The sequence below is a fragment of the Macrotis lagotis genome, chromosome 7 (assembly GCF_037893015.1).
Source record: "Macrotis lagotis isolate mMagLag1 chromosome 7, bilby.v1.9.chrom.fasta, whole genome shotgun sequence".
NCBI lineage: Eukaryota > Metazoa > Chordata > Mammalia > Peramelemorphia > Peramelidae > Macrotis > Macrotis lagotis.
In genome coordinates, this window is record NC_133664.1 from 218582487 (window position 1) to 218726665 (window position 144179).

At 36.1% G+C, this 144179-nt stretch overlaps 2 protein-coding genes and 1 long non-coding RNA gene across 6 annotated transcripts; 1 reads left to right on the forward strand and 2 right to left on the reverse strand.

Moving 5' to 3' along the window:
• The first annotated feature begins 19576 nt into the window (after positions 1 to 19576).
• On the forward strand, positions 19577 to 54145 carry GDI2 (GDP dissociation inhibitor 2). Its single transcript, XM_074194912.1, has 11 exons — positions 19577 to 19775; positions 27350 to 27457; positions 29003 to 29102; positions 31462 to 31596; positions 38826 to 39024; positions 39767 to 39898; positions 50846 to 50945; positions 51897 to 52068; positions 52700 to 52844; positions 53060 to 53114; positions 53200 to 54145. The coding sequence occupies exons 1-11, from the start codon at positions 19731 to 19733 to the stop codon at positions 53344 to 53346; spliced, it is 1338 nt and encodes a 445-aa protein (XP_074051013.1). The 5' UTR covers positions 19577 to 19730; the 3' UTR covers positions 53347 to 54145.
• A 926-nt stretch (positions 54146 to 55071) lies between these two features.
• On the reverse strand, positions 55072 to 112194 carry TASOR2 (transcription activation suppressor family member 2). Of its 3 annotated transcripts, none has more exons than XM_074194909.1 (19): positions 109076 to 112191; positions 108798 to 108901; positions 108686 to 108705; positions 108491 to 108590; positions 106836 to 106936; positions 98550 to 98653; positions 89637 to 89709; positions 89482 to 89544; positions 86592 to 87299; positions 85391 to 85633; positions 79879 to 80773; positions 78424 to 78820; positions 72824 to 76648; positions 69963 to 70088; positions 59642 to 59795; positions 58897 to 59002; positions 57372 to 57553; positions 56445 to 56556; positions 55072 to 55808 (listed from the first exon to the last, which is right to left on the reverse strand). In XM_074194909.1, the coding sequence occupies exons 2-19, from the start codon at positions 108821 to 108823 to the stop codon at positions 55805 to 55807; spliced, it is 7239 nt and encodes a 2412-aa protein (XP_074051010.1). In that variant the 5' UTR covers positions 108824 to 108901; positions 109076 to 112191; the 3' UTR covers positions 55072 to 55804. The 3 variants fall into 3 exon arrangements, with proteins under 3 accessions (XP_074051010.1, XP_074051011.1, XP_074051012.1); XM_074194910.1 differs by having other exon boundaries at positions 108798 to 108923; XM_074194911.1 differs by lacking the exon at positions 55072 to 55808 and having other exon boundaries at positions 56441 to 56556; positions 109076 to 112194.
• Positions 112195 to 113342: 1148 nt separating this feature from the next.
• On the reverse strand, positions 113343 to 139329 carry LOC141493484 (uncharacterized). Of its 2 annotated transcripts, none has more exons than XR_012470228.1 (6): positions 138969 to 139329; positions 132061 to 132109; positions 126013 to 126115; positions 117980 to 118122; positions 117042 to 117137; positions 113343 to 113406 (listed from the first exon to the last, which is right to left on the reverse strand). It is a non-coding gene; the product is annotated as an uncharacterized LOC141493484 (long non-coding RNA). The 2 variants fall into 2 exon arrangements; XR_012470229.1 differs by having other exon boundaries at positions 138864 to 139329.
• Positions 139330 to 144179: the final 4850 nt, after the last annotated feature.

Here is a 144179-nt window from a genome sequence, read left to right on the forward strand (position 1 = left end):
ATAAAAGACAGAGATCATTATCTGCAATGTTTTATTATGTTCAGAGTACAGTCTCATCTGCATACAAAATCAGGGAGCCTTGAACATCAGCTTTAGCAAAATTATATAGAATGTAAATATATTAAGTGGCATAGAAAAATGGAATTTCATAGAAAGCAGGAGGGGAAGATAAGAATAATGTGTCTAGGAAAAAGTAACAGAAGAGTGAAGAGAAGGATACCTGTCATCTGGTCAAAATAGGATCCATGGTTTAGTTCCCAACTTTGATTCTGAAGGGGTTGTGACCTTCTGCCTCTTAAGAACAATGACTGGGACATGGGATTGATGATGGATTTGTTCATTCCATCAGTGCAACAATCAGGGACAATTCTGGGGTATCTGCAATGGCAAATACCATCTGTATCCAGAGAAAGAATTGTGGAGTTTGAACAAAGAGCAAAGACTATTACCTCTAATTTAAAGGGAAAAAAAGTTTCTTATATGTAATTTTGCTATCTCTTATACTTCATTTTTTCCTTAAGGATATGATTTCTCTCTCAATACATTCAATTTAGATCAATGTATAGCATGGTAACAATGTAAAGACTATCAGACTGCCTTCTGGGGGACTGGGGAGAGGGAAGCAAGATTGGGGGAAACTGTAAAATTGAAAAATAAATAAAAATAAGAAAAGAACAATATTTGGGGAAGCTCAGAGACCTCTTCTTATCAAAATCTGAGCCAGACTTTCCCCTATGTCTTTCTCTTGCCAAAATGGCAGCAAATATGCTGAGTCAGAAATTCTCTTTTCATAGAGGCTTGTATAGAACCAACAAGTTAGTTTAGAATTGTGAATTCAAGAATATAGCAGTTTATTGACAGAAGTCCTACCAGCATCTAAGGCCCTAAAGAGGATTCATTCTGGGGACGAGGGTGTCTCAGTCTTTTTTCTTCATCCGTTGAACCATGTGAATTTTGAAAGTCCAAAAAATTTGATTTTTTTTCAACATTCTAGTAATGACAGGGACAGCAGTGACTGGGATAATATCTTTATCTGGAGTTAAGGACAAACCAAACATATCAACATAATGTGGTCTCAAGACTCAACAAGAAACCTGGCAGTAAAGCTACAGGATGCTTAAGAGGAACTTCATCAATACCTTACAAAGAGAAAAGGACTTCAGAAATCAGAAATTGTGAGTTTGACTACACTTTTCATTAGACTATAGATAATACTGGTGGGAGAGTATGTTTCAGACTTTTTAATCAGTTTAACAGCTTTCTAACAATTCTATACCCACTGTTCTTGTTATACTACCTTAATAAATATACCTTTCTAAAAGCTAAGCCTGGATGACTAATATCAATGAATCATGGGGAGAAACACTGGTTATTTATATAGCTCCTGAGTTACAGTACTAGAAAGACAACCCCTTGGGTTTTCATCCAGAATCCTGATTCAGGAGAGTTCTTTTGGAGATCCAACTTGCTGATGCAAGTGGGAATTAGGATAATAGTCCCAAAGCATATATTAAAGATCTCAGAGTTGATTTTTTCAGTTTCTTTTTTTAAATTTTCATTTTCTGCTTCTGCCCAAATATCCCTCCTCTTCTTTCCAGAGAGCCATACTATATGACAAATAGTAATTCTATAAAGAGGAAAAAAATTTCGCAAACTGATTAATACATTGGAAAAAAAAGATAAAAAGAGATCCAAATGTGTAATACCTATGAACTTCTTATGTCCATAAAGAAGTAGGTTGGGAGTATCTTTTCATATCTCTTCATTTGAGTCCTGTTTAATCTTTATAATTTCATTAAAATCACATCTGACTTTTGCTGTGTGTGTACTTTACATTGTTGTAGCCACTATTTATATTGTTTTCCTGGTTCTTTTTATTTCCCTCTGAATCAATTCATATAGATCTTTCCATTCTTCTCTGTATTCATTACACCACTTCATTTCTATACTTCATTACAGTGTAGTAATATTCCATTACATTCATCTACCAAAATTTGCTTGGCCATTCCCTATATGATAGGCATTTACTTTGGTTTCATTTCTTTGAAAGCATATAAAATGCTACTATAAACCTTTTGGGATATAGATGGACTTCTTATTACTGGGAATATAAATTTCCTAATCCCAGTCATAGTATGGCATTTAAAAGTTAGAGACATTAATTTCTGAGTAATTTAATCATTTTATTAATGCCAGAATTTTAATAAAAGGATGGTCATTTGGTTGTCTCTCTCCTGGACCAAAGGTCAATCATAGTGGTGGGCTCATTGGTCTTAAGAGGGGAGTTCCAGAGAGTGGTTCATCAGCTCTGATTGGTTAGCAATTAATGAATATTACAATAAGGGACTGGACTTGAACTTTGATTATGTCTTTTACTTCTAAGTTACACCCAGCCTTAGGCAATCTATTCAAAGAATCTATTCCCACCCAAGCCTGAGTAGAAGAGAGTTTCACCTTAGATTAGAAGTCTGATTTAATTGGGTAGAGTAGTAATACCCAGAATGAGGAGAATGTTTATCCTATCTTCCATCAATCTTTTTTTTTTCCTGAGAGATTGGAATAGGAAATAGGGCAGAGTTAAAAAAGCTTGAGATTCCCCAATTTTAATAATTGGCTATTAAGGGATATCTAGGTGTCAGAGTGGGTAGAGTACCAGCTCTGGAATCAGGAGGACCTGAGTTCAAATTTGACTTCAGACACTTAATATTTAGCTGTGTGACCTTTGGCAAGTCAAGTAACCCCACTGCATCGCAAAGAAAAATTGACTACTGGAAGCTAGGTGGTATAGAGCACTGATCTTGGAGTCAGGAAGATGGGAGTTTGATTCTGGCCTCACATACTTACATGTTCTTTGACCTTGGACAAGTCACTTAAACCTGATTGCCTGGCATCTAGGGCCATCACCATTCCTCCTGATTCCTGTCTGACCACTGCATCCAGATGGCTCCAGAGGAGAAAGTGAGGCTGGTGACTTAGCACAGCACCCACTCACTCAAATCCAATTCATGTACTTGTCATGGTATTACCTCCCCAATCTTGTGGTCTTCTTTGAAAATGAAGGGCAGGGGCGGCTAGGTGGTGTAGTGGATAAAGCACTGGCCCTGGAGTCAGGAGTACCTGGGTTCAAATCCAGTCTCAGACACTGAATAATTACCTAGCAGTGTGGCCTTGGGCAAGCCACTTTAACCTTATTTACCTTGCAAAAAACTAAAAAAAAAAAAAGGGCTATTAATTGGCTATTAATATGAGAGAGATAATCATTTTTTCTAGGATTCTCTGATTCAAAGGGTATTTTAGTCCTTATTTACATAATTCCAAATCGATTTCCAAAATGGTTTTACCATTTCATAGCTCCCCCCAACAATGTGTGCCTATCCTTTTACAATCCTCCCAGCATTGATTGTTGCCATTTTGGGGGATCATTTTTGCCAGTATTCAGGGTGGAAGGTAAAACCTTAGAGTGGTTTTTTATTTGCGTTTCTCTTATTATTTGGAGCAATCTTTTAGGTGGTTGTGAATTGTGCTTTTAAGAACTATCTACTCATATTCTTTTTATCATTTATCTATTGGGGAATAGAGATTAGTCCTATATAACAGTTGTTTTGAAAAAGATTTGTAGGGGCAGCTAGGTGGCACAGTGGATAGGAATGGCTAGGTGGCGCAGTGGGTAAAGCACAGGCCCTGGAGTCAGAAGTACCTGAGTTCAAATCCGGTCTCAGACACTTAATAATTACCTAGCCATGTAGCCTTGGGCAAGCCACTTAACCCCCATTGCCTTGCAAAAAAAAAAAAACCAAAACAAAACCTAAAACCCTGAAAAAGATTTGTGGGTTCTAGTAGACTGAAAACTGGATATGAGTCATCAGTTTGATGTGGTAGTCCAAAAAAAAAAAAATCTAAGGCCATCTTGGGCGTCATTTGAGTGGGATGATATCTAAAAAAAAATTAAGTTGTAAGAAAGAGAAATGGAGAGGTAGAATGGGGCAAATTATTTTACATAAAAAAGGCAAGGAAGAGGTGATAATGCAGAGATGGTAGAACACTTGAATCTATCTCTCATCAGTTTAGCTCAAAGAGAGAATAACATACATATTTAATTGGATACAGAAATCTATCTTATCCTACAGGAAAGTAGGAGAAAGGGTGCTAAGTAAAAGGGAGAGCAGACTGGGAGAGGTGGTAGTCAGAAGCACTTTTGAGGAGAGACAAGTGAAATGAGAGAGAGAATGGAATTAAACAGGGAGGAGATTGCTAAATTGGAGAATGTCCAAGAGTCCATGTCATATGAAGATCTCTTGAAGAAAGTGGGGATGTTTATTCTGGAGAATACTAGGTATAGGATCAGGGAAGAGAAAAAACATAATTGTCTTCAACTTTTGGAAGGGCTACTATGTGCTAGAAGGTTTAGTTTTCTTTTGTTTGCCCCATTAGGATTTAGGCTCAGTACATTTTTTAGTTTGTAGAGGTATTTGGGGTTTTTTCCAGGGGAGAGGGGGAGCTATGCAGTCATTTTGGCTTCATCTCTCTTTACAAAAATCATTTCTATCAATTGACCTGTGGCCATAATGTGTCAGAGGCAGGACATGAATCAGCTCTGTCCTCTACCCATCTCATCATGCTTTTTTTTTTCTAAAGGAAGTATTCTAAGTATTAATAACTTCATTTATACAGAGAAGAACATTGTCTCAAAGGTCTCATAGTTTCAGAGCTAGGGTTTGTACCCAAGATTTCTGATTCCTTTCTGTGTTCTTTCCAACTATACCAAGTTGCCTTGAAAAACCTCTTCTTTGTCTTTCTACAGGGTTCTCAGCACCTTCAATTCCCAGCTAGTTTCATAACATTCCTTTGAAGCTGAGAAGGAAAATAGTGTGTTACTATCACTGCCGATAAATATATTTTGACTAGCCATGAGTATAGGTGCTGTTCATTATGCATAGAAAACTCCTGTCCTAAGATGCAGGGAAGTTCAGTTAGTCCAGCTCAATTTTCCTTTTGGAAGAAGAAAGTTATATTTATATGGACATTTCCCTTTCCTTTTTTGTGTAGAACATGAAAAAAAGGATTGTACATGAAATTCTGAATCCTATTATAAATACTAGACTGATTTACTTTTTACTTATTATAACTCAACAAAAAACTTTTGAAGTTACTTTTCTGTGATTGTTTCTGGTCTTCAGTTCTTTTCTATGAATTTAAAAATAATTCAATAATCCTCTTGTTCTTTTATTTTTCTTTTAGTTTTTTGGGGGATCTACTATAATACTACCATCCCCCATACTCAAACCCTAAATATACTTAATCAGCAAAAAAAATTCCCACATTGGTCAAGTCTGAAAACTTAAGTGGGTAATTTGGATTCATTGTATAATAATTCATAAGACTTTCAATAAATTTTAAAATAGTTATTACTATATAAATTTCTTTCTTGTTTCTGCTTTCTTCACTTAGTATTAATCCTTTCAAATGTTCCCATTTTGCTCTGAAACTATCCCTTTAGTCATTTCATAACAATATTCCATTACATTCCTATAACAATGATTTGTGTAGCTATTCTCCAATTGATGGGCAATTCCTTTGTTTCTAGTTATTTTTCAGGTCAAAAAAAGCTACTATAAATATTTTTGTACTCCAGACTCTTTTCCTCTTTCTTTCAGTATGATTGGGACTCAGAACTAGTAGTGGTATTGTTGAGTCAAAGGGGGACTTTGGGACATAATTCAAAATTGCTTTCCAGACTAGATGGACCAATCTCAAGCTTCAACAGTACTGCATAAGTCAGTTAACAAACATTTATTATGTACCTTGATGTGCCAGACACTGTGTTTAGCCTTGGGTTTCTGCCAGAAAGTAAAGTAAGAAAGTAAGGGTTTTTTTTTTCCTTCAAGTAGCTTATAATAAAATGAGAAAAGATAATACACAAGGAAATAGAAAAGGGCCAGAGTTGGGGAAATGGAAAGTATTATGAAGGTCAAAAGAAAGCAGCCAAATGAGAAATGAGATGGCGGGTCTGGGCATTCTCCTTAAATAGAGGTTCTGGGAGGAGCTCTCCTCTCTTAATCTTATGATCAAAGGAAGGGAAGGGCTCCAGGGCAGATTCCGTGTGCATTAGGGGTGACATGATCTTGCAGGATGATGAGAATATTGGTGGCCATGATAAAGAAGTCTAAAGGAAGGTAGATGGTGGGAAATGAAAGAACTGGCTGATCTGACACCCTTCTTAAGTGGAGGCTCTCAATTCTCACCTATCAAGTATAGGGGCAGATGGTACTGATGAGATATGAATATCAGGGAGTTATGTGATCTTGTAGGCTGGTGAGATGCCTGGGTCGGTGTTTGTGTCTTGTCATAGTTCATCCAACAACTATGATTTTCAGTTTTTTGCCCTATCTTTTCTCATCTGATAGGTGCAAGGTTGAACTCAGAATTTATTTAATTTGCATTTTTATAACTACTGGTGTTTGGGATAATTTCTACATATAGTTGTCAATAGTTTGGGTTTCTTTTTAAAACTCTGTTAATTATGACCAAAGGGCAATAAAACTGTGCATACCCTTCGATCCAGCAGTACCCAAAGAGATCACAAAAAATAAGAAAAGTCTCACATGTTCAATAATATTTATAGCAGTTTTTTTTTGTAGTGGTAATTGAGGAGGATGCTCATCAATTGGGGAATAACTGAATTATGATAAATGAATGTTATAAATCATGAATGGTTGGACTTTAGAGAAGCATGGAAAGACTTGCATGAATTGATGCTTAGTGAGGTGAGCAGAACCATGAGAATATTGTACACATTTATCAACAACATTGTGGGATGATCAGGTATGATGGATACAGCTCCTCTTAGCAATGCAGAGATCAAGGGCAATTCTGAGATCTGCTATGGACAATGCCATCCACATCCATAGGAAAAACTATGGAGTCAAAACGCAGAACAAAGGATGTTATATTCTCTTTTTAAAAACTTCTTTTGTGTTTTTCCTTTCTTTCACATATTTCTTTTTCTTTACCCTTAGTTCTAATTTCTCTTTCACAACATGACTAATATGGAAAGACATAAAACATGAGTGTACATGTACAGCTTTTACCAGATTGTTCCCAACGATAGGGAGTATGGTAGAAAAATGTGTAACTCATAAATTCGCAAATAAACTCTGTTTATGTAGTTTGATCAATTATCTATTGGTAAATGATTATCATTCTTATATATTTAAACCAATTTCTTACACAATCTGAATATGAAGCCTTTATCAGAGAAAATTGCTGCAAAGTTCTTCCCTTCATCTTTTTCCCCTTTCAATTTAACTGCATTGGTTTTGTTTGTGTAAAAATCTTTAAAATTTTATAATAATTATTTATTTATTTTATTTTCTGTGATCTTATTTATCCCTTGTTAGGACAGAAGCTATTCTCCCATCCACAGATATGAAACTTATTTTCTCATTTTTCTTCTAATTTTTTGTGATGTGATACTTTTACAACTGCCAAGGTCTATATCTAACTTATGCCACACTGTTTGCAATTTTCATAGCAGTTTTTGTCAGAGTAAGTTTTTTAACCGAGTAGCTGGGGGTTTTGTGTTTATCAAACTCTAAACTATATATGTTTATATGTTGTATTTTTCATTGGTTACATTGATTGACCTATCTTTTAAACAGTATCAAATTGTTTTGAGAATTATTGCTTTACAGTACATTTTATAACATTTTTTATTTCATACTTTAAATATCACCTCCACTAACTCATTTCATCTTAGCAACAACACTGTGAATTGCATTTATAAAATAATTATTTTCTTTGGCTATTTTATAAAAAATTATTGAAATTGAAACCCCACAGAAATAAAATGGTTTGCCCAGGGTCATACAACTTTATGTCAAACTTGTTATTCAAATTGAAATCTTTATATTTAGTGTTTTCCCCATAACATTGTACTTCCTGGTTAAAGGTAACTCAGAGCATTGAATTTGTGGACAGAGGAGAAAATATTAATTATGTACCTCTTTTATTTGTCTTCCCTTCCTCTCTCCTCCCCCAAATGAGCTCTAATTTTATTTATTAATTCAATTGGGGGGGGGTTGCTTTTATTTTATTAATCTCTATTTTGATTTTCCAGAATTTCTACTGTAATATTCAGTTGGAATTTTTCATTTGTTGTTTTTCGAGTTTTTTGTTTGCATATACAATTCATTGTTCTGCTTTTTTTTATATCTTTTGTTGACAAAGGAGTTTAGAGAAAGAATTTTTCCATGAAGGACTGCTTCAAGTGCATCCCATAAAGCTATCTCATTGTTGGTATTTCTTTAGTAAAATTTTCTATTTTTTCAGCAGTTAAAAATTAATTTTAATTAGCACTTCAAAGATCTTATTAAATATTATTATAATTGTATGTGGTGAGTAAAAAATTTAATTTTTCTGCATTTATGTTAAGTCCCTTTCTGGACTCTCTTAATCTCCCCAGGCAAGCATTGAAAGGGCATAAGACAAGGATGACAAGGGAGACAAATACGCCATCAAGATCTCCAAATGCTCCATTTATTGAACCAAATACCAGTGCTTAAATGCCTCTCCAGTCTCTAATCCATTCCCACTCCCAGGGCAATTAGTAAAACAAGGCTCTGATGCTCAGTGACACCAGGTGATGATAATTTACAATATTCCCACCGCAACAGTCCCTAACACATTTGTGATATTTTTATGTTCTAATACATGCTTAATTTTTGTAAAGATTTCATGCCCAGTATTACAAACTTTTTCTTTTCTTCAATAATTGGTAGAGATAAATAATATTTACATTTTCTAAAGTTTTATTCAGGTCAGTTAGAGATATATCTAATTCAGGCCAGTAATCTATAGTCCAGTTTCATGTTGGAACTAAATGAGACACTCAGAAGTAATTAAAATTAACAAAAAGGAGCTCATGTGCCCTTACTCATTTTCCAACAAGATGGGCATGTTTTTTAAGTTTTTTAAATTTTCATACATTTGTATATGCATATTTCCAAGTTACAAAATTTCCCTTCCTTCACACCCCCTTCCCTTCAGTCAGATTAGCATTTTACATACATGTTTTGTTAAAAAGATTTACAAATTGGTAATTTCTGGCATGAGGAATTAGGATTAAGGGAAAGAGATACATAAGAGATATTTTTTATAAAGTATTCATCAGATTTGGGAGGGGTGGGTTTTTTTGTTTTTTACTATGTGTTTTGTTTTGTTTTCTTCCTCTGGTTGAAGAAGGGACTGTTCAGCAGTGCAGTCTGGGGACACCCTCCAGGGTATATATTTCTACCCCCTTGGATGATGATGAAGCCACATCAATAAGGCCAGAAGCTACTGCACCACCCAGACGCCCCTGAGTCTTTTTTTTTTTTAAGGTTTTTGCAAGACAGTGGGGTTAAGTGGCTTGCCCAAGGCCACACAGCTAGGTAATTATTAAGTGTCTGAGGCCGGAATTGAACTCAGGTCCTCCTGACTCCAGGGCCGGTGCTCTATCCACTGCGCCACCTAGCCACCCTCAAATTGACTGAGTTTTAAACTGTAATATTATATACATTTTATTTTATCTTTATGTGTTTTGTTAAATATTTTTCAATTACATTTTAACCTTGTTTGGGCCAAACTCAGGAGTATTCTGGACTGCATGAAACCTGTGGACTCATGTTTGATACCTCTATTCTAGTTGTTCTTTCATTATTTGAATACTTTCTGTGCTTTTAATGCTAAGGGAAGTAGGAGGAAGAAAAAAGAAAATGAAAAAAGTAAAAAGTAAAAACAAGTCACATAGAACAATATCAAAACAAATTAATACTTATCCTTACCCCCCAAAAAAAAGTTACCATAGAGAAAAAGAAAAAAGTTGGAGAACAGATGCAAAAAATCTTAGACTTTTTCCTACTTCCTTAAGAAGGATCATGTCTCAGGTATCAAAAATCTGGGATAATTCCAAATATTTGCAGTTCACTGTGAGTTTCATGTTGCAGCAGTTGACCAGAAAAAATACCATCAGGGACATGACACAGTTGATAAAACTTTTAATGCAGTCACACAAAGATTCTCCTCCTACTTATAAAAACATCAAGGGGGCGGCTAGGTGGCACAGTGGATAGAGCACCGGCCCTGGAGTCAGGAGTACCTGGGTTCAAATCCGGCCTCAGACACTTAATAATTACCTAGCTGTGTTGCCTTGGGCAAGCCACTTAATCCCATAGCCTTGCAAAAAAACATCAGGGACACAGCACAGATGATAATACCTCTAGCGTAGTCAATGACACCAGGTGATGATAATTTACGATATTCCCATACACAACAATAATTCTTCATCACAAGTCTTAGGTCTAAGAGGTCATAAGTTTTTTTTTTCCATGTAACCTGCCTAGGATCTAGTCCCATTATTCAGTATTCTCTGGTACATGTGACAAATCTTCCCATTTCCTGGATGTCCATCAGTCAATAAACATTTAGGAAGAACCTGCTATGTAGAAAGAAGTGGGAATACAAAAAGAGGGAAAGGACGGTTCTTTTTTTTTCTAATTTTTTTATTCTCATTTCGTACAAATGTTTTTTTTACATTAATAAAATATACTTGTTTACAAGTAAACAAAATACCCCTTCCCCCATGAATATAGATAGACTTGCTTGGGTGAAAAAGTAAAGGGGAGAGAAAAAAAATTAAAATAAAAAAATAGTAATAATTGTAGGTATGGCCAGGTGGTGCAATGGACGAATCATCAGCCCTGGAGCCATGAGCACCCGAGTCCATATCCAGCCTCGGAAACCCAATAATCACCCAGCCATGTGACATGCAAGCCACCCAATCCCCACTGCCCTGCAAAAACCAAAAAGAAGAAAAAAAAAGAACCCAAAATAAAATAAAATAGTAATAATAGTAGGGGTGGCTGGGTGGCAGACAGAGCATTGGCCCTTGAGCCAGGAGCACCTAGGTCCGAATCTGGCCCCAGACACCCAAAGATCACCCTGCTATGTGGCCCCAGGCAGGCCATCCAGCCCCACTTGCCCTGCACCCTCCCCCAAATAATAATAACAAAAAAAGTGCTTCCGTCTTTGTTCCAACACCATCAACTCTGTCGTGAGTGGATCACATTCTTTATGATAAGTCCATCACAAAAGTTACTTCCATATTTTTCCAACATTGCCATTGCTGATCACAACTCCCTCCTTTCTTATTTCTCCACTACCATGTACTATATTTTCTCTCTCCTTTCACTCTGACTCTGCTGTAGGGTCGCTGAGTGGCGCAGCAGACAGATCCCTGGTCCTGGGGCCAAGAAGCCCTGAGCCCCTATACCACCCCTTAGGCCCAGAATCCACCTGGCCCGGCCATCCAATCCCAGCCCCTTGCAAGAAGTAAAAAAGAAAATGTGTTATATCTGAACAGTCCCCCCCATGGTCCATCCTCTCCTCCTTTATTCACATCCCCACCCCTTCCCCTGCTCCCCCCTCCTTCTTACTCCAGATGTCTATACCCCATTGAGTATATTTGCTGTTTCCTCTCCTAGCCATCTCTGATGAGAGCAAAGGTTCCCTCATTCCCCCTTGCCTGCCCCCTTCCATATCATTGCAATAGCTCATTGTAATAAAAAACATCTTATGTGAAATATCTTGGACTATTCCCCCTCTCCTTTTTCTTTTCTCCCTTTCCATTTCCCTTTTTTTCCTATTGACTCCATTTTTACACCATATTTTATCTTCAAATTCAGCTTTCTCCTGTGCTTCAACTATAAAAGCTCCCTCTACCTGCTCTAGTAACTGAGAATGTTCATATGAGTATTATCAGTGTCATTTTTCTATACATGCAGTTCATCATCATTAAGTCCCTCATATTTCCCCCCTCTCCTCCAATCTCCATGTTTCACCTGAGTCCTGTATCTGAAGATCAAGCCTTCTGTTCAGCTCTGGCCGTTCCAAAAGGAACCTTTGAAATTCCCCTGGTTCATTGAAAGTCCATCTTTTTCCCTGGAAGAGGACATTCAGCCTTGCTGGGTAGTTCATTCTTGGCTGCATTCTAAGCTCTTTTGCCTTCCGGTATATTGTATTCCAAGCCCTAGAAGCTTCCAATGTAGACGCTGCTAAGTCCTGAGTGATCCTGACTGCAGCTCCACGATATTTGAACTGTGTCCTTCTGGCTGCTTGTAATATTTTCTCTTTGACTTGGGAGTTCTGGAACTTGGCTATAATATTCCTAGGGGTTGGTTTTTTGGGATCTCTTTCTCGGGGGGATCGGTGGATTCTCTCCATTTCTATTTTGCCCTCTGCTTCTAGAATATCAGGGCAATTTTCCTGTAGTAATTCTTTGAAAATGATGTCAAGGCTCTTTTCCTGATCATGACTTTCAGGTATTCCAATAATTTTCAAATTATCTTTCCTAAGTCTGTTTTCCATATCAGTTGTTTTTTCAATGAGATATTTCACATTTTCTTCTAATTTTTCATTTTTTTGGTTTTGAAGTATTGATTCCTGATTTCTGGAAATTCATCAATCCCCCTGAATTCTATTCTTTGTCTGAAGGATTTGTTCTCCTCAGAGAGTTTTCTTATCTCTTTTTCCATCTGGCTAATTTTGCTTTTTAAAGCATTCTTCTCCTCAATAACTTTTTGAACTGTTTTATCCATTTGACCTAAGCTGTTTTTTAGCATGCTATTTTCTTCAGCATTTTTTTGTATTTCCTTGACTAAGCTACTGACTTCATTTTCATGTTTTTCCTGCATCTCTCTCCTTTCTTTTCCCAGTTTTTCTTCCAACTCCCTTTGATTTTCAAAGTCTTTTTTGAGCTCTATCATAGCCTGAACCCAATTTCTGTTTTTCTTAAGAGTCATTAGATGTAGGAGCTTGTGCTTCCTCATCTTCAGACTGAGTATTTTGATCCTTCTTGGGCTCATTTGCAAAATATTTCTCAATGGTCTTCCTCTTATTTCTTTGCTTGTTCATTTTCCCAGCCTAAGCCTGTTTTTTGGGGGTGCTTCCTGAGCTTTTGGGACACTCCCACAAGGGTCTCAGTGTGTGAGGCTCTGTCCTCCTTCCTGGTCTGTGAATGAACATAAATGCCCCCCTCTGCCACGGGGCTGAGGTGGGGGGGGCCCTGCTGTTCTATGGGGGGGGCCTAGACTGGGATCAGGATCTGCATGTGGTCAGAGCCCCAGAGTCCTGTTCCAGAGGCAGAGGACAGAGCTGGGCAGTCTCTCTCTCTCTTCACTCCCCTCCCTCAGCTCAATGGGCTCATGCCCTGGGGGCTCCTGCTTACAGGCTCTGCCTGCTTCTGTTTCCTGGATTTGGGAAAGACCAAGCTGCTGTGTGCCCCGAGGGGTGGGCTCCATGTGCTCGCTCTGGCAGAGGTCCCCTGCTGTTCCCCTACTTTGTGCCGGTGCTCCCCGGGGTGCAGCTCAGGAGACTCCCCCACTGCTGTGAGCTGCAGCTCCCAGCGCCCTGGGGCTGCCGCCGGGAGGCTGAAGTTCTTTGGCTCTGGTGGGCCACCCCTCCGACCCCGGGGGAGCAGAGCCTTTCTGCTCTTTTCCAGGTTACCTTGAGTAGAACTGCCTCACTGGGTCCCTTTGTGGGTTCTGTCTGTCGAAAGTTTAGTTAGAGTCCTTAGTTTATGAGTTTTTATCAGAGAGCTCCTAAGACTCGATCCCTTCATGTTGCCATCTTGGCTCCACCCAGGATGGTTCTTTCAAGGAATTAAATATCTAATCTGAGGAGACCAGCAAGCAAATATGTACAAGGAAGTTACATACAGGATAAATAGGCAGAGAAAAAGCATCAGAATTAAGAGGGGGTGGGAAAGATTTTTTTGAGAAGACGGGATTTTAGTCAGGATTAGAAGGAAGCCAGGAATATTTGGAAATCCCAGGAGGTGAAGATGAGAAGAGAGAGCATCCCAGGCCTGGAAAACAGTGGAAAAAATGCCCAGAGATGAGAAATGGAGTACATTGTTCTCAGAACAACCAGGAGGCTGCTGTCACTGGATTGAAGAATATGTGGTGAGAAGGTGTAAGACTGGAAAGGTTCACAGGGGAGGAGCTGTTCTAGGTTAAGAATGGCTTTGAATATCAGAGGATTTTTTATTTGGTCCTGGGAAACCACCAGAGTTTAGTAGATTTGGGAATGATATGGTCGAATATGTGCTTGAGGAAAACCACTATGGTTAGTAGAAGGATATATTAGAATGGGAAGAGACTTGAGACAGGTGGAGCCACCAGCAGGCTATTGTAATCAATCAGGTGTGAAGTGAGAAGCAATACACTAGAAAAAGGAATATATATATTTGAGAGCTATTGCAAATGGAAATTGATAGACCCTGATAACAGATTGAATAGAGGATGAGATTTACTGAGGAGTCACAGATGACACCTAGGTTGTAAGCCTAGGTGACTGGGAAGATAGTGTTGTCTTCTAGGGTAATAATGAAGTTAAAAGGAGAGGTATCGAGAGAAGATAGATTTAATTTTGGACATGTTTAGCTTAAAATATTTATTGGACAGCCAGTTTGAGATGTCTGAAAGGCAGCAGATAGAAAAATGGCAGTCACCAGAGAGGTTAAGGCTGATTATAATCACCAGCATAAAGATGACAATTGAATTCATGGGGATCTGATGAGATCACCAACAGAAATACTAGAGGAGCTTAGTAAGAGAAACCAGGATGGAACCCTATGGTACCTGGGGACAACCTACTACTCTGGACGAGGATATCCCTCTTCTTTCCTCAGAGAACAGGAACAGAAGGAGGTGGAAGGGCTCTTTTCTTCAAAAGGGATGATCTGGGTGAATACATCAACTGGTGGAGTAGGAGGTAGAAGGGACCTTGTGCTGGAGCAGAAGTAAGGTTCCCTCAGAAAGCCCCTAGCAACCAGAGACTGAATATCAGGCTGATGTTGAAGGAGATGGGAAGATGTGGTCGGGGGAGGTCATTCCTCTACTTACCTGAGCCTGGGGATAAAAATACCCTTTTTTGTAGATGATATAGTAAATACATATTAACTATAGTTATATAATTTTGTAAATGCAACTCTAGTGCCAGCACCCTCCTCAGTCCAGGTTTAGTGTTTGGATGAAATGAGGAACTCATACAGTCATTGAACATTTAATAAAGAATATTTACTGTACCCTACCATGGAAAGAATACATAAAAAGGATAAAGTGACACTTAGCTTCTTGCACTTTCCTTTGGTCTTTATCTGGAAATAAGTCTGTTCAGTATATCATCAGGGTTTATTGACTTGCAAGGTCTAAGACACTCCCCAGGTCTGAGACTTAGATTTCACATGGTTGACTTTTTATGCCCCAAATGGTTCAGAAGCCATGCCAGGGGAAACTGAGGCAAAACTATTCTAAGGGGCAGCTTTGTCCTATCAGATACAGCAAGGTTATAAAGAAATAAAACCTGCCAATTGAAAAGGAAGTTGTTATTCAGTTGTTTCAGTCATGTCCAACTCTTTGTGACCCCATTTGCAGTTTTCTTGGCAGAGATACTGGTGTAGTTGGCCTTTCCTTTGCCAGTTCATTTTACTGATGAGGTAATCTGAGGAAAACAGGGTTAAATGACTCACCCAGTGTCACACAGCTGTTAAGTGTCTGAGTCTAGTTTTGAACTTAGGTAGATGAGTCTTCCTGAATCCAGGTCCAGCACCTACCACTTCAGTTGTCCTGTTGAGAGAGATGGAGCCCTCCGACAGAGCAAGGATTTTAAGTCTCAAGCAACTGTGTGCTGGGCAAGAAACAAGAGGGAGAGCTTGTTTCCAAAAGCAGTTCATTCTTATCAAGTAAATCATTTCTGGACTAAATACAGGAAACCACTGGAGTGGAGAGTTCTTCCCCTTCCTAGAGGGGCATTAGTTTATCATAAGCATGATTTCTGGGTAGTTAGACATCTTGACCTGGGTGGTCATATACATGATGATTGATTGGCAGGGGTAAACTTCTTCCCCTAAGATGGGGAATATGATTCCAGGTGATGACAGGTTGAAGCACGCCTAGGTGAGGTAGCTATTCTAAAAGACAGAAATTCGCTTGGGCATTAATAATAGCCAGAGATTAAGGAGTCAAGGATTCAAGCCTGAATGACTTTTTTTCCCAAACTTAAGGCAATGGGGTTAAGTGACTTGCCCAAGGTCACACAGCTAGGTAATTATTAAGTGTCTGAGGCTGGACTTGAACTCAGGTCCTCCTGACTCCAGAGCTGGTACTCTATCCACTGTATCACCAAGCTTCCCCTAATCCTGAGTGACTTTGACAATAATGGGGAAATTAAGAGAATTTATTAGGGAAAGATAAAGAGTTTATTTCCGGACATTAATGAGTTTAAGGTATCTAAGGAACCTATAGAATATTTGAGATGTATAATGGGCAGTTGAATATATAAGACTGGAGGTTAGGAGAGACATTAGGGCTGGATAAATATATCTGCGAATCACCTGCCAAGAGAGATGTGAGAACTGAGATCACTAAAATGAGTAGTTTAGAGGAAGTGTCTTGGGCCCAAAATAGAGCGAGTTTTGAGGTTTTTTAATTTTTTTTCTAAGATTTTTGAGTTCCACATTTTTCTCTTCCCTCCTTTCCCACCCCCTCCCCCTTGTCAGTGGGTAACCTAAGTTATACACATATAACTATATTAAACATATTTCCATATTAGTCATAATGTGAAAGAAGAATAAGAACAAAAGGAAAATAAAAATATGAGAGGAAAAACATAAAGCATAAAACAAATTTTAGAATGTGAAGATAGTATGCTTTGTTCCACATTTGGATTCTATAGTTTTTTTTTTCTTCCCAGCAATTTTTATCAAAGAGGGAGTTTTTATCCCAATGGCCAGATTCTTTGGGTTCATCAAACAGCAGATTACTATAATCATCTCCTGCTTTTACACCTAGTCTATTCCACTGGTCCACCACTTTATTTCTTAGCCAATACCAAACAGTTTTGATGACTGATGCTCTATAATTTTAGATTGGGTAGGGCTAAGCCACCTTCTTTTGCACTTTTTTTATTAAGCTCCTGGCAATCTTGACTTTTTATTTCTCCATATGAATTTACTTACAATTTTTTGTAACTTGTTAAAGTAATTTTTTGGAATTTTGATTGGTAGGGCACTAAACAGATGGTTTAATTTTGGTAGAATTGTCATTTTTTATTATATTAGCTCTCCCTGTCCATGAGCAGTTGATATTTGCCCAGTTATTTAAATCTAATTTAATTTGTGTGAGAAGTGTTTTATAATTGTTTTCAAAAAGATTCTGAGTCTGTCTTGGCAAATAGACTCCCAAATATTTTATATTGTCTGAGGTTACTTTGAATGGGATTTCTCTTTCTAGCTCTTTCTGCTGTTTCTTGCTAGATATATATAGAAAAGTTGAGGATTTATGAGGGTCAGATTCTATAGTTCTTTCTCTGAATGTGGATGGTTTTTCCCATCTCAAGTTCTTTAGAATTTTCTTTGATGACTGTATTGCAGAAAAAAGTTAAGTCTGTCACATTTGATCATCTCACAATATTGCTGTAAATGTGTCTTATGTTCTCCTGGTTCTGCTTGCTTCACTCAGCATCAGTTGATGCTAAATGGGTAGACTTTTCTGAAAACTACTCATTCATGCTTTCTTACAGACCAATAGTACTCCATCATATTCATATATCACACTCTGTTCAGCCAATTCCCAAATGATGAGCATCATTCAATTTCCAATTCTTTGCCACTACAAAATGGGCCGCTATAAATATTTTCCTACATATGGGTCTTTTATCCCTTTCCTAAATAGAGATTTTGAGATAGGCATTCACATTTAGTAGGCATGACCTGGATAAAGATGCAGTAAAGGAGATTGAATAGGATGTATCAGATAGGAAAGAGCATTATAAAGAAAACCTAGAAAGAAGAGAGTATTAAGATGAATTTGGTAATCAGTAGTATCAAAAGCTGGAGAGGTCAAAGATGAGGATAGAGAAAAGACCATTAAATTTGTAAATTAAAAGATCATTGATAATTATGGAGAGAATAGTTGTCAGTTGGATTAGGTCTAAAACCAGATTGCAGAATTAAGAAAATGAAAGAAAAAAGAATTGAAGGACATTATAGATAGCCTTTTCAAGGAGTTTAGTCACAAAAATGAGAAGAAATATAGGATGATACCTAACTGATATGATTAAATTAAATGAGGTTCTGAGGATAGGTGGTAGGGAAGCTGCCAGTAGATAGGGAATGAAGATAACTAAAAGAATGGGGGATAAGGAAGGGGCAATAAAGTGGAATTAAATTACTTCTCCAAGTTAAGACCTTTGAGAAATCTTTCAGTGGGACAAAGATGAAGGAGGAGATTCAGAATGCATCGAAGTAAAATGAGATGAAGAAGAGAGGAGGGGAATCTCGTAGTGAATAGCTTCGATATTTTTCTTTAAAATATGAAGCAAGATCCTCAATGGAAAGTATAGAGAAAGGGAGAGTTATGGGAAGTTTGAGAAGGCATGGTTGGGGAAAGCTTTATGGAGAGTGGGACAGTGAGTTAATAAGGAAAGCACACACAAAGATTGATTGCATTGCCATAGTGAGGGCCTAGCTGAGATTATAAAACATAAATTTGTGGTGGACCGAGTTTTCAGAAATTGTGATCATTTTTTGGATTCCATTGTTTCATCAATTGCTTCCTCCATCAGTTTATTCTTCCTAGCTCTGTTATGAAGATAGTCTCAAAACTTGTCTTGCAAGGGGGGAAAGACTGTCATGAATAGCGAATAAAAACTACCTTAAAGGCAGGCAGAGAGGTATTGACTACTCTAAGGCAGCTGCTTATGGTTATGGAAAACCTAGATCATATTCCTTTAAACGAGGAGCCTGTTTCTAAATAAGACCGGTGGTCTTCTTTTCATCGTTAAGACTGTTAAAATGTTTCTTTTCAAATGCATCTGAAAACCTGTTTCTCTTCTCTAGGGAATGCACACTTGTAAGCTAGGAAGGCGCCAAATCACCAAAACGCAGGCCTTGGGCCTCTGGGAATCAGGGTGCTGCGGTCTGCCCACGTCTCGCCAGCTCGTCCGGAGCTGTGTTTCCTTGCTCGGTCCCATTTAAATGCAAACCCTCGACTTGGCAAAGCAGCCGATCCGCCAAGGTCACAGTGCGCCGGTTCGCACCCGCGGCCTTGTCCATCCTTCCCCCCACTAGTGCCGCCGAAGGAACAAAAGGGGAGCTCCGAGCCCAGAGGCGGGCGGGCGGGCGGGCGGCGGCGCCCCGCCCCCGGGGGCCCGGAGCTGGCCCCGACTGGCCCCGGCGCCGGCCGCGCCGCCGCGCTCCGCCGAGCCGAGCTCCAAGCGGGCGGGGCGGGGCGGGGCGGGGGAGGAAGCGGCGCGGAGCGGGGGAGGGGCAGAGCCTCGCCCCGTCCGCTTCCCTCTCGCGTGGCGGCGGAAAAGGGAAGTGCGGCCATGAACGAGCCCCGCTCAGCCAATGGGAGCCGCGTGACGGCCAGGCGCGGGGGGCGCCTCGCTCCCCCAGAGCCCGCCCCGCAGGCCGCAGAGCCCGGCCCCGCCCCCACGCGCTGGCACCTCCCGCTTCCTCTGCCCGCAGCCTCGCCGCTCGCTCCGACTCGGGCCGTGGGCGGCTTCCCCTCGTCGGCGCTCCATTTTCTCTCCTCCCTGCGCTCCCCGGACGGCGCGTGGGGCTTCGCGGCTCGCTCCTTCGGCCTTGGTTCTCCAAGCTCCCCGGCCCTCGGCCCGTCCCCCTCTGACTCGCCATGAACGAGGAGTACGACGTGATCGTGCTGGGCACCGGCCTCACGGTGAGGGCCGGGGGCGGCGGGGGGAGGGGAGGGAACGTTGCCGGGCCCTGTGACAGCGGCCGCCGCCGCCGCCCCGGCTTCCGGCTTCTCGCCGGGCGGCCTCGATGGCCGCATCCCCGGCGCTTCTCTGGCCGGGCCGCCCGCTGCCGATGCACGGCGTCGGGGCGCGGAGGGGCTTCGGCCACCACCGCCCCGACGCTCGCCGGCGGAGCGCAGGGACGTCGTCTCCGCCCCGAGGAGACCCCGGCGGCCGCGAACCGGGCCTCTGGCCGGCGCGCGGGGAGGGTCGGAGGGCAAAGGGCGCGCGGGGAGGGTCGGAGGGCAAAGGGCGCGCGGGTCCCGGCGGCCCCAAACAGCCGAGGCGGGGCAGCAGAATACGCCCCCTCCCCTCCAGGCAAGTCTGAAGATGCGGAATGGTGCCTGGAGGGTTTTTAGTTTTAGCAAAATCTAACTTCCCGCTCCGGCTGGTCGGATCCCCTTCCCTTCCCTTCATGTTTACAGGCTAGAGATGAGGACGACTAGGACGTTAAATTTTGGGTTTTCCGTGTTTTCTTCCATTTGGTGGTTTCTGGCCTTCCTACTGAAGAGGCGAGTTAAGGAATAGTTTAAAGGCACAGTTAACTCTCGGCTTGCTTCTCCAGGGACTTGGAATAGAAATCAGTAGGTGTGGATGCGAGTGCTTTCTTTACCCCATAAATGACTCTGCCTGATTTGAATGGATTGTGCGGAGGACGGGTCCTGTCCTTGGACAACTCAGCTGTCATGTCTTTTTTTTTTTCCATACCAGAATTAAACATCAAGTTTTGGCATTCTCGTTATTACATTATTTTCTCATATTATGGCTCTTTTAAAAAACATTTAAGTTGGATAATTCTGATTCCATTAATACTCCAATATAAAAACATCAAAAAGGCTTTTCTATGACCTTGGCACATTTCCTCTCATACTTTTGGGCAACTTACTCTGCAAAAAAAAACAACAAAAAAGGTAAATAAATTCTCTGTGTTTTATGGTTTATTTTGAACTGAATAAATATTTGTTGGATAGCATTCATGAGGTAGTGTTAGAGGACAGGGTCAAATTGATTTGAACCTTTACCCCTAAAAGAAAATTGAAATGCTGTTTTTGAGCTGTGTAAGCATTATGTCTTGTGTTATCTGATTTATCCTAAAATTCCCGAGTTTTATATTCTGTAAGCAATATTTTGAATGTGTCTTAGTCTTCTAGTATCTTCTATTAATCACTTTTAGTTGATGTTAACAAAAACAATTTTCAGCTTTCATTTGGCTTGCTGACCTTTCACAAAATAGTTCTAAAAAACTGATAGGGGGCGGCTAGGTGGTCTAGTGGATAAAGCACCGGCCCTGGAGTCAGGAGTACCTGGGTTCAAATCCAGTCTCAGACACTTAATAATTACCTAGCTGTGTGGCCTTGGGCAAACCACTTAACCACATTTGCCTTGCAAAAAACAGAATTAGAATGATTAAATACTTCCCTTTTCTGAGAGTATGGTAAAATGGGTAAAGAGCATTGTTCAAAGCTAAGAAGACCTGGGTTCAAGTTCTGCCTTTGTCACTCAGTGGCTATTTGACCCCTGGCAAGTCACTTAGCCTCAGTTCTCTAGGCAACTCTTTCTAGACTAAGAGAAAGTGACAATCTGCACTGATAGAGTTCATCTAGACATTATCTTTACCAGTGGAATCAATATGTCCAGTTCTCATCTCTGTCTTTATGTTCCCATCTTTGGAGATTTTGGAATGTTATAAGGTCAGATTTATGATTGGCTAGATGTTAGACTAGATAACCTATGAGATCCCTTGTTGGCCTATTAATAAGACAAATGCAATTTCTTTTGTTTTATTAGTCTTTGATGATTGACTATGGAATGTCATTAATTTTGTTTAATTGTAGGTTAGAAAGAAATTCACTATTATATCACTAGAATTCCCTTTTATTTTATTGGATCTTTACACAACTTAGACACTCATAGGTTCTTGAGACCATTCTGTTGTATCACTGATCACAAAAAATAGCCCAGTCACTTAAAAAGAAAGGAAAATTCTGATGCTTTAGCAGTTATTCAAATGAGTTGTATCTTTGTTATGTTGTAAATGTGGACTTTGGTAACAGTAGAGAGTTGAGAAGACCTGTTTTTAAAATTTTAGCGGTTAAAAAAAATTTATAAGACTTAATTTTAGTAATTTAGTAGTTTTAGTTGAACCTTTTTTTTTCCCTAAATGTGTGGAGTAGAATCCCAGAGAAGTTAGTGAATTGTCCCAAAATCACCCACACCAAGTATCAGAAACAGGAGTAGAACCTAGTTCTTGATTGTCAGTGAATGGTCTTTGCATAAGCCATTATACCATTCTACTTCCTTTTGATAAGCCTGTGACCAAATATGTTTTTATTGGGGTTCTAAATCTTATTAAAATGTGTTAAAATTACTGCATGGGATGTTAAAACAGGTTAACTTTTATCGTTTCTCCTAAAGATGAGAATTTGCCTTAATCCACATTTTAATCAATTTGGGCAAGTCACTCCATTTATGCAAGAAAGCATGCTAAACAGTTGAAGTTTTAACTTGGATATTGAAAATAGTGCTGTGATTTCGGTTTTGACTTTGCTGTATATTATATTATAAAGGTCAGCTCTTTTGTGGATCCAGTTATGGAAATTGATGTATTTGATAGCATCTAAACCAACATTTGCAGCATATTTTAATTTATATTTAACTTAACTGGTAGGAGTTATTACTAAAATGCCAAAGCTATGCCATTAAAAAAAGCAAATATAACTGATAAAGGGTTTGAAGATTAAATACAGGGAAAATTTATTTGGAATACCATTTTGGTATTATTGCCTTTTTCCATGTAATATATTTCTCTTTGAATAATAACAATTTTCACCTTATTATAAAAGATAAATACAATTTTAGGTTTTTCAATATAAATTTCTGTGTACTTAAGCATTATTTACATGTCTCTGATGTCAAATCAATGATTTTCTTTAGTCCATGACTTAACACAAAAAAATAGTTGTATGTTGATTTAGAACTAGAAGGGGTTCAGAAAATTCTCTGCTAGAATTTCTGCTAGCTGCTTTCCTGTTTATTGGAAATTAATTTATTCAGTAATTTAGTGAATAAATAATAGTAATAACAGCAGCTAGGATTTTTATAATACTTTAAGATTTGCAGAATGAAAAGTAGAAAGGGGTATTTTTAGACTTAGTTTAACCCCCTCTTTTTATTGTAAGGAAAAAGAGTCACAGGGTCACAAGAGTAGTAAGCAGCAAAACTTAGGCTTGAATCCAGGTTCTTTGATTCTAAATCTTGCATTTTTTCCTACTATCAGTAAACATCCCTTTAAAAAAAAAACCTCAGTTCTTGACTGTTCTGATTGTTTAAAGTGTCAACCTGCTGCGAACTTTTTTTTAAGGGTCTATGATCCTATAGACCTGTACTAATTTGAATGGAGTGTGAAATATTGTAGATTGTAATAGAGAGGACACTTACTTGAACATTTAAAATGTAAATGTGGATTTTTCTTCCCAAAATGGAGTTCTGACACATACTTGTGCCATCTGGAAAGATGGCTATTTGAGAACTTAAAATTGTTCATCTTTGTATCTCATAGGACTTTGCATCCCATAGGATTTTGCAAATAATGAGTATTCACTCAGTGTTTGTTGAATTGAAAAGGCTGTATTTATTATTTTAAAATTAATTTAAAATGAGTTATTACATTACATTATAAAATATGATAGTACTTAATTTACTTTTTAAATTTTAATTTTAGCTTTAAATAATTGTGATCCATTTTAAACTGGTTTATGTTGTTGAATTAATTAGAATTCCTGCTTGCATATGTGATTTCAGGTATGGCTAAGTTTTACTTTATATCTTTAGGAATTTGAGTTTCCTCCCTTTATTTGCCATGTTTTAACAATAAGGCATGTTATAATAAATATAATATATAATATAAATACCCTTGCCACTATAGCATTGTTTTCAATGTCTACTCAAATGGACCCAGTGGATTAACATTGGACTTGGAAGACCTGATTTATTAAGCCAAAGCTCTATACTGTTCAGCTGTGTGACCTTAGGCAAGTCACCTTCCCCTCTCTGGTCTTAATTAGTCCTTTTCTTTAAAGTGAGGGGTTTAGATTGATCTAAGGTTCATTCTAGTTCTAATACTGCATGATTCTGTGGCATTTAATCAAAGAGTATAAGAAAGGATTCTGGCAAGATTCTCAAGAAGATCTCAAAGCTATTTGGTAGTTGTATTAGTCATTTTAATCATCTGACCCCATTTGGGATTTTCTTGTCAAAGATAATAGAATGATCAAGGGACTAAATAAGATAAAATGTTCTCATTTAATACTGGGAGAGGATATGCATGTCCTCTCAAATTCTGGGAATAACGGTTCTCTTATGGTTGTTGATCTTAATAAAAGAAGAATGGATAAGGAGGACTAGACTAATATACTATGGGGGATAAGGGGGAGAGGAAGAATAGGAGAGATTATCTCACATAATTGTGGAGAATTAAATACAGACAAAAGGCAAGTGCAGGGGAAGTAATTGATTCTTTTTTTTTTAATTTTTAAATTTTTCTCCCAACCTTGCTTCCCTCACCCACAGACCATCTGATAGTCTTTACATTGTTTACATGCTATACATTGATCAAAATCGAATATGTTGAGAGAAAAATCATATCCTTAAGGAAAAAATAAAATATAAGAGATAGCAAAATTACATGATAGTCTTTGGTCTTTGTTTAAACTTCACAATTCTTTCTTTGAATACAGATAGTTTTCTCTATCGCAGATATCCTAAAATTGTTCCTGATTATTGCGCTGATGAAGTGAGCGAGTCCATTAAGGTTGATCATCACCCCCATGTTACTATTATGGTGTAGTGTTCTTCTGATTCTGCTCATCTCACTCAGCATGCAAGTCTTTCCAGGCTTCTCTGAATTCCTGTCCCTCCTCGTTTCTAATAGAACCATAGTGTTCCATAACATACGTATACCACAGTTTGTTCAGCCATTCCCCAATTGATAGACATTCACTCGATTTCCAATTCTTTGCCACCACAAACAGAGCTGCTATAGTGGTATTGCTGGATCAATGCCCATTTTTATTGCCCTTTGGGGATAATTCCAGATTGTTCTCCAGAATGGTTGGATGAGTTCACAGCTCCACCAACAATGTAATAGTGTCCCAGATTTCCCACTTCCCTCCCAACAATGATCATTGTCCTTTCTGGTCATATTGGCCAGCCTGAAAGGTGTGAGGTGGTACCTCGGAGATGGTTTAATTTGCATTTCTCTAATAAGTAATGATTTAGAGCAATTTTTTGTGTGACTATGAATCGCTTTGATTTCCTTATCTATAAATTGCCTCTGCATATATCCTTTGACTATTTGTCAGTTGGGGAATGGCTTGTTTTATTGATTTGACTCAATTTTCTATATATTTTAGAAATGAGTCCTTTGTCAGGAATACTAGTTGTAAAAATTGCTTCCTAATTTACTACATTTCTTTTGATTTTGGTTGAAGTAGTTGATTCTTGAATCTCTCACTAATCTAAATTGGTCAAAGGAAGGAAAAAACACAGCTATGTATAAAAAAATTGTTTTACTCAGCAGGCAAACAAAAGAGAGGGAAGGAAAAGGGAGAAGGGTAGTTTAAGGGAGGGAGTAATAGTCTTTTTTTTTTTTTTTTTGCAAGGCAATGGGGTTAATTAATTAATTAGGTAATTAAGCTTCTGAGGCCAAATTTGAAACTCAGGTACTCCTGATTCCAGGTCCGGTGCTCTATCCACTGAGCCACCTAGCCACCGCCAGGGAGTATCTTCTTAAGAAAAACAAACTTTAAAAAAAAAACTCTTTAAGTATATGCAAGAATATAGCAGTGGTTTTTTGTCACTATTGACAAAGAATTTTAAACTTGAGAGGGGCCCACTAATTGGGAAATGGCTGAACAAGTTATATATAAATATGATGGAATATCTTTTTTTTGCATAAATAAAATGAAAGGAATGGTTTTAGAGATTTGGGAAGATTTGTGTGAATTGATAATAGAATAAGGTAAGTAGAACCAGGAGAATAGTTTATATAGTGACAATAATGTCATAGACATTTGGATCACTGAAATGACCATGATTCCAGAGGATTCTGAATGCAAATTGAGATTGTTTTTGGATACCATCAGAGCAGCCATCTCTCTCTCTGTCTATGCGCCACACGTACACACACATTGTGTGTGTGTGTGTATTTACAACTGGGGTATTTATCTTTCTCAGGAAAGTGATGGTCTGAGAATGAGGTAGATTTTTGTTGATTAAAAAAATTTAGAAATAAATGAAGGGTTATGTCCATTGTGTTAAAAAATATTCTTATATTCATGGTCACAATACTCAGCTAACAAATTCCTATCACATTTGCATATGAATATTTGAATGATTTGCCTATATTTTCCTCATTAACTCCTGGTTTTGTTTGAAATTACAGTTCTTCTTTCCTTCCCAGTCTATAGCCTTATCCCACAAATTCCATTTAAGCCTAAAATAGTTCTTTATCTGATTGCCTCCATTAAATTTTTTCCAATATTAAAAAAATCCTAATTATGAAGCATTTGTCCAATGAAGGAGTATTATAAGAGAGCTAGGAATTTTTATTAGCACTTGTTGTATACCTTTTTTTAAAATTTATTTTTATTAAGGATATTATTTGAGTTTTACAATTTTCCCCCCAATGTTGCTCCCCCGCCCATGGAAAGCACTCTGTCAGTCTTTACTTTGTTTCCTTGTTGTACCTTGACCCAAATTGGATGTGATGAGAGAGAAATCATATCCTTAAAGAAGAGAGAAGTCTCAGAGGTAACAAGATAAGACAATAAGATATCTGTTTTTTTTTTTTCTAAATTAAAGGGAATAGTCCTTGTACTTTGTTCAAACTCCACAGCTCCTTATCTGGATACAGATGGTACTCTCCTTTGCAGACTGCCCAAAATTGTTCCCGATTGTTGCGCTGATGGAATGAGCAAGTCCTTCAAGGTTGAACATCACTCCCATGTTGCTGTTAGGGTGTGCAGCAGTTTTCTGGTTCTGCTCATCTCACTCAGCATCAGTTCATGCAAATCCTTCCAGGCTTCCCTGAAATCCTGTCCCTGCTGGTTTCTAATAGAACAATAGTCTTCCATGACATACATATACCACAGTTTGCTAAGCCATTCCCCAATTGAAGGACATTTACTTGATTTCCAATTCTTTGCCACCACAAACAGGGCTGCTATAAATATTTTTGTACAAGTGATGTTTTTACCCTTTTTCATCATCTCTTCAGGGTATAGACCCAGTAGTGGTATTTCTGGGTCAAAGGGTATGCACATTTTTGTTGCCCTTTGGGTATAGTTCCAAATAGCTCTCCAGAAGGGTTGGATGAGTTCACAGCTCCACCAATAGTGTAATAGTGTCCCAGATTTCCCACATCCCTTCCAACAATGATCATTATCCTTCCTGGTCATATTGTTGCATACCTTTTAAAATACTTATTCTTTCCCTCTAGGAATGTATCCTGTCTGGGATCATGTCAGTAAATGGAAAAAAGGTTCTTCACATGGATAGAAACTCCTATTATGGAGGTGAAAGTGCATCTATTACACCACTGGAGGATGTAAGTTGTAGTTAATTATTCATTTTTCTGTTACTAAGTATCATCAGTTAGGTTTTTAAGATGATCTCTTGTTAAATAATGATGTTGATATCTACGTGGAAATTCCATTTATATAGCATTTGTGTATATATACTTTGGACATTTTTTCTTTTGAACAAAAGTTTAATACTAAAATGCTTACACTCTAATAAGCTGTTCTAGCATGCATTTAAAAAAATTTTTGTTATAATTTTATTGTAAAGAAATCCTGGCATGGAAATTTTCTCTACCAATATAAAATAACATGTTCCTCAAATATTCCTGTACTGAGCAAACTTAGGTTGAAGATGTAGCTTCAACTTAGTTCAACCTGATTCCAAGGTTGCCCGTCTAGTAAAGCATACTCAGTTTTGTCATTTATATAAGAATTTTTAATAAACTTATTAGGGATTAGAATAATAGAAATTTTGCAATCTTTGTCACCATTTGTAGCTGATTTGTTATGACTAGCTAGCTTTTTTACCCTTAATAGATTGTGGACAAGAAGAATTGGTCTTTTTTTTTTTTTAGTTTTGTTGGGCGGGGCAAGGCAGTGGGGTCAAATGACTTGCCTAAGGTCACACAGCTAGGCAGTCACTAACTGAGGTCCCATTTGAACTCAGATCCTCATGACTCCAATGTTGCTTTTTCCATTGAGCCACCTAGCTGCCTCTGAATTGGTTTATTCTTTTGGAACATGATTCACATAAGTTTTGGAAACAATATGCCTTTTCAACATTAATTTTTTTTTATTAGTAGAAATTTTTATATGTAATCATGCTTTAGAAAATGAATAGAGAATTTTTGTTTCATACCTGTGAGTTGGATAAAACTGAATAATATGAAAATTAAATTAAGTGAATTGGGTTTCCTTTTCTAGAAAAAGAAATAGCGTACACTTCTGTATTATCATAACAACGATATACCCTGAATATAGTATCGAATATATTTTTGGAAACTTTAAACATAAGTTTAAAAAAATTTGAACAGATTAATTTTGATTTGAACCAACCTTAAATTATTTTGACAGCTAAACAATTAAATCTTGCTTTCACTTTCTCTAACCTATAGCCACTGAAATAAAAGCTTGTTCTTAAAACTTACTTAGGGGGGAAAATGAGTTTTATTTTTTCAAATAAACAGGAATGTTCCTGAAAACAATACTGTAAGTGCAGGCTGCTGGCAATATTTTTTCTTTAATCATGTTCTTGCTACTGAAATGATTGTCCAGTTAATTTCTAGAGATCAGTGAAATCAATTTAAATAGACACTGAAACTTTTCTATAATAAAGAAGATACTTTAGTGGATCTGGAATTGGGCCTTCTTATTAGGTAACCTCAGTTGTAAATTAGACTTCATGAACTGCATTTTAATTATGACTTCTATTACTATATTTAGAGTAGTGGTATAAACAATGCAGAAACTCTGATAAATTTATCTTTCTTTGAATCTAACTTCACATTGAAACATATTGAAATTCACAGAAAAATAAATGTGCACTTAAATATGCATTATTTTCTTTTTAGTTATACAAGAGATTTAATATACCAGGATCACCACCAGCCTCAATGGGAAGGGGAAGAGACTGGAATGTGGACCTAATCCCCAAATTCCTTATGGCAAATGGTAAGGAATACCAATGGTTTTCATTTTTTCTGAATATCTTGCATTCAGTTTAGAGATAGGAGAAACCATTTTGATATTGATTAACACTGGAAAATGTAAGTAGCAAAAATATTTGTTTATTCTGCTCCTATAAGCAATAGGTATTTCATTTATTTGGATGTAGACCAAATGAAAGTGTTCCCTTTACAAAAATGTGTTAAATAGCATATGGTATTCAGATTCTCAAGACTTAATATTAAACTGAGAACTTTGAAAGAACCAGAAAATAATATTTTCACATAAAAACATTAATGCCTCATTGTATAATGGCAGGTGCTCACAATACACATGATAGTTGTACTTCAGAATTGCCATAAAAGGCAAATTAAGGATTGTTAAAGTTTCTGTCCCACATACTTATGTATTACTTAAGAACCCATAGTTACTAGTTTTAATATGGCATAATTGTATATTTGAGTTTTCTTTAACATAACCTTGTGAATATATGACAGAATTCAGAAACCTAAGTGCTAACTTCCATAAATTTTCACTGTTAAGTCATTTATTTGGAATACTTCCCCCCCCAACTATACAGTTGTAAAAAGTAATTATTATTAATAAACTAACCCTGCATGTACTTAGTGTGAGAGTAAATTAGTAAAACATAATTATGGGTAAGTAAATAATGCATCTAGAAATATTGGTTATTTAAATGTAGACTGAAAGAACTGATACACAAGTTGAATGCATAATTTTTTGTAGGATAGGTGAATTTCCTGAATAAATGAATAACAGATATTTGAAATATATTTGAAAATAAATCTGGACTTGCTGAATAATGAGGAGCAATCATGCATTAATTTAAAGGGGAGGGAAGAATCATGAATATCAGAGAATTCAGAGTAGTAGATCTGGAATCCACAAAGAATATTTCATAATTAGTTTTGTCATCCTGTTGAGAGATCTTAAGGATATGGATCTTAGATGAAGAATCTGAGATGTGATCATTAACCTCAGATTGGTCTAACTGATAGTTTGTGTCAGGATGCTTGATACTGTTCAGAAAACTGAAAAACTCTGGGGAGTCTGAAACTCTAAGAAGGAAATTGAACGATTGTAGACTTTGAGGCACAGGTAGTGTTTCATCTGTGCTATCAGTTGAGGCAGATAGAGAAGTGACAAAGCTATATACTTATTGTTGAAAGAAAGGGGTTTGTTTTTTTGGACCATGGTCAAAGATATTTTAATGATATTGAAGGCTTTAGGGTTGGGACAAAGTGAATATCAAGAGGACCAAGTGACTTTAACCTAAGAATGAAGGTGAAGAAGGAAAAATGCCCTGGCAAAACTCACTAAATTATTTATGTTTTATAAAACAAGTAAGAAAGGAATATTTAATATATATATATATATATAAAATAACAATAACTGGGGAGAGTTTACTTTAGTCATACAGCATTTTCTAGAGATTTTTAAATGCAAAAAAAGCATATATAATGTCATAGGTAGGATGGAACTAATGACTTGAGGTTGAGGTTTTTAAATTTTACAAGTTATTTTTAAACCTAAATTTAATAATAGTTGTTATGCCTTGTTCTGCTTACAAAATGGTTTTCATTAAAAAAAAATGTATAAGAGCAGCTCGGTGGTCCAGTGAATAGAGCACCTGCCCAGGAGTCAAGAGGACTTGAGTTCAGATCCAGTCTTAATACCATGGTATCTTGGACAAGTTATTTACCCCATTGCCCCAGAAAAATATTTTTAAAATGTATAATAGATACCATAGCAACTTTTTTCAGAGAGTACATCTTAGAATTTCTCATTATCATTATCTAACTTTGATTTATCTCCTTAAATAGTGATGTAATTCAGATTTTTTTACTTTTTTATTTTTTATTTGTTCTGAAATGCTCTCCCCACTTATCTCTCTCCCTTCTGATCTCCTTGATTTCCTTCAAATCTCAACTAAAATCTCATCTTCAGGATGGCTTTCTTGATTCCTCATATTTCTAGGGTCTTCCTTTGTTGTGTATTTCCATTTTATCCTGTTTATAGCTTATTTGCAAATAGTTATTTGGTTGTTGCCTCCTCCCCTGTGGATGAGAGCAGAGACTTTTTTTTTTTTGGATATCTCTACCATTTGCTGTAGTACCTGGCTTATGGTAATCACTAAATAAATGTTAACTGACTGACTGAACGATTTATAAGGTAAAAATGGATTCTACAAATCCTCTACTATAGCAATGGTTAAGATTTGGTGCTGTGGCTTTTAGTAGGAAGGTGGAAATAATGTTTATAATCTTTAACTTTTGGTCAAATCTCTCTACTTACCCAATACAAATAATGGTGTTAAAACTTTATGAAATTAATCTTTTTATAGGTCAGTTGGTTAAGATGCTGCTTTATACAGAAGTCACCCGATATTTGGACTTCAAAGTAACTGAAGGAAGCTTTGTCTACAAGGGAGGGAAAATCTACAAAGTTCCCTCCACTGAGGCAGAAGCCTTGGCATCTAGTAAGTAGTTTTAAATTTCATTTTTATTAAATTCCTATAGCTAGGAGCTACCTCAGAGATAGGTCCAGCTCTCTCATATGATAGATGAGGAAACAAATGCAGACAAATAAAAGGATCTATCAGTAAGCATTTATTAAGAATTTATGGCCTAGTCACTGTGCAGAGTCTTGGGAGAGATACAAAGAAAGGCAAAAACAATCCCCTTCCCTCAGGAGCTTATGTTTTGTTTTGTTTTTAATTAAAAATTTTTATTTGAGTTTTACAATTTTTCCCCCAGTCTTACTTCCCTCCCTCCCCACCCCCCCATGGAAAGCAGTCTGTCAATCTTTGCTTTGTTTCCATGTTGTACATTGATCCAAATTGAGTGTGATGAGAGAGAAATCATATCCTTAAGGAAGAAACAAGATAACAACATAAGAAGATCAGACAGTAAGATATCTGTGGTTTTTTTCCTAAATTAAAGGGATTAATCCTTGAACTTTGTTCAAACTCCATGGCTCTTTCTCTGGATACAGATGGTATTGTCCATTGCAGACAGCCCCAAATTGTCCCTGGTTGTTGCACTGATGGAATGAGCAAGTCCATCAAGGTTAACTATCATCCCCATGTTGCTGTTAGAGTGTACAGTGTTTTTCTGGTTCTGCTCATCTCACTCAGTATCAGTTCATGCAAATCCTTTCAGGCTTCCCTGAATTCCTGTCCCTGCTGATTTCTAATAGAACAATAGTGTTCCATGACATACATATACCACAGTTTGCTAAGCCATTACCCAATTGAAGGACATATACTTGATTTCCAATTCTTTGCCACCACAAACAGGGCTCCTGTGAATATTTTTGTACAAGCGATGTTTTTACCCTTTTTCCTCATCTCTTCAGGGTATAGACCCAGTAGTGGTATTGCTGGGTCAAAGGGTATGCTCATTTTTGTTGCCCTTTGGGCATAGTTCCAAATTTCTCTCCAGAAAGGTTGGATGAGTTCATAGAAGAGCTTATGTTCTAATGAGAAAGCAATATGGAAATAATTAGGTACAATAGAGTAGGTGGAAGTAAGGTAAGGAAGAGTAAATGGCAGAGCTCAGACTAGAGCTCAAGTTTCTGTCTTCTGTCTTTTCTTTTTATGAGTGAACTTCTACTCTACTTTTTCCTAAAGCCTCCCCTAACCCCACTAAAAAAATCTTACTGGAGCAGCTAGGTGCCACCGTGGATCGAGCATTGGCCCTGTAGTCAGGAGGACCTGAGTTCAAATCCAAAAAAAGTCTTAATGATGGGACTTAATGGTTAACCTAATTTTGTGTGTGTGTGTGTGTGTGTGTGTGTTTGCCCAAGGTACATAGCTAATAAGTATTAATAAGTATTAAGTGTCTACAGCTGGATTTGAATTCAGATGCTCTAGCTACTGTGCCACCTAATTGCCTCTTAAATCGTTAACCTTAATAGAAAAACCTGACTTCAGACACATACTAACTGGGTGACCCTGGGCAACTGACTTAACCTCTTACCTTCAGTTTCTTCTACTATAAAATGGGGATAATAATAGCACCTACTTTCTAGGGTAGGAATATCAAACTGTAAATTCTTAGAATATAAAACACTTAAGAATGTCTGGTACACATATTAGGTGCTCTATTTATTAATATTTATTAATTCTTCTTCTTCTTATCTTCTCAGCTATTCTGAGGGGGTGTGGGGGGGTATGAGGTAATTAGTGTTAAGTAACTTACCCAGGGTCATACTAGTAAGTGTCAGGTTTCTGAGGCTGAATTTGAACTTAGGTCTTCCTACTCCAGAGCCAATGCACTATCCACTGCCCCACCTATCTATCCCTTTTTCCTTGACTTTAAGGAGGAAAAACAATCTGGGTGAAGAAGGATGAATTTTTCAGGGAGGTCTGAAGCACTAAAAATATCTCACCTATTGCCTCTTATTCATACCTTAAATAGTTGTATCTTACATTCATTCTTTTGGGTTGGTCTTTTCCAAGTTGCTCTTTTTAAGTGAAGTATGTAGGTCTCTAGGTAGGTTATATCTTCATCATCAGCACAAGTTTATTGAACATCTATTGAGAATTTGTATATGGTATGTATGTATGTATACATATGTATAAAGTCTTGGTGATAAAATAGTACCTTCCCTCATGGAATTTTATAATTTAGTTGGGGATATAGCTATGTGACCAAAACAAAAATAGCAAAGTCTTACTGTATTCCTGTTAAGTTGTATAATTAGGGCTTTATTCAATTTATAATAATGCCATTGTGACCAGTTTTCCATAATACCACAGATAACCCTAACTTACTCTTGTCTTTCCTATTACTCTGAATTTGTATCTTTTATTATATACTGTTACCTGAGTAAATTAGGGATAGTATTAGAAATGGTACCTTCCTTTTATTGGTAAAGAACCCTATTCTGCCTGGGTGTCCACATAACTCCATTGTATCTGAGGCAGACATGAATCCAGTTCTTCCTGATTTGAGGCCAGCTAATTCTCCACTGCTCTCTACACCTAGATACAAGTGGAAATTATGTGAACTGACTTAGCTTCTATTCCAGTTGTACATCTTTCTGATGATATCCTTTACAGTACTCCTCTTATGGGACTTAGTAATATGTTCTCACTTCCTTCCACCCATGTTATGGCATAACATGGAGATGGTATTATCTCATGACTTGCTTCTATACAGCATAACTAGAACCAGGGGTGTTAAAAGGATAGGACTTTGTTTCAGGGAGAAGCTTAGGATTCATTCATTACAGGCATTGGACAGTTTTTACAAAAGCAGTCCCAATCTATTTTTTTCTTCCTGTTCAATTCTGAGTCCAATATATTTACTGATCTCTATGACTTATCCACCTGTATGTCTGATAAAAGCTATTCTTCATCCATTCTTTTTTTTGTACTTAAAGATTTTATTTATTTTGACTTTTACATTTTTTCCCCTGATCTCCCCCCAAGGCAATTTGCCAGTCTTTACATTGTTTTCATGTTATACATTGATCCAGATTGAATGGGATGAGAGAAATCTTATCCTTAAGGAAGAAACATAAAGTATAAGAGATAGCAAGATCAGACAATATGATATCAGTTTTTTTTCTAAATTAAAGGTAATAGTCCTTGGTCTTCGTTCAAACTCTACAGTTCAGTCTTCATCCATTCTTAACCCTATATTTTATATGAATTTTATATTCCCCTCTGCCTTTCAATTTTATAACTTAAAGATATGTAGTGTGACTTAGAATGTTCATTTGTAAATAAATAAATACCTGTTTTCATTTCATAATGGTCAAGGATACCTTTGATGCATATGAAGATTGTTCTCATGAAAACATTATAGAGATGGGAAAGTAAGCATATGGATTTTTGGTTAATATTTTCCTTTTTTGGTAAGGTCTAAGATTGTCCACAGGTCTTTTTGTCCTCTCTTTTTGATACTTTGTTGACAGTTAAACCCTCATGGCCTTCCTTTGGGTATTCTTGGTCTTGACCAAATGTTATTTTATTTTTATTTTACATATTACCATTTCTTCCTCTGTCTATGGTTGTTAGAAACCCAGCTTTTTTTAGTTTTTGCAAGGCAATGGGGTTAAGTGACTTGCCCAAGGCCACACAGCTAGGCAATTATTAAATGTCTGAGGCTGGATTTGAACTCAGGTACTCCTGACTCCAGGGCCAGTGCTCTATCCACTGCACTACCTAGCCACCCCAAGAGTTTTATTTTCACTTATACTTTGTGTCTAATTATTTCTTCTTCTACATCTCCCACATCTACTCTGTTTAAAATCACCATCTTATTTTCTTATTACCTGCTACCTAAATTATTGCATAACCTTCATGATTATTCTCCTTGCTTCACATTTCTCCTTGATTCTGTCCATCATACAATTGCTAAAATAATTTTCTTTAGTTGCTGATCTATGACCCCTACTCAGTCAACCTGAGTGATTACATAGTTTCTCTAGTAAAAAATATAAAAATATAAACTTATCTGTTTAGCTTTTAAAGCCCTTTACAACCTGACCCTAACCTTTCTTTCCAGCCTTATTGTACCTCCCACATTCTACAATCTAGTCAAATTGGACTTTTCTCCATGTCTTTATTTCATTTCTGGTTTCTGATCCTTGGAAGTATCTATTCCCCTGTACACCCTCTCCCCCATGCTTCATAGAATCTTTTTCATTGAAGATTCAGCTTTAAGCACCACTTTCTAGATGGAACTTTTAGTGCAGTGGAAAGAGTAGTAAATTTGAAATCAGAGAACTAGAGTTGAAATTCTTGTATGGCTATTTATTATCTGGATAACTTTGGGTAAATCACTTAAACTCTGTTAGTCCCAGTTTCTCAACTGTAAAGTAAGGGTTTGGATTAGATTCACTCTAAAAGTTTTTCTATTCTCTATATGTATGATTTTATGATCCTTGAAATTGCTAGTTCCTTTCTCCCTAACTACCAAGTATTTATTTTATCTTTATTGTGTGTGTGTGTGTGTGTGTGTGTGTAATACACGAATGTGAGCTCTTTGATTCTTTGTATTTGTTTCCTGGGTGCCTAGAATTGCCTTCCACATAGTACTGATACTGTTGATTAATTGAGGGAATCAGTGAGGGCTGCATGGAAAGGGAGGGAGTATTTGATTTGAGCTTAACAAATCAGTAGGCATGTCCAGAAAGTAAAACACCACAATTTTGCATCAGAGAAGACAGTATGCATACAAGTAAATAACTTTCGGATACAAATATAAGTTAATTTTGCAGGGAGGCACTAACAACTAAGGGGATTAGGAAAAGACTCATGCTAGGAGTCTCAACTTCAGGATTTGAGAGATTCTAATAGACAAAGGTGCAGGAGTGCATTCCAAGCTTTGAGGACAGTCTATGCAAAATCAAGAGAGATGAAATGTTATGTAGGAAAAAAAAGATGACAGCTTTGGTTAGAAGTATGTGAAGAGTAATATGTTGCCTGGAAAGGTAAGTTGCAGCCTAATTGTGAAAGTCTTTAAGTGGCAGATAGAAGAGTTTGTATTTGATGGTAATAGAAAAGCATTTGAGCAAAGAATGTGATCAGATATGTTCTTTTGAAGTATCATTTGGTGGCTTTATTGAGGATAGATTGAAAAAGGAAGAAACTTAAGATGGATTAATTGCAATAGGTGAGAAAAGGTGGTAGCCATTTGATATAGAGAACAAGGGGATAGATGTGAAAGATATTAGAGGTAGAACTGAAGACTTGAAAACTGATGAGCTATGAGGGAGAAGTTGATTCTGCAGTTGTGAACCTAGGTGATTGGATGGGTAGTGGTGCCTTCAATAGAAATACACAGTTAAGAGTGTGTCAATTTGGAGGGAAAGATAGGGTCATATTTTAGACATTTAAGAGTTTGAGATGTCTATAGGACATCTGTTTCAAAAGCTGACTAGTCAGTGAAGCAGTGTTTAGAGCTTATTGAACCATTTGATCAGCTTTAGAGAGTAAAAATGAGGGCTTAGAAATGAAGATTAGGCAGAAGAAAGAAAACTGAGAAAAAAAGTGACCAGATATGTCAGAGAACCAAGAAACAACTATGTCACGGAAACTCAGAGAGCGAGTATATAGAATGAATGAGACAGTCACCAGTGTCAAATGTTGCAGATTGGATTTAGCAATTAAGACAATCTGGTAATTGGAGAGAACTTTTTTGTTTGTTTTTAATTTTTAGGGTTTTTTTTTTTTTTTTGCAAGGCAGTGGTGTTTAAGTGGCTTGCCCAAGGCCGCACAGCTAGGTAATTATTAAGTGTCTGAGGCTGGATTTGAACTCAGGTACTTCAGAATTCCAGGGTCGGTGCTCTATCCACTGTGCCACCCAGCTGTCCCATTAGTACATTTTTGTTTGAAAAATGAGTTCAAGGAGCCAGATTACAGTATGAATGTACATGTAATTGACATCTTGGCATATTAAATTAAGTATTGTGGAAATAATAAAGTAGGAATCATTCAATGTACTTACCTGTACTTTCATAGTTAGTAATTTTTCAGATTGTAAAAAAATTTGTTAGACAGCAACTGTATTTGTGACTCTTAAATAGAACACTTTATCTGTAACTCTCCAGTGAAGTTAATGCTGATTGATTTGTTTTCTACTTACTTAGATTCTCACTTTACTTCCTCTAATAGATTACAAACCAACGTGAGCATTGTCTTACTCTTTTTTGTGTCACCCTTAAGACTTCCATAGCACAATGCTGTCATAGTAGGTGTTTAAAAATATTTACTTGAATTCTGCCCCAACTTTGTGTCTTTCCCAGCTAGGCCCATACAGAACTAGACAAAGATAACAGAGAGGCAGCCACAAGTCCCCTACTATGTTATAAAAAATACCTGGGCATGTCAAGTCTTAGAAGTAAACCAACTTTGTTTTTTTGAACCTTCAATTACTTAAAGTAACTTGACAGATAAGAATTCTTATGTAGACAAACTCATTTAAATGGCACTTGTTTGATTTAGAAGACTACTAGTAATAATTATTGGTCAGTGGGAAGGTCTGAAAGTGTTTGAAATAGAGAGTAATAGCTAAAAGTGAATGATCTGACTTTTTTTTTACTTTTGAAATATCTTAACAGAATAAGTGGTTGGACTAAAATTAAAGTGTATTTGAAAGATTCAATTATGTATAGACAGGCTTTTTTCACTTTTTTCACTTGTTAAAGTAAATGACTGAACATATTTAGCAACTCAGCTGAATCTAGTTTGGCTTTAAGGGAGTAGGGTTAGGCAGGTTAACTTTATGCTTCTTTTTAAACAATTAAGGGCATATATGATAGATAAAAGAGGAAAAGTACACAAAAATTTCAGAATATTGGTTCATGCTTGTTTTCTGACTTAACTCAGGTGGTTCAGTTGCCCAATCTCCATTGCTAAAGAAATACAATAAATACCGTTTTAAAAAATTTGTTACTTTTACCTGACAGTGATATTCTTCATATTTCTCTAATTAATGGTGCTTAAAACTTAATTTTATTTTAGTTGAAAATTATAAGTATGCTATAGTTGTACCACTTTATTTTTGGAAAGGTTTATGAAATTGTGAATGTATCACTGCTCTTTCCAAAGCTCTTCCTGTTGGAGACCTTGAACATTTTATTAGACTCCCTATTACTAATTATTTACTTGGTTCTTAAATTTTCCTCTTGAATACTTTATTACTCAATTCTCATTTTGTTTTGTTTTTTCCTCTCGTGTGTGAATATGTTTAGGCCTGATGGGACTATTTGAGAAACGTCGGTTCAGGAAATTCTTAGTATATGTTGCCAACTTTGATGAAAAAGATTCCAGAACTTTTGAGGGTGTTGATCCTAGGAAGACTACAATGCGAGATGTATACAAGAAGTTTGATTTGGGCCAAGATGTCATAGATTTCACTGGACATGCCCTTGCCCTGTACAGAACTGATGAGTGAGTGTTTGGTATTTATTTTAGTGCCTTAATTTTGAAAAATCTCAGGATCTTACTGAAGTCCTTATGGAAGTCCTCCTGATTAGCTTTTCCAATAAAACTTCTTCCTAACAGTAAAGATGAAATTGTAGAAACCTAATGCGCATTGAAAATTAGCCTTATTCTCTTCAAATAATAAAGACATATGAAGAGAGAGGTCTGTGTAGTAGAGTATATTGCTTAGTGTAATTTTATTTACTCCCTAATACTTCATTTTCATTCAGCATGGTGTTTGAGAGAGTTAGGAAAGACTTGGGTCTTAGTCCCATCTCTTAATACATACTGGTTTTGTGTCCTTGTGCAAATCAATGTCCCAGATGACTTCCTTATGTCTTAAATTGCCTATCTGCATCATTGAAGGGAATTTCCTCACCAGGAGTTCTTATACCATTGAAATCACAAAGTCCAGATACTAAGTATAATTTAAGTATAAGTGCATATTAACCCTGAAACCTTAATTATATGTTTTTTATACTATTGTTTAAATTAAAGATTAAACTTTCTTTTAGGAGTCTTCTAGCTAAGTGCAATCTGCATCTGTTCTTTGTAAGAATTTTAATGAAGGAGAAATGCCTTGTTATACCTAGAAGATGAAGTAAATCAGATACTTAGGCACAGTACAATCGAGAAATGAAATTAGTGTTAGACCCAAATAGCCATAGGTAAAAACCCTTTACTAATTGCTATTACATTTTTTTTCCAGCTATTTAGATCAACCCTGTTATGAAACCATCAACAGGATTAAACTTTATAGTGATTCTTTAGCAAGATATGGCAAGAGCCCATATCTTTATCCACTCTATGGCCTTGGAGAGCTGCCCCAGGGATTTGCAAGGTAAAAACTCATATTTCTGAGACCTGCATATAAATGTAATCTTCTAAATAAGCTGAATAAGTTAATATTAATGTGTGTCATGGAAAACTTCATTGAGTTGATATCTCACAAAGAGGGTATCTGCCTTGTCTGACCTTTTTGGAATTATATTTCCTTGTTTGTTTCTTTTACATAGCCTTTGCAATAGAAAATTTTTATTCTTTGAGTGATTTGATCTTTGGGGAAAACAGAATATTGATAGCCAATTTAAACAATGTGAGAAATAATATTTTGGTTCAACAAGTATGACTATAGCACAAAATTGAATTTTCTTACATGGCTTGGTCCTAAAGTCAATTCTAGAATTGCTGCTACATCATTGCGTTAAATATGCATTTTACTGAAGTGATTTCTATAGTCTAACATTCATTTGAATATTTTAAATTCCAAAACATTTTTAGAAAGTCCCATTGTTTAAATCATGGTGTTCAAAAATATTTTGTATTTTCAATCTTGAAAATATTTTCTGAATTTGCTATAATAGTAAATGAGGCATTAGAGGGAAATGGAACCAGGAGTTAACAGTGCTTTGGTTCCAACCCTCTGCTATTTACTCTTTGTGTTATCATTTTGAATTGACCTTTAATGAATGTCTTTTTCTTCTGTGTAAAATGAAAGAACTAGATCTCTCACTTGAAGTTAAATTTTAAGAGTCAGAAACCTTAAAAGATTTCTGGTAGAACAGAATGCATGTTACCAACACGTCTCTGGCATTTATAGGAGTAATATTAATTCCTTTTGACTTTGAAATAAGTGTTATCTTGCAGAAATTCAATCAGTAACATTTATTGAATCTTCTACCTTTCAGGAATTTACATCTTGTTGAGGGGACAAAAGATTAAGCAAGATGGAGATATCACTCTGCTCCCCTTACTCTCTTTTCTTACTTTACCAAGTAAGAAAAACATCTATAGTCAAAACAAAATCTCTCTTTGGTCAAAGCTAAAAAATTAGGTTCCAGTAGTTTTGTTTTGCCAAGCTAACCTCATAAAAAATTCCGGAACCCTTACATTGAACTTTGGTGATTGAGTCAGACACAGTACTTCTCATTTCTAGTTTTTAGATCACCTTAATTGGTAGTAGTTTACCAGGGGTGATCAATATTATTAAGAATGCAATTTCCCTTTACTTATCATTAATGTTTTCTTATGGGGACACTTGTAATCAACTTTATGTGGTTATGCATGCAAATTCTGATTACTAAGCTTCCTTGAATTTAAGTCTCTAAGATGGGGGCTTTTATTTTTTGGCTTGGACCCATAAGAATTCTTTTCCCCAAAAAACCTTCCTCTCTTTTAAAATTTAGCCTAATTTACTAATTTATTGTTACTGTTGAAGTTAACGTCATCCTCATTGTCATTTTTGGCTTGCAAGCTTGGTGTTATCCTTGGCTTATTTTTCTTATTGCCCAATTCTTATAGTTAACTTGAGTCATTTTTACCTTGGTTTTGTTTCACAAATACCTCTCTCTACTGACTCTGCCACCACCCTGGCATAGGCACTTCACTCAGCCAGTAGGTCTTTCTGCCACACGTTCTCCATTCCATCTTTCACTAAGCTGGCAAAGTGTTCTTTTTTTTTCCTATACCTTTTTTTAATTTATTTTTATTAAAGATATTATTTGAGTTTTACAATTCCCCCCCCCAATCTTACTCTCCCCCCCACCTCCCCACGTAAAGCAATCTGTCAGTCTTTACTTTGTTTCCATGTTGTACCTTGATCCAAATTGGGTGAGATGAGAGAGAAATCATATCCTTAAAGAAGAGACAAGAAGTCTAAGAGGTAACAAGATCAGACAATAAGATATGTTTTTTTCTAAATTAAAGGGAATAGTCCTTGAACTTTGTTCAAACTCCACAGCTCCTCCAAAATTGTTCCCAATTGTTGCAGATGGAATGAGCAGTCCTTCAAGGTTGAGCATCACTCCCATGTTGCTGTTAGGGTGTACAGTGTTTTTCTGGTTCTGCTCATCTCACTCAGCATCAGTTCATGCAAATCCCTCCAGGCTTCCCTGAAATCCTGTCCCTCCTGGTTTCTAATAGAACAATAGTGTTCCATGACATACATATACCACAGTTTGCTAAGCCATTCCCCAATTGAAGGACATTTACTTGATTTCCAATTCTTTGCCACCACAAACAGGGCTGCTATAAATATTTTTGTACAAGTGATGTTTTTACCCTTTTTCCTCATCTCTTCAGGGTATAGACCCAGTAGTGGTATTGCTGGGTCAAAGGGTATGGACATTTTTGTTGCCCTTTGGGCATAGTTCCAAATAGCTCTCCAGAAGGGTTGGATGAGTTCACAGCTCCACCAACAGTGTAATAGTGTCCCAGATTTCCCACATCCCTTCCAACAATGATCATTATCCTTCCTGGTCATATTGACCAATCTGAGAGGTGTGAGGTGGTACCCCAGAGAAACTTTAATTTGCATTTCTCTAATAATTAATGATTTCAAGCATTTTTTCATATGGCTATGGATTACTTTGATCTCCTCATCTGTAAATTGACTTTGCATATCCTTTGACCATTTGATCTTGGTTACAGTGGTTTTATCTGTGCAAAAGCTTTTTAATGTAATTGAAATCATCTAGTTGGTTTTTGGTGATGTTTTGCAACTCTTCCTTACTCATAAACTGCTCCCCTTTCCATAGATCTGATTGTTTTTTATATATCTAAGTCCTGTAACCATTTGGATCTTATCTTGATAAAGGGTGTGAAGTGTTGGTCTAATCTAAGTTTCTTCTATATTAACTTACAATTATCCCAGCAGTTTTTATCAAAGAGGGAGTTTTTATCCCAATGGCTGGACTCTTTGGGTTTATCAAACAGCAGATTACTATAATCATCTCCAAAGTGTTCTGATAGGTATGTTCATATCACTTCCCCTATTCAGTCACCCATTAGCTACCTGTTACCTTTAGTACCTCTGTTAAATTTTTAAAGTCCTTCATAACTCCTTCCTACCTTTTCAGTCTTCCTAAACCTTATTTTCTATATAAACATTTTGTTTTCCAATTAATTAATAGTAGTTTCTACCTTTCATTTTTTGGTAAGGTTTTGAATTTTACACATCATCCCCCGCCAAGGAAGGCAGTTTGATAATATTTACATTGTTTCCATGCCATACATTGATCAAAATTGAATGTGTTGAGAGGAAAATCATATCCTTGAGGCAAAAATAAAATATTAGAGATAGCAAAATTATGTAGTGCATAAGATAATTTTTTTTTAATTGAAGGTACAGATAGTATTCTCCATTGCAGATAACCTAAAATTGTCCCTGATCATTGCACTGATGGAATGAGCATTGATCATCACCCCCTGTTGCTGTTAGGGTGTCAAATGTTCTTCTGGTTCTGTTCATCTTGTTCAGCATCAGTTCATGCAAGTCTTTCCAGGCTTTTCTGAAATCCCATCCCTCCTGCTTAAATCTTAAACTAGCTGTCCTTTGCACCTGGAATTCTCTTCTTTCCTTCTCTCTTCTTCCTGGCTTTCTTCAAATCCCAGCTAAAATCTTGCTTTCTACAGGAAGCCTTTCCAGATCCTCATTTATTCCAATGGTTTTCCTGTTGTTGTTTGTCCTTTATTCCTTTTTTTATATTTTTGTTATTTATTGTATTTTAACATTGTACTTTCCAATTGTTGCTTTCCAATTGATAATTTTTTCTTTTTTTTTGCATTGTTTTATTTATTTATTTACTCACTCATTTATTTATTTAAATTTAATGTTTATTCTCATTTTGTAGAATTAATGTTATTTTTACATTAGTAAAATATTCTTGTTTAAGAGTGAACTAGATACTGCCTCCCCCCATAAATATAGACTTGCTTCAGTGATAAAGTAAAGGGGAGAGAAAAAAATTAAAATTAAAAAAAATAATAGTAATAATTGTAGGTATGGCCAGGTGGAGCTATGGACGGAGCACCAGCCATGGAGCCACGAGCACCCGAGCCCACATCTGGCCCCGTACACCCAACAATCACCCAGCCATGTGATATGCAAGCCACCCGAACCCCACTGCCCTGCAAAAACCAAAAAAAGAGGGAAAAAAGACCCTAAATAAAATAAAATAGTAATAATAAGTAGAGGTGGCTGGATGGTGGACAGAACATTGGCCCTTGAGCCAGGAGCACCCAGGGCCAAATCCGGCCTCAGACACCCAAGTATCACCCTGCTATGTGGTCCCAGGCAGGCCACCCAGCCCCATTTGCCCTGCACCCCCCCAAAAAAATAATAATAAAAGATGTGCTTGAGTCTTTGTTCCAACACCAACAACTCTATTGCGGGTGGATCACATTCTTTATGATAAGTCCATCACAAAAGTTAATTCCATATTTTTCCAACATTGCCATTGTTGATCGTAACTCCCTCCTTTCTTATTTCTCCACTACCATGTACTATATTTTCTCTCTCCTTTCACTCTGACTCTGCTGTAGGGTCACTGAGTGGTGCAGCAGACAGATCCCTGGCCCTGGGGTCAAGGGGCCCTGAGCCCTCATACCACCCCTTAGGCCCAGAATCCACCTGGCCCTATGGTCCCAGACAGGCCATCCAATCCCAGCCCCTTGCAAGAAGTTAAAAAGTAAATGTGTTACATCTGACCACTTTCCCCCCATGGTCCATCCTCTCCTCCTTTATTCACATCCCCACCCCTTCCCCTGCTCCCTGCTCCTTCTTACTCCAGATGTCTATACCCCAATGAGTATACTTGCTGTTTCCTCTCCTAGCCACCTCTGATGAGAGCAAAGGTTCCCTCATTCCCCCTTGCCTTCCCCCCCTTCCATATCATTGCAATAGCTCATTGTAATAAATAAAAATCTTATTATATGAAATATCTTGGCCTATTCCCCCTCTCCTTTTTCTTTCTCTCATTACATTTCCCTTTTTTTCTATTGACTCCATTTTTACACCATATTTTATCTTTGAATTCAGCTTTCTCCTGTGCTTCAACTATAAAAGCTCCTTCTACCTGCTCTATTAACTGGGAAGGTTCATATGAGTATTATCAGTGTCATTTTTCTATGCAGGAATACATGCAGTTTATCCTCATTAAGTCCCTCATATTTCCTCCCTCTCCTCCAATCTCCATGCTTCACCTGAGTCCTGTATCTGAAGATCAAACCTTCTGTTCAGCTCTGGCCATTCCAAAAGGAACATTTGAAATTCCCCTGGTTCATTGAAAGTCCATCTTTTTCCCTGGAAGAGGACATGCAGCCTTGCTGCGTAGTTGACTCTTGGCTGCATTCTAAGCTCTTTTGCCTTCCAGTATATTCTATTCCAAGCCCTATGAGCTTCCAATGTAGTTGCTGCTAAGTCCTGTGTGATGCTGACTGCAGCTTCACAGTATTTGAACTCTGTCCTTCTGGCTGCTTGTAATATTTTCTCTTTGACTTGGGAGTTCTGGAACTTGGCTATAATATTCCTAGGGGTTGGTTTTTGGGATCTCTTTCTCAGGGGGATCAGTGGATTCTCTCCATTTCTATTTTGCCCTCTGCTTCTAGAATATCAGGGCAATTTTCCTGTAGTAATTCTTTGAAAATGATGTCAAGCTTCTTTTCCTGATCATGACTTTCAGGTATTCCAATAATTTTTAAATTATCTTTCCTAAGTCTGTTTTCCATATCAGTTGTTTTTTCAATGAGATATTTCACGTTTTCTTCTAATTTTTCATTTTTCTTGGTTTTGAAGTATTGATTCCTGATTTCTGGTAAATTCATCAATCTCCCTGAATTCTATTCTTTGTCTGAAGGATTTGTTCTCCTCAGAGAGTTTTCTTATCTCTTTTTCCATCTGGCCAATTTTGCTTTTTAAAGCATTCTTCTCCTCCATAACTTTTTGAACTGTTTTATCCATTTGACCTAAGCTGGTTTTTAGCTTTCTATTTTCTTCAGCATTTTTTTGGATTTTCCTTGACTAGGCTGCTGATTTCATTTTCATGTTTTTCCTGCATCTCTCCTTTCTTTTCCCAGTTTTTCTTCTAACTCCCTCATTTGATTTTCAAAGTCTTTTTTTAATCTCTGTCATAGCCTGAGCCCAATTTCTGTTTTTCTTAGAGTCTTTAGATGTAGGAGTTTGTGCTTCCTTATCTTCAGACTGAGTATTTTGATCCTTCTTGGGTTCATTTTCAAAATATTTCTCAATTGTGTTCCTCTTTTTTCTCTGCTTGCTCATTTTTCCCAGCCTGCGCCTGTTTTGGGGGTGCTTCCTGAGCTTTTGGGACACTCCCACAAGGGTCTCAGTGTGTGAGGTTCTGTCCTCCCTCCTGGTCTGTGAATAACCATAAGCGCCCCCCTCTGCCACGGGGCTGAGGTGGGGGGGGCCTGCTGTTCTGTGGGGGGGCCTAGACTGTGGTCAGGATCTGAATGTGGTCAGAGCCCCAGAGTCCAGTTCCAGGGGCGGTGGACCGAGCTCAGCAATCTCTTTCACTCCCCTCACTCAGTTCAATGGGCTCATGCCCTGGGGGCTCCTGCTTACCGGCTCCACCTGCTTCTGTTCCTGGATCTGGGCTGCTGAAAAACCAAGCTGCTGGCTGTGTGCCCTGAGGGCTGGGCTCACCGTGTTAGCTGTGGCAGAGGTTCCCCCCCCCCCCCCCCCCCCCGTTCCCCCACTTTGTGCCCGGTGCTCCCTGGGGCGCAGCTCAGGAGACTCCCCCGCTGCTGTGAGCCACGGCTCCTAGCACCCTGGGGCTGCCTCCGGGAGGCTGAAGTTCCTTGGCTCTGGCGGGCTGCCCCTCTGGGGGGCCGCCCCTCCGGCCCGGGGAGCAGAGCCTTTCTGCTCTTCCAGCTTACCTTGAGTAGGAGAACTGCCTCACTGGGTCCCTTTGTGGGTTCTGTCTCTCGAAAATTTAGTTAAAACTTCTTAGTTTCAAAGATTTATGAGAGAGCTCCTAGGACACCCTCCACTCTTGTTGCCATCTTGGCTCTGCCCCCTCCAATAGATAATTAACCTTTGTTAAACAGTTCCCAATTGCATTATAATTAAGTAAAGGCAAGTGTGATAGGCTTGCTCAGATTAATGCCACAATTCAATGACTTGACCAGGGTCACATAGCCAGCACGTGTCAAGTGTAAACTGGGATCTTCCAGGCTCTGAGGCCGACTCTGTCCATTTTACCTTGCTGCCTCTCCTTGTTTACATCTTCCTTGTATCGATCTGAGATACAGTGATCGCTTCTTCTGTTGGTGTTTCCCTTGGCTCTCATCAGCTCCCTGGATTCAGGGATCATCTCAATGCTGACAATGCCCAGGTCGATTTGTCCTTCATTCTTTAAGAAGACCATGACATTAGGGGAGATGCCATGACAAGCTTATAAATTGGATTGGGGGGGGGTTGGGTGGGGAGGAGCTGTGCTAAGCCACCGGCCTCACTTTCTCCTTCAAAACCATCTGCTTCCAGACGGCTAGGTGGCATAGTGGAAAAAGCACCGTCCTTGGAGTCAGGAGTACCTGGGCTCAAATCCAGCCTCAGACACTTAATAATTACCTAGCTGTGTGGCCTTGGGCAAGCCACTTAACCTCGTTTGCCTTGCAAAAACCAAAAAAAAAAAAAAAGATTTAAAAAAAATCATCTGGTTCCAATGGCCAGATATGAATCTGGATGAGTGGAGATGGCATGGCCCTTGGGTGCCAGGCAATCACAGTTAAGTGACTTGGCCAAGATCACATTAACTAGCTGTCAAGTATCAGGCTGGATTCGAATTCCCATCCTCCTGACTCCGAAGTCCAGTGCTCTATCCACTGTGCCACCTAGCTGCCTTAGTTTATCCTGAATATAGCCTATTTGTACACAGTTTTCTTGTTATGCCTCTCATTAGTCTGTGAACTCTTTGAGAGCAGGGACTGTATTTTGCTGTTGTTTGTGTCCTGAGTACTTAGCAAAAGAGCCTGGTATGTAGTTGATACTTAATATTTATTGATTATTGAATGATTTCATAGCCCAATATGGGAGATTCCTCCACTACTACATATCATCCACTTGATTGTTGCTTGTATTCTCAGAATGCTACCTGGCACTTTTTGTAGTTCAAAAACTTAAATGTAAAAATGAAGATGTCAGAAGTCATATTTTATCGAAATAGATTTTTTAGTTCCATCTTTTTTTTTAAGGCTTTTTTTGCAAGGCAAACGGGGTTAAGTGGCTTGCCCAAGGCCACACAGCTAGGTAATTATTAAGTGTCTGAGACCGGATTTGAACCCAGGTACTCCTGACTCCAAGGCCGCTGCTTTATCCACTACGCCACTTAGCCACCCCTAGTGCCATCTTTTAAATGGAAGTGAAATGCTTATAGGACCACTTTTAATCAATTTTATGTGCTATATATGTAAATCTTGATTACTAAACTTACCTGGATCTAAGTTGAGATGAGAGTTGTTTGGGACTAGAGTTAACTCATTTCCCTCTCAAATCCTCCTCTCTCTCTAATTTCCCTATTACTGTTGAGGGTATTACCATACTAGGAAGCAAAGAAACTGTTGGGGAAAACTCATTAGGAAGCTGTCTTTTTAAGAACAAAATAATTTAAAAACCAAAAACCACTTTTCCTAGCCTATCTCAAAGTATAGAGACAGTCAAAAAAGAGAATTTCCATATACATAGAACATGATAAAAGGACAGTAAAAGAAACAGAATCTCCAATTTCCTAGTATTTGCTTTAAAAAAATGAACATATTCCACACATTACTTTCACACATTATAATTCACACATTACTTCTCTGATATTCTTTCTGTTCCATAATTGTCATTCATTTTTCACATCATTGTTTACTTTCTTCTTCTTCCCCTTCTTCCCATGATAATAAATGGGGGTGGGGGGACAAAACTTGCCTGTAAGAGAGTTGCCAAACAAAACAAATCTATGTAGCACCCAGTGTCCAGAAATATATGTCTAAGGAGGTGGGTAACATCTATTACCAGTCTTTTGGAATTATGTTGATTATAGCATTGACTAGATTGCTTAAGTCTTTCAAAGTTCTTTATAATGCTGTTCCTCTAGAAGTCATTTTTCTTAATTGCTCATTTTACCCTACATCTCAGTCTTTGAAACTATTTCATTATTTCTTAGGGTTCAGTAAGAGTCCATTACATTCATTTATCATGGTTTGTTAAGTTGTTCTTCATTTGATGAGTACCCCTTTAGATTCTAACTTTTTGATTTTTTTTATTATAATCAGGACCAGAAAGTGGGGCATTTTTTTAAACCCTTCTGTTGAGTTTGATGCATTTCTACACTAATCTTTTCTTTTATCTGTTTCAAGTAAGATTAGAGTTCACTTGATAATCCACTCCATTCTGCTGTTCTATGTTTGTATACTGTTTTTCACACCTCAGTTATGAAAATTGGCAATTTACTTTTTTTCTCCTCTTCAGACTTTTAGAACAGAGGCAATGTTACTCCAGGACCTGTCTTTCTTAAGAACCCTTTGACGATATTAAGGTTCTGAAGGGAGTTATTTCTTCTCTATTAGCAATAAATCATCATATAGAATCTTTCCAGATTTCTGTGAATTTGTGTTTCATAGCTCCTACTCAAAAAATATCCAAAGTTCTCTGTTACATTAATAGTTCCTGTAGGATCAAACTCAGCTCTCAGGATAAGTTATTCTTTTGCCAAATCTCCCAATAATAGAAACTTTAGGATCCTGACAGTGGTTCCTTGGCACTTGAACTGCTTAGTCATTGTAGTTTTTTGATATGGTGGCTCTGAATTTCAATTATGTCGTTCCTAGGACTATTCCTGTTGCTGAGGCACCTTTTAGGAGGCAATCTTTTTTTCTCTATTTTGTCCTGTAGTTCTAAATGATAGGGTCAATTTTCATTTAATGTTTTCTTATAGTAGAATATCTAGGATTATTTTTTTTAACATGGTTTGCAAAGAGTGCAATGATCCATACAGTTTCTCTCCTTTACCTATTTTCTGGGTCATTTTTGATAACCAGACATCTTACCTTTTCTTGGATTTTCTTCTAGCTGTTTTGTGGATACATTGATTCCTGCTTATTCTGTTCTAGTTTTCAGGAAGTTCACTTGGGTAAGGTTTCTCTTCTAAACATTTTTTCTCTAGAGCTTTAATTTTTGTTTTTTAGTCTTTTAGGTATTAAAGTAGTCCTTGTGGGAAAACTCTACTTTTCCTTTTGCATCTCTGTAGTTTTTCTCCTTTTGGGGAGATCTCTAGATCTACAATACTTTATATTAATTTATGTCTTCTTTGGTTTACTTATCTCCAACTTTAGTTCTTTAGGGCTTTATGCTTGGGCCAGGTTTGGCCCTTTGCTGTGCTTATTGATAAGGGTGATCAGCCTTGCATGATTCTGCCTGTTCCTCCAGATTCCTGTGCTTCTCCCTGCCTAGATGCTTTAGATTTAGAGCACTGGATCTTCAGGACTCTTTCTGATATCCCAAGATCAAATAAATGGTGGAGACTTCAGAGCTCTTAAGGTACCTAGGCTCTCTTCTGGCCTAAGCGTTATCAGGCCTCACTCATCTCCATTCACCACTACCTTTTGAGTTCATGAGGTCCCCACCCTGAAGTATTCTGATCTTCCTAGGTCTTTCTCTGGGGTGAGATGGGGTATTATACTCATTTTTTTCTTACTGGGAGGTTGCTAGCTTCTTTGTCTGTGCTGCCTTTGATGGCAGCCCCTTTTTCCTATTTCCCCATGGCTTCTGGCTGCCTTTTTGTGCAGTTGTGGGGTAGATGATGTAGCTTACTGTAGGTTTTCATTGGGTTTCTTGAGCATTGGTGTGGATCTAGTGTGGATTTCAGGTTTTTCCTGAAATTGATATGTGGGTGCTGGGCAGTCTGCTTTTCAGGCAATCAATCATCATAAAAGAAATGGAGAGGTTTTTATTAACCAGAATAATTCAAAACTTTTACTGAGGTATTTTTTTCCCTTTTATTTATAGGCTAAGTGCCATTTATGGAGGTACCTATATGCTGAACAAGCCAATTGAAGAAATCATTGTAAAAGATGGACAAGTGATTGGTGTGAAATCTGAAGGAGAGGTATTGTAGCTTTGGATTTGGGGATCTAATATATATATTTTTATCATTTAGTGAGTACTTATTTTTGCAGGTTACATTGGATAGCTTCCAGATTGTACAAGAAATCTATAAATTATATATAGAATTTGAACATTGTGAAAAATTACTGATGACTATTTTGAACTTGCTTAGGCATTTAAGTATCATTGACTTTATAATGTCAGCCTTGAGTTTTTACTTTGGATGAGCTTTAATTGTTTAAGGTTGAAATTAGAACATCATTAAATCCCTCCTAATTTTCCCTTCCTGCCCATCATCTCTTTTCACACCTGTACTTGAAGATCAAACTTTCTGCTCATCTTAGTTATTTCATCCAGAAAGTTTGAAAGTGCCCTATTTCATTGAATCATCTTTTCCCCTGAAAGGGGATGTTCAGTTTGCTAGGAAGTCAATTCTCAGTTGTAATCCAAGCTCTTTTGCATTCCAGAATATCATATTCCAAACTGAGTCCTTAATGTAGAAGTTCTTCCATAGTTGAGACCAATTCATATTTTTTTCTTGGAGGCTTTGGATACAGAAATCTTCTCTATCTTCTCTGTATTTTGATTCTTCCTAAATTGTCTATGGTCAGATTTTTTTTTCTTGTTTGCTCATTTAAAAAGCTGCCCCAAGCTTTTGAGGGTTTTTGTAGCTCTTAGCACAGTGCTTGTCACATAGATGATGTTTAATAAATACATATTGACTCGGCATTACTATGCATTCTGATAAATCCTTATTCACCAGTTTCACTCTCTGGATAAGACTAGATTACAACTTTTTACCTCTGACAATTCCATTTGCACCTAATTCTCTATTTTAACTATGCAAAATTAACTTTTCTAAGTTGTTATTGAAACACTTTGAAAAACCATGTTAAACTGTTTTTTGCTTACTATGCTTACTAAATACTAAATCAGTCTTGTTTTGTTTCAGATTGCCCGTTGCAAACAGCTCATCTGTGACCCTAGTTATGTAAAAGAGAGAGTAAAAAAAGTAGGCCAGGTGATCAGAGTTATCTGTATCCTAAGCCATCCAATTAAGAACACTAATGATGCCAATTCATGCCAGATCATCATTCCACAGAACCAGGTCAACCGGAAATCAGGTGAGTTGTAAAGGTTGGGAGAATGATTGACTTTAAAAGTTTGGGGGGGCCGATAGGTGTCGCAGAGCACCAGCCCTGGAGTCAGGAGGACCCGAGTTCAATTCTGCCCTTAGACACTTAATAATCACTTAGCTGTGTGGCTAACCCATTGCCTTGCAAAAACCTGAAAAAAAAGTTTTGGAAATTTCCAACCTCCCTTACTTGTATGAAAATCAAATTGTCATTCATTGGTTTTTTCTTTCTCATGACATAAAAAATAAATGACATCACATTTGTTGAGGGAAAAAGTAGTTTATAAGGGAGGGGGAGGTATATTCTCTTTAGAATTGCTTGGAGCAGTGAAGCCTTAGACAACTTTTTAAGAGACTGGTTTGTACTTTTTTCCTCGAAAGAAATCATGATGATTTTGGAGCTAGACGGGACATTAGATATCTACTCAGGCTTTTCAATTAAAACACTCAGAAATAAAAGTGATTTTTGCCCAAACTAGAGATAGAGGTAGGCCTAGGATGTGACTTTGGTGTGACTTTGGTTCAGGAACCAGTTTTAAAAAATTATATAAACCTAGTTTATCATCCTAGTAAATTATAAAGACTTAATGTAGAAAATGAGCATTAATGGTTTGTTGCAGACATCTACGTTTGCATGATTTCTTCTGCACACAATGTGGCTGCACAAGGAAAGTATATTGCTATTGTTAGCACTACTGTGGAAACCAGAGAGCCTGAGAAGGAAATCAGACCAGCATTAGAACTTTTGGAGCCAATTGAACAGAAGTAAGTATCTTTTCCCCCTTGATTGAAAAGTAGGTCCTGGTTCCAGAGAGGGCAAACATAATTTCTATACATGCATAGTTTTGAAGGCAAATCTTTGAATGGTATTACCTTGTTTCCTCCTCAAATGTTTGATGCAAAGTAAGTGCTATGTCTTAGGAAAGATACAAAGATTATTAAAATTCATTTACATTCTGATCTTTTTTTTTTCCCTTCAGATTTGTTAGCATCAATGATCTGTTTGTTCCAACTGATTTGGGAACAGAAAGTCAGGTTAGTAATTGGGATGGAGGCTGTATAGATCTGGGCTTTCTCAGTAGGCATTTCAAAATCATTTGTCTCAATTTTATTTTTCCAGATCTTCATTTCTCGCACTTATGATGCTACAACTCACTTTGAGACAACTTGTGATGATATTAAAGATATCTACAAGAGGATGACAGGGTCTGAATTTGACTTTGAAGAAATGAAACGAAAGAAAAATGACATTTATGGGGAAGACTAATAGCAGTAATATGCTAAATCCAATTAGGAGAAGTTTAAATTTCAGCTAATACAGAGTTATATCAAGAACATTATTATGAAATCAATATTGTATGGCCTGCTTTTGTAATCACTTCTTGAGATTGAAGAGTACTATACCCTTAAATGTTCCCCTCTCCACTTCACCTTATCATGTATTACTTTCTCTCCTGGGATGACTGTCTAGAAGTGACATATTGCTAACATTATGGGGTGTGTGTGTGTTGTGTGTGTGTGTGTGTGTGTGTGTGTGTCTGTCTGTCTGTCTGCATTTTTAAGGGAAGGCACAGTTTAAACATAAAAAATAGAACTTGATACACAATTTGTATCTTTACTAGTATGGCCTTTTCATCTCTATGTTTATTGGGGTTCCTCTTGATTCTTCTAAGTTCATGTGCTCTCTTAACATTAAGAAAACTATAAATTGAACACTCCAGTGTTGGGCAGCATCTCAAGTTCCATAACCTTCAGTTTTGTCTCTAGTGTTAATGACAGTGCCATAACTAATCAGTTATGGGCATAGATTTCTAATCCAGCTTTAGCTTTGTTTACATAATTTAGGGAGAGGCCTGTGTGCCCAAAGGCTCTTTTGGTGTTTTAATCTAATAAAACCGATTTTAAAAAGTAATATTAGCAGGCAAGATATGAAAGTACCTTTTATCCCTCTGGTAATTTGAATGGACCAAACCACAATTAATTTGACAGAGCCACCAGGCCCATGTTTAATAAAATGGCTCTAAATGATTTCTGTACTGCAAAGTAAAGCCAAACTCTGGAAACCAGTACCTGTTTATTGATCTGTTTGCTTTCCTAACTAAGGTTGTCACTGGCCATACCTGATGCCTTCTCGTGAACATACACATGGCACACCAGAAATGTGGTTTACAACCTGCATTAGGGAAGAGAACTTTTGCTTTGCACCAACTCAGTAGGTGCAATTCCTAATTAGATATCACTTAACAACCATGTTAAGGGGAAAGAATAAACAACTTCTCTATTTTGGTATATGTAAGAGAATTAAATCTGCTTTTATTTCTTCCGAGAAACTGTTAGAACTTGGCTGAATGCTAGCTATGGGGCTAATTGGGGTATTCTTGTTAACCCTGGTTGTTTTTTCACCAACTTTTTTTTTTTGCAAGGCAAATGGGGTTAAGTGGCTTGCCCAAGGCCACACAGCTAGGTAATTATTAAGAGTCTGAGGCCGCATTTGAACTCGGGTACTCCTGACTCCAGGGCCAGTGCTCTATAAGAGCGCCAACTTTGAATCAAGAGATTAATCTACTGCTCTTTACTGCATGTAAGCCTACAAGATGAAATCAATCTTTCATAGTGACCAAATGGAAGAAACCTGGTAAATTCATGAAACTATAATTGTGGAACATATATTCTGTGCAAATAACTACATCCATCCTACAGTTTCCTTCTTGGAGACAGTAACATTCAGGTTAAAATGATTTAATTGTTAGCTGTGTAAAGTCACCTCTCAGAAATAAAAATTCTAGAAGGCTACATGATGAGATCCTTGAAGCAAAACTAAACCTGATGGTATCCAATATATCCAAGTAGTTTGGTCTGGATCTGGGGCCCATATCTAGAACTCTTGAAAAGCTAGTATTCTAGTGGGGAATATGAGAGAACGCCACCAAAATTTAAAAGAAAGTCCTTAATGGGAACTAATTCATTTTTGTGTTCAAAGGTTTCAAAATCATTCAGGGAAAAATATTTTATTTGTTTTTATTTTTTAAAAATTAGGTATAAAACCCATCCTCCAAATAGATACCACATATCTTATACAAAGTTTCTGTTTAGCTTTGAAGTGTTCAAAGACTACTATAGAAATTTTTGAAATACCACAAACATATGATTATTATTATTACTCAGAATGTAGTGAGTTATTTACAAAAACTGAACTGCAAATAGGTACAATTTGGGGAAAAAAATTAAATTCACGTAGTGTAGACTAATACATATTCTAGAAGATGGGTAAAATGTAGAAAAACAATTTCAGACCATCACGTGTACTACTTATGCCTTATTTACATAAACAACCATAAAAAATACACTTGTTAAAATGAAGTTTTACATTACAGTTTTCCAACTTCAGTAACATTTTCCTATTTCTCATTTTAATAATGTATGCTACTAACTTTATTAAAATGCATCCTGTTTAAAAATAATTTAAAAGTCTATAATCCAAAGCTTAACAGTTTGCCATTCTGAAATGAATCACATTTCAGCAGACTATATATTATTGAAAGGAAAATGATCCCCTAAGGATGTCTGCTTTATAATGAAAAATTTATAATTAAGTGTGAAAAGTAGATTCAGGAAGAAATCCTGAAAGTGTCAGTCTGACTGGGGTTGGGGAGGGCAGAACAGGAAGACAGGCCTTATTTCATCATGGTAGTTAGTCTTGGAAATCATCAGGGCTGGTATTTTCATCACCTAGACAAAGATAAAATTAATGATCAATACTCAGAAGCTAGGCAAATTTGTGCACAAATAAAATTTGAATAGATCATCCTAGAAATCCAGGCAATCATTGAGATAAGCAATTTTTGGACTGGTTGTGTGCTTTTGGAATTTCTGTTCATGGTGAAAGCAACTGTTATGTTCCCTTATGGAAGTTCTGGACTTATAGATGTCACTTCATAAAAATTACACCTATATAATTTACAACCTCCACCAAAATTTATTACCTTACTGGGAACACAGAACAAAAAATTTTTAAATACAGAATTAGTGACAGTCACTGTTAGCCACACTGAGTCTGTCCATTGTTCAAATTGATTACAGGATGACATAGGCTTTTATTTCCAGAAGACCTACGTCACAGAGGAATTGCTATCCGGATTCATGGAAGGAGTATCTACACTAATGAAATCGCAATTTATTCAGGAACTGAATAAACTTGTTTCACAAGTTTACATTTTCTCCTACCGATGAAGATGTAGAACCCAAGGTTACATAGGCAATTTTAACCAGATTTCTGAAATTGTTTTCTTAAAATACATGTGTGTATGTTTATAATGTTTAATCACACAAGGTAAATAGAAAAGATTATGATAAAATTATACTCACCAATAGGTTGCCTTAAATGGAGCTGCTTTTTGTACAATTCCTGCAAAGTTATTTACATCAGTAACAAGGATTCCACTATTTTCAAATATCTCTCTGGAGGTATTCAGTTTATCTATTAAAAAAACCCAAAACTTGGTTACAAAAAAGATGGCAATAGTAAAATGTCTCCATATACAAACCCACTGGGTATTTTATTCAAAAGGTAATAGCATTGTCATGTGAAAAAATCCAGGAAACAAGGAAAGCCCTGAGAAGATTCTCATATATACATATATGTGTAATATAGATGAAAAACTTGAGTAACATCAGAAACTTTAAGGTACTTCAATTATCAGACCCCATATGTTAAAACTGTTAGTAACTAACCATTTCTTGACTTTCTTAAAAACAACTTAAGGAACTGATTTCTAATGTGTGCAACTAAGGAAGAAGCAGGTTATAATTTTCTGTTATCTATTTGGGGGGGGCAAGGCAATGGGGTTAAGTGACCTGTCCAAGGTCACACAGCTAGGTAATTATTAAGTGTCTGAGGCAGGATTTGAACTCAGGTCCTGACTAACCACTATGCTATATTTTTCTGTGAACATTTGATTCTTACTTAGTCTCATGAGAAATACTACACTGAACATCTCTAAAAATAACATGGCAAACTTGGCAATATGGCCGAAGTTCATGAAAATGTAGTGAAATAAACTATCAAATTTAAATACATCTAAAGAGCCATTACGTGGCTTACAAACAAAATGGGTAAAAATCCTCTTTCGTATGTCATCGGAAATTATAAACACTTATTTCTACCAATTAGTAATTAGTAAATATTATGAACATATCACTAGCCTACATAAACTTACAAATATTTGCTAAGTATTCTGGTATTCTAATAACTATAGTGGGACAGAGAAAGGCAGATTTTACCCAGCTATTTACCTGTTAGGTACACAGCAAATCTGGCATTGATGTGCAGAACTTGTAAGTTCAGTAGACATTTCAAATATTCTGATTTTGTCGATGATTTGGAATCACAATGATGATAATGAAGCACTTCAATGATATTTGCACTCTGGTATGATTTCAGTATTGTATTCTTGCTATGAGCAATTGAATTTACTCTGGAAAAGAGAGTAGGATTGTTACTAATTCAATTCAGCTGAGACGAATATGTAATCTATAAACTTCATTTTACATATTACATTCAAACATATTTCAGGTTTTTGGTATATAGTACATTGTTAACCTGAATTACTACATTGCCTCAGACATTTAAATTCCCAAATTATAATAACTATACTCTTTGCTTTAAGGTTTACAGAATGATTTCTTCATAATGACCTTATGAGGAAAGTTGGTCACTTCAGTCATTTCAGATTCTGTGACCCATTTGAGACTTTTTTTTTGCCAAAATACTGGGGTGGTTTGCCAATTCCTTTTCCCATTCATTTTACAGATGAGAAAACTGAGAGGACCAAGGTTAAGTGATGTGCTGAGTGTCATACAGCCAGTAAGTGTCTGAGGCTGGAGTTGAACTCAGGGCCACACTTGATCCACTTTGCCCTCCTACAAATCTAAAGTCAAGAACCTTAAAAAGAACAATACTTCCAAGCAGAGCCGTTGGCCATCATCCTGAAAAGAAATAATTTGATATGGACTAGCAATAGCCCTTGCAGGTGTTAGTCACAGTTAATTAAGAAATAGAAATGAAAAGTTCTTGCCACCTTGGGCTCCTTAGTACTGAAAGAAATTTAATGATCTTGTTAAAGGAAATGACATTGAAGAAATCTGCTTTGCCATTGCATCCTGCAGACCTTTTCATCTAAGATGTGTTGACTCCCCCAGTAGAGTCTGGGTTCCATGAAGTAACTATGTTACAGATCAGTTTGTATCCCCAGCACTTTGCACTTTACTAAATATATTGGTTTATTCATTTATGTCTGGCCAAAACTTCAGACTTCTCTCCAAAACTATCTAAAAGCCAAGTATAATTTGCTTCTGGGTGACTAAAAAAATTTTTTTTTTTTTAGTGGTGGTGATGGTTTAGCAGAAGTACTTGGTTACAGCAAATATTTGAAAAATGGAAAAAAGTTTATCTCCCAATCGGTGATATGTTTCAATTATTTGTGTAATGTCAAATAATTTATTTTTAATTGATAAGAACATAGCAGGTACTTAATATTAGAGCTAGAAAGGAATAAATCTTCTACCCTTTTAAAAATACATTCTAATTTTAATGACCTTTAAAATACATGGTTTGTTCAGCACAAAGAAGCAGACATCTTCCAACATTATTCCTATTGATCAAATTGTGGCATATACTCTGGCATCTCCATTAAGGATGCTCAATAAAAAGGTAAAAGAAGCCATAAGTCTGATGAATAAAAATGCTTTCTCTTGATGAGTTCTTAGTAGATAATGGATTTTTAGTTTGTGAGATAATGAAAACTCAGAGAACACTTACCTTACATCCTCCTTTAGTTTTTTACTTTCTCTATAATGAAGCAACCATTTCCACCTTCCGTTTGCATTTAGTTTTTCCAAGATTTTCACAATTTCCTTTAGCTGAACTGTAGAAAAGAATTTAATATCAACAACTGCTGGGTCCCAATCCAACAATCCTGGCTTACAAGGAGCACATTTTTAGGTTTATCTGAACATTACTAATGCCTTCTTTGGACTCAGGACAGTAGATACCAATCCTATTCATATGCTACATTTCAAATACACATCTTTACCAAATGCCACCCCCTGACACTATGACATGTGTAGTGAAGGGGAGGCACAACAGTGTAATAACAGGATTATTTTATTCATTAGCATCTGAAACACTGAGGTATTTATAAGGCATACCAAAACCAAAATGCTTGGATCCCAGATAATTCATTTTCAAGATGTCATATCCTTTTGCCTTTCTTGTATTAAACTTTTTAAATCTTCTAATTCTAGGTCAATATCACCTGAGAAACACAGTTGACTGTGATTTCTTTGTAGTCAAGGCATGATGTGATCCTAACAGAAATTTTTATCCTGGTTAATATTCTATATCATAAATATATTAAGTGTCTGAGGATCCAAACAAATCCTCTTTATTTTTGATTCCTTTGGATTGTACTACATCTGGTATCCTGCCTGAATGACAACTTTCAAATAAACTATCTGCCAGAGTTCCAAAGAAAGAGTGGGGGGGGGGGGGGAGAAGGACAAACCTAATGTTACAGCTTCTAATACTTTGTCATCGGACACCACAAAGCCTCCTGTACCAAACAGCTCCTGATAGGTACCATCCAGGATATCTCCTGGGCTGTCAACTCCAGCAAACATGACACTGGGGAACTGCTTCAGTCTCAGCAAAGAAGGAATCTGTCCAAAACAAAACAACCATCTAGTTAAGGCACATCCATTGTATTCTGTTTACCCATAACACATTTTTCGCTTGGACTTGTTTTTCTCATCTTCAAAGCTTTCATGTGTGTGTGTGTGTGTGTGTGTGTGTGTGTGTGTGTGTGTGTGTGTGTGTGTAAAACCTTCCTCTGTGATAGTCTTAATTGTTACTATTCTCTTTCCTCTAATTCTATGTATGTTGCTTATCCATATGTATATATGCCCTTGTAGAGGACAAGAACAATTTCATGCTTTTTTAAAAAAAAACTTGTAATCCTGAGAACATTGCTGAGCTGAGAATCCTTTTCATTTCAGTTGGTTATTTTAAGGGAAGTGTGCCACAATATGAAAGGCTGTAAATATATTAAGTTATTAAAAACAGACCTCTCAACTTATGAAGCAGGAAGATAGGAAATACTGAGTGGATATAAATTAATCATGACAATCCATTTTAATAATAGGCATGAAAAGTAATTGGCTAAGTCATCCAGTTGTTCACTTCTACTTCTCTATCATAATCTGACACATTGGTGTCAGTGCTACCTACAGATTTCATGTTAGAGTAGATTGATGAGAGGACACTTGTAGAAGAATATTCATGGTTAGTGTTAAGTGTCCTTGAAATAGAGAATGTGACAGCAAATACCCTCTTTAAAAGGTTGCAGAGGCATCCATCACATATTTTACATAATTAAGAAGTTAATTTTGGCTTTCTTGTCTCTTTGTTACAATAGCTTTCTCTATCATAACTGATAACACTGTCCTTTCTCTACAACAGTGTTGTAGAATCTTTAAAATGGATAAGAAGCCAAAAAATAAAAACAATTTATAAGAGGATACAAAACTATAATCACTTTACAATATATTCAATCTGCATAAAAATTAAGCTGTCTCCAAAGTATCTTATACCTACCAAACTGACAAAAATAAGCAAAAGTAACATAAATTATGCACAACTATGGGCAAGTGCAAGGTGTGATGCTTAGATCCAAACTCGGGAATCTGCAGAGCTCAGACAAAGAAGTGATTGAACTTTGCTCTGGATCATAAAACTTTTGAAAGCATGCAGCTCTCCAGTTTATCGGTTCTTGAGAACTTGGAACATTCTACACCAAGAAAGAAGCAAACAAAATCAAAATGGCATGACCTCAACCCTTACATTCCCCCCAAAATAACTGTGAACATTCCTCTAAATACCTGTGGCTCTAAGAGAAAGTTCAAAGAAACAAGTAGGCTAAAGGCTCAATCCAAGAAAAAGAGAATGATTATAAACATCAAAAGAAAAAAGGTACAAAGGCACAAGTGCAACTAAAAATCCTAGAAAAAAATGAAAACTTTTTAAAAACGTAAAAACCAAATGAGATCAATGGAAAAAAAATTGGGAAAAGAAACGAGAGGTAAAGAAAGATTTGGAAAAATAAGGTATAAAAATATTACCAAGAAACAAGCTTCCTGAAATTAGAATAAATCAAAGAGAAGCTAATTTTTTTCACATAATAATAAGAAATATTAAAGTAAAAAGAATGAAAAAAAAATGAAAGATGTAAGATATCTTATGGGGAAAAAAGAGACTTGGAAAACAAACCAACGACAGATAACTCAAGAATCAATGACTACCTGAAAGCAAAGTCCAGAAAGAGAATTCTCAACAGCAAATTTCAAGAAATCTTTAAAAAAAAAAAACCCAATCTTTTAGAACGAGAGGGCAAATAAATATAGAAGAATCCACTGGTCATATCTTGTAAGAAATTTCAAAATACATTATCTGCATAATCCAGAACTTCAAAGTCAAAGATAAAAAATGCAAGCAATCAGAAAGAAAAAATTCAAATATCAAGGAGCCATAGTCAAGTTTACATATCAATTTGGATGCCACCACCATAAAGGAGTAGAGAGCATAAAATATTTCAGAAAGCAGAAGATAAAAATTTATAGTCAAGAATAAATTACATAGCAAAGTAGAATATAGACATTTAAGAAATGGAGATCCTTCCAAATATTCCTGATGAAAAACTAGAGCTGACTGAAAACTCTGGATCGTAACTAAGGAGTCATAAAAAACATGAGTTGAACTTGGGCAATCAATACTAATGAGATGCATCTCTTAGAATTCTATCAACATCAGGGGTCTTAAAGGGAGTCTAATTAGAGGATCTGGGAGTGCTTCTGTTTTGTTTTCATGATCTTAAAAACACAATGAAGTGGTGGAGTGAATAGGCAACACTTCAATCCCCAACTGGCCAAAAAGAGGAAAGAAAACACACACACACACACACACACACACACACACACACAGTCTCTCTCTCAATCTCTCTCTCCCCCTTTCACATGTTCCTCTCTCTCTCTCTCTCTCTCTCTCTCTCTCTCTCTCCATTCAACAGGTAGGAAAAGTGAGAGCCAAAGGGACAAAGAGGGAAAGTAGAGGAAAGAAAACACACACACACACACACACACACACACACACACACACACACACACAAAAGTCTCTTCATTCAACAGGTAGGAAAAGTGAGAGACAAAGGGACAAAGAGGGGAAGTAAAGTAAGAGGAAGTAGATTAAGGGAGTGATTAGGTCTAACCATAATAAATCCTAAGGAGGGGGAAATCTTGAAGAAGGGTTTAAAAGACAGCATAAGAATGTGTGATTGCATGCTGAGTGAAAGAAAGAGAAAAGGGGGGCTTAAGGGAGGAGAAATAAATTGCACCAAATCTGAGCCCTTCTCTTCTCTCACAAGTAGGTGACACACTGTCTAACCTCAACCAAGTCAATAAACTCAGTTTCCTCATTTGTATAATGAGAATAATAAAGGATTGAGGATTGTTCTGAGGAACAAATAAAATAATAATTGTAAAGTGCTTAACACAGTGGCTGGCTAAATATGAATGTTAGCTATTATTATTTATAAAGAGAATTTGTTATTTGTTATTATAAAGAGAACACAAAATTAACAATAATTACTAATTAGCCTCATGAATTCATAAAATGGAAAAGAAACTGATTAGGCAGATTCAACAATATGTGTTTTATAAGAAACAAGTTAAAATAAGGAACTGAGGAAAATCTATTATGATTCAGTTAAAATAAAAAGGACAGGAGTGATCTCATTCAAGGCAATAGTAAAAAGTAAGAGAAACGAAGTAAAGTTATTTTAATTTACTCCATTCAGATTTACATAAATATAAACAAAAAAAGGTGAAAGACTTAAGCATAATTTTAGAAAAGTTAGCCTATGATATAGCTGTAGAGATTACTTAATGAGGATTTAGTAATACACCCACAATCATGCATATTATTTCTCAGCTATACATGACACACCTTTACAAAACTGATAACAAGGACACAAAATCACCACAAATAAATTAGAAAAGCAGACATAATACGCACATCTTTTGTGGACCTTGATGCAATAAAATTATATTCAAAGAATATAATGAAATGATTTAAAAACTTGAGACAAATCTATTCTAAAGAAAAGATGTTTAGGGTGGCTAGGTGGTGCAGTGAATAAAGCACTGTTCTTGGAGTCAGGAGTACCTGGGTTCAAATCCGGTCTCAGACACTTAATGATTACCTAGCTGTGTGGCCTTGGGCAAGCCACTTAACCCCATTTGCCTTGCCAAAAACCTAAATTAAATAAATAAATAAATAAACAAACTAACAAATAAATAAATAAATAAAAGATGTTTCAAAGAACAATTACAGAATCAATTATTAATTTTATTAGAGATGATGAAACAATAGCAAAGTTTTTGGAAACTAGTCAAACCAGTCTTTAGCAGAAAAATTTTAACAGATCAACAAATTATAAAACAAAAAAACAAAAGAAAATCCAACAAATGTTTCTAAAAACTCCAATCAATTTTTTTTAAAGTTTTTGCAAGGCAAATGGAGTTAGAGTGGCTTGCCCAAAGCCACACAGCTAGGTAATTATTAAGTGTCTGTGGTCACATTTGAACTCAGGTATTCCTGACTCCAGGGCTGGTGCTCTATCGACTGCACCACCTAGCTGCCCTGTAGACAATTTTCTTTTTCTTTTTTTTAGGTTTTTGCAAGGCAAATGGGGTTAAGTGGCTTGCCCAAGGCCACACAGCTAGGTAATTATTAAGTGTCTGAGACTGCATTTGAACCCAGGTACTCCTGACTCCAAGGCGGGTGCTTCATCCACTATGCCACCTAGCCGCCCTATGCAGTCAATTTTCAACACAGAAATCCTAAAAACCAAAGAAGAGAACACAACTGAAAGAAAAGAAATGAATAAGTAAAATTAAGAACTCTTCTATTTAAAAAAAAGTAAAATAATTAAAATATTAGCTAATTTGTTTACAAAAACAAAATCAAATAATATCAAAATAATAAAAAATTACTGAAACCTATTTCATCTAATTATGTACCTACAAAACTGACTAAATGAAATATATAAATATTTACAAAAATATGAATATTCACTTTATTTCTTTCTAGGCAATTATTAAGTGTCTGAAGCTGGATTTGAACTCAAGTCCACCTCACTCCAGGGCCAGTGCTTTATCCACTGTGCCACCTAACAGCCCCCTGAATATTCAGTTTAAAAGAGGGACTTAACTCCAGTATCAGAAAAAGAAATTAAGAAACTCCCAAAAGGAAAAATACCACAAATAAATGGATTTACAAGTGAATTCTTTCAACATTTAAAACCATTTCAAATATCACAAAAACTGTAGAAAAAAAATAGGAAAAAAATCCTCCCCCGAAATTCTGACTTTGATACAAAAATATTCTTAAAGCTTCATTCATCAAAGAGGAAAACTCAAAACAGAAAACTACAGACTACTATCTCTAATGAATATCAATTCAAATATTTTAAATAAAATTTTATTTTTTTTTAGATTTTTTTTTTTTTTGCAAGGCAATGGGGTTAAGTGGCTTGCCCAAGGCCACACAGCTAGGTAATTATTAAGTGTCTGAGGCCGAATTTGAACCCAGGTACTCCTGACTCCAGGGCCGGTGCTTTATCCACTGCGCCACCTAGCCGCCCCTTAAATAAAATTTTAGCAAGATGAATACAGCAATGTATTACACAAAGATAATAGACTATGATCAGAATGATTTTCTGGACCACGACTGTAGGACTGGTTCTATATTAGGGAAACATCATTTTCTTAGAGAGATGACCACATTAAAAAAGAAAAGAAAAACATACTAACAGAAGCAGAAAAGATAAATAATATTGATAAAACCCATTTTGTTTTTTAAAGGTAGAATAGGGATAAATAGAAAAATAATAGCAATCTATATTGAAGAGCTTGCAGTTTCTGTTTATGAGGATAAAGGCCTTCCCAATAAAATCAGGGATAAAGTAAAAGTTGTCTATTACTACCATTATTATCTAATAAAGTGCTAGAAAATCCTGGTTACAGTAATAAGAAAAAAAACACAAGAAATTAAAGGGATAAGCATAGGAAAGAAAAAAATTCTATAGCTTTTTTTTGCAAATGACTTAGAAGATTCTAGAATGTCAAATAAAAAACCTAATTTAAACAATTAACCACTTCAACAAGGCTGTAGGATATAAAATAACCTATATAAATCATCAGGAGTTCTGTATATTACAAACAAAATCCATCAGGAAGAGAGACAGAAAGATTACGTTTAAAGTAACTACAGAAAATATAAAATACTTGATAAGACATACAAAGGAACTATTATGACTACAGCTATAAAATACACAAGTGAAGACACCTAAATGTTGGGAAAATATTAATTTTTCATGAGCAGATAAAGGAAATATAATAAAAATGACAATATATCTAGTGAAAGGGATAATCATAAAGGGTCAGCATATTTTAAGAAACCCAACTTATTAGGAATTATAAATCAATGTAATAAACATAATTTCCCTAGATTTTGAAACTGTTATATGTCTCTTACCAAAGAATATCATTTGATGTCAATTTGGAAAAAAGTCTCCAGTTGAATGTCTTTTAGGGATCTGTGTTTGGCTCTGTACTATTTAGTATTTTTATCAGTGATTTAGATTAAAAGCATTGGAAAAAATCTTTATTAAGGTGAACTCACCACCAATGAGGAGGAAATTAAAGTAATAATTCTAAATTATTTTGCCCAACTCTATGCCAATAAATTTGATTATCTAAGTAAAATGGGTGAATATTTCCAAAAATATAAGTTGCCCAGGTTAAATGAAGAAGAGATTAAATACCTAAACTACCCTATCTCAGAAAAAGAAATTCAACAAGCCATTACTGAACTCCCTAAAAAAAAAATCTCCAGGGCCTGATGGATTCACAAGTGAATTCTACCAAACATTTAAGGAACAACTGGTCCCAATTCTATATAAACTCTTTGGAAAAATAGGGAAAGATGGAAGTCTGCCTAACTCTTTCTATGAAACCAATATGGTGCTGTTACCTAAACCAGGAAGAGTTAAAACAGAGAAAGAAAATTATAGACCTATTTCCCTGATGAATATAGATGCAAAAATCCTAAATAAAATCTTAGCAAAACGATTACAAGTTATCCCTAGGATAATACATTATGATCAAGTAGGATTTATTCCAGGAATGCAGGGTTGGTTCAATATTAGGAAAACTGTTAGTATACTCAATTATATCAACAACAAACCTATCAGAAACCATATGATCATATCAATAGATGCTGAAAAAGCTTTTGACAAAATACAGCATCCATTCCTATAAAAAAAGTAGAGAGTGTAGGAATAAATGGACTGTTCCTTAAAATAATTAGCATTATCTATCTGAAACCATCAACAAGCATTATATTCAATGAGGAGAGGCTAGAGGCATTCTCAGTAAGATCAGGAGTGAAACAAGGGTGCCCATTATCACCACTATTAATATTGTATTAGAAATGTTAGCATCAGCAATTAGAGAAGAAAAAGAAACTGAAGGAATTAGAATTGGGAAGGAAGAGACAAAACTCTCACTCTTTGCAGATGACCTAAAGAATCCCAAGAAATCATCCAAAAAACTACTGGAAACAATTAGCAATTTTAGCAAAGTTGCAGGTTATAAAATAAACCCTCATAAATCCTCAATTTTTCTATATACGTCTAGCAAGATACAGCAGGAAGAGCTAGAAAGAGAAATCCCATTCAAAGTAACCTCAGACAATATAAAATACTTGGGAGTCTATTTGCCAAGACAGACTCAGAATCTTTTTGAAAACAATTATAAAACACTTCTCACACAAATTAAATCAGATTTAAATAACTGGGCAAATATCAACTGCTCATGGATAGCTAGAGCTAATATAATAAAAATGACAATTCTACCAAGACAATCAAAATTCCAAAAAATTACTTTAATGAGTTAGAAAAAATTGTAAGTAAATTCATATGGAGAAATAAAAAGTCAAGAATTGCCAGGAGCTTAATGAAAAAAAGTGCAAAAGAAGGTGGCTTAGCCCTAGCTGATCTAAAATTATATTATAAAGCATCAGTCATCAAAACTGTTTGGTATTGGCTAAGAAATAGAGTGGTGGACCAGTGGAATAGACTACGTGTAAAAGCAGGAGAGGATTATAGTAATCTGCTGTTTGATAAACCCAAAGAGTCCAGCCATCTGGATAAAAACTCCCTCTTTGATAAAAACTGCTGGGATAATTGGAAGTTAGTATGGAAGAAACTTAGATTAGACCAACACCTCACACCCTTTACCAAGATAAGATCCAAATGGTTACTTAGACATAAGACATTAGACTTAGACATAAAAAACAATACTATAAGCAAATTAGAAGATCAAGGACTAGTTTATCTGTCAGCTCTATGGAAAGGGGAGCAGTTTATGACTAAGGAAGAGTTGGAGAACATCACCAAAAACCAATGAGATGATTTCAATTACATTAAATGAAAAAGCTTTTGCACAGATAAAACCAATGTAACCAAGATCAAAAGAAATGTAGTAAATTGGGAAACAAATCTTTACAACTAATGATTCTGACAAAGGACTATTTCTAAAATATACAGAGAACTGAGTCATATTTTTAAAACAAAAAGCCATTCCCCAATTGACAAATGGTCAAAGGATATGCAAAGGCAATTTACAGATGAGGAGATCAAAGCAATCCATAGCTATATGAAAAAATGAGAAATGCAAATTAAAGCTTCTCTGAGGTACCACCTCACACCTCTCAGAATGGCCAATATGACCAGGAAGGATAATGATCATTGTTGGAAGGGTTGTGGGAAATCTGGGACATTATTACACTGTTGGTGGCACTGTGAACTCATCCAACCCTTCTGGAGAGCTATTTGGAACTATGCCCAAAGAGCAACAAAAATGTGCATACCCTTTGACCCATCAATACCACTACTGGGTCTATACCCTGAAGAGATGAGGAAAAAGGGTAAAAACATTACTTGTACAAAAATATTTATAGCAGCCCTGTTTGTGGTCGAAAAAAATTGGAAATCAAGTAAATGTCCTTCAATTGGGGAATGGCTTAGCAAACTGTGGTATATGTATGTCATGGAACACTATTGTTCTATTAGAAACCAGGAGGGATGGGATTTCAGGGAAGCCTGGAGGGATTTGCATGAACTGATGCTGAGTGAGATGAGCAGAACCAGAAAAACACTGTACACCCTAACAGCAACATGGGGGTGATGTTCAACCTTGAAGGACTTGCTCATTCTATCAGATTCTATCAGTGCAACAATCAGGAACAATTTTGGGCTGTCTGCAAAGGAGAGTGCCATCTGTATCCAGATAAGGAGCTGTGGAGTTTGAACAAAGTTCAAGGACTATTCCCTTTAATTTAGAAAAAAACAGATATCTTTTTGTCTGATCTTGTTACCTCTTAGACTTCTCTTCTTTTAAGGATATGATTTTTCTCTCTCATCACACCCAATTTGCATCAAGGTATAACAAGGAAACACAGTAAAGACTGACAGATTGCTTTCCGCAGGGGGAGGGAAGTAAGATTGGGGGGAAAATTGTAAAACTCAAATAATATCTTTAATAAAAATTAATTAAAAAAATCTTTATTATTCAAAGCAAGCACAGATAAATAAAAACTGGATGACAGAACCAGAATCCAAACTACTTCAATGGATTCTATCAACTTAAGCACAACAAGGATAAATCTAAATTTGATTTCAAAAGATCAAGTTTACATATTGGAAAAGGCATCACCTTAGTGTAGGCTTACATAAAAAAATATGAGGGTTCTGGGATCACAAAGTCAATCATGTAATATGGCAGGTAAGTGACATTTTATTTACAAAAGCTACTGGGTTTTTGACCTTTGCAAGACTAAATCACAACCTACTGAAAACTGGAATGGACAACTATAGGAATTCTACATTCAAATTCAATGGAATGGTCTAGCAGTATTTCAAGATCTTTACTGAGTCAAAAATTCACTACAATTTTAGATCAGTTTTTTGAAAATAGAAATTATAATGCAACATCAGGACTGCATTTTAAGTATTATGCAAAGAAATCTATACAAATGAAATTTAAGACTGACATAGAAGGCTTGTTATAGAGATATATTTTTAAAGAATAAGGAGACATTAATCCTGTTATTCTTTGCCTTAGACAGACCATGCCTAAAATATTGTGCGCTGATCTAGATGCCACATTTTAGTAAGTACACTGAGTAGCTGAAAAGGGTAAGCATGATACCTACTGGCCTCCAACTTATGGCATATGATAACTGTCTAAGGAAACTGATGACTTTTATCTTGGAGGAAGTAAGCCTTAGTAAAATCATGACAGCTATCTTCAAATATTTAAAGGTCTATCACATAGAAGAGTTTAAGACATATTTTGACTGGCTCCAGGCCAAAAACAGAAGAGGCTTTTCAGGGGACAGTAGGTTTTTTCCCAATGAAAGCCTTTAAGCAATGGCATGATTATTGATTATGTTAATTATGATAGCAAGGGAATTTCTATTCAGATAGGCAGGCCTTTGAGGTCCCTTACCAATACTACAATTCTGTAACTCTGGTTTTGTTTTTAAAAATTAAGTTTAAAATAAACTTTTTTTTAAAATAAAAGATAAAATGAGAAAATGAATTGAAATATTACCATAAATGATTAAAAGGTGACCAACACCCTGATTCCTGTGAAATCAATTAAAATTATTTGAAATCAATATTCTGCAAGAAATATTTTTTAACCTACTTGATGCACTTGTGTTGATATGTCCTCATTTTTAATGATGATTATTAGTGTGTCACTCTCCCTGTGTAATGCCTGACAGAAATGCTGGGGTTCAATTTCTTGATGACCCTCTTTCCTCAGTAAACTCTGAAATATAGGAATACAGTCATGTTAGCAAAAAAATACATTAAAAATAATACAACAATTTCCTAAAACTTGTCAAATTATGTTCCATAAAAGAAATTTAAATAGTTTTTACGTTTTACTGTAAAATACCTTCTAGTACAATATTCGGAACTTTTCTGAGTGATGTTATAAATACAATAACCTCTGATTTAGTATCTTTCTGAGAAAGGTATGATGACTATGAAAAAATAAGGTTTTTATAAAAAATAGAAATTTAAATTTTATAACCAAATGCCTGCTGTTTCATTGAAAAACAGTTACCCCCGAAGACTACCATACCATTGTTCCAAACATTTTCAGCTCTTTTTGTTATTGCTTTAACAACATATTAAATAACAAACTAGCCAATATTTAATGGAAAAATATCTACAAATCAATTAGAACCAAATCTAGTGAACAGTAGTAGGTGATTAAGTTGGGTACAAGTTAATTAGAGCTAAAACTGGAAAACAGTAATGAATGATTAAGCTGGGTAATATTTTTGGTCAAAAAACATTACCATAGAAACTACATTATGAGATGAAGCACCACTGAGTCACAATTCATTTTGTATATAAGAAAGGAAAATCATCACAAACACTACTTTTAGAAAACATGAGGGCATGGTATAGCAACTCAAATTATATTATGTGCTAAATGTCAGAAAGATAGAGAGCTTTAGGGAAAAATGAGAGATATAGTTCTGCCTAAGCAAGGGGAAGAAGCAAATAAGAACCCCTTGGGGAAAAAAAATTGGTTGCTAATAGCTTATTAGATGTTAAGAAGAAAAAATAAGTTTCTGAGGACAAAAACATATTGTTGTCTATCCATTCTTGGGGTTTTTTTTGCAAGGCAATGGGGTTTAGTGACTTGCCCAAGGTCACACAGCTAGGCAATTATTACATGGCTGAGATCACATTTGAACTCAGGTCCTTCTGGCTCCAGGGTTGGTGTTCTATGCACTGTGCCACCTAGCTGCCCTGACTAAATTACTTATATCTATAGTTTCCCATTAATGACTGTTGTTTCTTCTTTCCACATATAATTCAGATTTATTCATCCAAAAAAGATTTCTTATACCTTCTGCTTTATGACAAAACCATTACTTAATCATAATAAAAATCTAAAGTTATAATACTGGACAGAGGGATAAAATCCCAATTTTTATGAATAGGAAAACAGAGATTAGACAAAAAAGGTCTACCAAAAATAAAGATGGTATGACTATCTAATGATTAAAGATAGAAAGAATAATTAGCAGAAATCAGGATCTTGTTTACAATTCTATTTAAAAGAATAATCATAATTTTATTTAGAATGTTGTTTAATCTATAAGTAAATTCTAGTTTTGTACTTTTTATATATCATAGACTCAGTCTTAATCGGTACTTTCAAACTCTGCATAATATATGGTATATAATACAAGTTGCCCTGCCCCCACAAAAAGTAGTCTAATTCTATTTTAAGATATCTGATCCCAATAGAGGTGTGTTCAAAATTCCAGAAATTAAAAAAAAATTGTGTTTCTTATAATGGCATACCAGAAGTCTGTGCACAAACCTTTCTCTGAAAGGCCAGTAGAATTCATGTAAAATTACCAGAGAAAGATCCTGAAAGAAACATTAAGGTGGACATGGATGATAAATAAAAGAGAAACTGAGAAATTAAATCAAAGTTGTAGTATTTATCCTGTCTTAAAAAAGTGAAAATAAAATTCTAAACACAAGCAGATAAAAACTCGTACAACTAAAGATGCAACAAACATTCACATGATTAGTTGAAATATGAATTCCTTTTCTTGCCCAATTGCACTAGAATGGCACAGAGATATTCTTAAGAAGTGGGCTGTGTGGATGGGGGTAAGGAAGTAAACCTACATTAAATTAGGTAGATCCTCTATGGAGCATGTACAGGAAAACATTAAGGTAAATCTCATGGTAAGAGAAAAAGCAACTAAGGGGAGGCAACTTGTGTTATTGAAAGTTTAACTCAAATGGATGAAACCACATATCATGCAAAGTTTGAAAGTCCTGATTACGACTGAGTCTATATGATATAATGAAAAGTCCAATTATAGAATTTACTTATAGCTATTAATAGATTAAACAAAATATTCTAAATGAAATCATGATTACTCTTTTAAACAGATCTTCAAACAAGATACTGATTTTTGCTACTTAATTCTTTCTTTCCATATTTCCAGTTCTATATTCAGCAATGTCAAATGTGGCATAATTTTTTTTATTTTTTAGGTTTTTGCAAGTCAATGGGGTTAAGTGGCTTGCCCAAGGCCACATAGCTAGGTAATTATTAAGTGTCTGAGGCTGGATTTAAACTCAGATACTCCTGACTCCAGGGCCAGTGCTCTATCCACTGAGCCACCTAGCCGCCCTAGCATAATCAATTTAAAGTATTGTTCTATTTAAGCTTTTTAGATGGAATATAACATCTAGAACTGAGTCTCTTAAAATAAAAATATCAACTCTCCTTTATGTAGACAAATCTGCTCAACTTTAGAGTAATGTCTTCTAATCAAAGTACAAATACCAGTACCATCAAAAACCACAGGTTTTGGAAGAAAAAAGCGATTATAACATCTAAACTTAGTTATATAATTTGAAATTGGTAAAGTTTATATGCTAACAGTATGATTCAAATCAAGAATCTGAGAACTAAATAAAAATAGTCAAAAATAAAAGAAAGATTTGACACCTTACCCTTGTTCTGATAAAGAATGAACTATCTTCTGTTTCAACCAAGTAGAATAGGAAGGTGTTTTTGCAAGCTTCTTTTATAACGCTTTTTAGTTTGACATGCAAGCTGGAACACAAGTCTGTAATCATGTGTTCATAGGAAGCCATCCTCCTTGGGAAAGATGCTATCTTCGGTGATGTAGCCTTTTCAGAGGCAACATTCAGATCATTAGCTTGGTAATTCATTTGGCTATTATTAAGTATCACCTTATTGAATTCAGCATATTCATTAAGAATGAGTGAGATGTCATTCCGAGAGTCTTTCAGCTTACTATTGTATCTCAATTTATTGAGGTGGAAGGGAATGGCTGGATCTCTCTCAGCATTTGGAATAGTTCTACCCTGGCTACACTTGTCTTGCCTAGAAGAGGAAAGACTGTCTAAGTCATTATGCTTTGGACTTTTTGTGCGCCAGCTTGAGGTATGTTGTTTTGGTTCTGAGTGTACAATTGTTACCAGCAGAGGGCTTCTGCTCCTGGAGGTTGGCTGTGTAATTGGAGTCTCAGTTACTTTTGTCAAAGGGAAGACTCCAACAGTTGTCTGAATATGTGATTCCTTTGGCAAAGGACTAGAAGTAGTGGTAGAGAGGTGAGATTTCCCATTCTTTACCATTTGTTTTAGCTTATGTACAAACCGCAGATATTCTAGATCCAAAGTATTCTGGGTAGGATCATCTGCCACCTGCCAGGTACTTGTCCAGGAGCTGATTAAACCACATGGAGCTGTGACACAGGGGTGCTGCTTCAGGTTATGTAAAGTCCTAGTGGTGTCTTTGAGCTTCTTAGTTACAGTAAAATTGGTATATGTTCTGGGAGTGCCATGAAGATCTCGAATTTTAATGTAAAAGGGCACATACTTATTCCCTTTCTTTAATCCAGTTGACCAATTTCTTTGCTGGGTACCTTCATCTGCTTCTGGATCTTTATGAGAAAAATTCCAGCTCTCAATGTCACTACTTGTTGTAACAGTCCTACTATTCATCAGAATATCATAATTAGTACCTTCTTCCACTTTGTTGGGATGATTTGTCCTCAAGGGACAAGAATCTTCTAACTGCACCTGGGAGTGTTTAATATCCTCAAAACATTCTAGGTCAGATTCTCCAGAAAGTGATTCATAATAAATTTCAGTGTTCAAATTTATGTCCGTATTTTTATCAGGCGATTTTATTTCTCTATCAGTTCCAATCCTCTCTATGGCATTCTCATATTCTACAAAATCTATAGGGGCTTCCCAAGGAGGTTTATGAATAGCTAAAGCAGAATGTTCTTCCCCTATGTTTTTGGTTATGTTTGTCACATTTTGGCATGCACCACTACACATCAGGTTAGATTGTTTGGTGGCAAAAACACAACATGACTTATCTTTTGTTTCACATACTGAAATTTCCTGATTAACTTGTGTTTTTTCCTCCCCTTTTAACAATGATGTGAAGCTTGACCCAAGACTAGTTTCTTTTAAATTGATGGACTCTTCATGAAAAGTAGAAATAACTTCATCATTATTGTGAATTTTGACCACTGAAATGGCATGTTCTTGAAACCTTTCTTCATTTAGTTGTTCTGAATTACTTTTATGTGAAGCATCATCCATAGAAATACAACTATTTGGGTTCTTTGAAGGTGTACACATTGGTATAAAATCAGATTGATCAACTGAAGTCAAATAATCATAATCATTTTGCCCATGTAAATTCTTCCTATTGTTCAAAGGGTTATTCTTGTGGTCAGACAAATTGCTTGTTACATCTGATTCAGCTGAAGAATGGATTTTCTCAGCAATAGACCTATTTTCTAGCACCTTTCTAAGACAAAGTGGAGGTTTATGGGTGTCTGAAACAGTATGTGTTAAATCCAAATTTTTGTTTTCCTCACTAGTTTGTGGCAAAGGATTCTCTGATCTTTCCAATTCCTGAAAAGAAATCTTATAGTCTTCACATTTAGTAATTGAAGTGGTCTGATTTAATACTGTATCACAACACTGAAACTTTCCTGGGAAAAATCTTGCATCATCATACTTATTTTGGACTACATGGTCTTCAGCTGCTCTTCCATGAAGAAGTAAGTGATTTTCTTTTTGTTCTGTACAGTCAATTAAGGGTAAAGCCATTTCAGTAGAAAGGTTTGTTGGTTTCCCCTGCATTGTGGTAGGCTTTCTTCCTGGTAAAATATGACTAGTAGATGCACTATCTTCTTCTCCTGAAGATAAATCTATTGACTGAATTTGGGTGGCTTTACTAACTTCTTTAGATATTGGATTGTGGAGTTCTAACATCTGAATAGGCATATCTTGAGACAGTGATGTTTCTTTAGATGGCACCTGATCATCTGGAATTGAAGCTGGTGACACTGGCTCAATTAAGGCACCATCAAAGGGTGAGTTAGAGATAATATTAACTTCCCGTCCAATCCCAAGTGCACATGATTCCTTAGCAAGTACTACAGTAACTGGATCTACAGCATCTCTTTTACACTCTTTATTTTCTAATGGTTTTTGCAACACTGCAGTATGAAGTGAAGAATATTCAGAAGAATCAGTTTCTCTGTTTTTGGGGAAAGTTGCATTTACTGGTTCAATTATTTCTTCAGCTACAACTTGAAGTTCTACGTTCTCTAATGGAACAGTCTGAATTTGCATAATTTCATCAGATTGTGCTTGGTCTCCAGGACTTGTAGGTGGTGATATTGTTAGTGCTAGTTCAATATCTGAATCATCTGATAACTCTATGCTGACTGCCTCTCTGCCCAAAGATATTCGAGTTTCTTTGGAAAATGCTAAGTTAACTGATTCAAAATTCATTTCTTCATTGTTCAAGCCATTCTCATTTGCCTCCTTTTCCAAAGAATAATTTAATTTAGTAGTTCTTGATGGAATATGCCCAGCTGAACCAGTTTGTTTGCTTTCCATGGGGGCAAAAGTAGGTGTTAAAACTAGTTCTTCAACCTGGGAAGATTCTATAACCTCTTCAGAAGATATACTGTAGAGGCCTGGAGTCTGCAGAAATGTATCAGGAGGTAGTTTTATTTCCTCAGAAGTTGCCCGATCACTAGAACTTCCAACTGATGAAACTGGCCCAACTAGTACTGTATTAGATGGTGATGTTGATAGTGAAATGGGAACTTCCTTCTGAAGTGAGCCAGTTTCTTTGGCAAGAGACTCTCTAGCAACAGAAGAAGTACAGTGGTACTTAGTTCCTGTTGATGAAGATGCTGCCATAGAGGGATTGTCTTTGAGATCTTGATCTGCAGATGAAGTACATTGTGCTTGAGCTGCTTCCCTGAAAGGGATTTGTTGTCTAAGACTTTCAACAGGTGATACTTTTTTAATCAATTCTCTATCAGAGTCTGATATTTTATCAGCTCCACTTGCAAATCCTGTTTCCATAGGTAGACAGGTATTTTTCTCAAAAGTGAAAGTAATTGGTTCCAAATTGATCATTACATATTCCAGATCGCCATCTTTGTTTTCTAATGACTCTTGATTTTCTGTCACTTTTCTGGGGCTGCTATGCTCTGTAATGTTTTGTAAAGTATTTGTTTTTTTGTTTAGTGTTTCATAGAGAGATTCATCTCTGTCTTCTAGAGTTTGGTTCATAGAAGTTCCAGAGGTCACTGTCTGATCATTGATCCCATTTTGAGATACAGCCCTTGAGTTAACAAGTTTCTGCGAATTTTCATTTTCAACAGTAACAGAAGGTTCTCTAGTTTGGGTACTTGCATTACTAGAAAGCACAATATTTGGCATCTCTATATTAGTTGGTAATTCCTGTTCCACTCTTTTTCTAATTACCTGAAATGATAAAAAGTTTAGAGTTCACTAGGCCAAATATAAAAAGTTCTTATTTTTATACACAGTAAAATGCAAGCTGTTTGCAGGCAGAGGCAGCTTCATTTTTTACCTTTTTTCTTAGTACCTATCCCAATGCTTTAAAAATGTTTACTGAAAACTGGATGATCATTAACTGAAAAGTGTCTGAAAAAATCATGGCATATGAATGCAATAGAATATCATCATGCAGTAAGAAATAAGCAGAACTAAAAGAACAATGACTATATCAAAGCATCAGCTGTGCAGATCACTAAAAAGAAAAGTCAGATTGTGACAGATACAGAAGGACTGCTAGGGTGAAATGTTGCAACCACTTTCATGAACTATGAACTAGAAAATTTTGTTTAATTGTTATGTCATGAAAGGGTTCAGGATTCCAGTTAGTGGTGGAAAGGAGAAGAGGAGTCCAGAAATGACTTTCATGTAAAGACAAAAGATAACTAGAAAATTTATATTTAAAAATGTTTGTCACCACTTGCTTGCTCTGCAGCACAACTTTCTCCACCTCTATTCAGAAGTACGTGAATAGAAGCAGTCTCAGTCGTCATCCTTCTCAACCTCCATGTATATTTGACTCTATTGATCACTTTCTCTGGATTTTTGAGTCTCCCTCCTTCCTTTCTGGCTACTCCTCGGTCTCCTTTGTGGCTAATCACACAAACTGATTGGGGGCTTCTTCTGTCTTTTTTTTTTTTAACATTCATTTAAAAAATTTTAAATTCCAAATTTTGTTCCATTCTCTCTAGCCCCTTCCCCACTCACTGATAAGAAATATGGTATCATTATACATGTGAAGTTATGAAAAAAACACATTACCATATCAGCCACGTTACCCTCCTCCCACCCCCCAAAAGGCAAGAAAAAAAAGTATGTTTCTTTTTGTACTTAGGAGTTCATCAAGTTCTCTCTTTGGAGGTGGACAGTCCTTCAAAATTATTGTGGAGCCTAGTACCACCTATCTGCCTTTTAATGTTATACCAACAAATTAAAAATTCTTTCACAAGTATAGACTTTTTCTATTCTCCAAGTTTCCATGTTTATGACTGCCAAAACTCATGTCAAAAATTTCTTCTGACAACAGTTAATGAATGATATGCTTAATAATATTAATGACCCTTTATAAATAATATTTTTGAATCAAAGCTATTATAAGCTATACACTGAAATCCAACTGCAGACACAAATAGGGCTTACTATAGTATAAAGCCTATTAACAGAAGAGCTCTAATAGGCATCACAACACCCTAGTAGGAGATAAAGCTATGGATTTTAAAATGGCAGCTGCCTTTGTCACATCAAAAATATTGTTACAACTTAGATATTTATGCCACTTGGGACCCTGAAACCCCAGTATTTAACAACAGGTAAGTAGGGAAATTATTTTCCAGGTCAGAAGAATTATTCCATGTGGATCTACTGACCAGGTCCCACAAATCCAAGAATCTTCCTTTTCTCTGCAACTATTTCTTTCCTCTCTCAAATGAGCAGTTTTCTCTAGTACAAAATTAAGACAGGACTTAGCTCTTTCTGCTATTAATCAACAGTATCTTGAAGTGATGCTATTCTTCACACCCAAAGCTTTATTGGTATGTTTTCCTTTTATACTTTATTATACAAAGAGGAGTATCAACTCTTACAAATCAATCTAATGCCATATACTAAATATCATTTCTATTTAACAAAACAATGAAAATTATCCCCAAAAGAACATCAATATTTGTTTTGTTCAGTCCTACCTCATTATTAGAAGAACAGATAGTATTCTGGAATTCTGAGTCATTCTGATGGTCCTCTCCTGCTAAAGTAGCTCTCTCTTCCAAGCCACTTGTGGAAGGCTTGAGGCTGGTGCAGGCCAATAATATTCCAGTGGTAGAACTACTTGAAGTCCAACTGGACTCCAATGGGGAATCTACAGAATGTCTTTTCACACTTAGACATTCTTCATTAACTTCACTAAAATCCAAGGGATCCAAAGTACTATTTATGGAAACATATTTTGCTGGATTGCTATGCTCTACAACTTTTCGAGCTGAGGGTATAACTTTATTTTGATTGCTGTAAAACAGAGCTACCCACATATGAAGAATAAGTTTCACTTCTTCTACATTATCTGGCACATCAGCATTCCAGGGTCTGAAGGAATAAAGGAGGAAAAAAAATCATATTGTATCACTGAAAATAAGTTTTTGCAAATGAACAAAAATTTTTCATTATTGCAGGAACATCAATTTAAAAATAGACAAAGTATGAAGCAATAATTAAAGAAAAAACAGATAAATTGTTAATTTTAATTATAATTAATAATTTATTAATATAAAAGATTCAAGATACTACGGTACACAAACACTAATTCCTACAGTAGTCTCTTTCAAGTGTGAGCTGGCCACACTGTAGGAGTCATGCTGAAATTGAAATCAGGATCCGAGTTAAAATTCTATTTATATTATTCCTTACTTAAAATCTTGAGCAAGTGATTTAACTTCTATGAACTTTAATTGCTCACCTGCAAAAGGATAGGATTGGTTTAGATATTCTTTGCAGATATTTCCAACTCTAACTAACTTCTCCCCTACCCCATTCTAGTCATTACTTTGCAATTTCAGATGTACCACACAGAATTTTATGTTTATCTTCCCTTAAGAAAAAAGGAAAAATAGGAGTGGAAGATCATCCATGACAAACTCTTCACTTTCCAAATCCTCAATTTGGTAAATTTGGTATGAGGTGCTATACCTCTGAATACTAAGAGATTAACAAAACTAGAACCCAGAAAATATGAAATTCAAAATAAAATACTCATATTAAGAACTAGAGACACAATTTTCATGTCTTTCTCAAATAGGTGAGATATGTAGGTTACTTTTAAATATGAAACTGTCTATCAGATCTAGTTTTATGTTTTTTAAAAAAAGATTAAAATTATTCTTAAATTCCACATCAAGAGTATTTCTTTCCAATATTCTAGTTTAAAAAAGCAATTTTAAAAAAATTCTTACTCCAAAGTCCTTATTATGTCTAAACTATTCATTTGGTAAATAATTCTTCAGTGAGGGGAAGTCTGTCAGTACCATACCAGTATTTACAATTATGGTTTCCCCTTTCCTAAATAGGAATCAAGAAATAGAAACAACTTCTTTGAAGTTTACATTAATGGAAACATTATACCAAAATCAAGTTTCATTCACACTTACCCATGTAAAGCTCGTATTACAGTTTTCTCCAATGGGTTGTTAGTATATTTACTATCTAAGCTGAAGGCATATTCTGCTTCACACTTACAAGTAACCTTAAAGGAACCATCACAGCTAAATACTGTGTGAGAATGACAAAAATCTTCTTTTAAGTGGGAAGGCAGCAATCGACTCTTATGTTTTATGACTGGATCCAGCAAAAGCTTTTGAACAGGTGGAGTGTTATGTTGATGCCTAAATGGCATCACTTTGCCCACTGGAGTCCCTGCCTCAGGGCCTTTTGTCCCATTCTTTGCAAAGGTAGGTCCTTGTGTTCCACGCTGCTGCAGATGTTTCTTTGAATGTTCAGCACTGAGTAAGGCATAAGAATGTTCTATAGCAATAAAAGAGCTATTGCTATTGCTTTCAGCTAAAGATTCCAATGTCTCTTTAGGAAGTGCTTCCTGGGTTACAGATACTTGACTTGTCTGAGTCAAGATCTTTTCACTCTGGCTGTCAGGTAAATTTTTCCTTGAATCACTCTGTTCATAAGACGGCTTGGATAGTTCAAGAGAATATAATGCACATCTTTGGTTTTTAGCCAGCCTGTGATATTCATGATCATAAGTACCTTGCAAAGGATTTTCTTTACAGATCAAAATATTGTTTTGTGTCAAGTCAGGGGAGGAAGACAGGTCTCTGTGAATAGACGATGAAGTGGTAGAGGTAGCAGAGCTTAGAGCTAGATCAGCCAACATATTTAGGGCTTGGGAATCAAAGTGACCAATGCAGTTTTCTTGAAGATCTGATTGAACAACAGCAATGCTTCCAAGTTGAACTATATTTTCGCTATGATTATTTCCTTGGTTATTTGACAGAATTTTAATTGGTGGTTGGGAAGGAATCTCTCTTTTGGCTGAAGCATAAAAAAAAATAGAAACAGTATTTGATTTTCATGAAATTGAGTGTTTTGTCACATAATTTATGAAAAATTACTTTTATTTTCATGCTGTCCATCACCAGTCCCCCAAAGACTTTCCAAAGATAACACTGTTTACTTCCACATGTCTAGAGGACTTCAGAGAATTTCAGAATAAATGAAAAATTCGTAGTTAAATATATCTACCAAGAAAAATCTCTATACAGTATTCTATATTTATATATAATTTTTAAATACTTCATTTGCTAAACAAGATTCTAGGCATGTGAAACTAACATGCTTAAAGTATTTTCATTCACATCTTTATTAATTGAGTTATATTATTGGATCAAATGTTAATTGTTTAATCCCCAAATATTTATTAAACTTTTATTATATTACCAAGTAATTTGCCCTCAGCATGCAAAGAAAAAGTGAGCCAATCTCTGATGTCAAGAAGCTCACAATCTAAGTAAAATAAATACTATATGTATCTGCAAGTGTGTGACTTTATCAATATATAAAAATGTGCATAAGTATATGTATATACTACAAATAAATAAAAGGAAGTTTGAAAGAAAGGAATGACTAGTCAAAGGATTCAGGAAAGTCCTCAAGTAGAAGGAGGTACCTGAACTGATGAATGAAAAAACTCCTGAGATAAAGTTGAAGAGAGCATTGAAGACTTGGGAATGACCAGTGCAAAGTCTTGGAGATGAGAAATGGAGTGTCATGTGTGAGGAAGGATAAGAAGGTATTTTGGCTAAGAAAGGAAACAGTGTATGATGAAGCATCAGAATTGGTGTCAGGTTGCAAAGGGCTTTCAAAGATAAAATTTGCATTTTTATCCTAGAAAAATAATAGTGATCAGATTTTTGTTCAAGGAAATCAAAATCAAAACTTTGGCAGCTTGAGAAAAATCAGAGCAGGAAGAGAGTAAAGTGTAGTTGTCTAGAATAGAGGAAATGAGAACCTAACTAAGGTAATGATTGAGTGAGACATGAGGAAAAGAATGTGAGAAATGTTGTGGAAGAAGAAATGGCAACAGATTTGTCCAATGGCTAAATATGTGGTGTTTGGGAAATGAGAATTCCTAAATTGCGGAACCAGGAGACTGGAAGTGTTATCCTTGAAAGAAGTAAGGAAGTTCAGAAGAAAGATGGATTTGAGGGCAGGTCAGAAAGGGAAGATAATGAGTTACAATTCAATATATGTTGATTTTGAGATGTCCATGGAAGAAACAGTTTGAAATGCCCAATAAGGAGCTAGTACAGCTCTAGAGACTAGGGTTAGATATGTAGACTTGGGAGTCATCTGCATAGAGATATTAATAAAACCCAAGGAGGTTGATGAAATACTCAAATGAGAGAACAGAAAAAAAGAGAAGTGGTTCTAGGATAGAAACTTGAGGAATACCCAGAATTAGGGGTGTGATGATAATCAGTGAGAAGGAATCATCTGAAAGAATCAGAAAAAGTATCATAAAAATGAGACGAGACAGAATAAAGGGTTTGGGAGTTTGGGGGGCTTTTTTCTGGTTGTTTTATTTTTGCAAGGCAATGGGGTTAAGTGACTTGCCCAAGGTAACACAGCTAGGTAATTATTACATTTCTGAGACCAAATTTGAACTCCGGTCCTCCTGACTCCAGGGCCAAGGCTCTATCCTCCGCGTCACCTAGCCGCCCCTGAGACAGAATAAAGAAAGAGAGAGCAATCAACAGTATCAAATGCTAAAGAGAGATCAAGAAAGAGGCCCCTGATAACTTTGAAAAAGAGTAATTTCTATTGAGAAAGCTCAAAGGGCTTAAAAGTAGAAAAAAACAGAAGCAATAAGGGTAGAAAGTTTTTTATATAATTTGACCAAAAAAAGGTAGGACAGAGATTTGGGACAATAACTTGGGGGAAATTTAGAGAAGGCTTTTGATTTTTTAAAGGTTGGGAGGGACTGGAATGTGTTTGGAGGCTGAATGGAAACAACTAGGAGATTGGGAGAAATTAAAGATTAGAAAGAGAAGAGGGCAATATGCTGAAGATTTCAGAAGAAAGATGGGCACAAGTACAGGAGTTAGCTTTGGCAAGAAGAGTCAATTCTTATTAGATAAAAGATGAAAGGGTAATATTGCTGATGAAAAGGAGTTTTAAAATGAAGAGAAGTAGAGAAAAGGAAGCGCTTAGATAGTGGCCTTTACTTTCTTAATAAAGTATTCCTTTAATTTAGATTTAATTTAATTAATTACTTTAATAAAGAATTCCTTTAATATTACCCTAATTGATTTCCTATCCTATTCTCCATAAAGGTCATCTTTAACTTCCTGTCCTCTACCTTCTTAGCTTATGAACTTATATCATACACTCATATGAATTCCTTGTTGCATTGAAGGCCCATAGCATAAAAATCTGTAGTGGATCTAATCAGTTTATTTATGTGACTTCTTTAAATTCAGTTTAACAGTATGAAAAATTAGGAACAATACAGTATTTCCTTACTCTCTTCTTTGGCAATTTCATTTATTCCTGTGATTTCAACTATTCCCTTTAAAACGAAAATTCTTATATACTGAACTCAAGGTCTGATCCATGTCTTTATTCAGCTATCACACTGGAATCCCAAGGTTATCTCAATGATACTTTTTTTTTCAGAATGTGGTTTTTTTTTTTAGGATTTTGCAAGGCAAATGTGGTTAAGTGGCTTGCCCAAGGCCACATGGCTAGGTAATTATTAAGTGTCTGAGACAGAATTTGAACCCAGGTACTCCTAACTCCAGGGCCGGTGCTCTATCCACTGCGCCACCTAGATGCCCTGAATGTTTTCTTTCTTATGACCTCCCTTGTTGCTATCAGTGGCACAATTCTCATCTATCACAGCCAAAATGTCACCAAATCCTATCTATCTTATATTCTTCATCTCTTAAATCCATTCCTTCTTCCCCATTCTCATAATGCCATCCTTGTATAGTCCCCCAAGACAACAATCTGGAGTTTACAGCAATACAGGCCTCTCAATTTCAATTCTCTTTTGCTGAAAACTAATGGCAACTAATGTCGTGTATAAACTGCTAGACTTGAAGAGGACTTGATTTTCAATTTTACCTCTGAATTAGATGTGTGAACATGAGCAAATCACTTAATCTTTCTTAGTTTCCTGTTACAAAAAATGAGGATAACATATATATATTTGCCTTACAGTACTGCTGTGAGATAATGAGGTTTATATAAGATAATGTGCTTTGAAAATCCCACTGTATACATCAATTATTGTTACTATTATAATAATAACTAAAATTGGCCCAAACATAACCTTAATAATCATATAAAACAGGGCTGTCCAAAATGGAGTCTGCAGTGATTTTTTACAGGCCCCCCCACTTTAGTAATTGAAGTAGTTCTCACTAAAATGGCAAATCAAAATATACTGTTTATTGTTTTCAATAAAAATTTCTAAAAAAATATAGTTGGACAGCCCTGATATAAAAGATAAGTTTGGGGTCAACTAGGTGGCACAGTGGATAAAGTACTGGCCCTGGAGTCAGGAGGACCAGAGTTCAAATTTGAACTCAGACTCTTAATACTTGCCTAGCTGTGTGACCTTGAGCAAGTCACTTAAATAAAATTTGAAAAAAGTTACGTTTGCATCCCAGTACCTTTATTCAGGTATATAAAAAAATCAAATTGTTCAATAGACTGTAATTAGGCCTAATATTAAGTATAAAAGAATAATATCGAGATAACTATTTATCCCAGGATTGTTACTATCAAAATTCCATTGAAAAAGAAAAGAATAATGATATGATTATCAATACCAATGATGACTTTCTTTTACAAGGAAGCATTGTGGTAAGAAGGATTAGAAAGCTGGCCTCAGAGTCAGGAAATCTGGCTTATACAGTCCTGGATTAGTAACTGAAACTCTCTGCCCTAGGAAATTTTCTAAAATAATGACTTATGTTGACCCACTCAGGTGGAGATAGTACCTCCCAAGGAAATTCCTGACACCAGTGAAATCACAGGTCGTATTCTTATGTATAGGTCTGGCTTATGGTTCTATCCGCTCAAAACCACACTGTCCATTGACTCAAGCCCAAAGTTTTTTCTTTGTCATTGAATCCCTCCCATAAAAGTATTATTGACTTTTCTAACCTTACTATTCCTTTCAATATATTCTATTCTAGTCATACCAGGACTACTTGCTCAATAACTAATGCTTTCCCATTCTCTTAATTCTGCTTTCACTATTCCTTATGCTTGTCCTGGAGTTCAGAGAAGAGAATGGGTGATAAGATCACCAGCGATGGGAACAGGTAAGATAAAAGGCAGAGAGAAAAGTGGGTTTAAGTCAAAGCTAGGAGAAACATCCACATTTTTTGAACCAGGGAGGCATATCACTGGATGCAGGAGTAGAGAATCACTTAACTTCTCTGAGCTTCAAGTTTCTTCTTCTGTCAATTGGGAATAATGATAGTTCCAAGCTAATACAGTAAAGGGCTGTAGAAATATTATATATCAATTCTATTATCAAGTATCTCAAATTCTTAAATCCCACTTGCTACCCTGTAATTTTTATTTTAGTCTGTGCTAGTTTTAGAATTTTGATTCATGTGGATAACATTGTCTTACCAGGTTGGAGTTGCTTTCTCATTCTTGGATTTTGGTTGCTTTTTACTATATTTACTCTCTGCTTCTGTGGAGGTTTTTTCATGACTTGGTTAACCCTTGGTACAGTTTTGATTGGAGAGATCTCTGGTTTTTTTACCTTTTTAGCATTCGTTACCATTGGCACACTTTCAGAAATGGAAGTCTCTTGGGTTTTCTGATCCACTTTTGTTGTCTGTATAAACTGTGCTGTCAGAACTTCAGCACCTCAAAAAGAAATGACATTTTTTCTTAAAGGAGGATTCAAGTTGAAATCAATTTATATTCTGATAATCACTTAGGATAAGAACCACAGAGGATTATTTGAGAACTCCCAGAATCAATGCAAAGTAACATCATCATGATACATACAAAAAGTAATGGGTATTCTGCAAGTCCCATACTTCTTCTAGAAGTTATCTGAGTCTTTTCCCCTAATTCTGAGTATGCATGTATATGTATATAAAAAGAGACAGACAGACAGATATAGGTATATAGATATATATGTATATTTTCCAGTAAGTTAAAAATCTGTATGAAACAGTCTCTATCTGCAAAAAATGCTAAAATTAATGCATTTTCAAGATTAGCAGATGTTTTGAAACACATCTATGAAAAATATCTCTTACAGTCAAAAGCATTGTTATAAATGGGGTATATTAATGCTTCAACATCTCTTTGGCTTACTTCTTATTTCCATTCACATAATCTGGAATACAGTGATTTCTGTTCCTTTTGTTCTTTGAGTATACCTCCCAAATTTTAGGCATAGTTGTTGGCAGTCCCTCAAACCTGCATCTCCTCCCTCCCCATCTCAATCTCCTGGCTCCCTTGATTTTCTTCAAATCTTAGCTAAAACTCTATCTTTTGGCAAGAAAGCTTTCCCAGTCCTCAATCTTAGTGCCTTCCAAGCTCTGACTTTATCCCAATTTATAGCCCACATATCTTTTTATACATAGCTGTTTATATATGTTTCTTCTCCATTAAATTATGAGCTCCTTTAAAGCAAGAATTGGGTTTTTTGATCCCCACCCCCTCCTGTCAAGCTTAGCAAGAACCAAGCATACAGTAGGTGCTTAATAAAAAAAATCTCAACTGTCCTCTAGATAAGTAAAGTTGTTCAGGTCAGTTAAGATATTTAGTGATATTCACTGATATTTTAAAATTACATCAAAATGGGATTTACCTCTTTTCCTTTTCTGAGGAAATTGACCTTTAGCTAGCTTAACTGTGGTTTCAATGGTTGCTACAGGTCCTGTTTTTTTGGGGAAAGGGCGGCATAAGTTCACCTTTTTACTGTGCATCAGACCTGACATACTTGCTTTTCTCTTTGGCTGGATTCTCAGATTTGATAATGGATACAACTGTAGAGTATTTTCATTAGCCTTATCTGTCTCCTCAGAATCTTTGTTTTTATTGGTTTCATTTTTCATCTGAGCCTCTGAGTCAACAAATTCAGGATCCGGAGGTATAAAGAGAGAGAAGCCAACATCACAGATTCCATCAGAAATAGAATTAGATGATGGAGAATGCCCAGCTAGCATATCCAAGGCTGAGGTTATTTCCAAAGCATAACCAGCAGGATCCGAAAAATAAGATTTGAGATAGGTGAAAGTCTTCTGAGAACATTTTACAGATTGATGAAGTGCCTTAAATTCACTAGGCGTTGTTTCCAATGAAAATAACTCCGGATTTTCAAATAAATGTTCAGAAGACAAAGAAGAATGTTTATTCAGCTTGGCAAATTCTTGGAAATGATGCTTCACTAATTTACTTGGGTAGACTTCTTCCGTAGACAAAAATTTCCTTGCTTCCAATAAAGCATGATGAAGGGTAGGCAAAATGGGTACAACTCTCACAGAAACATCATCTTCACATTTTGATTCTTTACTACCTAAAATATGCACACATATAAATATCCAAAACACACATAATATAAATTTAGAATACAAAAATGTTTTAGATTTTACATGTTTTGAGACAGTGAAAAAATGGCTGTAATTCAAAATGATAAGCTAAATAGTGATAGACATAAGGTCATTATGTATATTTATGCTTAAATGATGGTAGAGATAAAGGAAAATCAGTAAGAAAAAACTTTCAGTGAGCTCCTAATTAAAAGGGAATAGCACAGAGATAGAGACTGGAGCAGTGACTTCATTTGTATTAAGAAATCCCAAGTTAGTAAAGTGCATCTACCAATGAAGGTCAGCATCTTATCTATAAATAATGGTCTTAAATAGGTGCCAAAAACACAGTCAAATGCAGGTGACTAAAATTTGTCAGAATCATGAATTGCCCGAGACTGAACATACATTGATCACTCCCAATACCTATTTTGTTAAAGTCCAAAATTCTTTTCATCTACGATATGCAAACTAGTTTACTTTGTAAAACTTTAGATTGTTCCAAATTTCTAGCATCTGAAGCCCCTTTCCTTCTGCCCATCTCCTGTTCTGTAGAATCCCAGTTGCAATGCCTTGCCCCAACTAAAGATCATAATTTTTACTGTATGTATTGGCTGTTTTCTCATTAATGCAGATTGATTCACTAAGTGGTTAAGTGAGCTGCTCAGTCACAAAGCTAGTAAGTATTAGGGGGAGGAACTTAATCTAAGATTTTCCAGGCTCCAAGACCAACTCTCTGTTTTCTATCAGCACTATGTCACACTGTTTAGTTCTTACTAATTACAACCCCTAGACAATAATTACTTTAAAAAAGAAATTAGAGGCAAAAAGAATTCAAAAAAAGGTCATTTTGTTGTCCTTCTCATTTCTAATCTTGATAAAAGGATTAATTTAAAGGGGAAAATCTGAAAGAAAACATGAACATTAAGAAGGACGAGAAATATTGGTGGTCCCCTCACACTCTACAGATTATAATGAATTTTCTTACATAAGACAGACAAATTGTAAATCAGATAATCAGAAAATAGGAAAACATTCAGAAATGCCAATAGTGAATTTCTATCCATCAATAAAACCCCAAGGAAGTTTAGGCCTATCAAATTCAATAATGTTAAATACAGAAATAAAAGTTACATGTCCCCCTCAGAGAACATCAAGTAAATTTTAAAAATTCCTTTAGAACATTATTGGTTTCTTAAGTGGAAGTTAATATATATATATATATATAGCATAAAATGGGGAGAAATGAGGAAAATATAATCAGTTATTTTAAAAGTATTTCCTTTGTAGTTTCTTTTACTTTCCAACACTCTCCATTTTGAAAATTAACTGTATTAGAACCAGAGAAAGAAAAATGTTACCCTGAAAGTAGCTAATAATAACTATTTGATTATTATTTTCCTGAAACAGAAGTTGACAGAATTATGAAAATTTGTTTGTATCATAATGGTATAGTAGTTTCTAAGCAATTTGTGTTTGTCTAAGATAAAACTAAAGGAGAGAACTGAGAAAAATGGTTTCCAACTTTACACTAGCTGGCAATTATGCCTAGAGCTCTCTCTTCAACTTACTTCTTGGAATTCTTTGTTTTCGTCAAAACAGAGTTCAAGGACTACTCTCCAAAAGAAGGAGCTCCTGACTGCATTGTTTGTTAATACCCTCTCATCTAAAGCTGGTGTTTATTTTGAATATACAATACTTTGAATATATGTGCTTTCATTTTGTGTATCTTTACATAAGTTTTCTCCTCCAATAGAAAGTTAAAGGCAAGGACTTGACTGTTTTACTCTGGTTTTGTCTATGAATTTTTATAAACTGAATTAAGCGGGAGATATGGTTATTCAAGAAAAAAATTCTTAATTTGTTCTATCTATGTGAAACAGGGATAGTCTATCATTAAGAACATGGAAAAAGAATCTTTAATGTATAGCTGAAGAGGATAATGCCAAGTTCAAATTATATAAAAAAATAATAATTACTATATATATATATATATATATATATATGTACATATATTAAGAATTCTACCATATATCACTAGATAAGGAGGTATATTAAGGCTTTTTGTTTAAAGTAAAAAGCTTATTTCTTTTAGGATAAATGAAAATAATGAAATATTCAACTTCACCCCTGTAGTGAATCCTAAGCATATTCCTTAATATTCTATACCTGCTGACAATGATGAAGGGAATAAAAACAAGGCATATAGGTTCATATGTTCATCACCAAAATCTGTAAAAAATGAATGACAGAAAATGTTAAAATTCAGCAACATAATATGAAAACAAATTAAAAATATTTCTTTCAAAATAGTTCCTCCTTACCTGTATCCCACAACAAAGCAGATGATGTAAGCAAAATAAGAAACCCTTGATCTTCTAAACATTTGATAATTGCCTATAATAAAAACAAAAAAAACTTATGAAAATGTATTCCCTTCCCTATTCACCACATAATAAACATTTTCTGCTCATGACAGTCCCAGAAAGAAATTAAGTAATTAAATGCAAAAGAATTTTTCCCTTTCCCCTGAATTAAAAAATTTCAAGACTTCTTCCCTTATAATTCTGTTAAAACTACATAAATTTCCTTTCTGCTGATAGCTAAAGAAAATTGGTTACCTGCCAAGAAGAAACTCTAGATTACATCAGGGTAATTATTTACTTCTCTACTTTTAAATATTACAAATTTAAGAAGGATAAATGTACTTAAAGTCATGTTTTTCACTAGTCAAATTATGGATTATTAATTTAGGAAAGAACCTCAGGGGTCATCTAATCTAAATTCTCTAAATTCTCACCTCTTTTTAACAATACCTTTTAACAATATCACTAAATTTAATGTACATCAATTAAGTACTCCAGAAATAGAGTGAATCCCTTTCTATACAAGAACCATAGTTTATTATCAAGATAGCTCTATATTCAATTCTCTTATTTTAAGCCCAAAACTGCTTTGTTCCTTACTAATTCTATCCGCTGGTCTTACTTCTACTAAGTATAGTAGTATATTCACTTTGGAATTTGTTCAGTAACAATTTCAATAAGGAACAGATTAATCAGAGAATACATTAACAAAGTTAATAATCTGCGATGTGAAATAAAAATGCTATACTTAAAATATTAAGTCAAATATTGCACATACTATAGGCCTCATAAACAATGATAAAATTAAGCATTTATTTCATCTCCCTAGACTGTTTGCCTAAATAAACACTGCCTAACAAAGACTGTAATCAAATGCTTAAAAACTAATTTGTCACATTTTAAGGACACTTAAAAAACTATCAAAACAGAAGACCAGATAGAGATCTTAAATAATACAATCAAAGAAAAGGATAAAGATCTAGCTTTAATGGGAAAAAAAATCTCCTGTTTCCATTCACAGGAAAATTATATCAAAATTTCTAAATAATTAGTATCAATACAAAAACCTTGAGACAGGGGCGACTAGGTGGCATGCGGTGAATAGAGCACCAGCCCCGGAGTCAGGAGTACCTGGGTTCAAATCCAGACTCAGACACTTAATAGTTACCTAGCTGTGTGGCCTTGGACAAGCCACTTAACCCCATTTGCCTTGCAAAAACCTAAAAAAAAAAAAACCTTGAGACAAACATTGTCCTAATACCTAAACCAACTAAACATAAAAACACAGAAAACCATCAGAAAATTTTAAACAAAAGCATGTGAAAGAGAATACAATGAATGATTCAAAAAATCATTTATTATGATCAAGTGAATTCACACCACAGTTCAACATTAGGAAAACAATCAACTAAATTAATCATACTAAAAACTAAAACATTTAAAACCACACAATTATCTCAACATGAAGAAAAAAGCCTTTCACAAAGGGCCAACATTCCTTTATGCTAAAAACCTATAAAACATAGGCAATGGAAGAATTACTTTTTAATATAAAAGCACCTATTTAAAACCAAAAGCAAGCATCATAAACAATGGGGAAGCACTAGAACTTAATTCTAATTAAATATAGAATAGCTATTCTCCCTACTATTATTTTATATCATTTTGGAAATCTTAGCAACATCAATAAAACAAGAGAAAAAAATGAAAGTATAAATGTATACTATGGAAACAATGTAAAGACTAACAGATTACCTTCTGTGGGGGGTGAGGGGAGGGAAGCAAGAAGAGGGGAAAAATTATAAAACCCAAAATAAATAAAATCTTTCTTAAAAAAATGAAGGTATAAAGATAGGTAATGAGGAGTTAAAACTATATATAACTTATACCTTTAAAGCTATAGCAATCAAATTCCCAACTGTAGATTTTATAGAATTTGATAAAATAGTACAAATAAATTTGTTCAAAAAAAATCTAAATCAAAGGAAATGATGAAAATGGAACCATGAGACAATAGAAATTTTAAAATCACCTGCTATTGATTAAAAAATAGATCAATAACATAAAACAGACAAGGAAGAATCAGAAATAATGGGACTCAATAATGTAGTGTTTCATAAATTAGCTAGAAAAAAACTCATTTATTAAAAACTGGTAGGAAGAATGAAAGCAATCCAGTCAAAATAAGAATTGGATTAATATTTATAATATATTCCACAATATATTCTCTAAATGGAAATGCAACCTTAATATTAAAAGATCATTTTGTATTCTAAGGTATTTTTTAGCAGTTCTGCAGTGGCAAAGAACTGGAAATTGCAGGGAATGACTGAAGAAATTGTGGTAAACAATTGTGATGGAATACTACTGTGTGAAAAGAATAAGTAAAAAAGAATAAATCTTGGAAAAACATGCACAGACTTGCTGGAAATAAAGAGCAAAATAACCAGAACTAAAAGTATGGGGTAAATAGAACACTGTATTTTTAAAGAGTTAAGCAACTAAGAAATTCTGACTATTTTAAATATCCAAATCAATTATAAAGGACATGTGAAGATGTTATTTGCCTTCAGAGAAGGAACTTTTTTTTAATTTAATATTTATTCTCATTTTGTACAAATTTTTTTATACATTAAATAAAATATTCTTGTTTAAGAGTAAATGAAATACCCCCTCACCCCCCATAAATACTCACTTGAGCTATAAAGGGGAGAGAAAAAAATTAAAATAAAAAAATAGTAATAATTGTAGGTATGGCCAGGTGGCACAATGGACGGAGCACCAGCCCAGGAGCCATGAGCACCCAAGCCCACATCCGGCCCCATACACCCAACAATCACCCAGCCGCGTGACATGCAAGCCACCTGAACCCCACTGCACTGCAAAAAACAAAAAAAAAGAAAAAAGATCCAAAATAAAATAAAATAGTAATAATAGTAGGGGTGGCTGGGTGGTGGACAGAGCACTGGCCTTTGAGCCAGGAGCAACCGGGTCCAAATCCGGCCTCAGACACCCAATGTTCACCTTGCTACATGGCCCCAGGCAGGCCACCCAGCCCCATTTGCCCTGCACCGCCCCCAGCAATAATCATAATAAAAAATGTGCTTGCGTCTTTGTTCCAACACGAACTCTGTCGCGCGGGTGGATCACATTCTTTATGATAAGTCCATCACAAAAGTTACTTCTATATTTTTCCACCATTGCCATTGCTGATTGCAACTCCCTCCTTTTGTATTTCTCCACTACCATGTACTTTATTTTCTCTCCTTTCACTCTGACTCTGCTGTAGGGCAGCTGAGTGGCGCAGCAGACAGATGCCTGGCCCTGAGACCGATGCCTGGCCCTGAGACCAAGAGGCCCGGAGCCCACATACCACCCCTTAGGCCCAGCATTCACCTGACCCTATGGTCCCGGATAGGCCTTCCAATTCCAGCCCCTTGCAAGAAGTAAAAAAGAAAATGTGTTGTATCTGACCACTCTCCCCCCATGGTCCATCCTCTCCTCCTTCATTCACATCCCCACCCCTTTCCCCTGCTCCCTGCTCCTTCTTACTCCAGATGCCTATACCCCAATGAGTATATATGCTGTTTCCTCTCCTAGCCACCTCTGATGAGAGCAAAGGTTCCCTCATTCCCCCTTGCCTTCCCCCCTTCCATATATCATTGCAATAGCTCATTGTAATAAAAAAAATCTTATTATATGAAATAACTTGGCCTATCCCCCCTCTCCTTTTTCTTTCTCCCATTACATTTCCCTTTTTATCTATTGACTCCATTTTTACACCATATTTTATCTTTGAATTCAGCTTTCTCCTGTGCTTCAACTATAAAAGCTCCTTCTACCTGCTCTATTAACTGAGAAGGTTCATATGAGTATTATCAGTGTCATTTTTCTATGCAGGAATACATGCAGTTCATCATCATTAAGTCCCTCATATTTTCCCCTTCTCCACTCTCTGTGCTTCACCTGAGTCCTGTATCTGAAGATCAAACATTCTTTTCAGCTCTGGCCATTCCAACAGGAACATTTGAAATTCCCTTGGTTCATTGAAAGTCCATCTTTTTCCCCGGAAGAGGACATTCAGCCTTGCTGGGTAGTTCATTCTTGGCTGCATTCTAAGTTCTTTTGCCTTCCGGTATATTATATTCCAAGCCCTGCGAGTTCCAATGTATTTGCTGCTAAGTCCTGTGTGATCCTGACTGCAGCTCCACAATATTTGAACTGTGTCCTTCTGGCTGCTTGTAATATTTTCTCTTTGACTTGGGAGTTCCGGAATTTGGCTATAATATTCCTAGGGGTTGGTTTTTTGGGATCTCTTTCTCAGGAGGATCTGTGGATTCTCTCCATTTCTATTTTGCCCTCTGCTTCTAGAATATCAGGGCAATTTTCCTGTAGTAATTCATTGAAAATGTCAAGGCTCTTTTCCTGATCATGACTTTCAGGTATTCCAATAATTTTTAAATTATCTTTCCTAAGTCTGTTTTCCATATCAGTTGTTTTTTCAATGAGATATTTCACATTTTCTTCTAATTTTTCATTCTTTTGGTTTTGAAGTATTGATTCCTGATTTCTGGTAAATTCATTAATCTCCTTGAATTCTATTCTTTTTCTGAAGGATTTGTTCTCCTCAGAGAGTTTTCTTATCTCTTTTTTCCATCTGCCCAATTTTGGTTTTTAAAGCATTCTTCTCCTCCATAACTTTTTGAACTGTTTTATCCATTTGACCTAAGCTGGTTTTTAGCTTTCTATTTTCTTCAGCATTTTTTTGGATTTCCTTGACTAGGCTGCTGACTTCATTTTCATGTTTTTCCTGCATCTCTCTCATTGCTTTTCCCAGTTTTTCTTCTAACTCCCTCATTTAATTTTCAAAGTCTTTTTTGAGCTCTGTCATAGCCTGAGCCCAATTTCTGTTTTTCTTGGAGTTTTTAGATGCAGGAGTTTGTGTTTCCTCATCTTCAGACTGAGTATTTGATCCTTCTTGGGCTCATATGCAAAATATTTCTCAATGGTGTTCCTCTTTTTTCTCTGCTTGCTCATTTTCCCAGCCTGAGCCTGGTTTTGGGGTGCTTCCTGAGCTTTGGGGACACTCCCACAAGGATCTCAGTGTGTGAGGCTCTGTCCTCCCTCTTGTTCTGTGAGTGACCATATACATCCCCCTCTGCCACAGGGCTCTGGTGGGGGGGGCTGCTGTTCTATGGGGGGGCCTAGACTGGGATCAGGATCTGAATGTGGTCAGAGCCCCAGAATCCTGTTCCAGGGGCAGAGGACAGAGCTCTGCAGTTTCTCTCTTCACTCCCCTCCCTAGGTTCAATGGGCTCATGCCCTGGGGGCTCCTGCTTAGGGCTCCGCTGCCTCTGTTTCCTGGAACTTGGCTGTGCTGGCCATGCTGCTCTGTGTGCCCTGAGGGCTGGGTTTCATGTGCTTGCTCTGGCAGAGGTCCCCCAATTTGTGCCTGATGCTCCCCAGGGTGTAGCTCAGGAAACTCCTCCCAGCGCCCTGGGGCTGCCTCCAGGAGGCTTAAGTTCTTTCACTCAGGTAGGCCGCCCCTCCAACCCCGGGGAGCAGAGCCTTTCTGCTCTTTTCCAGGTTACCTTGAGTAGGAGAACTGCCTCACTGGGTCCCCCTGTGGGTTCTGTCTCTTGAAAATTTAGTTAGAGCCCTTAGCTTATAAGTTTTATGAGAGAGCGCCTAAGACATGATCTGTTCTTGTGGCCATCGTGGCTCCACCCCACCAGAGAAGGAACTTTTAAATACAAGTATGTGTGGAATGATTTTACAGACACACACACACACACACACACACACACACACACACACACACACTCTTTTGTCTGACAATAAATATTTGAGAGGAAAAAAAGAGAAGGGGAAGAAATTTACATGATAACTATTATATATTTAAAAATAATAGCAAAATCTACATAATAGAGTTGCAGTTTTATATTCAGTCATCTTTTTATCATCATTATTATACTATGTAATGAGAAATGCTTGTTTTATTCTATAATTTTCTTTTAAAAATCCTACTATAAAAATTATTGGAAATAAATAATAAACCTCTCAGTTCTGAGAAATTCTATCCCTAACCAAACAGAAATAAGACATAATTAAAAAGGATAAAATATCTTTAACTAAATGAAACTAAAACTGCACAGACATATTAATGTACCTAGTATAAGAAGTGGGCAAATGGGGAAAAAAAATCTTTGCATAAAGTTTTTTGATTAAGTTTTTGTTAAACAAGATATATAAATAATAAGGCTAACAGTTATTTACTAAAAGATAAGTATTCATAGATTATGAACAAAGAATTCTCAAAATAAATTCAAGGGACTAATAATCACATGAAAGAATACTCCAAATCACTAATAGAAGAAATATACATCAAAACAATGTTGAAATTTCACTTCTAACCCTGCATATATTGGCAAACGTGACCAAAAAATACAGTAATAGTCAATGTAGGCAGTTTTGGAAAAATATCAAAACAATGTTGGTGAAGCTGTAAATAATGTATAACCATTTTGGAAAACAATTTGTAATTATGCAAGTAAGTTATCCATACTCTGTGAATCAGATACTTCATTACTGGGTTTAAACTCAAAAAAAGTCATTGAAAAAAGTTCTTATACTCCAAAATAATTATTTTGTTCAAGTCATTTTTTTAGCCTATTTGACTCTTCATGACCCCAATGGCAAAGTGGTTTGCTATTTTCTCTCTAGCTTATTTTACAAATGAGGAAACTGAGGCAAATAGGATTAAGGAGTCGTAGAGCTAGTTTCTGTGGCCAGATATGAACTTAGGAAGAATAATCCTTCCTGACTCCAAGCCTGTTACTCTATCCACAGTGCCCCCAAATATTTGTAGCTACACTTTATAATAGTAAAAATTGGAAAATTTGGGGCAGCTAGATGGTGCAGTGGATGGAGCACCGGCCCTGGAGTCAGAAGTACCTGAGTTCAAATCCGATCTCAGACACTTAATAATTACCTAGCTGTGTGGCCTTGGGCAAGCCACTTAACTCCATTTGCCTTGCCTTGCCTTAAAAAAAAAAAAGGAAAATTTTACATATTTTCATGGGCATCATGAACTGAGGAATGCTTCAACTAAGGTGATATATAAATATAATAGAATAGTACTGTATTGTAAGAAATAATGTGATTATTAATACAAAGAATACAAAAATCAAAACAAACTGATATAGAGTGAAGTAGAGCCAAGAAAATAACATGTAACTACAACAATGTAATTGGAAAGACCAACTAACCCACAACAAAATCAAGTGAATATGACAAAATCATAAAGATCAAGTATGGCTAGGAAAAAAGACTTGAAAGGACACCCCCTACTGACCCTTTTGTGGAGATATGTGTAGACAATGTGTTAGGCATTTTAGCCTTTTTATTAATCAATTATATTGATTTTTTTTCTCTTGAAAAAAACACCATTTACTATTTGGGATGACTCTTCAGCAGATGCAGGGGCAGGCATATTGGGGATAACTGCAATGATGTAAGAAATAAAAATAAATGAAAGCATATAAAAAACTTTTAAGGATAGCTAAACTGTTTTGCAATCAGAGACTATTTGTTAAAACAAAATGTTTTTTTAAAAGAAGGCAACATAATAAATATTCAATAAATGTATCCCAATAAAAATATGAAACTACAAGGTCTTTTTTCCATTTCCTGATATAATCTTAGAGGCTATTTACAGCAGCTGTGACAATCTGGTTTCTAAACCAAAACCAGTTCAGTTTTATTTCCCGTATCAGAGGAAAATGAAAGTAAAAACACAAGCCTTTCATTGTTTACCTTTTCAAATCTGAATACAAAAGTGAAAGTAAAATTCTTTAAACTACCAATTAATCTCCACCCCCCCACACACAAAAACTCAAGCCACAATCTTTTTAAAAAATATGCACAACAAAACAGAAATGCTTGCTATGGTATCAGAAAATTGAAATTCATAAATCATAGGAACACATATTTAGAGCTTGAAGGGATCTTTAAAGATCATCTACTCCAATTTCCGCATTTATACAGGTGAGGAAAGTGAGGCCCAGAGAAGATTTACTAAATATCACAGTAGTAACAAAACTAGACTATAAGGTCAGGTCCCAATACAGTGCCCTTTCTAAATAATGAGAACTCTTTTAACATATTCAAAAGGGAATTATCATTAGAATCTTTAAAATTTTAGGGCTCATTTGACCATTTTTACTAACAGAAAAAAAGAGGACTTTATTAATATGGCAGAATGCATTCCAGGGCTTCCAAGGCAAATTCAATTTCACTAAATATTTCAATAACTATAGCTTCAACATTCACAGCAAGGAATATAAAATATACAGTACCACTCAAACTTATGAAGGCCCAGGCATGAAATGAGGATGTGCAAGACTTAAATCCCAAAGAAACAAATTAAATTCTAATTTTCTATAAAGTTTAATTTCCTTAAGTACTTAAAAGGAGTTCAGGATCCATTGATGTTTCCTGAAAATAATCAAAAAATTTAATTCCTTTTTGTACCCAATTACTACATGAACCCTACCAATCCTATAAAATATCACTTAACATTTGTACAAATTACCTTCAGATTAAACATGCTAAAAAAAGAACATTTACTTTATTTTCCCTTGCTGTCTCTTTAGTTAAGTAACACTGATGGAAATATTTCAAGGTTGTCCAGGATTAACTCCACTTGAAATTGCATACATGAAGTAAAAACAACCTGATTTGGATTCTATAAGGTAAAATCAATTTGCACCAAATGCTTTTGTGATTATCATGTTAGAGAAATTCTAGGAAGTATATGTTCTAGGAAAGATATTACTTAAGAAATAACAATACTTAAATCCATGGACTTACCAATTCCTTAGATTTTATGTATTCTGTTAGCTGATCTAACTTCTTCCCCTGTTTGTTTGATATTTCCACTTCATACATACTGAAGCATAAATCTTGGTAACAGACTGTAAGAGGACAAATAAGATATGTGAAACATACAACAGAACCATATCACTTTTGAACTTCACAAGAAGTTTTTCAAAGTTTTACAGGTTTACTGTTTACTGGTTTACAAAACAAACTAGTTTATCAACCTGCAAGCACTTAGTGTCAAAATTCTCCTAGTTTAGGTAAGTCAGTTATCAGACAACAGATATAAAGTCCATCATGAGCTTTTCCAGCTTGCTAAGACATACCACAGAGCTTACTTATACTCTGCTGATGTAGATACCAAATCCTTTGAAAACAGAGGGTCACCTCCATAAGTAGAATTACAGTGGAGGCTCAAACATATGATTCAATGGATCTACGATATCATGAATATGAGTAATTTTTTTTTAGGTTTTTTTTGCAAGGCAAATAGGGTTAAGTGGCTTGCCCAAGGCCACACAGCTAGGTAATTATTAAGTGTCTGAGGTCGGAGTTGAACCCAGGTACTCCTGACTCCAGGACTGGTGCTTTATCCACTAAGTCACCTAGCAGCCCCTGAGTAATTCTTGCAATGATGCAGACTGCAACTCATCCAGACTTCATTTTTCTTCCATATGTTCTACTCAGTTTGCTAGGCATCTCTTGTGAAGTGTCATAGCATTTCAGAGGTACTTATATAGAATGTGAACTCTCACCAAATTTATGCTATCTTTTACATAAAATTTATCACAGGCAATAGTCCACTTCTGCTCACCCATGCATCTTTTCACTGCAATGTGAATGACCCACAATTTTGATTCTTTGGGGATAGTTTTTGTGATTTGTAGCCATACAAACTTCACCATTAGAATATAAGCTCTTTGAAAGCTGGGACTCACTCATTTTGGCTTTTGTGATTACAGTTTATGTGTTCCATATCTGGTATAACACAGAATAAGTATTTAAATGTTTATTGGTCAATGTTTAAAAAAAAATGAGATTTTATTTCAGGAAGAAGCTTTGAGTCACTGATGTTTGAAAAGAATTGTTTTAAAGCAAAAATTTATTTTATTTTTCCAATTACATGCTTTGATAGTTTTTCAACATTCAAACATTTGCAAATTTTTAAGTTACTCATTTTCTTTTTTTTTTGCAAGTCAAATGGGGTTAAGTGGCTTGCCCAAGGCCACACAGCTAAATAATTAAGTGTCTGAGACCGTAAGTTACACATTTTCTACCACCCTCCCTTCCCTACCTCCCTCCACATGCCAGTTAACAGTCTGGTTAAAGTTGCACATATACATTTCTGTTAAATATATTTACATATCAGTCATTTTGTGTAAGAGGAATTTAGGACTAAAGGGAAAAAAAGAAAGAAAATCTTAAGATAGGAAGGAAAAACAATTAAGTTTTTAAAAAGTGAACACAAGTGTACATTGAAATTCTGTGGTTTTGTTTTTGTTTTCTTTTTACTCTGATGTAGATTGATTATCCATAACAGTTCTCCCACAGTTGTTTTTGATCTTTGAACTGCTGACAGAAACTGTTTCCATCACAGTTGATCAACTCACAATGCTGTTTTTAATATGTGTAATTTTTCTCTTGGTTCTAACTCCCTTTGTTCAGCTGAACTGATGTTCAAATAAGTATCTGAAAATTTTCTAAATACAATCCCATTCCACTCTTTCTGTCATTCAATTCTTCTGATCTTAGTTCACTGTTGATCTACAATATTTTCCTATGATTTTTCCAGGTATATAGGCTTTCTATCCAACTGCATATCCATCTGTACAATGAGCATTTTAAATGGTACTTGGTTTTTCTTTTGAAGACTGTTAGGTCAAATAACTGCTGATTTTATTGAAGAAGCTGTGCAATACAATATTCCAGGGCTTGATGTTGAATTTTTATATATTATATATATATATATATATATATATATATATATATATATATATATATACACACACACATATATGTATACATATATATATATTATAAAGACAACTTGTAGGAAATGAAGTTTTTAATGCTACCTTTTACTCTAGCAGATGAAATGCTTTTTAGAATAATCAACAAAAAATAAGCACTGTGGGATCTTAAGTTATTTGCACCATTTTAATCAATTCTGTAACTGGCAAAATGTGGAGAGCTGTAAACTTGTAAACTTCCTCATCCCTTCTCATATTTTCATTAAGTATGTCCTTATATGGGGGCAGCTAGGTGGTGCAGTGGATAGAACACTGGCCCTGGATTCAGGAGTACCTGAGTTCAAATCCGGCATCAGACACTTAATATTACCTAGTTGTGTGTCCTTGGGCAAGCCACTTAACCCCACTGCCTTCCAAAAACCTAAAAAGAATGTCCTTATATGAATATGGATTATCCTATAAGACTTGTAAAGATTAAAAAATACATGGGAATGGCTAGGTGGCACAGTGTATAGAGCACTGGTCCTGGAGTCAGGAGTATCTGAGTTCAAATCTGGACTCAGACACTTAATAATTACTTAGCTGTGTGACCTTAGGCAAGCCATTTAACCCCATTACCTTGCAAAAACCTAAAAAAAAAATACATGATGATCAATGTCTCTAACTATTTTTCATGATATTTGTGATTGTACCAAATCATTTAACATCTTTCTGTCTTTCTGATAAATCAAGACACATTAGGAGGAAACAAAAAAAAAATGACAGTCCTTGCCCTCAAGAAGTCTGCATCATCTTTAAGGGAAACAACACGTTAATAAATAATTAAATTCAAAATATAAAGTAATTACAGAAGAGGGAGTATCAACAACTGGTGGAATTAAAAAAGGCCTGTTGTATTAGGTGGATTTGAATTGAGCTGTGAAGGAAGCTAGAGATTCTAAGAGGAAGAGTAGCTTAAAAATATTTTGTGTATAGGAAGGGAATAAGCATTCATACTGAATGCCAGGCACTGCGCTGAGTGCTGTATCCAGAAAACAAACAGGTCTGCTTGACTGAAAAGTAAAATGTGCCAAGTAAAATACAAACTGGAAATAGAGATTGGCACAAGCCTGTAGAGGATTTTAAATGACAGAGGATTCCATAGATTATATGAGAATAGAGTCTTTGGAATGTCTTAAGAGATGATCAAACTTGTGCTATAGAAAAATCAATTTGGCAGTTATTTGGAGAATTGGATTAGAAATGGGACTTAACTAGGTTGGTTGTAGTTAAAAGTAGAGAATATGAGATGGAGATAAGAGATGACGTGGAGGTAGCACCAAGATGATTTGGTAACTTTAGATTTCTAATTTTGAGATTTCACAAGGTCTTCAAAACTATGTAGACTTCAACACAGACCTTCTCTGTCTGGAGGAGTAGTTTTACTCATCTCTGCTTTCTTTAGTGGAAACTGTTATGTTAAGAGTTCAATGGTTTTACTAACACTGGGGGAGAAACTGCTGTTATAGAAAATGTCTTTTTGTTTTTCATTTTACTTCTCTTGTTTTCCCATTTTACTCTTAATTGCTCTGGTGATCATCTCATCAAAAATCTTTTGTAAACTTATTTTTCCCTTAACTATATCTTGATATTTCCTGAGACACTATGTTCATGATTTACTACTATCCTCCTTGGAAATTTGCAAACAAATTTATATTCTAAACTACTATTAACTCTTAGCTGGGGGCAGCTAGGTGGCACAGTGGACAGAGCACCAGCCCTGAAGTCAGGAGGACTTGAGTTCAAATCCCACCTCAGACACTTAAAATTACCTAGCTATGTGACTTTGGGTAAGTCACTTAACCCCACTGCCTTACAAAAATAAAAAAAAAACTCTTAGCTGTCATGTTTTTCTATTTGGCAAGTTCAAGTATTTACTCTGTGTTCCTTTTGCCACTACTTTACATCAATAAGATTTTCTTATGAAAAGGTGATGGTTCATGTTGGATTTACTTAAGTAAGTTCCTTTATCCATTACCCATTTTTTTCCCCAGTGTTAAGAACTCATTTAATTAGGACAAGAAGAGCTATTTAAACTTATCTTTTCCTTTTTTATTCCTTCTTCTAATTTCAAATGTATTTTGAAGTTTGTTATGAAAAGTTGATCATACTGTATAAAGATTACTAACTGGTAAATGACTTCCTCATCAAGAACCAGTTATTAACCAGAAATAGCAGTTTTTTCTTTTTTTGAAGGAACTATTCATGACATACACACATAAGACTTCTTTATAATCTACAAAGCTTCTGCTCTTTCTTCCACATATACATTTGCATAGATCAAATGAAACAGAATGGATAAAGTGCTTACAAACATAATTTATTGTTTTTGTTAAAACTTTAAGTATTAGTGTTCTTTTGTTTATGTTCAAATAGACACTGTGAAGTAAGATATAAATTGTCCCATTAAATGATACGTCATATTGTCTCTGGACATATAGTCTCTGACTGTCAATTCTTTATTATTTTAATAAGAATGCATAAGTCATTCCAACATTTAGCTTCCTTCTTCTATTTTTACTTATAATTCAAATGTCACTATGGCTATGACTTAGTTTCTCCAAGAGTACACTAGCTCCTTAGTTGCTGGACAAGGATCTCACTTTTAGAGTCATGATTGTGGACAAGGGGGTGGAGCCAAGACGGTGGCTTGAAGGCAGCATTTCCCAGGAACTCCTTCCCCCCCAAAACTCTAAAAGCCAAAAAATTATGACTCTAGCCAAAATTTAGAGGGGCAGAACCCACAGAAAGACTGAGTGATACATTTTTCCAGTCCAAGTTAACTTAGAAGTTCTGCGGGAAAGGTGTGTTTCACCAGGACTGGGAGTTGGAAAAAGCCCCGATTGCAGCACAGCCTTGGAACAGTTTGATTGGGTGGGGAGAGAATCCTGCTACACCAGAATGAGTGTGGAATAAGGGAGCACCAGCCGCAGAGCTTGCAGCAAGAATCTGGAGAAAGCAGCCTGCACATCCAGAGCAAAGCCCACAGACCGTAAGGGGGTTAGGGAAGACTGCAGAATTTTCTCTGCTCTGCATCAGGGTAGGACTCTACTCTTTGCCCACACTCAGATCTAGGTTGCAGTTTGGGCTTCCATACTAAGATAGCCAAGCAGGGCTCCTCCTTACAGCTCCATAGCAGAGCATTTACATATCAAAGCACAGGCAAGAGAGCATAATACCTTGGAGGAATAAAGGTCCCAGTGGGGTGTCCCAAAAATCCCCCAAAGCCTTGGAAATGCTATAAATTAATCTTGGGCTGAAGAAATGAGTAAACAACAGAAAAAGAAGAATCTGACTACATAAAATTATTTTTGTCTCATGGAAGATCAAAACATATAGTCAGATGATGATAAAATTGAAGCTCCCATATCCAAAACCTCCAAAACAAATAGAAAATGGACTCAGACTATGGAAGAGCTCAAAAATGACTTTGAAAAGCTATTTAAGGGAGGTGGAGGAAAAATTTGGGAGAAGAAATGAGAGCGATGCAGAAAAATTAAGAAAATCAATTCAACAGTTTGGTGAAAGAAATACTGAAGAAAATAGTACGTTAAAAACCAATTTAGGCCTAATGGAAAAAAGCAAAACAAAAGGCAAATGAGGACAAGAATGCCTTAAAAAACAGAATTGGCCAGCTGGAAAAGGAGATTAAAAAAGCTCTCTGAAAAATGAATAACTCCTTCAAATGCAGAATGGAACTAAAGGAAGCTGATAACTTTGCAAGAAATCAGGAAGAAATAAAACTCTTCCAAAAAAGCCAAAAATTAGAAGAAAATGTGAAATATCTCATTGGAAAAACAACCAACCTCAACAACAGATCCAGAAGAAATAATTTTAAAATTACTGGACTACCTGAAAGTCATGATCAGGAAAAGAGCCTAGACTTCATTTTTCAAGAAATAATACAGCAAAACTGCCCTGAGATCCTAGAAGCAGAAGGTAAAGTAGAAGTCGAGAGAATTCACCAATCACCTCCTGAAAGAGATCCCAAAAGAAAAACTTCCAGGAATATTATAGTCAAATTCCAAAACTCCCAAGTCAAAGAGAAAATTCTAAAAGCTGCCAGAAACAAACAATTCAACTATGGAGGCTCCATAGTCAGGATTACACAGAATCTGGCAGCATGTACATTAAGGGCTTATAGGGACTGGAATATGATATTCCCGAAGGCAAAAGATCTTGGTTTACAATGAGCAACTACACAGCAAAACTGAACATCTTTCAGGGGAAAAGATGGATTTTCAAAGAAACAGGGGACTTTCAAACTTTCCTACTGAGACAACCAGAGCTGAACAGAAAGTTTGATCTCCAAGTACAGGACTCAGGTGGATCAATAGAGGGGGTGGATGAGAACTAATTATGAGGAACTTAATGATACTGAACTTTTTTTATTCCTGCATCGGAAGAAGAAATTGATAACTTTCTCATTTATAAGAGCTGTTAGAAGGAGCATATATAGACAGCACACGGGAAGGAGCGGAATAGTAAAAAGATGGAGTCAATGGGTGATAACAGAAAGTACTAGGAGGAAGGGAAAGGAGATGAAGAAGCTAAGAAATTTCACATAAGGGTCATGAAAAAACTTTTTCAATGGAATGGAAAGAGGGGAAGGCAAGGGGGAATGAGTGAGCCTTCATTCTCATCAGAAATGGCTCAGAGAGGAAATAACATACACACTTAATAGGGTGACAGAATCTACCTTACCCTAGAGAAAAATGAGAAGAAAGGAATGGGATAAGGGGAGAACGGGGGGGGGGGGGGGATAGGTGATAGAAGAGAGGGAAGATTGAGGGAGAGGTTACTCAGATACAACACAGTTTTGGACAGGGCCAGGATGAAAGGAGAGAGAGAGAAAACAGAATAAATGAGAGTGGGGAGGAACAGAGTGGATATACAGCTAGTAATAGCAACTGTGGGAAAAATATTGAAGCAACTTCTCTGGTGGACTTATGATAAAGAAAGCAACTCACCCCAGAGACAGAGCCATTGGAATCTGAACACAGACTGAAGTACAATTTTTTTTTCTCTTTCTCACTATTCTTGAGGTTTCTCATCTTCTTGGGGGGGACGGTGGGTTTATATTTACTCTTATAACAAATTATTATAATAATAGTAATAATAAATTAAAGTTCACTTGTAAAAATTAAAATAGTCATGATTGTTAAAATTAACATCTAAAGATCATATTACCCTATGCCTCCTTTTTCATTTCTCTTCCACTTTGATTACAGAAATCCAAGAGGTTACATAGAACTGGAGGTCACTTCATAATTTCACTTTCTGGACTGCCATGGCCAAAGAATTTATTATCTAAGGCAATGATAAATTTCCAAACCAAACCAATGTATGGTCCTTAGATAACAATTTTGCTGAGACTCAAAACCTGTTAGGAAGGGTAGAACTTGCCAAAGTTTTCACTCCTCAGAAAAAGCCTTAAAAGACAAACCACGTACTCTTACAATAAAATATTGGAGTAGGATTAAGAGCACAAAGAAATGTGTTATTATTTCAAACCTGTTATCTTTATATATAGAAATTTTGTTTATCCTGAACAATATATTCCAAATCATCATTATTTAAATTTTTTTTAATTTTTAAAATGCACTTTTAATTAATGGTTATTTGTAAACAATTTTTCCTGTCAAAATTACAAGAATGAATCAGAATTGGTTTCTGGAAAAACAGATTGTGAACACTCCCTCCTCTTAGTACAGAAGTAGGAATGAAAGGTACATCAGATATAGCCCCTGTATTGAACAGTTCTGCTCAATAATTTTTCTTTGTGACAAAGGTTCTTTTGGATAAGTGGATAAGGGAAATGTCTGAAGTGTAAAAAAATAAACCTTTTAATAAAAACCAGAATTATTTAATCTAGAAATAAAAGAGTTCTTTAAAAACCACTACTCTCTGTAACAATACAAAAGACCTTAGAATTCTCGGGGTGGGGTTTTATATTTTTTTGTTTGACTTCGATAAGTCTTTTTTCTAATCAAAAGAATCAAGAATATCTCTGAAAGTATATTACTCTTAAGATTTCTGATATGTTCCTATTTATCTTCAAAGATTCTATGTCATAACTCAAGTCACTCCAACAGGAAAAAGAGAACACAAATTTACCACCTTGAATGCAGTCATATTTTATTAGACCTTTAGTCTAGGGAAGACTTAACAATATAAGGATATGAGACAAGTTTCTATGTACAGATACAATTAGAGTTTTGGGGGGATTAAAAAGGGAAGAGAGAAAATATCAATATTATTTGAATACCTTTTTTTTCCAAATAATTGCTTTTTCTAAAAGCAGATTCTGGTAGCTTCTTCTTCAAGGTAGATACTTCCATAACATATTTAGCATCTAGCTCCTGGGGTCTATGAAAAGAAAAATAACATAATAAATATTAATGACAAATATGCTTTTCAAATTTCAAATCTGAACTTAGATAAAAAAAAAAATTCTATCAGAACTACAATTCTTAAATTGAATAATACACAGATTCAGTGATTTGTGGATTAAGATATACCTATTATAGGATTTGAAAAGCTGTGGCTGATTTTCAAATTCTGACTCTTCAAAAATATTGGTTGTGACTGACTGATAATAACTATTAATGAGCCATGAAACAAGATATAAAGTTTTTTTTAACATTTAATTTCCCTATCATTTTTCCAGGTCATTATGTGACTTCTCATTATGTGAATGAATTAGAATAATTTTCTATAAAGTTCTTATCAAGATTAAAATAACCCAATTTTAAATATTTTTATTGTCTTCTACTACTACAACTACAACTACCACCACCACCACCACTAAGTTCACATTTGTACAGCACTTTTATTTTTGCAGAGTACATTATTCTGATCTTGATAACTTTTTCAAGTAGGTGTTATTAGTATTTGCTATTTAACAAATGGAGAAACTGAGTTTTAGCAACATTATGACTTGTTCAGAGTCACCTAACCTAGTTAGTAGGAGTCTGAGGCAGGGTTTGATGCCAAATCTTTCTGTTTTCAAGCCCAATACTGTCTACTACCCCAGGCTGCCTTTCACTAATGGCAAGAAAAAAATAGAATTGTTCTATGACAAATATAAAGTAGGAGAGACAGAGTTTCTGGGTAATAATTAACTTATTAATGAATAGAATGACATCAGTGGCCTTCTCAAAACAAATAGGAACCCTGGAGACCAATCAACCATTGGGATTATAAACTAAGAGATCAATGGTAAATGACAAATCTACTGGAAACTTCATCCAAGATAACTTTTTTTCATATGATATAGATATGTTAGCAAAGTCACCTCATTCTGCCACTCTTGAGATATTACATATTGTAAATCAAACAACATATTTTGAGGACTGCAACAACATATTACAGTATCATTATTCCAGGATTTACAAATAATACTCTGGGGGAAAGATGCTTCTTTTACACAAGTACTGTTTTCTTATTAGACATCTTTTTATCATGTGACTTCCAATGTTGAGCTTGATGATGATCCTCATTCCTCTACGCATTCTGAAGCATTAATTTCTATGTGGAAGGATAGGATCTGGATAAGATTTTATTTTTATTCACAAGGCTAAAATTTAACATTGAAAATAATAATTTTAGCACTTCAAAGTCATTTTACTTTTGTTATTTACTTTTAACCTATGAACAATTACAAGATTGGCAGGGCAAGCATTATCCAAGAGATGAAGGAACTTATATGTGGATGTTCAAAATGATCTGTCACAGAGCTAGTTAAAGGAAAAGCCAGTACCAAAATCCGGATAAGAATTTCCAGTGTCCTGATTCACACACATCTTTGTACTAAGTTTAAAAGTCAGACATATATCTAATATGAATATAATCCAAGTTTCAAAATGTATATTCTGCTTTGTATTAAACAAGAATCAGGAGAAAGTAAAAATAAAAACTTACAACTGGGCTGGAATCACTGCACCATGTGGGGACCAGAGTGTTAAATCACATATCAGTTGTCCCTGAATAATTAACTGCCCTCTCCATGGGGAGATGAGAACTTTAAAAAAAAAAATGGAAAAAGAAAAACTGATAAAAAGTTTCAGACTAAATTTTAAACAATCCATATGAAAGATCAATTAAACATTCTCTCACCTTCATCATCAAATTCAATCCTGTAGGAAAAGAAGGAAAAAAGAAAGAAAAAATATTTTTATAAAAACACAGGATTCAACCCAGGAAAAATAACTATGAATACATTACTTACATATTTTTATGAGCTGAAGTTGACATCCTCTTAGGTTCACTGTACTTGAAATGCTACAATTATGTAGGGAAGGATTTGCCAAAGTTGTTTAACAAGACTGTTGCCTAAAAATTCACAGAGGTAATACTAAAATGAAAAAAAATTTATCAAGGTAATAGAGTTGAATCAGTTATGTATACATTTTACTTGACATTTAAGACATATATAAATCTAACACATTATATACCAAATATTTATTATAGTTACATTTATTCATTGTCCACTTTAAGTGAGTATACCTGACTTAGCTCAAGGGTTCAAAAGTGGCTTGTCTTGAGATAAACATTGCTGATATTTGCAGCCACATGGCAATCATAAAAGACGGACCAGTATAGTCAACTGTGCAATTCAAGTACAGCCTTGACTTTTTCCTAGGATAAACAAAACAATACTAATCAGAGGCCTGCAAGCAACAGTAAACTGAAGATGTAAAATAATTTTATTAAGAATTCCAATCTACATCTGGATTAAAACACTCAGTAAAGCTGGCAAGATCAAAGTATAAGATCTTAACTACAAGTCAACAATATAGCCATAATTCTGTATTTGAAACAGCAGAAAAAGCAAAGCAGCAAAATAGAGGAGGTGAACTTATACAATCGGTTTAAAAAAATACAAGGAGTCATGAGAGGAAAAATTAAGGCTCTAAGATTCTATTTGCCAAAAAAAAAAAAGACTAGCTATAACTATGCCAATGCAAAAGACCCCAAGAGAGAAATAAGTAAAGGTGAGAAGGTAGCTAGTTGGTACAGTGGATAGATCACTGGCTCTGGAGTCAGGAGGACCCGTGTTCAAATTCGGCCTCAGACACTTAATAATTGTCTAGTTGTGTTACCTCGGACAATTTACTTAACCCCATTGCCTTAAATTAATAAAATTTTAAAAAAATAAGTGAAGTTGAAAAATAAAGTTTCTAAAGGACATTTAAATATGAAAATGGAAAGTTTAGTCTAAGTCATCATTAGAAACAAGACAAAGCAAAAGAATAACAATACTAGGGGAAACTGCTATGAAATTAGCAAGAACAATGTGGGACAGAGCACTTAGCAAATTACCTACTCTTACTGAACATGAAAAAGGGTCCGCTTCGAAAAGAGAATCAGTTCTATGGTTTTTTAAAATCTAATTCTCTCAAGTTCTAGGGATGAGAAAACTAGGATAGGGAAGTACTGCTTTTTCAAGAGAAAAAAAAAAGATTGCAGATCATTCTGTTGTTCGATGACTGGAATCAACTAAGTAAAACTCAACCAATAATTTTTTGAGTAGCTACATCTAATTTGACCCAGTAGGGTGATTTGTGGGTTACAAGAAACAACTACTGAACAAGTCAGCAAAATTTCATAATGAATTAAAATGCAAATTTAGAAAATATTATTTAAGTGCAAAGAGCTGTGTTTTAATATTTCATCCAATTCTTCCTTGAATATTTTAGGTGCTCAAAAACTATTTGGTGAATGAATAAAAGAGATGAATGACCTATGAATCTCACCATAAATTAATCAATACTTTAACAGGAATTCTCATAAGATAATGACATCCTAAGGAGATTAACTGTGCATTCTGTCTCTCTAGAATATACAAATTCTTGCCTTCTTAGCATAAGAGCAATTTGATTCACACCTTTCTAATAAGTCTAAAGCTGAGATGGGTAATTTATGATAGTGAATTCTATTCTATCTAAAGATGCTTTTTGCACATCTCATCTGTCTAATGTGGGGAAGCAGCATGGAGCGGAATGCAGCATGGAGCAATGGAAAGTATGGAATAAGGTCAGGGACCATGAACAAATTAACTAATCTCTGTGGGTTGCAAATTCCATGGTTTTATTTTAATGCTTATAAAATAGCAAACTCATTTTTCCCCCCTAAATTTAGATGATATTCTTTCTAGTTATGACATGTAACTATGGTCTACACTTCTGCAGAGAACACAGGGAAATAGAGGCAGCTAGGTGATGGATAGAGTACTGGCCCTAGAGTCTAGTCTCACACAATGAGCACATACTAGCTGTGTCACTTTGGACAAGTCACTTAATCCTGATTGCCTTACCATAGGGAAATTAATGAAAATAAAATTTTGCAATAAATTCATATAAATACAACATGCTTTAAATTAATTAGATTAAAAATGACAACATAGGGGCGGCTAGGTGGCGCAGTGAATAAAGCACTGGCCTTGGAGTCAGGAGTACCTGAGTTCAAATCCGACCTCAGACACTTGAAAATTACCTAGCCATGTGGCCTTGGGCAAGCCACTTAACCCCATTACCTTGAAAAATCTAAAAAAAAAAAAAAAAAAAAAAAAAAAAGGACAATATATCCAAATTTTCCATGATACTAGGGTCTTCAATGAAGGTTGTCTGAATATTTGGAAATATATACACCTATAAGTATACAAAAACATGTATGAAAGTAAATCTATTAGAGTGTCTAGGTGGCACATAGTGGTTAGAGCGCTGGCCCTGGAGTCATGAGTACCGACTTCAAATCTGGCCTCAGACATTTAATAATGACCTAGCTGTGTGGCCTTGGGCAAGCCACTTAACCCCAATGCCTTGCAAAAACTAAAAAGTAAATCTATTAACTGATGCTAAAAAAATTACCTGTAAGCATAAAGAAAGCTAATACAAATTCAAATTCATTCAAATACATGGTCTAATAAAACTGAGAATAGGAGTTAAAAATAGAGTTTAAAATTCAGTTCTAGAAACAGAAAATAAACATTGTAGGTTATATGCATTTTATTTTGTATGATACTGTTTTAGACAACCATATTCTATTTTCAAAAACAAAAATAATAAAGATGGGGGGGCGGCTAGGTGGCACAGTGGATAAAGCACTGGCCCTGGAGTCAGGAGTACCTGGGTTCAAATCCAGTCTCCGACACTTAATAATTACCTAGCTGTGTGGCCTTGGGCAAGCCATTTAACCCCATTCGCCTTGTAAAAAAAAAAAAACCTAAAAAAATAATAATAAACATGCGACTGATTAGAAAATATAAATATAGACTATTTTTTATATATATAAACTTTATCGGGCTATATTTAAAAAACGTGAATATAATTAGGCTTGGTTTAGAGAATGATGATCATGCTTAAAAATTAAGAAAAAACTACAACCTAGTAATTGATGAAACAAATTGTTAAATCATACTAAGTGTTTCTCATTCAAATTTAGCATATAAAGTACACTTAATAAATTATCTGTACTTCAACAGTCATAACTATGACTATTAACAATAGACATTTCATATATCTATAAACAATGTGCTAGGAAAATTCAAAATGCTATTAACTATATTTCAATCTGTTAAGATAACACCTTTCTAAAAAGCTATATAAAAGTGAATATAATCATTGGAAGCTTTAATTAGATTAGACTAACTCTTTGTAGACCAATTTATTTAAAACAAAAAGGACAGCCAATTTCATTCATAAAATTTGGATATGTAAACCATAAAATGAGTAAGAATGCATTCATATAAAATTCATATAAAAATTATATATAATTTTCTAAAAGGAGGAAGAAAAACTAATACTTAAAATAATAAAGTATATAGAAAATAACTCAATTTGCAAGCAATTAAACAAACTATGGCACCTACTTATTTTGAATAGGAAAGAGCATGAAAACAAAATTGAAATTTTCTATGCTTATGCTTTATCACCCAATTTTCTGGCTAAGTAAATAATAATAAATAATAGATTCACATATCTAAGAATATTCAAATGTTTCAATCCTTTTCCAAAATTCACTTCAACCAGAAAACATCTAGTAATTGAATTCCCAGGTTATTTTACAACTATATACAAATTAAATTACTACTTCTATACTTCAAAATGGAAGTAGCTAAAAACCAACTGTCAATGTTACATATATCTTGATGAAAATCTCTAAACACTTTGGTTCCCTTTTCTTATCCCTACCCCAAAGATGTCAGAATATAGGTACAAATAAAAATGTTAAAAGAAAAAAAAAACATTTCCCTCCAATTTACATTTAAATATTAAACTTTTCCTTAAATACAACATCAAAATAGTCCTGACTTCAACTTAAAATAGATCTAATCAGAATCTAGATATCTCTTTAAAATCCCAAAAGCCTTTGAGCTCCCTACCCCAGTAGTCACTATATTATTGCCTGCCGTTTTCTAGTTTACTGTTGAATCAGTTTCCTGGCCAATCTCTATATCATGACCCAAACTTAATTCATCTTATTTCCCCATTTACAAAACCTCCTCCAAATCTGAATGGGACTCTCACAAAATAGAACTCCGAAACTGGAGAAGTTGTGTCCTCAATCACAAATCTAAGTTTTTTTATGAAATTTTCCAGGTTTTTCTATAATATTTAATTTTAAATTTCTATATTTAAAGTCGTGATATTTATTAAATCTGTTACAGGAATATATACAAAGATTCCATTTACAACAGGAGATTTCATAAATTAAATAACATTACTACTATGGCAAAACACAGCATCAGTTAGATCTACTTTAAAAATCTTACCTTTTGCTGAACACCCAAGTTAGTGACAATACTGCTGCCTACACACAGTCCATACTAGTTTATCCTTTAAATAAATATAAAATAACAGCTATTATTAGTAGCTCAGTTCATAATATTGATAGTTCACACTTTTAAGGCTAAAAAAGATCTTAAAGATAATCTAATCCAAGTCCATGATTTTATAGATGAGCATGGTTATCAATGCAGAGAATTAATGAGGAAGAGAAGGCACATATTCTGATCCCCAAAGCCCCAGGTTTTCTTCCCTATTAATATTTAGAAAAAAATGATAGGGGTGGCTAGGTGGCGCAGTGGATAGAGCACCGGCCCTGGAGTCAGGAGTACCTGAGTTCAAATCCGGCCTCGGATGCTTAATAATTACCTAGCTGTGTGGCCTTGGGCAAGCCACTTTAACCCCATTGCCCTGCAAAAAAAAAAAAAAAAAAAAAAAGATAAAACTTTTGCCATTTCTAATAATTCAGTCATCCATAAGAGCAAAATGAAATTTTCTTAAAATTCAAACCTTATGGAAAACATGAAAAGATAAAAGTTTTTTTTTTGTTTTTTTTTTTTAGCTTTTTGCAAGGCAAATGGGGTTAAGTGGCTTTCCCAAGGCCACACAGCTAGGTAATTATTAAGCGTCCAAGACTAGATTTGAACCCAGGTACTCCTGACTCCAGGGCCGGTGCTCTAATCCACTGCGCCACCTAGCCACCCCAAGATAAAAGTTTAAAACAAACAACTCAGTGCTTTTTATTTTATTGCTAGGGTTTGAATATGAGCAACAGAAATATCACTATTTCTTTTTTTATTGATTTATTTATTTTGAATTTTACAATTTTCCCCCTAATCTTGCTTCCCTTTCCACACCCCCCATAGAAAGCAATCTCTTACTCTATGTTGTTTCCATGGTATACATTGATCTAAATTGAATGTGAAAATCACTATTTCTAATGGTTAAACTCCAAATCAAATTATACTTGGATTCAATTCATAAGGTAAGAGAAAATTACTTAAGTCTAAGAATCTAGAATGAATGATACCATTAATTTTATTAAAACCAAAACTTTAGCAATAATTATTCATTGACTGAGATTAAGGATGGGGGAAAAAATCTAATTCTATCGTTGATAATCCCTAAGTAACTCTGAACAAGTCACCAAAATGCCCTGAGATTTAGTATCCTCATTTGTAAAATGAAAACAGATATAAATTTTCTTTAAGGTCCATTTCAATTCTGCATAATTTTGACTTGAATGTTAACTTGCCCTCCTTCCTCTTGAACCACTTCTCTGACCAACTATTATAGAGAGTAAAGACTCTCTATAATCTTCAAGCACTCTCATCTACTAGCTACTTCCCCCTTTGGTCAACAAACATACCCATTTCCATCTCCCTTCCATTCTTTAAGGAAAAAATAATAAATGAATGAATGAATAAATGAATAAATAACTTTTCACAATCTATTTAACCTTCCCTTTTCAACTAAAGTATTGGAGAAATCCTTAATTAGGACTCACTTTCCTCTTCTCTCATTCTCTAAACTCTCTGCAACTGAAACCATTCTCTACAAAGTTACCAACAATATCTTAAATGCCAAATCTAATGGATTTTTCTTAATCCTCATATATCCAGTCTTTTCTTCAACTTCTGTCAATGTCAATCAATTTGATTAATTTCCATTTATACTGCTTATATCTTTTCCCAACTGAAATTTCAACAAATTGAGACAGGGAACCACTTTTTTGCCTTTCTTTTTATCTCTCATGCTTGGCATCTCTAATGCTAGGCACTATGCTTGACATAGTGCCTAGAAACTAAATAAATACTTAATGCTTGATATTGTCTTGGAATTTCTAATCATTAAAGAAATACTGTCAAAAATTACATATTTATGAAGTTATAAATTGCTCTAGGCATATAACCTGTACACAACAGCACATTCTCTAATTAATACTAATTCTAAAAGACAATACTGCAATTTAGATTTCCAACATTAGAGCCTGAATTCTAAAAAACAGGTCCTGTTCTTGAAAAAAGCCACTTACTTTAAAAATCTCTCAAAGCAGTCAAAATACACCTATAAAATTAAATTTAACATGGAAAAATTACTCCTCATTGAAATGCAATAACTAGCTTCATCTCCCTTCCCCCTAGCTTCCCAAAGTTATAAATTTATAAATGAAATTGAAGTTACAAATTGTTTTTCCTGAACACCATTTAAATTTTATTTGCCCTGCCATTAGACAAAACAAAGAATCAAAGATCCTATTATGACAAATGTTGGGAGGGGATGTAGGGAAAAATGAGACAGTAACATACTGTAGGAGGAGTTATGAGATGATTCAACAATTCTGTAGAGCAATTTAGAACTATGCCCAAAGGGCTATAAAACCACGTCTATCCCTTGACCTAGCAGTGTTACTATTGGATTATATTACAGAAGAGATGTAAAACAGGAAGAAAAAGACCTCTATATATAAGAATAGTAGCTTTTTTCTGGTGGCAAGAAACTGGAGATTGAGGGGATGCCCATAGGTTGGGGAAAGGCTGAACAAATTGTTGCATGTGATTATGATGGAATACTATTCTGTTCTAAGAAATGATAAACAGGATGCTCTCAGTAAAACTTTTATGAGCAGATGCAATGGGAAATGTACTATACAGAAAATAACAGCAATGTTGTAGATTATCAGCTGTGAATGACTTTACCTTTACTCAGCAATGCTGTGACTCAAGACAACTCTGAAGGACATATGATAAAGAATGCTATCCAGTCCAGTGTCAGAGATGATGATGTCTGAATACAGAATGGAGCATACTTTTTTTTTTTACTACATTTTTCTTGAAGGGAAGTGGTTATGTTTACTTTTACAATATGACTATTGTGATAATGTTTTTCATGACTACACATTTCTAACCTATTTCAAATAACATGTTCCCTCAATGGGAGGGATTGGGGTGGGAAGAATGGAGAAAATTTGGAACTCAAGGTTTTAAAAGTGAATGCTGAAACTTGTATGTACATGTACCAGGAAAAAATAAAATAGCCAGAGAAAGAATCATGGACTTTGAACAAAGACCAAAGACTATTAACGTCAAATTAGAAAAAAAAAAGTGTTATATTATTTAATTTTACTATCTCATACTTTATTTTTCTTCCTTAAGGATATGATTTCTCTGTCATCACATTCAATTGAGATCAATGTATAACACAGAACCAATGTAAACACTAACAGACTGCCTTCCATGGGGTGTGAGGGGAGAGAAGCAAGAATGTGAGAAAAATTGTTAAACTCAAAATAAATAAAATCTTTCTTTAAAAAAAATTCTGGGGCAGCTAGGTGGTGCAGTGGATAGAGCATTGGCCCTGGAGTCAGGAGTACCTGGGTTCAAATCTGGTCTTGGACGCTTAATAATTACCTAGCTATGTGGCCTTGGGCAAGCCACTTAACCCCATTTGCCTTGCAAAAACCTAAAAAAAAAATTCTGTAAGCTTTGTTGAAGGACAATTTAATAGATGTGTAAAACTGCACATTCATATATATATATATATGTGTGTGTGTGTGTGTGTGTGTGTGTGTGTGTGTGTGTGTGTGTGTATATATATACACACACACACACACATATATGTAAGTATATAGTTTCTTCATAAATATTTTGAATTTTGAATTTTAAAAATCAATAAAAAAACCTCACCTGATTTTTGGTGTCATACAGAAGAAAAGCATAAGTTTCATGAAGTTCCTCTGAAGTGCAGCTGCTTGCTTTCTTTTGTTGATAAAAAGTTTTATACTATATAAAAGAGAGTGAGCATTAAAAGCTTTAAGTGTCCTATAAATATAGAATATCTGACAGTCATCCTTCTGAGAGATAAACTTGAAAGATAAACAAAATTTGCTCTTCCCCTCAACCCTCTCTGCCAGAATGTAATAATATCATAAGGCAATGTGGCTCTAAACTCAAAGTCAAAAAGACCGGAGTTCAAGGCTGACACACACACTGGAAGTGTGACTTTTAAGACTTTAATTTGTAAAGAAGATATAAATCTGCATTAGCAGAATAAATACCTAGAATGAAATCACAGGACTTATAAGACAGACAGACAGACAGACACACACACACACACACGTTTATTTTATAAACTACACCCATTTGGATGATTAACTTGGTATTTCCATGTATGTTGATTTCAAACTGAAAAGTTAAAGCTCAAATAACAAAAAGGAACATGTATCTTTCTTTAAAAATTAAAAAAGAGGGGGCAGCTAGGTGGCACAGTGGATAGAGCACTGGCCTTGGAGTCAGGAGTACCTGAGTTCAAATCCTGCCTCAGACATTTAGTGATTGCCTAGCCATGTGGCCACTTAACCCCATTGCCTTACAAAAACTAAAAAACAAAAAACAAAAAAACAATAAACAAAAAAAAATTAAAAAAGAATACCTATAGGGCGGCTAGGTGGCGCAGTGGATAAAGCACCGGCCTTGGAGTCAGGAGTACCTGGGTTCAAATCCAGTCTCAGACACTTAATAATTACCTAGCTGTGTGGCCTTGGGCAAGCTACTTAACCCCATTTGCCTTGCAAAAACCTAAAAACCTAAAAAAGAATACCTATAAACACAACTAATTTCCTCACCTTTTAAAAAGAAGTTATTTTTCACCAAATCACTTCACTGTAATGGAAACCTTTCTCAGATGAAGAATCCAAGTAATCACTATGAAGTACTGAAATTGCTCTTTGGAAACCAGAATCTGAAGTCACTGATAATTTCTGAAAAACTGTAAAATACACAAGGAAAAGGTAATTGGTATAACACAAAGACTGCAAGACTGCAATAAGAGACACTAAAATATTAATATTTGGTCAATTTCCCATATACAACTATCAAGTAAAAAAATATTGTAGGTATACCATATAATTTGTCTTAAATGATTCAATTCAACAAACTTAATATACACAAAGAACAGGAAGAAAAGAAACAAAAACAGTCCCTGCTTTGAAGGAATGTACTCCTATGAGCATCAGGTAAGGGGACCACTAACAATTAGAAAATTTACAGAGGAGGTGGATACTCAACCATTCTTAGGTCAAATAGTCCAGTGATTCAGTTTTGGGAGCAAAATGAATTCAACAGTCTTGAAAAACAAAATGCAATAAAAACAATTTTAAGGTTTAAAAAGGATCTGATTCCTAGTTGATAAAATAAAATGTTGTTTTACCTCTGCATTCACTACCAAAGACAGCATTAGGTTAGAAAAGCATCTCCAAGGAACAACTTTGTGGCCCTGTGAATATAGCACTAGCCCTGGAGTCAGGAAAACCTGAATTCAAATCTAAGCTTTGTAACTTTGGTCAAGTCACTTAACCCCACTATCTTACAAAAAATAAAAAGAAACGCATCTCCATAGAGCAGTGGAAATTCGACTTCAGTGAATCCATATAGGCTAATTTTCTTCCCTACTCCTCTTGACCAATGAAGTCCTGAGGCGTCTATTACTCAAGTCTATATTAACATTAAATGCTGTTCTTGAATTGAAGACTGTATGATGAGAGTACGCATGAAGGTAGTAATAAATAAAGCAGGAGTTGGGAATATAGAATCTGTGAAGAAGTATGCTACGAAGAAAGGCTAAAAAAAATAGCACTATGAAAGGATTTAAATGTCAGGAAAAGAAATTTTTTATTGGGGAGCAATTAAATAATAAAAGGAATAAATAACACTGCTGAGCTTATATCTTATTTTGGCAGCTATAGAGGATGGACTAGAGAAGTTCTGGAGAAAGGAAGAATGCTACTGTAGTATAGGCTGGAGTTGGTGAGAACCTGAACTATGAGTAGAGAAAAGGGTTTCAATGAGGGAAATGTTATAAGTAGAATCAATGAGACCTGTAATGGACTGAACATGTAGAAAGGGAGAAGTCAAAGATGACTCCAAGATGAAATTAGATGACTAGGAATATGGTGAAGTCATCAAAAGAAACAGCATACTTCATTGAAACAAGGTGAAGTTTATAAGCAAAACTATTTGACAGTAAATTTACAAAAATAAAAACTTTACAAAGGTTCTAATTATATGCAGTATCAAATTTTGAATCTCACAAAAACAGGGAGAAAAACAGCAACTTCTTAAAAATATATAGCATGGGGACAGCTAGGTGGTGCAATGGACAGAGCACTCGCCCTGGAGTCAGAAGGATCTGAGTTCAAATCTGGACTCAAGACACTTAATAATTGTCTATGTGACCTTGGGCAAGTCATTTAACCCCATTGCCTCAAATAAAAATAAAAATAAAAATAAATTTTAAAAAATATATAGCACTTTAAGGCTTGTAAAAGTGTTTTATAAATACTATCTCATTTAATCCTCAAAACAACCTTGTAAGGGAAGTGCTATTATTATCATTCCCAGGAGGAGACTAAAATAATTAAGTTGTTTTATGCTCATGTGAAACAGGAACTGAATTCAGGTCTTCTTTATTCTAAGGCCACTATAATACCTAGCTATCTATAACAACCTGAGAGACAGGTATTATTTTTATCATTTTATAGAAAAATTATCTTTGTAATGGGTTCTGTATGAATATAAAAAGTCTGAGATTGCTACAAAACAACTAAGAGAGATTCCAGCAAACAATTCAGGAACAAAATTGAGGATATAGCAAGATATTTTGTGTGTGTGTGTGTGTGTGTGTGTGTGTGTGTGTGTGTGTGTATTTCCTTTTCTTTAGCTTTAAGACACTTGAACCAATAATAACAGATAAGCTCACCAAGGAAGAGGCTAGAGAGATAATAGGGCCCAGGACAGGGTCTCTAGGGACATCTACTTAAAGAGAGGGGAAGAGAACTCTTTCATACATTAAACAAACAATTATAAAGCACTTATAACATGCCAGGTAAAGTGAGGATATGTAAACACAAAATCAGAAACAATCCCTACCTTTAAGAGGGGAGGGGGAATAAATATGTAAATAGTATATGTAAAACATTTGTCAAGTAATTTCTTTAAGTATGAAAAGGGAGGGCACTGGAAACAGGTGGGGATCGGGATAGGAGAGGAATAAGAAGTAGCACTTCAGTTTGGTCTCCCTATGTGGGGAGGAGGGAAGAGTAGAGAAAGCCAGAAAAAAAGAGTCAGAGAAGTCAGAGCAAAAATGCAACCATCTGGCTGAAAGGTTGGATGAGTCCTGAAATGTGTGCAATAAATTTGAAAAGGATGGGACGAGCAAGATGACTGCCCCAATATCCAGGAGACCATCTCCCACCTAATTATACCAGGAAAAAGGGTGCAGTTTCCATCAAAATGAATATAATCAAGAAATCCAATGAGAAACTTCAGTAAGGGATTTCTTCAACTTCAGAACTGAATAAAAAAAAATCAGTCTAAAAGGGCAAGGACAAGAAGAAAGCAAGGCCAGCTCTAGCATAAGATAGTGGAACTATAAATGAATCAAAGAAAGCTTTGCCTGTAATGCTCGGTATGTAATGGCAGCAAAAGCTAAGGGCATTCCTAGAAAAGCCCAGGGATCCTGAAAGCCCCAGTTAATAGCAGTTATTAAGTGAAAGACCTCCAGGCTGAGACATTCCAGATTCAAGGTATGACAGAAAAGAGTACTCAAGATCTAAACTCTGAACCTCAAAGATTCATAAGAGTCTAACTATGAGATCTGTACAGAGACCCAGAGGCAAATCAAGCAGGATCAATCATGCCATCCAAAAGCACAGTGGGGATGGTGGGGGTCATGGGACAAAACTATGGAGAGGAATAATTTTTTTTAAATACTCATCAGTATGAAAATAATTTTGAGTGACTGGAAGGAGCTAGCATTCTTTTTTTTTTAGGGTTTTTTTTTTTGTAAGGCAAACGGGGTTAAGTGGCTTGCCCAAGGCCACACAGCTAGGTTAATTATTAAATGTCTGAGACCGGATTTGAACCCAGGTACTCTTGACTCCAGGGCTGGTGCTTTATCCACTGCGCCACCTAGCTGCCCCAGGAGCTAGCAGTCTAATGGAGAAGAAACATTCTCATTCGTCTCTCCCCTCAGAACTTTCTCAAGATCTGATTTTTACTGACTCATACTCTTCCTTCCTAAATTCAATACAATTAACCAATTCAACTTCACACTGTCTTCTACTATTACCCCCTTATCCTAATAACTTCTCATCCCTTTTTCAAACTGCACCTGAATTAACTCATTAACTCCCATTGTTTTGTTGTTTGTCCTTAGTACTTGAAGACTTGTCTCTCCTCTGCTCCTATACTTGCTTGCACAGAACCTGGAGGAAGTCACAGTTAAGCTGACTGGGTTCACTTCAAATCTATGTTATTAGTACCATCGTTTGGCCTTCACTACAGCAAGGCAATCATTTAATTTCCTCCAAATTGATTCCTTATTTTACTCCCCCAGAGAAAGTATTCCAAATCTCTTCTCTCCTCAAGGACACAAATGGTACTCCCTGCCTCCCACTTACTCATTCACAAATCTCACTTCTTACTTTACTGCCCCCTTTTCTTCATTATAAAATCCCTAAATTGTATTGTATCCCACTCCCTTATTCTTCTCCTTGCTAAAGTCAACCCTTCTACATATGGCCTTCATACCAGACTCCTCCGTTCTTCTCCAGAAGATTGCCTCCACAATCATCCTCTCTTTTTAATCTTCAATCTCTATCTTCCCTGGTACTGAAATATATACCCACTTTTTGCCTTCTTTAAAAAATCTTCACCAGGGAGTTGTGAACTAATCCAACCATTCTGGAGAGTAATTTGGAACCATAACATTACTGTTACATCTGCTATCTCTTTCTCCTTTTGCCTTAAATTTTTCCCAACACCAGCACCTTTTCCAATGAGTTGTGTTTTCTTATTAAGTGGCCAAAGTATTTAAGCTCTAGCTTGAGTATTTAGCTTTCAATGAAAAAATCTAAATTTCTTTAAGCATTGACTGATTTCATCTCAAAAGTCTACTCCAGTACCACAATTCAAAAGCATCAATTCTTCTCCACTGTTCTTATTTGATTTTTAAAATATTGTTTTTCACTCTCTTTCACTTCCATTCCTCTAGAAATTCTTGGTCTTGTGTCCAATTTGCATTTTTCTTTTGAGGCACTGCTCATAGATGTTTTTAAGTGATTGTCTTGAGCTTTGTAGAGTTGTTTTTCTTTTTTCTATGTATGTTCACTCATTTTTTCAGCCTACTAATTTATTTTGGACTATATGTTAATGGTGGGCACACTTAACTTTTAGGGAGATGCCCTACCTGAGCTTCTGTCTCTTACGTCATTCTGATGTTTTCACAGTTCAGGCTGGGAGCTTTAAGTTTTCAGTGCTTCCATAGTGTTGTGATTTGGGGAATGATGTGTTCACTGACCTCCTGGCACTCTGTAAGTTCCTGACTCAGTCTGAATTGTTTGTGTGTGGTTGAATTTCCGTAGACTGCTGCTGGACTCAGTCATAACCTATTAGGAGGTTTCTGTGTGTTCCAAGATTTCTGCTTGATTTTGGTCATCTGCCCTCATTTGTCCTACTACAGGTTTTTGCAAGTATATGGTGGTACTCAGGGAAGATTAGCACTTCTAGTGTGAGAGTTGCCAAACCCCTTCAGGGCTACTCAATCCACCTTTAATGTCTATCTTCATCCAATTCTCACTTGTGGCTCCAAAAGATTGTTGCATGCACAATGACTAAAACCTGATAAACTGTCTCAGCAGATGGGCTAAACCAACTTGAGGGTAATCAACAGGTCTCAAACCTATTAGTGAATTGGGGAAACATATGCCAAGCATGTCAAGACTTTCCCTGGCAAAGTAGACAGACGAGAAAAATTTATTCCAAATGTCATAAAGGCAGTTAAAGTAGAGGCTGTGGAACACACAGAGCGTGGTCAGATATCAAAGACAGGAAGGTCATCCTCTACATTCTAGGCCATCACCAGTCATCTTGCTTGACTTTTATCTTCAAAGGGACTTTGATGAATCAGGAAATGAATGAAGCTGATGATTTTGTTTAACTTTGTCTCAATTAAATCCAATTAACAAGCAAGTAAAGACATGTCATGTCACCCATGGTGTCACTGGTCCTCTTCAAAACAAAAGACAAACAACAAGGTCTATATGTGAAGCTAAAAGCTTTCTGTTCTTGGGCTCAGATCCAAATAGTTATTTCTGGAACTTGTTCTTTTTTTCTTACATAAGTAGAGCTCCTACTTCCTCATAAGTCCAAATATTCTCTGCCTTGGAACTTGGTGACAAAGACATCTATTCCTGTTTCAAGTGTTTAAGGGTTCCGTGAGATCTCTTTCTGCTCAAGTGCCCATCTTTGGGTACTAGGCTGTTCCCCACTGCTGCTGCCACCCCAACAGTCTACTGCTGCTTCTGCCCACCACTCAGCTATGCTCTATGATCCTTGCCAGTTTCCCCACTGCTGCTGCCACCCCAACAGTCTACTGCTGCTTCTGCCCACCACTCAGCTATGCTCTATGATCCTTGCCAGTCTCTACTACAGTGCACTACATGCCTACAGACTTCTCTCTTCCAAACTGCCTTCAGGTGTAAAAATGACTTGCTGAAACATGGGGGTGATAATCCATCTTAATGGACCTGCTCATTACATCAGTGCAACAATCAGGCACAATTTTGGGATATCTGCGATGGAGAATGCTATCTGTATCCTGAGAAAGAATTGTGGAGTTTGAACAAAGACCAAAGACTATTACCTCTAATTTAAAAACAAAAACAAATACATTTTCTTCTTATTTAATTTTGCTATCTCTTATACTTTATTTTTTTTCCTTAAGGACATGATTTCTCTCTTATCACATTCAATGTGAATCAATGTATATCATGGAAACAATGTAAAGACTAACAGACTGTCTTCTGTGGGGAGTAGAGGGGGGAGAAGTGAGATTAGGAGAAAAAATTTTAAAATTCTAAATAAAAAAAATTTAAAATAACTTGTTGAGACTTTTTCTTGACTTTTGCTCTCAGAATTCAGGCTACACTAGGTCATTGTAGAGGAGAATAAAAGGAGCTAAAGCAAAATTGCAACTCTTCCTCCTCCAGCTTCATTTTACTCTTTTTATTTCCAGAAAAATCATCTTTTGTCATTCACATTTTATTTGACTATCAAAGAATTAGAAGTGATCTATGATTACAGTAGGCTTTCAGAGCTTGAGAATTTTGAAACCAATAAGCAAAGAGTGGTTTCAAATCCTTTTCTGAATTATGTTCCAATACAACTGTTAGGGACACTTTAAATCCAAGATGGTTTTTTCTTTTGCAGAATAAATTTGTTTCATCTATTTTAAAAATCTGTTTATCAGGGTAGCTTCAAGTATTTAGCTGCAGAGCCTTGTCATAGCACTAGTTGTCTTTCCAATAATTTTAACATTATGCAACTAAATTCAATTTTACATGATACTTTTTTTGGGGGGGGGGTTGCAAGGCAATGGGGGCTAAAGTAACTTGTTCAAGGTTACACAGCTAGGTAATTATTAAGTGTCTGAGGGTGAACTTGAACTCAGGTCCTCCTGACTTCAGGGTCAGTGCTCTATCCATTCTGCCACCTAGTGGTTCCCCCAAACTCAATTTTAAAAGGAATCTAACCAAATCTTGCAATAAGTTTTCCACTATTTCGTTTCCATTTTCTTTCATTTTCACTTATAAAACAAATCCTAACTTTTAAAATGATATTCTAAGAGGAATGCTTTTATGATCATCATCAATTAATGTCTAAAAGATAATCTATTTCTATCATTTTAATATTTCAATTCACTGCAATTGTTTGCAAACCACAAAAAGCTAAAGCAACTTTGACTTTTATTTCACTTGTTTTATTATACTCTGTACCATAGATTCTGGCATTTCAAGTCTTCATCCTATTTTATAGTTATTATAATCATATTTATTCTATTCAAATCTTTGTCTAAATATAATGTTTCCTTTTTAATGCAAGTAGTATTTCTCTCCAAAGTGTTTTTTTGTCTATTTTTGAACAAAGGGCACTTTAATGGGTGTCATTTTAAAACCTTCAACTAGTTTGTATGATCATATCAAATTGAATTTTGGCTCACAATAATTAAGATCTTGTATCATTGTATAATTTGTGCAAAATCAAATTGAATATCAGAATTTATATTAATCATGACCTAACTCAAGGGGTAAAAATTTAAGAAGAAATGATAGTTAAGAGGAAAGGCTTGGAAAGAGAAATAACTTAAATGTAAAAAGTATAAAACCCCGCCCAATTAACAGATTCCCTAAAAATTAGAATAGACTAGGTAGAAGTGTTTGAGTCTAGGAGAGAAGAAGAAATATTAAAACAAAATTAAAAGATAAAAAAATAGAAAAAAATATAAATATCTCATATCAAAAAGCAACTGACCTGGAAAACTGATGAATAAGAGAACTTATTTAACTACCTGAAATTCAAGACAAAAAACTGAAAAAAAGTCATGATCTATTTCAATATACCATAAAAGCAACATTAAAACAAGAGAACAAAATGAAAATATTCAGAGGAAAGGAAAAATAATACAGTCAGCCAGAAAGAAGTTCAAATATCCAGGAATCACAATCAGGATTATACAAGATTTTGCTTTAGGGAATGGAAAGCATGGAATGGAATATTCCAAAAGACTAAAAATACAGGTCTACAATCAAGAATAACTTACCCAGCAAAACTGAGTATAATCCTATAAGGGAAGAAATGTACCATCAATGAAAGACAGGACTTTCAAGCATTCCTGATGAAAATATTGGAGCTGAATAGGAACTCTGAAATAAAAATACAGTAGGTCAAAAGAAAAAGTAAATACAAGTGAACAATCAGATGCAACTTTTTTAAAGGCTGAACTATGTACATTCTAATGGGGAGTAAGGAGAGATGATATAAGATTCCTTTAAGAATTCAGACATGAGACATAGAGGAAAGTCAAATGAGACAGGCTTTGCTATATTTGGATGATAATAAGAGAAAGTCAGAGGGGAGATAAACAAGGGAAAAAGAGAGGGAAGAATGGGAAAATTCATTGTTTCACATAATTAGATTGCACAAGTAGAAGTCTATACAGATAAAAAAAAGAAGTCTATACAGATGTGGAAGAGTCGTTAGAGAGCAAGTATGAAAATTCATTTTCATCTGAACTAGTCAAAACATGAGCAGAATAAAAGCACATAAATATTCAACCCAACTGGGATACAGAAGAGAAAGGGAGAAGAAGGACTAGAGGAAATAAGAGTAGATTCATAATAGGATTAAACATAAGGAAAAAACTATAAACTTAAGATAATAAACATGGGAAAAGGAGACAAGGGAAGGGGGTTAAAAGGAAAGAAAGCATTAAGAACTATAATATGGAGGAGAAAAGCAAAGAGGGAAAAAAAGCTTAAGAGAATAGGATAGGACCAACATTATCCTCACAACCTCTCAAACCTCTCCAGAATGGGAATTAGACACAAGCAATAAAATCAGTTCAAGCTATCTCCATGATCTAGGAAATCAAGCATTCAAAAAAGTTGTAAAACCTAACGAAATAACATTTCGTAACACTCAATGTGCTCAGTCCTCCTTCCAACTTGCATGCAACAGAACTCCACTCCACATACAAATCTCACTTCTTCTGTGTCCTGGACATCCAAACAGCAGAAATTAGCTCAGGCATAAACATATTCTGGACCACAAAAGAACTCAGCCACAGCAGTGAGGAACAGAGTAAACCAAAGCAAGATATATGAGAGATATGCATGCAAATCAAGCCATTTCTATCTCCCCCCTGCCCCAGAAGTTCCTTCAGACAGAAACTGGGAAAGATTAAGTGTGAATTGTTCTTCATGAGAAGAGAATGAGACAGCATTGAAGTCCAACTCCCAGGCAAACCACATGCAAAGGGGAAGAGTCAGAAAGTGAACAAGAGGGAACTATAAGTGTCAGATGGAAAAGGAGTAAAATTATATAAGATTTCAGGAGAAACATACTTCAAGACTTTGAGCATTAGCAGATGAACCAACAGTAAACATATTAACAAAAGGGAATAAAGTGCCCATATCAGGTAAAAGAATTCAGGCATCTATGAATAAATATTGCAAGACAAAAGAAACAGAATTAATGCATGATAAGGATGAAGCAGAGAATTAAATAAACCAGGGTACCTTCATGACCTGTATAGAACTAACCAGGAGAACAGAAAAAGCTAGCCTCAACAAAGAAATAAAAGAGAATAACTGAGTGAAAATGCAAATACATACAAATGAAGGACAATGTAGAAGAGAAGCAAAAGACAATAATATAAAAGGCAAGTATGATTTCCATACAAACAAAATTTATTCATTTGGAAGGCAGAATGTATACACAACTTAATGATTACTTCCTCCCAAAGGAACACAACAAATGAAAATATCTGAATACCATACTGGAAGAAATAATAAAATTGTTCAGAAATTCTGAACACAGAAAATAAAAGTGTCAAATGAAAGAATTCACAGATCTCTTCCAGAAAAATATTCTCCCACCTTTGCTCCAAAACAACAACAACAGCAACAAAAGACTTTTCTGGTTTTCTTTAAGTCTTAATCCTCCCTTCTACAAATTCTTATACTCCTTTAAATTTCAAGGCTTGCCCTCTTTTAAAGATTTACCTTGTTTATAGTTTGCTTTGAATAGATTTGTTTTTATGTAGTCTCCCCCCATTAGTTTGCTAGTTCCTAGAGATACTACTTCTTTTTGTATGCTCAGTGCTTTGCACAATGGAATAAAATAGTCAATTAGTTGAATGAATGATTGGTTAAATTTAACAACTCTACTGACAAATCTTGCAAGAGACTAGGATTACCTTCAAATACAAAGGAAAGAAAATTCAATAAAAAGAAAAAAAAAGGAAAATTAAAATTCAACAACAGAAGACTATTCTGCACTTACAAGAAACTGCAGAAGAAAAAGGCATATATTCTAATGAGCAAAGGAAATCAAGATGAATTACCTGGGATACAAAATATGACAAAAAATTGTTAATACCAAATATTTCTTGCCATTCCCTTAATGATCCTAGTAATGACAGAATTTTAGTGAAGTTTTTATCTTTCTATTCTTAAGATATTTATGATTTGGCTGAACTGAACTACACACTACACCAAGTTTCCCCCATTCAGAGATTTTACTTGTCCAGGAACCTAGCCTTTGAGCTTCAGTGTCTTTGCTCCCTTCAGTCGGGATTCATGGCATGAAGGGCAAAACAGAAGATTGAAGTGGTTCCCTTGCCTGGACGGCTAAGAGCCACTTGGGTCTCATGACTATGCCTTGCTACCAAATACAACCTCTTCTCCTAAAAGTTTAAGATCCTTTCCCTATGAGACAGCTGCTGAGAAAGTTTGCTACCCTGTTACCATAATTTAAAAAGGCTTTATTCCTCAACTCAAGGCTTTGATTTATTTCAGGACTTTATACCCTTCAAATCTAAAACTAACTATAAATTAAAAAAAGATGGACTTCAATAAAAATGATATATTCAAAACATTCTTAGGAAGAAACTGACTTGAAAACTTGAAGAAATTATTTGCTTCTCCAGTTCTCCAAACTACAGAAATACAAAGAAAGATAAGAAAAAGTACCAAGCAAGGACAACTGCAACAAATTAACAGAGATCACTAAGAGATATCTTCCTAAATGCACACAAGATACCAAAGAGTGAAAATGGATATCAAAGTGATAGTAGAAAAACAGGCCTGAAACATCATGAAATAAATCCCATACCTCCCTACTTACAAATGAATCAATGGTTTTTTGAGGGACTAAGTTACAGAATAGGAGTGTGCACAAAAGTGGGGAAGTGAAAAAAGATAAAAGAAAATGTGATTTATTCTTTAAAAAACTTTTTTAAAAAGCTAATAATTGAAAGAAAAATTAATTCCAGCTGTTTATCAGGAAAAAAAGATTCTACTGAAGACTGTGTGAAGCACCACTGATAAATGTTGCAATGACAGAAAGGAGACAGTCTATAAAGGAAAATAGGGACTTTAAAAGTGGGAGTTAGAGGGGGAGGGTACAGCCAAGATGGCGACAAGAGAGGACAGTCTCTTATAAACTTAGAAGCTAAGGACTCGAACTAAATTTTCGAGAGACAGAACCCACAGAGGGACCTAGTGAGGCAGTTCTCCAACCCAAGGTAACCTGGAAAAGAGCAGAAAGGCTCTGCTCCCCGGGGCCGGAGGGGTGGCCCACCAGAGAGAAGGAACTTCAGCCTCCGGGAGACAGGCCCAGGGCACTGGGAGCCCCAGCTCACAGCAGTGGGGGCAGTTTCCTGACTTACACCCCCAGGAACACCAGGCACAACTTCGGGGATCAGCAGGGGATCTCTGCCAGAGCGAGCACGTGAAGCCCAGCCCTCAGTGCACTCAGCGAGCAGCATGGCTATGGCAGCCCAGATCCAGAAATGGGAAGCAGGCAGAGCCGGTAAGCAGGAGCCTCCAGTCATGAGTGCTGAGCCTAGGGAGGGGAGTGCAGAGAGACTGCCGAGCTCTGTCCTCTGTCCCTGGAACAGGACTCTGGGGCTCTGACCGCATTCAGACCCTGATCGCAGTCTAGGCCCCCCATAGAACAGTAGGGCCCCCCCCCCCCCAGCCCTGTGGTAGAGGGGTGTGCTTATGATCATTCACAGACCAGGAGGGAAGACAGAGCCTCACATACTCAAAAGCTCAGGAAGCACCCCAAAATCAGGCACAGGCTAGAGAAATGAGTAAGCAGAGAAAAAAGAGGAACACCATTGAAAAATACTTTTCCTGTGATCCCAAGAAGGATCAAAACACTCAATCTGAAGATAAGGAAGTACAAGCTCCTGCATCTAAAGACTCCAAGAAAAACAGAAATTGGGCTCAGGCTCTGATAGAGCTCAAAAAAGACTTTGAAAATCAAGTGAGGGAAATAGAAGAAAAATTGGGAAAAGAAATGAGAGAGATGCAGGAAAAACATAAAAATGAAGTCAGCAGCTTAGTCAAGGAGATTAAAAAAAAATACTGAAGAAAATAACATGTTAAAAACCAGCACAGGTCAAATGAATAAAAAAGTTCAAAAAGTTATTGAGAAGTAGAATGCTTTAAAAGGCAGAATTGGGGGCGGCTAGGTGGCACAGTGGATAAATCACCAGCCCTGGAGTCAGGAGCATCTGGGTTCAAATCTGGTCTCAAACAATAATGACCTAACTGTGTGGCCTTGGGCAAGCCACTTAACCCCATTTGCCTCGCAAAAAAAAAAACCCTAACAAAACAAAAAATAAAAGGCAGAATTGGCCAGATGTAAAAAGAGATAAGAAAGTTCTCTGAGGAAAACAAATCCTTCAGACAAAAAAAAACAGAACTGAGGGAGGTTGCTGAGTTCACGAGAAATCAGGACACAATACTTCAAAACCAAAAGAATGAAAAATTAGAAGAAAATGTGAAACATCTCATTGAAAAAACAACTGATATGGAAACTATTTAGAAAAGATAATTATTAGAATACCTGAAAGTCATGACCAAGAAAAGAGCCTTGACATCATTTTCAAAGAATTACTACAAGAAAATTGCCCAGATATCCTAGAAGCAGAGGGCAAAACAGAAATGGAGAGAATCCACTGATCTACCTGAGAAAGAGACCCCCAAAAAAACAACCCCCAGGAATATTATAGCCAAGTTCCAGAACTCCCAAGTCAAAGAGAAAATATTACAAGCAGCCAGAAGGCCACAATTCAAATATCGTGGAGCAGCAGTCACGATCACACAGGACTTAGTAGCAACTACATTAAAAGCTCATAGGGCTTGGAATATAATATTCCGGAAAGCAAAAGAGTTTAGAATGCAACCGAGAATCAACAACCCAGCAAAACTGAATGTCCTCTTCCATGGAAAAAGATGGAATTTCAATAAACCAGGGTAATTTCAAATGTTCCTGCTGGAATGGCCAGAGCTGAACAAGACTCAGGTGAAGCATAGAGAGTGGAGGAGAAAGGGAAAACAACCACTCTCAACATTAATTATATATGCTCTAAATGCTCTAGTAATCTAAATGCAGAAAGGAAACATTAACTGAAACATACATAATAATTGTTGCTGTTGTTGTTTGTCTTTAATTCTCAAAGAAGACCATGACATCAGGGGAAGTTTTTCCTCCAGAGCTACCGGGTCCAGTGGTCAGATATGAATCAAAAAGATTGAAGATTGCCCAAGATGAGATGCAATCAGGGTTAAGTGACATGCCCAAGGTTATACAGATTCTCAGTGTCAGCATCTGAGCCCAGATTGGAACTTGGAAGCTCTTGACTTCAAGGTCAGTGCTCTATTCACTGCACCACCTAGCTGCCTCAAAAATAACTAACACAGTAATAGCAGAAGATTTCAGTGTCCTTTTCTCAATTTTAGAGAAGTCTCACAGAAAGATAAACAAAAGGGAAAACACAGAATGAGTTATGGCTTTTTCTAAAAGAAATTGCTTAAGAATATACACATATTTCTCAAAACATGGAACCTTTACAAAAATGGAGCTAGGGCAAACATATTGCAAACAACATGAAAAAGGCAGAAATAATAGATAACTTTTTTCACACTATAATACAATACAAATAGTTCAACAAACAAAAACAAAGATCTAAATGAAGACTAACAATGAAATTCTAAATAATGGCTGAATCAAAGAACAATCATAAAAACAATGAATAATTATATGAATGAAAATGATAATGATGAAAAAAACATACCAAAATTTCTGAGATGCAGCTAAAGCAGTCCTCGGGGTAAATCATATCCCTACAAATATATATCAACAAAATAGAAAAAGAGAAGATTAATGACTTGAACACATATTTTAAAAACTAGAAAGTCAATAAATAAACTTTAAAATAGTCACAAAAGATACTGAAAATCAGAGGCAAAAGTAGAAACCAAAGACTACAGAAATAATAAAACTAAAAGCTGGTTCTTGGAAAGATCAATAAAATTAATAAACCTTTAGTCAATCTTATAATAAAGGCTGAAAATCAAATCAACAAACAGCAAACGAGAAGAAATCACAAAAAAAAATAATAACCAGAATCTGTTATCCAAAGTTACAGACTAACAAAAGAGAAAATAGAAAAGAAACAAGATTACTTTCAAAAATTTAAAATATCCTGCAAAGGCAATTTACAGATGAGGAGATCAAAGCAATCCACAGTCATATGAAAAATCGCTCTAAATCATTACTTATTAGAGAAATGCAAATTAAAGCTTCTCTGAGGTACCACCTCACACCTCTCAGACTGGCCAATATGACCAGAAAGGATAATGATCAATGTTGGAAGGGTTGTGGGAAATGTGGGGCACTATTACACTGTTGGTGGAGCTGTGAACTCATCCAACCCATACCCTTTGATCCAGCCATAACACTACGGGGCCTATACCATGAAGAGATGATGAAAAAGGATAAAAACATCACTTGTACAAAAACATTCACAGAATCCCTGTTTGTGGTGACAACGAATTGGAAATCAAGTAAATGTCCTTCAATTGGGGAATGGCTTAGCAAACAGTGATATATGTATGTCATGGAACTCTATTGTTCTATTAGAAACCAGGAGGGACGGGAATTCAGGGAAGCCTGGAAGGATTTGCATGAACTGATGCTGAGTGAGATGAGCAGAACCAGAAAAACACTGTATACCCTAACAACAACATGGGGGTGATGATCAACCTTGATGGACTTGCTCATTCCATCAGTGCAACAATCAGGGACAATTTGGGGCTCTCTGCAATGGAGAATACCATCTGTATCCAGAGAAAGAGCTGTGGAGTCTGAACAAAGACCAAGGACTATTAACTTTAATTTAGAGGAAAAAAATGATATCTTATTGTCTGATCTTACTATCTCTTATACCTTAAGGTTATGATTTCTCTCTCATCACATTCAACTGAGATCAATGTATACCATGGAAACAACGTGAAGACAACAACGTGAAGACTAACAGAATGTCTCAAAACAAATAAAATCTTTAAGAAAAAAAAAGAAATAAAAGAAACCAGAAAGGTAAACAAGTTTAACAACTTAAATGAACAAAATAATCATGTGCTTACAATCTAACAAGGAGAAAACAATTGTCCCGAGTGTTTTTTTCCTGGCTAAAACAGGAAAAGAAATTTGGGGCCTAAATATGTGTACAGTTTTAAAGAAAGGGGAGGAGGAGAAGAAAATACTAAGACTATAGAAGGAATGAAGAGGAAAGAAATCATTATTTCTCATACCTTGGGTCCAATAGATTGTACAAACATGAAAGGAGAACAGGCATTTCATGAACCAGAGATAGGCAAGGAAAGATTGGGGGGATTGGAGGGGAAAGGAGAGGAATGCATAGAAATCAAAAAAAGGAGTTAGGACAAGGACAAGGAAAGGGAAGAAGAGAGGGTTGAGTAGGAGGAGGGAATAATCACAAAGATTTTGATTTGTTAAACTACCTTGAAGTAAATATTATTTCCTATATGGGTGATTCTATGAAAATAAATCAATAAATAAATCAACTTAAAGTAATTAAAACTAAGGAAAATTTAAAAGACGAGAGATCATAGTGATATGGTCTGGACTAGGTTAAGAGGGGAAGAAGAGATGATTGAGATCAAATAATTCCAACTATGTATTATTTATCTTGACTTCAATTCTGTTCTTTTCCCTAGTGGAGAGAGGACAAAGAGATAAAACATTGTTTATAGAAGAAAAAATAAAAGAAAATTATAAAAAAAATAAACCTATCAAACCAGGAATGTGAATGACATAACTGATTAATAAATTCATTCAGAATAAGAAGTTAAGACAACGAACCAGAAAAGGATTTTAAAAAGTGAATAATTTATCCACAAGAAACTTAGCTCAAACATAAAGATTCAATACACAGAGCTAAAAATAAGGGAAAGGAATAGACCACAGATTTCTAACTAGAAATATACCTCAGGAAGTAAGAGAAGTCAGACAAGATGGTTAGAGTATTTGGCAAATAACCATGTCATCTTGCTGATAAAAATCAAACAAATAATCACTACAGAAAGGATTCCTTTTTTTGAAAATAGTCAGGAAAATTAGAAAGTATTTTAGTAGTAATTAAAGAAATTGGACTAACATCCTATATCACATACAAAAAAAAGCTCAAAATAGGTACATGTACAAATAAAATCAACATAAAAGGCCACACTATTAAAAAAATAAAAGAGAACACGATCAAGTATCTTTCACAACTATAGCTAAAAAGAGAATTTTTTTGATTCTTTTTTTAAAGATTTTATTTATTTTGAGTTTTACACTTTTCCCCCAATCTTACTCCCTCCCCCCCCCCCCCCCACAGAAGGCAATCTGCCAGTCTTTACTTTGTTTCCAAGGTATATTTTGATCCAAATTGAATGTGATGAGAGAGAAATCATATCCTTAGGAAGAAACATAAAGCATAAGAGATAGAAAGATCAGACAATAAGATATATTTTTTTCCAAATTAAAGTTACTAGCCCTTGGTCTTTGTTGAAACTCCATAGTTCTTTCTCTGGATACAGATGGTATTCTCCATTGCAGACAGCCCCAAATTGTCCCTGGCTTCCAGGCTTCCCTGAATCCCCATCCCTCCTGGTTTCTAATAGAACAATAGTGCTCCATGACATACACATACCACAGTTTGCTAAGCCATTCCCCAATAGAAGGACATTTACTTGATTTCCAATTCTTTGTCACCACAAACACGGCTGCTATGAATATTTTTGTACAAGTGATGTTTTTACCCTTTCTCATCATCTCTTCAGGGTATAGGCCCAGTAGTGGTATTGCTGGATCAAAGGGTATGCACATTTTTGTTGCCCTATGGGCATAGTTAGGAAGAGAATTTTTTAAACAAAAAATAAATACATAATAAAAAACAAAATAGACAATTACAGAAAAATGTTAAAATTTTTGCTGCAATAAAATAGAATGAGAATAACAGTAGACTGAGAAAAATATTTACATCAAATGATAAAAGTGATATCCAAAATACAAAAGCAAAGGATGCATATATAACGTCAATATTTCTCAATATACCAGGGTAGGTAGGGGCAGCTAGGTGACGCAATGGATAAGAGCACTGGCCTTGGAGTCAGGAGGACTGGAGCTTGAATCCAGCCTTAGCTATTTACTAACTGTGTGAACTTGGGCAAGTCACTTAACCCTGACTGCCTCACAGTCAGAGCCATCTCCAGTAGTCCTAATTCATATCTGGCCATTGGATCTAAATGGCTCTGGAGGAGAAAGTGAGGCACGTGTTTGCATCAGCATCACCTCCCTGATATCATGATCTTCTTCAAGAACAAGGGACAAAACTTTATCCAAGTGGTCAAAGGATATGATAACCAGTTTTCACCTCCCAAAAAATGCAAATTATAACTTTTCATTAAAAAATATTCCAAACTTCTTTTGTAATTATACCCAAAGTAACAACAAAATGTGCATATCCTTTGATCCAGCAATACCACTACTGGGCCTATACCATGAAGAGATGATGAGAAAGGGTAATAACATCACTTGTACAAAAATTTTCATAGCAGCCCTGTTTGTGGTGGCAAAGAATTGGAAATCAAGTAAATGTCCTTCTATTGGGGAATGGCTTAGCAAACTGTGTTATATGCATGTCATGGAACACTATTTATTGTTCTATTAGAAACCAGGGAATTCAGGGAAGCCTGGAAGGATTTGCATGAACATTGTACACCTTAAGAGCAACATGGGGTTGATGATCAACCTTGATGGACTTGCTCTTTCCATCAGTGCGACAATCAGGGACAATTTTGGGGTATATGCGATGGAGAATACCATCTGTATCCAGAGAAAGAACCATGGAGTTTGAACAAAAACTAAAGACTATAACCTTTAACTTAGGGGAAAAAAAAAAACCATTCTCTTATTATGTAATTTTGTTATCTCTTATACTTTATTTTTTCCCCTTAAGGATATGATTTCTCTTCAATTTAGATCAAAGACTAACTTCTCTGGGGGGTGGGGAGGGAATCGAGATTAGGGGAAAAATTGTAAAATTTAAAATAAATAATTTTTTTTAAATCCAAATTTCCACTAGTAAATACAAATTAAAATTACAAGGGTTTTACCTCACACCATGCAAACTGGCAAAGATAAAACACAATGGAAAGAGCATGAATTGGAGGGAACTGTAAAGAAATTCATACTGATTCACAGTAATATGGTTCAATTATTCTGGATTTAAACCTTTCAGCTGAGGGATTCCACTACAGGATACACACACACACACACACACACACACACACACACTCTCTCTCCCAACAGAGTTAAAGACAGAAACAAAAATCAATTATTTATCAAAATATTCATAGTAACACTGTGGGAGCAAAGTACTGAAAAAATGGTTGTTGCTATCAATTGTGAAAAAGCTGAGAAAATGGCATATGACTGAGCAGTAAGCAGTCATATTTAGAGAATTCAGAGAAACATGGGAAGATCTGAATGAATTGATGCAGAGCAAAACAAGCAGAACTATGAGGACCAGATATATAGTATTGATTACAACAATGTTAATTAAAACATCAGCAATATAAATTAAAAGGAAGTAAAATTCTGAATGAAGGAAAAACCAATGATAGTCTCAAGAGAACAGAAAAAAAACCCATACTCCTCTCTTGGCAGAAAAGTAGGGGACTACTAGAACAATATATTGTATAGAATGTCAGATGTAGTCACAGTATTGGATGTTTTTGCATAATTGTTCTTTTTCACAAGAGAGAGTTCATTCTGGAGGAAGGAGTTGAAATCACTCTGATGTAAGGACAAAAGCCATCAACAAATTGATGTTTAATTAAAATTAAAAGACTTAATGAAGTGACAATTATTTGCTTGAACAATATCTGTTCAATACCCAGAATGTAAAATAGGATGAGAACTAGAGATTTTTTGTTGATTTTCCGATTAAATGAGGGTGGTTATCACCAAAAGTTTATGAGGTTCAAATACATGCATAACTATCAAAGCATTAATTTTAGTCAATAGCTAGTATTTATACAGTAGTCTGCAATGCATTGTACATGTTAACTCATTATTGTAATAAACTATTCCTCTTCATGTAATACAAATATTGCTATCCCTATTTATAAAGAAACTGAGATTAGAAGACTAAGTGACTTGCTCACAATTATACAGCTAAATAAAGACCTGTGTCAACTGGAAAACAGGTCTCCCAAGTCCAAATTCAGGCAGATCTAAAAGCAGACCAAAAGTCATGGTATGTAAGCTTGTACTAAGATAAGATACTGCAGAGTGAGGGAACTGGAAAGGAGGAGGAAAGAAGAATAGGGAGAATAACCAATGTCAAAAAATTTACCATGGAAAATTTACAAAAAAATGAGTTTCTATATACCAAAAAGGTGGTGGACAAATTATGCTATCTTTAAACCAGTAAAGTTTAATCAAAGGCAAACATCTAAGAAATATTTGCATATATATTTTGTATTTGCATTAATAAAAAACTCTTTTCTTCTAATCCTCCTTTTAGAAAATTGCGTCTTAATAAATAAAATGAAGTTCTATCCCAGGATCTCCAGATTAAAAAAATTGACAATTTCAAGTAACGTTCATTCTACATAAACTATCAAAAATCGAAACAAAACACCTAAATAACAGCAGGGGGTCACTGACTATTTTTTTTTGCGATATTTATAAGATGCAGAGCATCCTGAAATGCAGACAGCTGATTATCAAAGTCTCTCGTTTAGTGATGAAATGATTAAAAGGAAGCTATCCCTCACACGCCTGACCACAGGGGCAAGGCTGTGTTTATCTTGACTTGACCAACTCCTTGCTTCATGCAACCGGGGAGGCACCTTTTGCTGGGTCTAGAGTCCGGGAGGATCCGGGTTCAAATTCAGCCTCTCACTAGATAAATTACCCTAGGCAACGTCGTCTAACCTTCCTCAGAATCAGTTTCCAAGCCTGTAATACGGATGTAACCTCAACTGCAAAAATAGCACCTATACGTATGTTAGTTGGGTTAAGAGGAATGCCGTCGTCCTGCCTGACCTTGTCACCTGACACCATTCCTGACCTTTTTCTGTGCAACCTTCGAAAACAATCCAAATAATCCAGTGGTACAGGTGGGAAGCGGAAAGCAAAAAATGCTTCGGATTCAAAATGGATTGCGATTAGGTCCGAGGCTCAGGCTAAGGTGACAGATTGAAAGGTGCTGGGGGGGGATTTTGGAGGCCACGGAGTCCAAACTCCATTTACAGGTGAGAAAAGCGGGGCCCGAGGGAGGGATCAGAGCAGAAGGTGGGTCTGGAGTCCTGCCTTTTGTTTTCTTCTTCCCCGGGGCCGCGTTTTCCCTCCGTCACAATCCAATCACAGGCACTGCACAAAAAGCCACTCCTCTGAAAGGGTCGGGCCGGGCCGGCCGGGGCCGCCCGAGGCCTCCGCCCTGCCGCGCGGGGCCAGGCCCGGCCGGGGCGGGCCCCGGGGCCTGGCCGCACCTGCCGGACCCCCCCGCCCCGGGGCTCTCACCTGGCGCGGGCGCCGCGGCCCGGCTGCCGGCTCCCTCCCGGCGGCCCCCGCCTCCTCCCCCGTCCTCTACCCAAGGGCGCGGCGCGCGCGGGGGAGGGCCCGCACCTGGGCCGCGGCCGGCGCGGCGGAGGCTCCCCCGCGGGAGCCGCTGGAAGCCGGAGCGGGGGGCGGGAGACGGCCAGGACGCCCCGCGCGAGGATCCTGTCTCCTTCCGAGGGGGACGAAGGCGGGCCCTTTCTTCTACCTAGCCCAAGGGAACATGTCGACCGCCTCGGAGAGGGCTGGCCGGGGCGCCACTGAGCCGCCGGAAGTAAAACCTTCCAGGCGAGGAACAGGAAAAAAAAGAAAGTGAAAACTGAACTGTGGCGTCACGCGTGGGCGGGCGGTCAGCGCGCCCCGACGCGGGGCGGGGTTCCGCCCGCCTGCCCCGGCCGCCGCGGCCCTGTGCTTCCGGGGCAGCGCGCGGCCGCCCTGACCCCGGCCCGCGCTCGGGACGCGGAGCACCCGCGGGCATGAGCGCCCCGAAGTTGAGACAAAGGGGAGCGGGGGCGGGGGGAGGGCGGAAGCGGAAGTGCGGCTCTCGCCAAAGGAAGGCCGGGAGCTGGCACGACTGCCGGGAAACCAAGCCCGAAAAAGGCTTTGGGAAAGGACTTCCACCCGCCATGGCGGCCGGTCTGGAGGCTTCCAAAGGCCTCCTTGGGGTTTAGCGCCACCGTTTCCCAGGAAAATGATGAAACGCCAACCCAGTGCGATGGGCCTCCGGGAGCCGCGCTTCAAGGTGCCACCTCTCTTCCGTGCTGGGGGCTTTGAGGGCGAATCTTCGCCATACGCGCCCGCACGAATGAAGATTGGACAGGATAAGAGAATACTGTAAGCCCGTCACTAGTACGGGACCAGAGGAGACCTCGGACATCAAGTCTGAACCCCTCATCTTAAAGCGCGCGCGCACACGCACACACACACAGCAAAGACGCGCTGTGGGTATTAATCGAGCAATGGATAAGAACCTGGTCCCGAAGGCAAGAGCACCCGTGACCTTGGGCTAGTCAGGACCCCAGTGCCCTTGAATCCAGGGCTCTCCTGTCGCCCTAACTCCTATCCGGCCGTTGGCACCAGATGGGGTTGGTCACCCAAAGCACGCCTCACTCAAATCCAGTGAAGGGCAACCAGGCTCTGGAAGGATAAATTGTTAAATTGCCTCCTACTCTTTGTAATCTGAGTTTCTTGAGTAAAAATACTGCATTGATTTGCCATTTTCACTCAAATCCAGTTGAAGGGCAACCATTATCAACCCCAGGCACTGGGCTCTGTAAGGATAAATTGTTAAATTGCCTCCTACTCTATGTAATCTATTTGAGTTTCTTGAGTAAAAATACTGCATTGATTTGCCATTTTCTTCTCTAGATCATTTTATATATGAAGAAACTGAAGCAGATCATTACTGTCTGAGGTCAGATTTGAACTCATGAAGATGAGTCTTCCTGACTTTAGGTTCAGCATTTTTTTTTTACATCTAGTTGCCCATAACAAATATGAGTACTTTCAAGAAGCTTACTGGGGAAGGGGAAGTAGGGTATTCATTTAAAAGTATAAATATAATTAAGGTGGTAGCTGTATGAGAAAGGTTCAGACAAAGTTGTTAATGTAGAAGTGGCAAGATTTGATGACTGGGTGAAAGAGTGGTAATAAGCTGTAACAAAGTCAAGACTAAACAAAAACTGGAAAACTAGTGATGTCTTCCTTCAAATTAAGAAAGTTTGGAAGAAGGCATGGTTTTGAGAGAGAATGATAAATTCAAGTCATGGAAGGCTGAATTTATGACATATCTGGAATGTCCTTTTTTGATAGCATTTCCAGTGATAATTTCTAGTAATGATGCAGAGCTGAAGCTCAAGATATGGACAAAGAGAGAGAAAGAGAGATCAATACTAACTGGGTTGCATTGGATACTTCCAAAAAAACCATACCTACCCTTGGAGAGATTCATGTTATCAAATGAAATGTTAACATTTGTTTGTATTTTTAAAGTTCATAACAAAAACCTAAAAAAAATACTTGGTAGTTAAGTGACTTAACCAAGACCACTTAGCTAGTGAGTAATACTGTCAATACTAAAGACATCTTTCTCTCTAATCACTGGAAGTATATTTTAAATGTCAAAATAGATCTGTAAGTGATCCAGTCAACTCCATCAAGAGAATGTGCCCAGAGTTAAATAATTTGATCAAGGTCACAAATGACTGAGCCAGGTTACTCAGACATTAAATTCAGTTCTTTTAAAAACGGCCTAGAAACCAAACAAATGAAAGAGACTTTATGGCAAGATGTTACCAGAAAAAAGAAAATCAGTAGCTCACATATATAAAATAAGTCATCCCTGTGGTAAAGCTAATGACAATTTAGGCTGTATCATAGCAATGTATGCGTGTATATCAGCAAAGCACAATAAAAATAGACATATAATAGTAAATGGCAAAGCTCACATTCAAATAGTTATAAACAAAATAATAAAGCATTCAAGATATGTAGTAATATTAATAATGACTATATGCAATGCATATGGGTAAATATTATTTTTGTTATCTGCCTATCGTAAGTTTGTTGTATAACAAGTCAAAGATGTCTCTTATAACCTCTTGATGTCTTCTTATAAACTCTTCTTGTCCCTTCGTCATGACCCATGCTCACTGATGATATGGGCTACTCATAGTATTCATTAGAACCAAATCTTTGCATGTCTAATTCTATACTTCTGGAGTACTCGCACTACCTGTCAATTTTACTGTGCAGATTGCACAGTAAAGGGTCTAAATCCTAGAAATCTCCACTAAGTTTTGGACAGGACTATTAAATTCAATCCTCTCCTTATCTGAAGGTTGTTGGGATATGGTACATCATTTTATATCCTTGAAATATCTGTTAATCCATTGTCTGATGCATATGGTCTTTGTATAACTGGTGGTTTTTAACCTAGAATCTCACAACTTGTCCCCACATCATTATTTGAGTCTATCTAGATGTTGCAGGGAATTGTCTTTTTAGGGCCCCCCTCTAGTCTCAGGGGCCATTCCATAAACAGGAAAAATTCTTACTCTCTCCACAATTAGTTACAGAATAGCTTTCCATTGAAATGTTCATTTTTGTATGTTCCCTAACATCAAAATTGCTCAACAAAACTCTCTCTCTCTCTCTCTCTCTCTCTCTCTCTCTCTCTCTCTTAGGTTTTTGCAAGGCAAATGGAGTTAAGTGGCTTGCCCAAGGCCACACAGCTAGGTAATTATTAAGTGTCTGAGGCCGGTCTTGAACTCAGGCACTTCTGACTCCAGGGCCGGTGCTTTATCCACTGCACCACCTAGCCGCCCCAAAACTCCCTTTTTTTATTGAAGACAATTGGCAGTATTTGTTTCTGTAAGAACTCTTGAGCTGAAATCAGTTATAGTAGTGGTAAACTTCCCTTGGTTCCCTCCAGTCCTTCAATCCTCAGATGCCAAAAAGTATAATTAGGCAAGCATGGCTCTCTATCAGTCCATCAGGTATGGTAAGGAACTGTAGCATAGAAATCATAGAAGCATTGATTTTAGCATAACACCTGAAACCTCAGGATTGTTTAGACTTGCAATTATCTTATTAGTTTGTGACTTAGAGGATTCTTCATGTGATTGTAAATAGTTTGCAATTCTTTTGAAAATTGTTCAGATATTCTGACTACTTCTCTATTGGGTAATAGCTTTTGGTCTTATATTTCTAAGTTAGTAGGCATAAGGATCTAAGAAATTTGATTCTCCACCCAAATTTTTCCCAATACCATTTCCCTGGGTTGTACAAAAATTTTCAGTTTCATGTAACTAAAATTATCTTTTATACCTTTTTAATTTCCTCTATTCCTTGTTTGGTTAAGAATTCATCTCTTGGAGGCAGCTAGGTTGTGCAGTGGATAGAGCACCGGCACTGGAGTCAGGAGTGCCTGAGTTCAAGTCCAGCCTCAGACACTTAATAATTATCTAGCTGTGTATCCTGGGGAAAGCCACTTAAGCCCATTGCCTTACAAAAACATAAAAAAAAAAAGAATTCATCTCTTAGGAAGAATAAAGGTAGGAAATCCTAGGAACTTCTCCCCCTACCCCAACCCAAGACCACTCTAAATACTTTTAAACAACTCTCCCCAAATTCTACAATTTTCCAATCAAGACAACTAGGAAGATGCTTGCGAAGGGTCTGTTTCACTGCATTTAGAAAGGGGAGTAGCTAGGTTACTAAGTGGATAGAGCACCAGCCCTGGAGTCAGGAGGACCTGAGTTCAAGTGCGACCTCAGTCACTTAATAATTATCTAGCTGTGTGACCTTCAGCAAATCACTTGACCCCATTGCCTTGCAAAAAATTTAAAAACAAAAAGAAAAAAAAAAGAAAGGGCTGCAGTGCAGTCTAGCTATGCCAGAGCAAACCAACTCCAGCCCTTCAGGAATAGCTGATAGGGCACCTGGGTCCATGGCAGTGGTAGTGATTTCCAAACCTCACAGCCCAGGTATTGCAAAGGAGAAATGGAAGGTCAATAGGAAAACTCTGCCTCATCAGAGTAATTGTGGAGCCCAGTCCAGCACAGGCCTCAGCACAGATTAGGCCCTGGGAATCAGGAGCAGACCTGGGGAGTCATCTGGCAGTTGCTTCCAGAGAGCTCATCCACAGATGGTAAAGGGATCTGGGGATTTGTAGAGGTCTCTTTGCTATCTCTGAAGCATTATTCTGTTGCTTTGTCCATATCCAGGTCCAGATTACAGTCTAGGGCCCCAATCTCAGAAAAGGAAGCTTTACTGCCACAGTAACTCCTCATAGTTCCCTGGCAAAGGGAAGTGCTTATGGTCATCCACAGACCAAAATACAGGACAGGAGAGCAATAAGACTTTGAAGGAATTGAGGTCCTTGGTGGGGGTGAGGGAGTATCTCTGAAAACAGCTGCAAAAATCCTCAAAAGCTTGGGACAGGCGGCTAGGTGGCGCAGTGGATAAAGCACCAGCCCTGGAGTCAGTAGTACCTGGGTTCAAATCCAGTCTCAGACACTTAATAATTACCTAACTGTGTGGCCTTGGGCAAGCCACTTAACCCCATTGCCTAGCAAAAACCTAAAAAAAAAAAAAAGCTCGGGACAATGTGTCTTCCACCCTGGAAATGAAATCTGACCATAGACAATTACTTTAGTAATATGGAGGATCAAAATACACACTCAAAATCAAAGCTTCTGTATCCCAAACCTCCAAGAAATATGAATTGGTCTCTGGCTATAGAAGAGCTTAAAAAAAGATTTGGAAGATTAAAGGAGG

Excerpts from the sequence above, each read along its gene's own strand:
- GDI2 (XM_074194912.1), top strand. The coding sequence starts at position 19,731 with ATGAACGAGGAGTACGACGTGATCGTGCTGGGCACCGGCCTCACG. Across the intron at positions 29,103-31,461 it reads CAAATTCCTTATGGCAAATG|GTCAGTTGGTTAAGATGCTG; the intron begins GTAAGGAATACC and ends ATCTTTTTATAG. Across the intron at positions 39,025-39,766 it reads GCCCTGTACAGAACTGATGA|CTATTTAGATCAACCCTGTT; the intron begins GTGAGTGTTTGG and ends TTTTTTTTCCAG.
- TASOR2 (XM_074194909.1), bottom strand. The coding sequence starts at position 108,823 with ATGTCAACTTCAGCTCATAAAAATAT. Across the intron at positions 76,649-78,423 it reads TCTGTTCTTCTAATAATGAG|GTAATTAGAAAAAGAGTGGA; the intron begins GTAGGACTGAAC and ends TTATCATTTCAG. Across the intron at positions 56,557-57,371 it reads ATTTGCTGTGTACCTAACAG|ATAAACTGAATACCTCCAGA; the intron begins GTAAATAGCTGG and ends TTTTTTTAATAG.